Here is a 131,633-nt window from a genome sequence, read left to right on the forward strand (position 1 = left end):
TTATTTTATTTGCATTTTTAATACTGTCCCAACTGATCTGGGGTTGTACAACAAAACAATATCAAAGTTTTGTTTTTCCAAAGAATCTACAGAGCTCAAGAGGGGATGATGAACTTGCTTAGCACACTTTCAGAAAAAAAAGTCCAAGCACAGATATCCTGAAGACAGAAATACACCTCTACTGGGTCGTGTTTATCCAAGGCCTGGAAGACATTCAGTTAAGTCAAAAATACAATGAAGTAAAGTTCAGGAAACAAGCTATGGAATAAGATTTCCTTCCTGTCAGATATACCATTCAACACCGTAGAAGAGAAAACACTTATTTGAGACATGCACGGCCAATCAAATTTTTTTTAACAACTGTAGTTGGTTATGTTTCATTACACTTAACTTTCTATTAACCCTTTACACCCTAAACATTGCTAAATAAAACCTGAAAGCTCCAATCAGACAGGAAATTAAGTAAAGGGTTTTTGCATTTTCACAGTTTTGAAAATGCTGAACTTCCCTGTGTCCTTACGTCACTACATGAGACAGTTGCTGGTGACTGGTGCTTGGTGACTTCTTGCCTTACCTTGAAGCTGTCAGATTTAAAGTTTTGATAATAAAATCATTTCTATAAAGCAAGTAGAAAGCACATTTAAATTTTTTATTAATATACGTTGAAAAATATATATATAATTCTTAAGTAAAATACAATAAATAAAGTAGAATAGAATGCCTTTATTTGTCATATATACATATACAGCTGTACAGTACAATGAAATTCTTTCTTTGCATATTCCAGCTTGTTTGGGAGCTGGGGTCAGAGCACAGGGTCAGCCATCGTACGGCGCCCCTGGAGCAGAGAGGGTTAAGGACCTTGCTCAAGGGTCCAACAGTGGCTGCATGGTGGAGCTGAGATTCAAACTCTTAACCATTCAGTTGATAGCCCAAAGCTCTACCCACTAGGCTACCACTGTTCAAATACAATTTGAGCAATTGAGGGTTAAGGATCTTGCTCAGGGGCCCAACAGTGGCAACTTTCCTGTAGTGAGACTTGAACCGGCACCCTATGCCTTGTCTTGCCTTGCCTTAACCACTGAGCTACTACTGCCCTAATTACACTGCCCTACTAATTGCACTTAATTACAGTAACAAAGTATTTTTACTGTTTGTGTGTGTAGTTACCAACCACATTTACAGAAAAGTTTGTAAAATGCAATAAAAACAACAGTCTGTGGTTTGTTAATTATCTTTTAGTGCATACAGAATGAGGCCTGGTATTGACTTTTTAAAATAACCATGGGCCTCCAGGGCAAATACAGTATGTTACATTGTGTAAGTGGTCGGTCCACGCCGCCAGTCACCAGCAGGGGGTCTGGGCGGCGCAGTAAGAGAGCAGCTGGGAGCAGCTCTCAGAACTCCATTTCCAGCACTGATTACTGCTGATCACGGCTGATCAGACACACCTGCAGGGCTCTGCATAAAAAGCTCACTCAAACCATGGCTCAGTGCTGCACCTTTGTAGAGGGGCAGATGGTATGGTAACTAGCAAAAAGGTGAAAAGAAAAGAAAAAGAAAGCTACAACAAGCAAGTAAAAGAAATATAGGTTAAAATTTTATATAGTAACATTTTATATAGGTTAAAGGCTACAAACCCCAGCAGACAGATTAACTGAGGTCTAAACTCAGGGAGAGAATCTGGGTGAAAACAGTAAGCTGGACTTAAAGGGTTCAGCTCACTGTCTTTAAGTTTATTAATTTCTGACAGCAAACATTTTAGTTAAATGAGTATTTTCAGCCCCAAGGCTGTTGCTGAAGTTTGTGTTAGACTTTATCTGATTACTATTGTCTCCCGTTGTTTGAGCACGCCATTTTCAGTGTCTCCTTTGTTTTCCATTCCCACCTTTTTTTTACTACCACCTTTTAGAGTGTTTTTCCTACCAGTTTGTCCATGTACCCTGTAGAGATCAGTGAGTTGCTGGTTCGAATCCAGCCTCAAGCACTCACAACAGTAAAAGCACACAAACGCAGTCTATTCATCTTCACACCTCATACCTTGTTTTCTTTGTTATATCAGTTCACGGGGTGTGATTAGACCAGATATCAGAGCGGGGTGTGATTAGACCACGAAGGTAGCTTGGGGATGGTCCATTTTTGGCTTTGTAGGCGAGCATCAGTGTTTTAAATTGAATGCATGCAGCTACAGGAAGCCAGTGAAGAGAACGCAGCAGTGGGGTGATGTGACAGTGTTTGGGCTGGTTAAAAACCAGGCAAGCAGGTGCATTTTGAATGAGCTGCAAGGGTTTGGAAGTAGACATGGGAGCACCTGCCAGGAGGGAGTAGTCCAACTGTGAGATTACAAGTGACTGGACCAGAATCTGAGTGGCTTCAATGGAGAGAAGTGGTCGAATCTTCCTGATGTTGTAGAGGAGGAACCGGCACGATCTTGTTATGTTGGCTACAATAGAAGAGAAGGTCAGCTGGTTATCCAGGACGACACCAAGTCTTCTTACCTTATCAGATGGTCTGATCTGGGAGTCATCAAGAGAGATGACTAGGTTGGAGAATGATCTCCACAATGTCCCAACATGTCACAATAAAATCCCAACATACACCTCTGTGTCAATGGTACTGTCACACATATATTATACAAGTCACCCAGGCCGTGGGTGCTGATGGTGGCGTTTTTGCATAGAATTGATGGATGACTTTTGCTTTGTGTAGAGTTTCAGATTTCATTTCTTGATGCAGCAGACATCAGTCTTCTGCATGCTTTACATGGCATGAGATTTCTCTGAATTATTACTCTTTTCTCTACACAATGAAATTCCTCTAGATTCATTGAATCTTAATTATAGTATGCACTGTAATTGCAGAAATACACAAATCCCTTCCAATCATTCTTATATATACTATATACAGTATATACCCTCTTCTATATTCACTGCCTGGCCAAAAAAAAGGTCACCACCTGGATGTAACTAAGCAAATAGGTAAGAGCCTCCCACTGGATAATTACTTCATGGGTGATTATGTTTCAGCTGGCAACAAGTTATTTAACCCTAACTGATGCAGTGAGTAGCTCCTCATATGTTAAACAACCATGTGGAAAGACACATCCTGTGATCGTGGAAAAGATGTTAATCTGTTTCAGAAGGGTCAAATTATTGGCATGCATCAAGCAGAGAAAACATCTAAGGAGATTGCTGAAACTACTAAAATCGGGTTAAGAACTGTCCAACGCATTATTAAAAAGTGGAAGGACAGTGGGGAAGCATCATTTTTGAGGAAGGAATGTGGTCGGAAAAAAATCTTGAATGATCGTGATCGGCGATCACTTAAACGTTTGGTGAAATCAAATGGTAGAAAAACTACAGTAGAACTCAGGGATATGTTTAATAGTGAAAATAAGAGCATTTCCACATGCACAATGTGAAGGGAACTCAAGGGATTGGGACTAAACAGCTGTGTAGCCTTAAGAAAACCACTTGTCAGTGAGGCTAACCGGCAAAAACGGCTTCAATTTGCTAGGGAGCATAAAGATTGGACTCTGGAGCAATGGAAGAAGGTCATTGGTCTGATGAGTCCAGATTTACCTTGTTCCAGAGTGATGGGCGCATCAGGGTAAGAAGAGAGGCAACTGGCAAGTGATGCACCCATTATGCCTGTGGGGGAGGTGCTATGATCTGGGGTTGCTGCAGTTGGTCAGGTCTAGGTTCAGCAACGTTATGTGCCCAAAGAATGAGGTCAGCTGACTACCTGAATATACTGAACGACCAGGTTATTCCATCAATGGATTTTTTCTTCCCTGATGGCACGGGCATATTTAAAGATGACAATGCCAGGATTCATCGGGCTCAAATTGTGAAAGAGTGGTTCAGGGAGCATGAGACATCATTTTCACACATGGATTGGCCACCACAGATTCCAGACCTGAACCCCATTGAGAATGTTTGGGATGTGCTGGAGAAGACTTTGTGCAGTGGTCCAAATCTCCCATCATCAATACAAGATCTTGGGGAAAAATGTATGCAACTCTGGACAGAAATAAATGTTGTGATATTGCAGAAACTTGTGGAAACGATGCCACAGTGAATGTGTTCTGTAATCAAAGCTAAAGGCGGTCCAACCAAATATTAGAGTGTGTGACCTTTTTTTTGGCCAGGCAGTGTATATATATATATATATAAATATACAGTATATATATACAGTGTATCACAAAAGTGAGTACACCCCTCACATTTCTGCAAATATTTCATTATATCTTTTCATGGGACAACACTATAGAAATAAAACTTGGATATAACTTAGAGTAGTCAGTGTACAACTTGTATAGCAGTGTAGATTTACTGTATTCTGAAAATAACTCAACACACAGCCATTAATGTCTAAATGGCTGGCAACATAAGTGAGTGCACCCCACAGTGAATATGTCCAAATTGTGCCCAAAGTGTCAATATTTTGTGTGACCACCATTATTATCCAGCACTGCCTTAACCCTCCTGGGCATGGAATTCACCAGAGCTGCACAGGTTGCTACTGGAATCCTCTTCCACTCCTCCATGATGACATCACGGAGCTGGTGGATGTTAGACACCTTGAACTCCTCCACCTTCCACTTGAGGATGCGCCACAGGTGCTCAATTGGGTTTAGTCCATCACCTTTACCTTCAGCTTCCTCAGCAAGGCAGTTGTCATCTTGGAGGTTGTGTTTGGGGTCGTTATCCTGTTGGAAAACAGTTTTCGAAGGGAGGGGATCATGCTCTGTTTCAGAATGTCACAGTACATGTTGGAATTCATGTTTCCCTCAATGAACTGCAGCTCCCCAGTGCCGGCAGCACTCATGCAGCCCAAGACCATGATGCTACCACCACCATGCTTGACTGTAGGCAAGATACAGTTGTCTTGGTACTTCTCACCAGGGCGCCGCCACACATGCTGGACACCATCTGAGCCAAACAAGTTTATCTTGGTCTCGTCAGACCACAGGGCATTCCAGTAATCCATGTTCTTGGACTGCTTGTCTTCAGCAAACTGTTTGCGGGCTTTCTTGTGTGTCAGCTTCCTTCTGGGATGACGACCATGCAGACCGAGTTGATGCAGTGAGCGGCGTATGGTCTGAGCACTGACAGGCTGACCTCCCACGTCTTCAACCTCTGCAGCAATGCTGGCAGCACTCATGTGTCTATTTTTTAAAGCCAACCTCTGGATATGACGCCGAACACGTGGACTCAACTTCTTTGGTCGACCCTGGCGAAGCCTGTTCCGAGTGGAACCTGTCCTGGAAAACCGCTGTATGACCTTGGCCACCATGCTGTAGCTCAGTTTCAGGGTGTTAGCAATCTTCTTATAGCCCAGGCCATCTTTGTGGAGAGCAACAATTCTATTTCTCACATCCTCAGAGAGTTCTTTGCCATGAGCTGCCATGTTGAATATCCAGTGGCCAGTATGAGAGTATTGTACCCAAAACACCAAATTTAACAGCCCTGCTCCCCATTTACACCTGGGACCTTGGCACATGACACCAGGGAGGGACAACGACACATTTGGGCACAATTTGGACATGTTCACTGTGGGGTGTACTCACTTATGTTGCCAGCTATTTAGACATTAATGGCTGTGTGTTGAGTTATTTTCAGAAGACAGTAAATCTACACTGCTATACAAGCTGTACACTGACTACTCTAAGTTATATCCAAGTTTCATGTCTATAGTGTTGTCCCATGAAAAGATATAATGAAATATTTGCAGAAATGTGAGGGGTGTACTCACTTTTGTGATACACTGTATATATACAGTGTATCACAAAAGTGAGTACACCCCTCACATTTCTGCAGATATTTAAGTATATCTTTTCATGGGACAACACTGACAAAATGACACTTTGACACAATGAAAAGTAGTCTGTGTGCAGCTTATATAACAGTGTAAATTTATTCTTCCCTCAAAATAACTCAATATACAGCCATTAATGTCTAAACCACCGGCAACAAAAGTGAGTACACCCCTTAGTGAAAGTTCCTGAAGTGTCAATATTTTGTGTGGCCACCATTATTTCCCAGAACTGCCTTAACTCTCCTGGGCATGGAGTTTACCCGAGCTTCACAGGTTGCCACTGGAATGCTTTTCCACTCCTCCATGACGACATCACGGAGCTGGCGGATATTCGAGACTTTGCGCTCCTCCACCTTCCGCTTGAGGATGCCCCAAAGATGTTCTATTGGGTTTAGGTCTGGAGACATGCTTGGCCAGTCCATCACCTTTACCCTCAGCCTCTTCAATAAAGCAGTGGTCGTCTTAGAGGTGTGTTTGGGGTCATTATCATGCTGGAACACTGCCCTGCGACCCAGTTTCCGGAGGAAGGGGATCATGCTCTGCTTCAGTATTTCACAGTACATATTGGAGTTCATGCGTCCCTCAATGAAATGTAACTCCCCAACACCTGCTGCACTCATGCAGCCCCAGACCATGGCATTCCCACCACCATGCTTGACTGTAGGCATGACACACTTATCTTTGTACTCCTCACCTGATTGCCACCACACATGCTTGAGAACATCTGAACCAAACAAATTAATCTTGGTCTTATCAGACCATAGGACATGGTTCCAGTAATCCATGTCCTTTGTTGACATGTCTTCAGCAAACTGTTTGCAGGCTTTCTTGTGTAGAGACTTCAGAAGAGGCTTCCTTCTGGGGTGACAGCCATGCAGACCAATTTGATGTAGTGTGCGGCGTATGGTCTGAGCACTGACAGGCTGACCCCCCACCTTTTCAATCTCTGCAGCAATGCTGACAGCACTCCTGCGCCTATCTTTCAAAGACAGCAGTTGGATATGACGCTGAGCACGTGCACTCAGCTTCTTTGGACGACCAACGCGAGGTCTGTTCTGAGTGGACCCTGCTCTTTTAAAACGCTGGATGATCTTGGCCACTGTGCTGCAGCTCAGTTTCAGGGTGTTGGCAATCTTCTTGTAGCCTTGGCCATCTTCATGTAGCGCAACAATTCGTCTTTTAAGATCCTCAGAGAGTTCTTTGCCATGAGGTGCCATGTTGGAACTTTCAGTGACCAGTATGAGAGAGTGTGAGAGCTGTACTACTAAATTGAACACACCTGCTCCCTATGCACACCTGAGACCTAGTAACACTAACAAATCACATGACATTTTGGAGGGAAAATGACAAGCAGTGCTCAGTTTGGACATTTAGGGGTGTAGTCTCTTAGTGGTGTACTGACTTTTGTTGCCGGTGGTTTAGACATTAATGGCTGTATATTGAGTTATTTTGAGGGAAGAATAAATTTACACTGTTATATAAGCTGCACACAGACTACTTTTCATTGTGTCAAAGTGTCATTTTGTCAGTGTTGTCCCATGAAAAGACATACTTAAATATCTGCAGAAATGTGAGGGGTGTACTCACTTTTGTGATACACTGTATATATATATATATATGTATATGTATGTGTGTATATATATATATATATATATATATATATATATATATATATATATATACAGTGGGGAAAATAAGTATTTGATCCCCTGCTGATTTTGTAAGTTTACCCCCTTACAAAGACTTGAACAGTCTATAATTTTTATGGAAGGTTTATTTTAACAGAGAGAGACAGAATATCAACAAAAAATCCAGAAAAAAAACATTAAATAAAGGTTATAAATTAATTTGTATTTAATTAAGGGAAATAAGTATTTGATCCCCTACCAACCAGCAAGAATTCTGACCCCCACAGACCGGTTATGTGCCCATGAGGCACACAAATTAGTCCTGTCCCTGTATAAAAGACACCTGTCACAGAATCAGATTCTTCCATTCAAATCACTCGACCACCATGGGCAAGACCAAAGAGCTATCAAAGGACGTCAGGGACAAGATTGTAGACCTGCACAAGGCTGGAATGGGCTACAAGACCATCAGCAAGACGCTTGGTGAGAAAGAGACCACTGTTGGTGCGATAATTCAAAAATGGAAGAAATACAAGATCACAGTCAATCACCCTCGCTCTGGAGCTCCATGCAAGATCTCACCTCGTGGGGTAAGAATGATTCTGAGAAAGGTGAAGTCAGTCCAGAATTACACGGGAGGAGCTTGTCAATGATCTCAAGGGAGCTGGGAGCAGAGAAATGCTGGATATGACCCCAAGAACACCATCCCCACTGGGCATTTCTCTGCCTCCAAACACGGCGAGTGGAGTTGATGCCAAAGAGCTAAATTTTTGTCTCATCTGACCATATCACATTCTCCCAAGCTTTCTCTGAATCATTCAGGTGTTCATTGGCAAACTTCAGACGGGCCTGTACATGAGCCTTCTTGAGCAAAGGGACTTTGCAGGCACTGCAGGATCTCAATCCATTACGGCGAAGTGTGTTACTAATGGTTTTCTTGGTGACTGTGCTCCCAGCTCCCTTGAGATCATTGACAAGCTCCTCCCGTGTAATTCTGGGCAGACCTCACCTTTCTCAGAATCATTCTTACCCCACGAGGTGAGATCTTGCATGGAGCTCCAGAGCGAGGGCAATTGACTGTGATCTTGTATTTCTTCCATTTTCGAATTATCGCACCAACAGTGGTCTCTTTCTCACCAAGCTTCTTGCTGATGGTCTTGTAGCCCATTCCAGCCTTCTCTGTGGGGGTCAGAACTCTTGCTGGTTGGTAGGGGATCAAATACTTATTTCCCTTAATTAAATACAAATTAATTTATAAAGTTTATTTAATGTTTTTTTTCTATTTAATGTTTTTTTTACTCCATGGCCGGCCATATTTGCTTTTTGGGACCTCAGAACATTAACACTTCAACATCTCTCCACTCCAAGGAATTAATTCATCTCATCCGTACTCTTCTATACATCTGCTTCTGCACCACTCAAAAAGGACTGAATCACCTGAACCGGTGAGAGCGACCCAATACTTTACTTAATTTGCTGAAACTCAAACTTTGGGACAATTAAGGACTTATCTTTCATCAGTTTTGTATTATTTAATTTATATAGATTATGTGTGCATGTGAGTGCTTTGTGGTTACTGGATGTAAATACATGCTTTGTGCATACCCAATTAAGTTATGGTGTTTCCATCTGCACGTAGTTAAAGTGGCCAGCTAGGTTCCCCACCTCAGTTATCTGTTTACTTTCCTGGTATACTTACAGCGGTTTGTTACAGCGCCATCATTCAGCCAGCAGAGGTCGTAGTTGCATCAGTTATGAGGAGTCCCTATCCAGCTTAATATACCACCCCTATATGAACAACAGGACAATCTTTGTTCATGCTCAGCCCAGCTGGATGGCAGCGCTGAGATTCAATACAATGTATTCGAGATCCCAGCTCTGGTGTGCTAGCGTGTGTTTTTACCACTGCGCCACCAGAGTGGCCCTTCCAATCATTCTTGAGGAACATCCAAATCCAAATCATGATTACAATCACCTGTTAACATTACCTGTTTGATATCACATCATTATTCAATATTGTTATTAATATTTTTTTAATCTGATTATTTTTTTCCGGAATGTGTTGCAGGCATGACATACAGGAATGGAGGTATATTAAAAAATGAATTGAAGTTGACCACACACAACTTGAAATATTTCGGTTCCATTCTTTCCACTGCTGCTTTCTCCATTTATGTTTGTATGTGCATAAATATCTAGATTTTGTTAGATTTTTCGGTATCATTATATGTGTAAATTTTTTTTCATATTTTCTCCCCTTTTTCTCCCTTTTAGTGCGTCCAATTGCCCGATTGCGTCATGCTTCCTCTCCACCAATGCCGATCCCTGCTCAGATTGAGGAGAACGAAGCTAACCCACACCCCTTCCGACACGTGGGCAGCATGCCGTATGCATCTTATCATTTACTCTTTGATGAGTGCAGTGCAGCTCAGCGTCGTGTATGGAGAGACACACCCTGAGAGCACTTTTTTCCTCATCTCTGTGCAGGCACCATTAATCAGCCAGCAGAGGTCGCAATTGCACCAGTCGCGAGAGAGAGACCCCATCCGGCTTAGTCCCGCCCATATCTGAACAACAGGCCAATCGTTGTTCATGTGGCCGCTCAGCCAAGCTGGATGGCAAAGCTGAGATTCAATACAATGTATTCGAGATCCCAGCTCTGGTGTGCTAGCGTGTGTTTTTACCACTGCGCCATCTTTGCTCCTCAAAGACTTAACCTTTTGTGGATACTGCTTTTGATCCAAATCATGATTACAATCACCTGTCACATTATTATTAACTATTATTATTATTTTATCTTGTTACATTACCACCGTCCCAACTTTTTTGGAATGTGTTGCAGGCCTGAATTGCAGGGATGGATGTATATTAACAAATGAAATTAAGTTGTCCAAACAAAACATGAAATATTTTGGTTTCATTCTGTTTGTGTCACTGCAGCTTTCTCCATTTATGTTTTCTTGGAACATATTTGTTCCTACTTTAACTCCTTTACCATTACTATGACTGCTACTCATAGAGTAAAATCTTTCCAGCTATGGACATGGACTTGCAGCATAAATATCTAGAGTTTGTTTGATTTTTAGGTATCATTATATGTGTACATTTGACGTGAATATGTGCAAACACACTTCCCAGGGTTCTTATTTCCATAAATTCTGAAATTATCCAGTGTTTACCTTGAGGAAATCACAATACCACAGACGGAGGAGTTTTGTTAAAATAGTTTTTGATGTAAAAGGTACAAAAATACAACACGTGCATATATTAAACGTTTAGCACAATGCAAAATATAAAAAGTACAATTGCACAATAAAGTCGTAGTCATTCTAGTAGCATCTTTAAAAGGTTTTATATTGGATGTACACTCCTGAGGAAAAAAGGGACAAACCCAAAATTGCATTAAGCTATTAAACCGATACAGACATATCAAACATGTATGTTGTTTTAAAACCACTACTAAAGTTAAGTTCCCTGTTTCCAGAGCCACCCTCCATAAAAATCTTCACTGTAGCAACAAGCAATGACAAGCAAATGGTGACACAGCTGTCAGTAATGCATTTCCTTAAATCTTAAAACCTTTCTGATTTGTTTCCACCATTAATAGGAATTTTGGGGTTGACCAATTTTTTTGCCTAAGAGTGTACAATAAAGAACATGAAACAAATTGTACTCGTCTTTCTTTGTTCATTTTTCTTTTCCAAAAAACTAAGACGAAGTAACTTTCGAAAGGTAAGTGCATCCTGTATTAATACTGGCTCATAAGCTTGTTCGAATCAGTACAAGCTGCCGTCTCCAAACATATGGAGTAATATATTAATATATATATATATATATATATATATATATATATATATATATATATATATATATATATATATATATATATACAGTGTATCACAAAAGTGAGTACACCCCTCACATTTCTGCAAATATTTCATTATATCTTTTCATGGGACAACACTATAGACATGAAACTTGGATATAACTTAGAGTAGTCAGTGTACAGCTTGTATAGCAGTGTAGATTTACTGTCTTCTGAAAATAACTCAACACACAGCCATTAATGTCTAAATAGCTGGCAACATAAGTGAGTACACCCCACAGTGAACATGTCCAAATTGTGCCCAAATGTGTCGTTGTCCCTCCCTGGTGTCATGTGTCAAGGTCCCAGGTGTAAATGGGGAGCAGGGCTGGTAAATTTGGTGTTTTGGGTACAATTCTCTCATACTGGCCACTGGATATTCAACATGGCACCTCATGGCAAATAACTCTCTGAGGATGTGAGAAATAGAATTGTTGCTCTCCACAAAGATGGCCTGGGCTATAAGAAGATTGCTAACACCCTGAAACTGAGCTACAGCGTGGTGGCCAAGGTCATACAGCGGTTTTCCAGGACAGGTTCCACTCGGAACAGGCTTCGCCAGGGTCGATCAAAGAAGTTGAGTCCACGTGTTCGGCGTCATATCCAGAGGTTGGCTTTAAAAAATAGACACATGAGTGCTGCCAGCATTGCTGCAGAGGTTGAAGACGTGGGAGGTCAGCCTGTCAGTGCTCAGACCATACGCCGCACACTGCATCAACTCGGTCTGCATGGTCGTCATCCCAGAAGGAAGCTGACGCACAAGAAAGCCCGCAAACAGTTTGCTGAAGACAAGCAGTCCAAGAACATGGATTACTGGAATGCCCTGTGGTCTGACGAGACCAAGATAAACTTGTTTGGCTCAGATGGTGTCCAGCATGTGTGGCGGCGCCCTGGTGAGAAGTACCAAGACAACTGTATCTTGCCTACAGTCAAGCATGGTGGTGGTAGCATCATGGTCTTGGGCTGCATGAGTGTTGCTGGCACTGGGGAGCTGCAGTTCATTGAGGGAAACATGAATTCCAACATGTACTGTGACATTCTGAAACAGAGCATGATACCCTCCCTTCGAAAACTCATGGCAGTTTTCCAACAGGATAACAACCCCAAACACAACCTCCAAGATGACAACTGCCTTGCTGAGGAAGCTGAAGGTAAAGGTGATGGACTAAACCCAATTTAGCACCTGTGGCGCATCCTCAAGTGGAAGGTGGAGGAGTTCAAGGTGTCTAACATCCACCAGCTCCGTGATGTCATCATGGAGGAGTGGAAGAGGATTCCAGTAGCAACCTGTGCAGCTCTGGTGAATTCCATGCCCAGGAGGGTTAAGGCAGTGCTGGATAATAATGGTGGTCACACAAAATATTGACACTTTGGGCACAATTTGGACATGTTCACTGTGGGGTGTACTCACTTATGTTGCCAGCCATTTAGACATTAATGGCTGTGTGTTGAGTTATTTTCAGAAGACAGTAAATCTACACTGCTATACAAGCTGTACACTGACTACTCTAAGTTATATCCAAGTTTCATGTCTATAGTGTTGTCCCATGAAAAGATATAATAAAATATTTGCAGAAATGTGAGGGGTGTACTCACTTCTGTGATACACTGTATATACAGTGTATCACAAAAGTGAGTACACCCCTTACATTTCTGCAGATATTTAAGTATATCTTTTCATGGGACAACACTGACAAAATGACACTTTGACACAATGAAAAGTAGTCTGTGTGCAGCTTATATAACAGTGTAAATTTATTCTTTCCTCAAAATAACTCAATATACAGCCATTAATGTCTAAACCACCGGCAACAAAAGTGAGTACACCCCTAAGAGACTACACCCCTAAATGTCCAAATTGAGCACTGCTTGTCATTTTCCCTCCAAAATGTCATGTGATTTGTTAGTGTTACTAGGTCTCAGGTGTGCATAGGGAGCAGGTGTGTTCAATTTAGTAATACAGCTCTCACACTCTCTCATACTGGTCACTGAAAGTTCCAACATGGCACCTCATGGCAAAGAACTCTCTGAGGATCTTAAAAGAAGAATTGTTGCGCTACATGAAGATGGCCAAGGCTACAAGAAGATTGCCAACACCCTGAAACTGAGCTGCAGCACAGTGGCCAAGATCATCCAGCGTTTTAAAAGAGCAGGGTCCACTCAGAACAGACCTCGCGTTGGTCGTCCAAAGAAGCTGAGTGCACGTGCTCAGCGTCACATCCAACTGCTGTCTTTGAAAGATAGGCGCAGGAGTGCTGTCAGCATTGCTGCAGAGATTGAAAAGGTGGGGGGTCAGCCTGTCAGTGCTCAGACCATACGCCGCACACTACATCAAATTGGTCTGCATGGCTGTCACCCCAGAAGGAAGCCTCTTCTGAAGTCTCTACACAAGAAAGCCCGCAAACAGTTTGCTGAAGACATTTCAACAAAGGACATGGATTACTGGAACCATGTCCTATGGTCTGATGAGACCAAGATTAATTTGTTTGGTTCAAATGGTCTCAAGCATGTGTGGCGGCAATCAGGTGAGGAGTACAAAGATAAGTGTGTCATGCCTACAGTCAAGCATGGTGGTGGGAATGCCATGGTCTGGGGCTGCATGAGTGCAGCAGGTGTTGGGAAGTTACATTTCATTGAGGGACACATGAACTCCAATATGTACTGTGAAATACTGAAGCAGAGCATGATCCCCTCCCTCCGGAAACTGGGTCGCAGGGCAGTGTTCCAGCATGATAATGACCCCAAACACACCTCTAAGACGACCACTGCTTTATTGAAGAGGCTGAGGGTAAAGGTGATGGACTGGCCAAGCATGTCTCCAGACCTAAACCCAATAGAACATCTTTGGGGCATCCTCAAGCGGAAGGTGGAGGAGCGCAAAGTCTCGAATATCCGCCAGCTCCGTGATGTCGTCATGGAGGAGTGGAAAAGCATTCCAGTGGCAACCTGTGAAGCTCTGGTAAACTCCATGCCCAGGAGAGTTAAGGCAGTTCTGGGAAATAATGGTGGCCACACAAAATATTGACACTTCAGGAACTTTCACTAAGGGGTGTACTCACTTTTGTTGCCGGTGGTTTAGACATTAATGGCTGTATATTGAGTTATTTTGAGGGAAGAATAAATTTACACTGTTATATAAGCTGCACACAGACTACTTTTCATTGTGTCAAAGTGTCATTTTGTCAGTGTTGTCCCATGAAAAGATATACTTAAATATCTGCAGAAATGTGAGGGGTGTACTCACTTTTGTGATACACTGTATATAAAGCTTATATAAAAACACTTCATTGGGTCTTGATAGTTCTTATAGTATTTACACACTTGCTGATGCCCAGTCCTGATGTCTGATTATACAAAGTGGGCTTCTCTGTTCTCAAAGTCCTGCATGCATCGAGCATGGAGTCTGGGGTAAAATGGTTTAGTCTGGTTTTCCACTGTCTGTGGATCATTGGAAGGATCATCGTCTACTGAGACTTCCAGGCCAAACTCTTCCTCATCCACTCCCTCTTCCTCATCCACCCCCTCTTCCTCGTCCACTCCTTTTTCCTCGTCCTCAATGCTGTTAGCGTTTATAACTTGCTGCTTTATTACAGAGGATTCCCCAAGCCCTTTATCAGGTAATGTTTTGTCCTCTACTGTTTTTTCCCGGTTCATTGGCGGTTTATAGAAGGTCCCAGGAGGAGGCTGAAGAGTCCGAGGGGGTCTAAATGCATTTAAGACACGTATGTTTCCCACTGCATCACCATCTCCCTGCACAGCAATTGAATATGGCGGTGCCGAAGTGGACAGCAGTTCAGTGCAGCTCGTCTCCGTTTGGGCTGGAAGGTCAGTCATGATCATATCCGTCCGAGACGTGATACCATAATTCTTGTACTGCTTATCCCAAGTTCTGCGCAGTGTGTGCGTATTGATATATGTATTCCTGTAATGATTGGCAGCCCTGCCTTTGGGCTTCTCCTCTTCAGAAACCTCTTCGAGGGCAGGGTCGCGATGTTTGACCAGGTCATGGGTTGAGTTCCTGGCGTTCAAGAGCTGTTCCGGAGGCATGCTGACAGGCCGAGAGCTGAGTCTGGGTCGTGACCGAAGCTGTACCCGGCTGACGTGGTTCCGTCTACTCAGACTGGGTGAGCTCCGAACTTCCAGCGCACTGGAGGACAGGACGCCATTCATGTTTTCTGACTCAACTACAAAAGAAAATGAACAGAAGTTAGTACTGTTTCTACTAAGAAAAGAAGAAGAAAAAATAGCTTATATTAACAATCATGAGATTCATTAGTTTTTAATCTTTAAGTAAAATATGGATGAAAATCTCAAAATGATGAAGCACACAAGCGCGGACAAGACTGGCATCCATGTTTAATGCCAGATATAGCAAGCATACAGAGGAAACAGACTCCCGACTGGCTCCCTATTCATGTAGTAAATTGCATTTGGATGTAAAAGCCACTATTTGGTGTCCTGTGTACTGTACTGTATATGTGAAGTGAATTTCAAATAGTGCAATCTAGTGCACTAATAGGGCTTAAAACATTTAATTGAGTACCATAGTCCCTTATATAAGGATTAGGAATTAGAGTCCCAAATGGTAGCTATTACACATAGTGCACATACACTGATCAGCCATAACATTAAAACTCCTTCTTGTTTCTACACTCACTGTTCATTTTATCAGCTCCACTTACCATGTAGAAGCACTTTGTAGTTCTACAATTACTGACTGTAGTCCATCTGTTTTTCTGCATACTTTTTTAGCCTGCTTTTACCCTGTTCTTCAATGGTCAGGACCCCTACAGGACCACCACAGAGTAGGTATTATTTAGGTGGTGGATCATTCTCAGCAATGCAGTGACACTGACATGGTGGTGGTGTGTTAGTGTGTGTTGTGCTGGTATGAGTTGATCAGACACAGCAGCGCTGCTGGAGTTTTTAAATATCATGTCCTCTCACTTAGACACTCCTACCTAGTTGGTCCACCTTGTACATGTAAAGTCAGAGACGATCGCTCATCTATTGATGCTGTTTGAGTTGGTCATCTTCTAGACCTTCATCAGTGGTTACAGGACGCTGCGGTGTTTAAAAACTCCATCAGCATTGCTGTGTCTTATCCACTCATACCAGCAAAACACACACTAACACACACTAACACACCACCACCATGTCAGTGTCACTGCAGTGCGCAGAATGATCCATCACCCAAATAATACCTGCTCTGTAGTAGTCCTGTGGGGGTCCTGACCATTGAAGAACAGCATGAAAGGGGGCTAACAAAGCATGTAGAGAAACAGATGGGACAGTCAGGAACTGTAGAACTACAAAGTGCTCCTATATGGTAAGTGGAGCTGATTAAATGGACAGTGAGTGCAGAAACAAGGAGGTGGTTTTAATGTTATGGCTGATCAGTGTATATTAGCCAAGAAGCTAATACTGAATTGATTGGTAAATCCTGCCAAGGCCACCCAACTTCCCTAAAATAGACCCAATTAAAAGTTGTGGGGTGAAGTGAAGATGAGAATTTACAATGATCTGATATTGGGAAAGTACAAAATGCAGTGGTGTGAATACTCATGACACGTTGGAATTGTTGGAACATGTTTTGATTGTTAAATATTGTATTGTTCTCATATTTCAGTGAGTGAGCTTTTTTACTACTATCAGTGTTTACTCTTTAATGTACACTGTTCACTATCAGTACTGACCAGGAGCAAAGTCCTTCTCGTCAGGGCATGCTTTCACTTCCTTCACCTCTTCCAGCAGGTGTATAGAGGGGATAACAGAGGAGTGCCTCTTATATGTTTTGGCACTTTGGTGTTGCTGAAAAAAAAACAGAGTAATTTCAGTCAGTCTTTTCCTTTGTGTCTGCCAGTCAGCTACAACTACAAAACTGCATTTATTAATTCAGTGCAAATAACTTGAATACTGTTTGCCCAAAGAAAATGACAGTGATCAAAAGCCACCAACCTCCTTGATGTCCACCAGGGATTTGGAGTGGCGGCTCAGACGCTGTTCTTTCTCATGAGCGGTAAAGCGGGATTTGACTGACGAAGGTGATCTCTCATCCACTGGCCTGACTGGAGAATCAAAAATCAAATCATAATGCCTGATGAGCAGCTCGACGATCAGTGCCTGGTATGGATAGTCCACCAAAGAGGAGAGAGACACCTCAGCATCTGTCTGGCGAGGCTTGATCAGAGTCGGCCCGAAGATGATACCAAGGTTACTGGCGGTCATCTTGTTCTCCTCAGCCTTCTCTGTCACTCTGTGGAAAAATAAAATTTGTGTTTTAATAGGTAAATTAGGTAATTATGATAAATACTACATACATACGGTATGTCATTGTTAGATATGTCACAGTTAGAAATATGCCTATTTAATTAGCCAAAGAAGTGATGTACTATTACTATAGGTTTGCATTCTTACCTGTGCAGGTGCTGCATAAGGAACTGCAAGGTTTTGTAATGGGCCAATGGCAGGTGTTTAAGGAGATCTTTAATTTTGAAGAGGACACGTTTGAGCTCAACGCTGATCTGAGGATGATCCGATGAGTAACCAGAGGGAGATGTCTCCACCTCCTCCACAATGATGCTCTGACCCTCCTTCGCCAGTCCAATGAAGTCGTTATAATAACGGAAGAGGATGAGTGGCTCAGGAAGCTGGAGGAAGAAAACAGACATACAATTTTTTGGTTTGTTTTCTTTTTTTCATTCCGACAAGCCTGTCTGCCCTAAAGATCAGTGACATGGCAGGGTTACAGAATCATGTCCTTCTGCCTTGCCAACTATGGCCGGAAGAGGGGGTATGGAGGCGTAGAAGACTGTCTGTGTCAGTAACTTTTAACCAACAGTCACTGGCTAACAGAGTTACTTAGCTTGAGTTGAAAGTGTTTCTATTTATCCCAGTTTTTCTTTATGAGTCCAGTCTCTTCTGTTTGGCAATCTCCTTTCTTTGGAACCTTGATGCTGAGCTTGGTCTGGTCTGGTTTTCTGCTGGTATGGAATCTGATGTTGCTGCACTTTTTCAGGTGTCACGAGGGAACCCAAGGGGTGGTGCGAAAGCCCTTTTATACAGTGGACCCCACATGTAAACCCACACTCACTAGGCGAGCACTTAAGCTCTCTTTTTAATAGTGAGGCGCAACCCACCAAGTTACATTCATTAAGACCAGGCTAAGAATTCTTCAAGTGTGTGATTTTAACTGACTTTTTGAGATAGAAAAATATCTCAAACTGTATTCTTCTAAATTTACACAATACATTAATTCGTTTAAAAAACTGACCTTGTAGAACCATAAATGGTAATTAAAAAATGATGCGTAGATGATTACCTGGCGTAAGTAGAGTTTCAGCACATTGCTAATGTCGTGAGGGTACAGCTCCGACAGCTCCACCAAGTCTTTGCCATTCTCAAAAGCCTGGCACAGTTTCTCCACACGAGATTTGGCCCCGTTTACCCTGTAGATTCCCTAAAAAAGCCAACCAGAAATCACTGTTGGTTAGTGTGTAACCCATTCAAAACCCACATTCGTTCCACCAGATGTGGCCACCTTGAGTAATATTTACTACATTTACATTTACAGCATTTAGCAGACGCTTTTATCCAAAGTGACTTACAGTATACGGTCTAAGCAACTGAGAGTTAGGGCCCTTGCTTAAGGGTCCAACAATGGTGTGACATGAACCAGCGACCTTTTGATTACTAGTCTAATACCTTAACTGCTGATTGTTATTAACATAACACTGATTGTGCAACAAAGCTCTGTACAAGCATCAGAATTACCTGTAGTACTGGAGTGTTGGTAAAGGACACATTAAACACAATGCAGCTGTTTGGGCACCCAGGCCAAACTGAATATTTTCAACAGACTAAACACAACCTAAATAATTTCATTAATATTTTATATATTAAAATTATTATGTTTTAGCACTACTTTATACTGGTAAGGATCACAGTGGATCGAGCTCAGTAGCACACCCCGGACAAAATGGCAATCCTTCGCGGGGACTCGATTAACACCCTCAGACATAGCCAATCATGTCTGTATGTAGACGCCTGACTGGCCAATCATCGCCGAAGATTGGAACCCTGCATCCCAGCTGTAGTGGGCTAGCGTAATTCACAGCGACACCCAAGTGCCTTACATATTAACATTATCCTGTAAAGAAGTGTTTCCCAACCTTTTTTGCACCATATAAGATATAATTTCGGGCGGGGGGGATTTAATAATATTGCTCACAAACAGTGAAAAAGAAGCAGTGAAGACTGCTTTTCTAGCGCTCTCTAATTATTCATTCTTTCTGTGCAGCCCGGTAATAAATGACCCACAGACCGCCCAGTGGTTGGGGACCACTTAGCAGAATTAACTTAGTGACTTAAGGGTAAAGGGCCTTGCATAAGGACCCAACAATGGCAACCTGGCTGTAGTGGGGTCTTGACAATCAAAATCCAATTATTAGTCCTGTATATTAATCACTGAGCTATCACTGGCCAGCTACCACGGGAATGTTTTTTTTGCTTGTGCAATTTTGTCATGTCACACAATCACACAACCCCAAAGCATAACATTCACATCCATGCTTAACATCTAGCAAGGTGTTCTCACCATGTTTTTACTCAGGCTTTTAAATTATTAATTAATTCATTGTTACAACACAAATATCCATAGGTTTGTAGTAAAAAATAGGATGTAATGATGACCATACCTTAATACCAAGAGCTCTGTTCTCAATCTCTGAAGTGCATTTCTTAATAATGAAGGGAATCCCATCAGGACTGTTCCTTGCTGCCTGGGCAAAATCCACAGCAAATAGATGCAGTTTCCCTTGCAGCTTCTTATGTCCACACTGAATAGCCAGAGTCTCCAAACACTTCTTATGGCAGGCCAGAGAGCACTGAGCAAGATGAAAATAGACAACATTAAGTTGAAGAAGGATGTCCTTTTCTACATCATTACATTTTAATGATGTAAAGCCACATTTATCTGAATGCTAAAGCACTCCTCACCTCCTCACACTCAGCGCCATGGAACACCACCAGGCTGTCACACTCTCTACACTTCGACGGTGCTCGTAGCTTCCGCAGCTTGTGTGTCTGCGCTGCCTTTGACATCTGGGCATTACGGAAAGGTCCGGGAGAACTGGCTGTCTCTGTTACCATCTCGCTCAGACCTGCACGAGAGAACAACACCAAGACTTTAACCAACTGCTCAGTCCAGGAGTTAAAACGTGCAAACACGTACAACTGAGAGCTAATCATAGCAGCCTGTCCACATGCTTAACATTCTCCACATTCTATTACACAGTACAAACAACTTTTAGCACATAGGTCTGAGGAATTGCATGCTTTCATTGTGTCGGAAACATTAACTTGAAACTAAACAATACTCCAAAATAAATGGAATAAATTATAAATTAAACTATAATCAAAGGCTGCAAAAAGAATTCTGATAATCATTTATGAGCTAATCTCTTACAGATTATTGATCTGTTATTCAGTGTAGTAGGTTCTATAATGCCATTTAACTATGAGTCATTGCCTCTGATATACTTATCAGGAGTTATGATTGACTACAACTGATGACAGTGCTTTTTAAACCCGCCTATTAAGATACATGTGTCTAATGGTTGCAGTCAAAATACGCCTATCACAAAATCTGGATATATACATATAAATATATATATATACAGTGTATCACAAAAGTGAGTACACCCCTCACATTTCTGCAAATATTTCATTATATCTTTTCATGGGACAACACTATAGACATGAAACTTGGATATAACTTAGAGTAGTCAGTGTACAGCTTGTATAGCAGTGTAGATTTACTGTCTTCTGAAAATAACTCAACACACAGCCATTAATGTCTAAATGGCTGGCAACATAAGTGAGTACACCCCACAGTGAACATGTCCAAATTGTGCCCAAATGTATCGTTGTCCCTCCCTGGTGTCATGTGTCAAGGTCCCAGGTGTAAATGGGGAGCAGGGCTGTTACATTTGGTGTTTTGGGTACAATTCTCTCATACTGGCCACTGGATATTCAACATGGCACCTCATGGCAAAGAACTCTCTGAGGATGTGAGAAATAGAATTGTTGCTCTCCACAAAGATGGCCTGGGCTATAAGAAGATTGCTAACACCCTGAAACTGAGCTACAGCATGGTGGCCAAGGTCATACAGCGGTTTTCCAGGACAGGTTCCACTCGGAACAGGCTTCGCCAGGGTCGACCAAAGAAGTTGAGTCCACGTGTTCGGCGTCATATCCAGAGGTTGGCTTTAAAAAATAGACACATGAGTGCTGCCAGCATTGCTGCAGAGGTTGAAGACGTGGGAGGTCAGCCTGTCAGTGCTCAGACCATACGCCGCACACTGCATCAACTCGGTCTGCATGGTTGTCATCCCAGAAGGAAGCTGACGCACAAGAAAGCCCGCAAACAGTTTGCTGAAGACAAGCAGTCCAAGAACATGGATTACTGGAATGCCCTGTGGTCTGACGAGACCAAGATAAACTTGTTTGGCTCAGATGGTGTCCAGCATGTGTGGCGGCGCCCTGGTGAGAAGTACCAAGACAACTGTATCTTGCCTACAGTCAAGCATGGTGGTGGTAGCATCATGGTCTTGGGCTGCATGAGTGTTGCTGGCACTGGGGAGCTGCGGTTCATTGAGGGAAACATGAATTCCAACATGTACTGTGACATTCTGAAACAGAGCATGATCCCCTCCCTTCGAAAACTGTGGCGCATCCTCAAGTGGAAGGTGGAGGAGTTCAAGGTGTCTAACATCCACCAGCTCCGTGATGTCATCATGGAGGAGTGGAAGAGGATTCCAGTAGCAACCTGTGCAGCTCTGGTGAATTCCATGCCCAGGAGGGTTAAGGCAGTGCTGGATAATAATGGTGGTCACACAAAATATTGACACTTTGGGCACAATTTGGACATGTTCACTGTGGGGTGTACTCACTTATGTTGCCAGCCATTTAGACATTAATGGCTGTGTGTTGAGTTATTTTCAGAAGACAGTAAATCTACACTGCTATACAAGTTGTACACTGACTACTCTAAGTTATATCCAAGTTTCATGTCTATAGTGTTGTCCCATGAACAGATATAATGAAATATTTGCCAAACTGCAGATTAGGACATACACCGATCAGCAATAACATTAAAACCACCTCCTTGTTTCTACACTCACTGTCCATTTTATCAGCTCCACTTACCATATAGAAGCACTTTGTAGTTCTACAATTACTGACTGTAGTCCATCTGTTTCTCTGCATGCTTTGTTAGCCCCCTTTCATGCTGTTCTTCAATGGTCAGGACTCTCCCGAACCATTCTCAGCACTGCAGTGACACTAACATGGTGGTTGTGTGTTAGTGCGTGCACCCCGTGGGCAGCGTCCTGTGACCACTAATGAAGGTCTAGAACATGACCAACTCGAACAGCAGCAATAGATGAGCAATCGTCTCTGACTTTACATCTACAAGGTGGACCAACTAGGTAGGAGTGTCTAATAGAGTGGACAGTGAGTGAACACGGTATTTAAAAACTCCAGCAGCGCTGCTGTGTCTTATCCACTCATACCAGCACAACACACACTAACACACCACCACCATGTCAGTGTCACTGCAGTGCTAAGAATGATCCACCACCCAAATAATACCTGCTCTGTGGTGGTCCTGTGGGGGTCCTGACCATTGAAGAACAGCATGAAAGGGGGCTAAAACAGTATGTAGAGAAATAGATGAACTACAGTCAGTAATTGTAGAACTACAAAGTGCTTCTATATAGTAAGTGGAGCTGATAAAATGGACAGTGAGTGTAGAAACAAGAAGGTGGTTTTAATGGCTGATTAGTGTACATTAATAATATAAACAAGCCTCAATTCCAGAAACGACATTTAATGGTGATCCTGGCCACACTATAGTGTACAGTGTATAAATGATTAAAAATTATTTAGTTTTTACTGATTTTCAGCACAAGACAAATAAAAAGAAGGCCAGCATTTTAAATATTAATATAAAATGAGTGATTCCTGGTTCATTCCACCGCTAATTTCCACTCCATCAGGTATGAGAAGGTTGTTTGCATCTTGATTCCATCAATATTGCTTAATAACAGAGTTTAAGTAAATAAGACACAACATTAAAGAAGAGTTTAAAACCACAGACTTACCATTATCAGAAGGTGAAGGTGGCTCTCTCTCGTCCAGGTCATCAGCTGAGGACATTGTCCCAGTAGAGGGAGTCCTGGGAAGCCTCCTCTTAAAATCCCCTAAAGCAGGGCAGAAAAGGGCAGCTATGAGCTTCATGGCTGTCAAACTGTCGACATACAGTATATCTGTTATTAAGCTGCCTTGCTGTTAGATTCCCAAATAAAAATCCGCTCTGAGAGGAAATACTCCAGTTACGTTCCCAAGTAAGTTCTCCAGTGAAGTTCTCTGAGATCCACATGAGTGTGATCTGAGCTGATCGGATCACTCGTTATGGTTTTAAGATCTTTCTGAGCGGTGCCTACATGACAAAAATCATGACCTGCGACATGAGGCTAGTCCTGCCCGAAACTCGTTCACACCGCTGGTCACTAATCAGCCTCAGCTTGGCTTCCACTAACGCTGCTGTTAATGACGACTGGGTGGGGCCCTCATACCTTACACAGGTTTCCTTTTATTGCACATCAGTGTGTGATCAGGATTTAAATTGCGTGAAGTGTCAAATGTGTTACACATTTACTATTTTTATATATAATTCACATTAACGGCTTTAGTATTAAAGCTAATAAAGATGAAAACAACAATCTACAAACCAAAAGCATAATGTTTCTAATGTTTACCTTTCTTTCATTTTAATTTCTTTATTTATAGCTGATTTTATGGTTTTACCTTATAACTAGTTAAATTTAATATCACATGAAAATAAACAGTAATAAACTAATATTTAGAACAGAATTATTTATTACAAATATTAAAAGCTAATCTAAAATAACATAAATAAAATATAACACTTTTATCTCCTGTTTAGCAATCTGTAAACCTGTCATTCCTAAAACCTATGAAATATTTATATTACAATAAATATAAAAAAAAAAAAACAGAAAAGAACAGTAAAATAAAATTATTATTATTCGTTCATTCACATAATTTTACAGTTAGGACATTTTTAGTAGCTCCAATTGGCCTGACTACATGTCTTTGGACCTGTGGGAAAAAACCGGGGCACCAAGAGGAAACCTACACAAACATAGGGAGGACATGCAAACTCCAAACAGAAATGACAATTATTACTATTGCAGTTAGGTGGCATAGTGATAAATTATACCAGCCCCCTAGCTCTGTGATCTAGGGTTCAAATCCCTAGGGATGCTATCGGTCAGACGGGCGTCCACATAAAGACACGATTGGCTATGTCTGATTTCAGTGGCCAGGGCCCTATAATTAATTGGCATCCTGTCTGGGGCAATGCACCTAGTGATTCTGGGGAAACATGACCCACCGTGACCCTGACCACAATATATTTGTGATAAAACATGCAATGAAATCATTTTTTGGGGGATAATTTGAACATATTTAAGCAATAATGATGCATGTGCCAGGCATTATTTACTAGTTATGGCACATGGTACCTTTTTATATATTTCTAGTAAGCTAAATTGAGCATACAGTTAGTTTAAATAGAGGACGTGATATTTTACACAATGTATAATTTGGCAAGGTATACAAACATTAAAAAAATGTATATAAACCAGTTAAAACACAAGAAGCTATAGGACTGTAATAACATACGTGCAGACACTGGTGTAAATTCCTGAGGCCATTGTGAGAAAGTATGTGGAAGAGCTATCAATTATCTCTTTATCACCAGCCTGTGATGTTTACTGTCCTCACTTTGTGACGTTTTCCTTTACTGATTACTGCCTCAGTCAAGGTGTGTGTGTGTGTCTGTGTCTTTGTGTGTGTAGGTGTGTGTGTTGCATGGGGGTCATTGTTTGGGTCCTGTTGACTGTATTAAAGATTAAAGTCAGGCTTTGAAAGCGTGTGAGTGTTTGGGTGAGTGTAAGAGTACGCATAAGCAAGTGATAAGGATCTGTGTGTGTGTGTTACCTGGACTGGCAGGAGGTGAGTCCATAGAGCGAGACTCACTGCTGCCCCCAGCGCTCTCCGAGTCACTGCACATGCTTCCTCCCAGGCCCGCTGTTGACCAGGACTTAAACTGAGCCTGGATCCTCAGAGCTGAGAAACACACACATGCATATAAGGACTTACACTACAGTTTTTTGTTTGACTGACCAAGGCCAAAAGTATTTGGACACCTGAGCTTTTTGAACATCCAATTTCAAACTAATTATGTTAATATAGATTAAATCTATGTGATCTTTCTTTGTATAATACTTTGAAGTATGTCTGTGGGAATTTGTACCAATTCAGTCGAATGTGCATTTGTATGTATGGGCACTGATTTTGCTCAGCTGTTCCAGTTAATTCCAAAGCTGTTCAGTAAAGCTGAAGTCAGGGCTCTGTGCAGACCACTAAAGTTTCTTTTAACCAAGCTTTTCTTCATGTCTTTATAGATATTGCAATGAATAAGTAGCTGTCTATAGCCAAACTATATATCACAAGTGGCTTAGAGCTCCATTTCTTCTTAGAGGAGCCTAAGAAGCCTATGAGGAAAGAAACTTCTTGTCACAATGGGGCCAGATACAGCAAGTAAACTCTGAACAAACCAGGAGCAGATAAAAAAAAAAAAACAGCCCTCCACCTACTGGTGCAGCCGTGCCCAGTATAGATCCATACCTGGGGCTGCTCATAAAAGTTGTGAAGCATTGAGCCATAAGAGTCACCAAAAAGTGCTGCAACACTGGCTGAGTTCCCTAAAATGTGAAAAACAGTAGGTTGGCAACTAAGGAGCTGCCAACCCACTATATAGAGGCACTTCTACCTTGAGCGAATTAACGTTCTATGAGACACAGAAACACATCACAATGGCATTGCAGGTGGGCATGATTTGGTAACCCACAACCTCTGCTTTGCCAGCCTCTGTGGCAGGTAGGGCCATTACACTTGTTACTCTTATTTACAAAATACAGTATAGTTAGTAGATAAAAACATTGGAAATCTCTTCTTTGTACGTTTATCAGATAAATAAAGGTTCACAGAAAAGTTTCTTTTTATTGCATTTTACAAAATGTCCCAACTTTTTGGGAAATGTCTTTACTGGTTAGCTCTATGCTGAATCAACAAATGTTAATGATTAATGGCATCTATAGATTTATGATTTGCTATGCACTACCGCAAGCTTGATTGCCATCCTACACTGACATTTATCAAGTTACAATGTGCAATATGCACTTCAAACACTGCAATTAGCATGTTTAATCAGTGTGGAGTGAAGTTATGTATTTATAAATCTTCAGTCATTAACAATTTACATGAATGAACTAAACTTGTTAACTGTAGGATTGCTGGCATTATTAATTTCCCAGGGTGATAAATAGGGGCTATTAGAATCAGGCAGCAGAAAGCTGATTTAGGTGAAGCTTGTATAGCATTGTTTTGGATTTAGTCTGGATCTGATAGAAAAGGTTAGAGAGGTATAGTCATTGGAACAGCTGTGTGTGTGTGTGTGTATGAACCTTTCCGGACCTACACTATATTGACAAAATTATGTGGACACCTGACCATGAACTTCTTGGACATCTCATTTCAAAACCATGGGCTTTGTGGTTATAAAAGCCTCCACTATTATGCAAATGCTTCTTGGAAAGATTTTTAAGTATCTCTGTGCCTATTTAGTCAAAAGAGACTTAGAAAATCAGGCATTAATGTTGGCCCGACATACAATCAATGTTCTAATTCATCCTTGGAAGCATATTATTTATTTCATCTAACTTATTTTTAGTTAGGTAAATACACCTAGGATCAGTGGAACATCTAAACTCAATTATTAGGAACATTTTGAAGAAGTCACTTGGATTGAGTGACGAAACGTATCTCTACAACAAACTTGTGTCCAGATGAACTGATTCAACTTTGTGGATTTTGACATACTTTTGGCCACATAGTGTATGCAGTGCTGATAACTGAATAATGCATTAGAAGATAATCATTGTGTGTTGTGGGTACCATAATACAGTTCATCCACCAGGTGGCTGAGCTTGCGACTTGCAATATGTTCCTGCACAAGTGCATCTTACAAAGATTCAAAACATACTCACTCACTGTCTTCACCGCTTATCCAATTAGGGTTGGGGGGCTGTAGCCCACCCCTGCTTTTCATTGGGTGCAAGGCACACAGTAACTCCCTGGACGGGGCGCCAGTCCATCGCAGGGCACACACCGATTCACCTATAGGGCAATTCAGCGACTGCATGTTTTTGGACTGTGGGAGGAAACTGGAGCTCCAGACACGGGAAGAACATTCAAACTCAGCACAGAAAGGACCCAGACCACCCCGTCTGGGGATCGAACCCAGGACCTTCTTGCTGTGAGGTGACAGTGCTACCCACCAAGCCACCGTGCCGCCCAAGTAAAAAGTTAAAAACCTGGAGCTTTTATTGTTTTTTTTTTGGAGAAAGTAGAAGGTGTTTAATAAAAGTGAGGTTGTGCCATTGAGCATGTTCCACCAGACACTAAGAGAAATACATTTACATTTTCGACACTTTAGCAGACGCCTTTATCTAAAACGACTTACAGTACTGTGATAGCATACTGTCGAAACAATTGAGGGTTAAGGGCCTTGCTCAAGGGCCCAGCAGTGATAACATGGCAGTGGTGGGGCTTGAACCAGTGATCTTTCGATTACTAGTCCACTACCGTAACCGCTAGGCTACAACTACAAATACGGCATGGTTACAGTAAACAGTAACAGAAGAATGATTTTCTGGTTTGTTTTTACAGACACTCCAATTACAAAATCTATTGCAGTTTAGATTTTTATATGTTGCTTGTATTGTCTCTCTCATGTAACAGTTCTGTTTGGCCAATCAATGGTCTGTACCCATACAACCTGTTCTGATACAACCTGGTATTTGGTAAATGTGGGATCACATTTTAAAATGTACCGTACCATAAGGTAGCATGCAGTGGGAAAGGGACTAAGAACCCTGCTGGTCTGGATCAGCTCTATAATGTTTATGTGGATATCCAATGCATCACTGTAAACGAAACAAAAACCTGCAAAATTGTATTTTTTATTTTTTTAATGAATAAGTTGCAATCGTGACATTAATTGTAAAGTTATCTATTTATTCCTCCGGTCCATTTTCTCTCTTTACACTCTTTCATGACCTGTGTAGTCCTGTAGGTGCCAATGTAACCCTTTTATCTCCCCTTCTTCCCCCAAAACATGTTTATCAGGAACTGGATGACAGAGCTATGATCTGTTCTCATTAGTGTATTCTCAGCTGTGTGTGTGTGTGTGTCAGCGAATAAGTGAGTGTGAGAAAAATGCATGTACGAGAGGACAGGGGTCAAAGGTGATTAGATAATTCCAAAGAAGGTTGGATGATTACCTTTTGTGAGATAATGTTAAGTGATCTTATCGAGATGTCCTGGTTATTAGTGCACAAACAGGAATGTAAATGATCCTTCAGCACGTAAAACAATGCTAATGATGTAGACAGTGAAAGAGAACCCAGGTATTTTTGCAGAAGAACAAAAGTGACTTTAACCTGAGGAACAACATAGAATTACAAATGCTTTAAATACCCTAAGAAATTATGCAAAGGGCAAGGCTGAAAATAATACTGAAGGCATGACCTGCTTTTGTACGGTATATAAAAAAAGCCAGCCTCTGTCATGGTACATCTGGTACATGTGGTATCTGACACCAAGAAGTTGGCAGCAGATCCTTTAACTCCTAAGTTGTGAGGTGGGGCCTCCATGGATCGGACTTGTTTGTCCAGCACATCCCACAGATGCTTGATTGGATTGAGATCTGGGGAATTTGGAGGCCAAGTCAACACCTCAAACTCGTTGTTGTGCTCCTCAGATCATTCCTGAACCATTTTTGCTTTGTGGCAGGGCGCATTATCCTGCTGAAAGAGGCCACAGCCATCAGGGAATACCGTTTTCATGAAAGGGTATACATGGTCTGCAACAATGCTTAGGTAGGTGGATGGCACATGGACGGCAGGACCCAAGGTTTCCCAGCAGAACAGTGCCCAAAGCATCACACTGCCTCTGCTGGCTTGCCTTCTTCCCATAGTGCATCCTGGTGCCATGTGTTCCTCAGGCAAGCAATGCACACGCACCCGGCCGTCCACGTGATGTAAAAGAAAACATGATTCATCAGACCAGGCCACCTTCTTCCATTGCTCCGTGGTCCAGTTCCGAGGTGGCCACAAACCTTTGGCTATATATCCATGGATATAACTCTTTGGTCAACACAGGTCATTTCTAAATATGTCGTATTTAATATTGCTAATCTTACCTTGGATGTCAGAGCTGCTGTGAGAGTGCCTCTCTAAAATCTTCCCGCTGCGTGTGGGTACGGGAGCGTCTACCTCATCCGAGCTCAGAAACTCTCCTGAGCCAATGGAAACCTGGGAAAGGTTCCCCTGTGACGACAGACTGGTGCTAATAGACCTCTTAGTCAGCGGAGACCTGCGGGAGTGAGAAAGAGTACACACGTTTATAGCTGATGGAAACCCGATGGTGCCATTACAGCACAATGCATTCATTTAACATCTGTGTGTCATGGTGAAGACAGCTCTGCGCCAGGTGAAGCTGTCTGTGGGGTTTTATATTTTATAGGGCAGTCATTTGTAGCCGAAATAACACAAACACTTTGGTTTACATGGGCAAAAAGGAAGTGCAATGATGAATCATTGTAGACGGAGTGGTTTCTCAGTAGTTAAGGCCATGAGGCCAAGGCCATTTGTCTGGAGGGCTGCTGGTTCAATCCCAACCACCACCTTGTTGAGACTTTATACCTCAATTGCTTAGGCTGTATTGGGTCACAACTGGCAGTGGCTTTATTGAACTACACAATACTGTTACATCACTACATCATCAAGGTATTTCTTAGTCAATTTCACTTTAATTCTACACAATTTTAGAATGCAACAGAAACAAATGTTCAATATACTGAAGAAGCCATTTACACTTTAATCAAATCTTCAGAATTGTGAAATATTTCTGCTGCATTGGTATTGATTTCTATGGCTTTCTTTTTTGGTAGTGAATGCAGGGCCTCTCTGACTTTATCTACAAGCACCGAAGGTAGCTAAGATCAACAACAGTGTCTTGGCAACTGATGTCTTTTTAGTGTATTTGATCTCTGTGTATTTCGTCATCATTGGCTGATCAGTGTTTGGTCAGTTATGACCTATTCATCATACCAGCAGATCTCCTGGATAACAATTCTTGTTTTACCATCTTCTGTTTCCATCTTCAATGTCTTTACAGATGTTGTAATATAGGTCCTCGCCTTTTTTTGCACCTCTGATTCATGATTAAGTTTCCTTTAAAGATCTTTTTCCTGATTTTGGCCTCTTTCTTTTTTGCATCATCCACTCACTTTGGTTTCCTCCTTCTTATCATTTTTTCCAGATCTAACTCTGATTCTTCTTTGATGACTTCTTTAAGTCCATCAGCAGCTCCTCTGGTTTTGTTTTAGACATGGTCAGTTTTGTTTAGCATCTGAAATCAGTCTTATCAATCTAATGTCTTAATTAAAGAAATGTTGGAAGCCTGATGGTTTGATTGTTTTTTTCTTTGCTTCACTCGGAGCTTGCGCATTACAAATTTGTGTCTCTTCCACAATCAGTAGCAGGCCATGTCTTTGCAATTAAAATTGAGCTTGTCCATATCTTAATGCACAGTATGTAGTCGATTTGGTTTCGGTCAACTACATCTGATGATGTCCAGGTGTAAAGATGTCAGTTTGGTTGTTTGAAGAATGTATTAGCAATGAAATGGTCACTGTACTTGCAAAAGTTAATTAATGCCTTTTCCTGCTTCATACTTGTTTTCAGGGCAGTGTTGTATGTCTGTATGTGCCTCATTCTTATTTCCGACTTTGGCATTCAAGTCAAGACTTCTGGTTTGGGGAGTGACTTTCGCAAGCTGCCTCACCACCCCCTTAATAACAGTCCTATTAGACACTTGATGTAACTATGACTGCATTTTACCATTTCAACTAATCATAATCAACTAATCCATTCTTGTTTTTCTTAAGTCACCACAGCAATGTAAGAAAAGCTAAACTGTTGTCATACAGGTTGTTGCAAAGCAAAAAAAGCAATCCAATATAAAAAAAATACAATTTGGTTTTAATACATCAATAGTCTGTTTGAGGGTCCGTCACACATGAATGTTTTGTTGCAAAACGACACATCATGCACATTTCGCCTGCTAATCAATGTTCATTAAATTGTAGATTAAAGTCACCGGCATCAGCTGTGTAACAATAGAATCATGTTCTCTTACCCAGCACCCAGAGTCCTAGTCTGATCGAATGAGAAGGATTCAGCTCTGGTCCTGTCTAAGACTAGACCCTTCACAAACTCAGTGTAGCGCTGCCCAGGCTCATACAGTTTAGCACTTTCACACAGGGTTTGGTTGTTCACGGGTAGAGAGACAGCCTGAGCCTGCTGCATCTGAAACCAGTTTACAGTCACCTGTATGATGAAAAAAAAAAATCCATCAGTTCATCTGACCGATAAAACAAGACAACACAAGAAAGAAATTATAAGGTTGTGTAAGTTTTCTTTTCCTCAAAGAGGTAACAAAGAGGTAAAATCAAGGTGAGTAAAATCTTTCCGAAAAATGCAATGGCTTGGTTTTTGTCTTGACAGTGCAGGGTAAATTGTGAACCCTTACAGTCTAAAATGTACATTTGCAAACTATGTCCAATCAATTCAAATTGCAGCAGGTGATTCCAATAGAGTTCTAGATACATCTCAAGTATAATGGTTTCGTGAATAAGAATTCCCTTTTTTATTTTTATTTTTTAATTTTTTTTATTAAGTCTACAATCATGTTTTTACTTTGTCGTTCTGGGTAATTAAGTGTAGACTTATTGTAAAATTGGCAATTATATCCTATCAAAACAATGACTTCAACCGCATGCGCTGTGTACCTCACCGCTTTGAGAGTCAGGTCACACTGGAAGATCAGGGCTCGGATCTGGGCGATGACGTCGCTCTTGATATTGTCCATATCAATCCTCCTAACGTCCATTTCGGTGATGCAGTGCCTATAGTGTTCTCTAGCTTCTTCTGCCTAAAACGTAATGAGACTAATAAGTAAGTCCTGCATGATAAACACACACACACACAAATACTGAAGAAGGCATCTCAACCAGACAATCAGTGGACTAGATCCTATTTTTTCTAAATTCCCCTCTATTTAACAACACCTTCCATATTAAAGGGCTTTATTTAGTTGCAGAAGTGCAACTGAGTAGGATGATTGGCATTGTGACATCAACACTGGTTCTACATAATAAATACAACTGTTTAATTCAACAATAAAACCGAATTTTACTAATAACGCAACTGTTGTTACTATATCATACTGTTACATCACAGTTACATAAAATTTCAACAGTTCTATCAACCACCCTGGCATCTACACAAACATGAATACATTTATCTAAGGAGGGGGTGGTCAGAGCCCTGCGATAGACTGGCACACTGTCCGGGTAATTCCTGCCTTGTACCCAGTGTTTCCCAGAGGAACCCAATCAGTGTAACCCTGACAAGGATCAAGCAGTTAATTATTAGCAGAAAATGATTGTATTTCTTATGAGCTCCAACATTGCGGTTTCCTATTTCTCCACCTGCAAAACCCAAGACTGGCACAAATAATAAATTTATGACACATGCAGTTGGAATAAATAAAAATATTTTTATCCTATGTGTAGAGCCACCTTCTGCAGGGCTTCATCCTCCAGTCTGCGTCTTTTTTCCAGCTGCTTGCCTCCAGCTCCAAGCTGCTCCTCTTCGGCTTTGCTGGTTGAATTCCGCGCTCGCTCATACTCCTCCTGCCTCTGATCCTTTAACAAGCGAGCCTTTTTCAGAGCACTCTCAGCATCATGCTGCATACACACACACACACACACATACATTTGCACATTACACTTTATGTTTTATCTCTCTGAATCATATTGTGTATTTGTTTGAATACAACATTATTAACATTATTGGCATTTGGCAGACGCTTTTATCCAAAGCAACTTACAGTATACAATCCAAGCAATTGAATTGAGGGCCTTTCTCAAGGGCCCAATAGTGGAAACCTGGCAGTGGTGGGCTTTAAACCAGCAACCTTCTGCTTATTAGTCCAGTACCTTACCTGCTAGACTATAACTGCCCACCACTATGACTAATGTTTTCCAAGGATGACGTCTCATCCTTAGACTACATCCTTAGAGATGTTAGTTATTTTGTGTCTGATATAATGTAGAAATCAGGTGACATCTAATGAGCAATCATGTACGCTTGTGTGACATAATGATAACAGCCACACTGCTTATAACAGCAGTGCCTGGGTTCTGGGGGTTTAAATCCCAGGTTGGGCTCACAAACACAGAAAACGCATGGATAAGTAAACCTAGCCATTGGGTGGGGGGAACACATATCAGTGAGCCCTTAGTTCAGGTCTTAAGGAGCCCTAGGAGGGTTGCATTAGTAAGGGCATCTGCAGTGACTCGTAACAGAAGCAGACAGAAGGAATCATCATCATTCATGTAATAAGCAATCAATGCAGTTCATCCTGGTTTTAAAATGTAATTGTTACTATTAAAGAAATTAAATGTCATTGTAACACCGTATATAAACTCACATATAAAGGGATGAAAAGAAATGTACCAAAGACTATGCCACCACATCACAGTTTAAATGAAGTGACTTATTTTACAGTCAAAAGATTTAAACTTACCGTTTTCTTCTGCTCCCTCTGCCACTGCTCCTTCACCTCCTTCCTCAGTTTATCCAGCTCATTCTTTCGAGCCAAAAGCGGCTATGTCAGTATCAGCAAATAAACACAAATTTTACCAGTCAGTAATGAAAAGTCCAGTGAGTATGTTCTCACATAAACACACAAACTGATCTCACCTGCATGAACTTATTAGCTTGCAAAACAGACGCTGTTTGGAGCAGAACATGGCTGTAGTCAATATCATTCTTAAAAGCAGATATGTAAATATCCCGGAACGGCATTTGCTCCTGTCCAGTCATACACAAGAACAAATTATTACTGCAAAGGATTTATACATGTGGTAGCTATAGAAGGTCAATTCTAATATAGTTATGTAATATTCATTATAATCTAATTAAATGTGAACCATCTATCCAGCAGTGTTTAGGATATATTGTATTCTGTATGATGTAATAAATAATAATAATAATAATAATAATAATGCTGTCTAAAAGCTTTATTATAAGCAACTGCAAAAATTCTTACAACTGAATCATACAAAGTTTTATATATATATATATATATATATATATATATATATATATATATATATATATATATATATATATATATATATATATATAGATTTACCTGCTGACTGGTGAGTGTCTTTGCTGATTCAGCCATTTTGGCTAGGCTTTTAGCACACTCCACATCTGCAAAAAAGTGTTCATAATATCATCATTATTATTTATTTTTATGGATATAGTTTCATACAGGGGTGGCTCGGTGGGTAGCACAGTCGCCTCACAGCAAGAAGGTCCTGGGTTCGATCCCCAGGCGGGGCAATCGGGTCCCTCCCCGTGTCTGCGTGGGTTTCCTCCGGGAGCTCTGGTTTCCTCCCACAGTTCAAAGACGATGAATTGAAGATACAAAATTGTCCAAGACTGTGTTCAATATAAACTCGTGAACTGATGAACCTTGTGTTCCTGAACTACCGGTCATGAATGTAACCAAAGTGTAAAACATGATGTTAAAATCCTAATAAACAAACAAACAAACTGGAAATGAGGCTTGTAAGTTAGCTCTAGGGTACTTGATTTAACAAGTAGTAACACTACCACCACACCACTGGAAATATCAGCTCCATTATTCCCACTGTAGCTGCAGAGGTTTTTCCTGGTCATGTTCTTGTAGACCCAGTAAAGGCTTAAACCCAGTAAACAGAAAATTTCTTAGCATGCTGGATGGTGGTGCTCACTCACCCATGGTGAGGCGCTTGTCAACCCAGTTGAGCAGTTCCTTTGTGTATTTTGACCAGGCTTTGGCGTAAAGCAAGGCTGACTCCACTCCACTGTCAGATTGCTGGAGCACGTCATCAACCTCCAACACTCGGATAGGGGACACAAGATCTGTACACACACACACACACACACACACATACACACACACACACACACATAGGGTCGGTGAAACTATGGCAGACCCTAAACCATAAGTTGCTGAGGGTTCATGGTTGACAGAGTGTGTCAATAGCCTTGAAGAACATCAGCCATAGAATGCATGTATAAAACCTAAAAGCCTGCAGTATAAACCCTGGTATCAGAAAAGTTTGGACATTATGTAGACTGCAATAAATATAAGATTCTGTGGTTAATATGTGTTCATTCAAACACAAAGGAACAATTTCCAGCGTATTAACTGACCAACTTTCCTTGTATTTTGTAAATATTAAGACATTTAAAATTTGATGCCTGCAACATAATCAAAAACGTTGTGACAGAGGCATGTTCACCACTTTGTCCATCACCTTTGTAATGCCTTTGTTCTCAAAAGCTTTGCTTCCTTCTTTCTCTCTCTTCAGTGTCCAGGCTTCACATCCATATGTGGCTACTGGCCAAACCAAGGCTCGTATTAAATGAAGTCTGGTGATGGTGCTAACTGACTTTCATATCCTTGCCATTGTGTCCATCACTGCCAAGCCTGTTGCCATTCCTGACTTTACTTCACCAGCACATTCTGCAGTATTTGATACTCTCCAGAAGGGAGCACACTTGTTCCAATCTTTTACCTTTCACCATAATATACAGTCCTTCAGTGTTCATCATCAGTGTTCACTTTCATTTGATGCCTTTATCAGCATGTTATTTTGCTTCGTAGCCTACCCGGTATGACACATAAGCTTTTGTAGTTCCTTTGGTAATGTGACCAATAATACAATGTCATCAGCATAACTAAGATTGCTAATGGAGTTTCCACCAGTCCTGAATCCTCCAGCAAAATCTGTAGCACCTTTGTTCTCCAAGGATGTTAAAAATACATGGTAAGACGTTACATCCTTGTTGTAATCCCTTCCTTACCTAGAGCGACATGTTAAACAATTGCAAAAACCATTTGGGGGTAAACACTTTTTACCTATATTAGTGGCAACAATATTATTTAGTCATGTGTTTCCTTTATTTTATGTAACTTGTGAAAAAAAGTCTCACCTGGAGAGTCATTTTTGTCCAAACTACCGCCACCTGAGTCTACTGATAGGTTCTCTGAAGACTGAAAGGGAGACAGACAGATCAAACATCAGGCATTTTGTCACAGATTAAATTAAACTTCAACTGCAAGCCAGACCTTATCTTTCAGCTACAGTGTTCAAATTCAGTACTGCTTATGCAGCTGATGGAAAACAAATTCCCACTAGTGATTTTGATATGGGATCTTCAATAAGAACATATGAGGTTGGTCACCATGTGCACTACAAGTCAACAGCTGGATGAATGTAAAGCACACTGACCCGGGACTCTAGAGCAGGATACATATTATGTAAATGCTCTTTAACTATCTGTAGGTTAAATATCAATGTTTTTGATGATTCGGTCTGACTATAACCCAATCCAGCAATTTTGGGATGAACTGGAATGCTAACTGTGTGACAGGCATTACTGTCCAAAAATGCTTAAACCCCTGAATGTGCTTGTTGTACGATTGTAGCAAATCCCTGCAGTAAAAACCCAAAATTTAGTGGTGGCAGTTATAACAGTGAAGATGACCAACTCTTTAATGAACGAACAAACTAATGCCTTTATTTGTCATACATACATATACACGTGCACAGTACAATGAAATTCTTGCTTCGCATATCCCAGCTTGTTTGGAAGCTGGGGTCAGAGTGCAGGGTCAGCCATTGTACGGCGCCCCTGGAGCAGAGAGGGTTAAGGGTCTTGCTCAAGGGCCGCCACTGTTAGGTTGTTAAATAATTACATTTAAGCATTGGTGTCTAGTGTCCACAAAATTCTAGACATTTTTTATGAATGATTTGACCCTTGTTTAAATAATTTAAATAGTGGATTTAGAGTTTTGTCAACCAAGGATGGCACTGTGGTGCAGGTATAGTGGATGCTACACATGGGTCCCAAGAACCTGGGTTACTAACAGGCATCTTGCTGTTTCTATCCTGTGTAAGTATGGATTTTTATCTGGGTACTCTGGTTTCCTTTAACCTCCAAAAGTCCTGCAGAAGGTGGATTGGGTCTAAAATACTCCTAGCTGGTAGTGAGTGAGGGGAAGCGTGATGCCTTGCAATAGACTGCTGCTCGGTTTAGGAAGAGTTTCTGTTTAGTGGCCATATTTCAGATGGCACCAGATCCACCCTAGATGAAGCAATATATGAATGAATAAATGAACGAATATAGGTCAAAGTCTTTTTATATTTTATTAGAGACAGCCAAACCAGATGGCATTACAATTAAGGGCAGCCTGTCTCTAGTTTCCCTACTCAAAAGATTTGCACCTGATGGACCTTTCTCGACGAGTGTGCTTATCTAGTCTGTTTTAAAACAAGGGGTATTATCCAGATGACTTACCCTGCTCCTGCGGGTCTGGGTGAGCCGCAAAGAGGATCCATTCTCTACATCACCCATAAGGAAGTCCGACACTCTGAGAGACACAGATACAGAACAATAAAGGAGTATGAAGGCAAAGCAGAAGCAGCTGCTGTTTAGTCACCAGTGCTATCAGCAACCAGTACATGATGCACAGCAGTTTGACCTGAACCACAGAGCCTGGCTACTATCAGACAGACCAGACATGTACACTTCCACTGCTGACTCAGGACAAATCTGATCTCTGCAGATGGTACACAGTTTCCTCCTGCTCTGACTCACGGCTGAACAATGAGAAAGATAGTCACTCCATATCTGCTGGAGCTTTACTCACACATTGCCGAAGGTGAAAGCCAGCGTGTCTATGGAGGAGTAGATCTCACTGAACAGCTCCTGCTTGTTGTCCTCATTCACTTCTTTGAAGTTCACACCTTAAAAATAAATTAATAAATAGGTTAAACTATAGGTCAAATAGGTTAAAGTACATTTATATTATTTTCATTATTTATCCATTCACTCAATCACTGTCCCAATGCCAACTGGAAACACAGCATGGAATGAGGAAAACTCTAAAAAGAGTTCCAATCCATCTCACATTTTATCATTTAATCACTCACATCTAGAGGCAATTTAAGTAGAAGTGGGTCTGACACCAACTGAAAACACTAAGAGAGAGACAGGAATACAGATTGGACAGAGTACCAATCCATCACAACAACACACATTCACATTTACTCACTCACACCTGGGGCAATCAAAAGCAGTCAATCAACAAGGTTACAGCAACAAGAAACACTAGAAACAAGAAAAACAGAGTGCCAATCTATGGCAGGGCAAAAGACACACCCATTTATGCACCAACTTGCACTTTGGGGCAATACTAATGTACAATGCTAATGCACCATCTGTAGTTTTAGGAATATCAGAAATATCCCAGTCACACCAATACATAATGAATATGCCAAACTTACAGACACTAACAGGAAATTGGACACTAACAGGAATCCCAGCTCTGCCATGCAGCCACTGTTGGGCCCTTGAGCTAGGCCCTTAACCCTCTCTGCTCCAAGGCGCCGTACAATGCGCTCTGACCCCGGCTTCCAAACAAGCTGGGATACACAGACATGATTGGGGGGGAACAAAGCTCTGCAGTGGTATGATGCCCTGTTCAGACTATTTCTGCCATGTGCTCATCATAATGCCCACCGTAATCCTGGATAAAGAGTTTGATGAAAATAAAATAAAATATTGAAATAACTGACCAGTATCATTTATAACCAAGTACTGACATCCTTACAGTAACCTAGATGACACTAGACAAGCAAGAAATGCAGTGTTACAGTACTGTCAATAGCACATTTTATGACATCGCTGTCCCGTTTAACTATAATATGTCACAGGATCGAATTGAAAATCCAATCTCAAATCCAGGATCCAATATGGATTTTAATTTGTTCAACTGATATATTATGATACTGCACATTTCCAGCACAGTTACACATTTAATGGTTTATAATCACTCTGTGTAGCTACTGGTGTTTGTTTGTATTGTCAGTAAGCAGGTAAAATTATAATTGTATTTAAAATGGCAATGCAATTCAGAAGCCGTTTAAAAACTGTTTCAGGTTAGCTGTTAGACTGAGGCCACATTGCTCCAGATCAAATTTGATATAGATTGCATTACAATACACACTAATGAGCCCAAACATTAAGACCATACCCAATACATACCCACTGAATTACAATTGTTTATGTGAGAGTAAGGGGTGTATTAAATGTTGGCCTGATGGTAGTTCCCCGTGGTGCATGTGTTGTATGCAGCAGATTTGATCAGTATAAAGACCTGCGTGACTTTGATAAGGACTAAATCGTTTTGACCAGATGACTGGGTTAAAGTATCTCTGAAACAGGCAGCCGTGTTGAGTGCTCATTAACAGAGGTCAGACAAGGGACAAGCCAACAACTGCCGACAGGTTGCTGGGCGGCCAAGACTCACTGAAGCGAGACGACATGAAGGTAGCTTGTAAATGGGTCACAACACCTTGCATCAAACCCTTCTTTATATGGGGCTGCATATTCATTGGCCAGTCAAAATATCCAAGCTCCTGTTCGTCGGTACTCCTTGATGTTGGAACTGGACACTGAAGCAATGAAAGAAGGTTGCCTGGTTAGATGCATTCTTTTTTTCTTTTTTTTTTTTTATCTATTTTTTCCCACTTTTTCCCCCCAATTTTTATCCGGTACGCAATCAGTACAGCCTGCATTTTTCACCTGCAAGAGCCAAGTTCATACACCGAGAGACACTGCGCCCTCAATGTTATTCCTCAGCCCTGTGCAGGCGCCATCAGTCAAACAGCAGGGGCCGCAGTTGTTATGAGGACCTATGCTCCGACTTCTACCCCTAACCCTGAACAACAGCCAAACGTGGTTCATGCTGCCGCCCAACCCAGTCGGAGAGGTAGAGCTGAGGTTTGATACGATGTATCTGGAAACCCCAACTCTGGTGAGCTAGCGTATTTTACCGCTGCGCCACCTGAGCGGCAGATGCATTCTTTATTTCTTCTAGATCAGGGGTGTCAAACTCACGGCCCGCGGGCCAGATCCGGCCCCCCGCGTCATTTGATCAGGCCCGCGAGAGCTTAAACGACTGTATGATTGTTGTGATGGTTCGAGTCGTTACAGAGACGCGCTTATAATTTAATGCACTTCTGCGCCTTTAAGAGACAACGTGACATCGTAGTCATGGCAACTAACTTTAACCTTCGCTAAGAAGTCATGTGACTTTTACGGCAAAGAGAACGCGGGGTAGCGTAGTCAGTAATGTAAACAATAATAAATAAATACAAATAATTATATTGCAATATAATACCCAAGCATTGTCTGTAAGTAGTGGCGTTTATATTCTCAGTTGTTAGTAAATGTTTAGTGAGTATATCACAGCGTTTTAGTTACAAATTTACCGTAATTAAATACTGTTGTTACGTTACTATAGCAATTAGTATCTTTACACACAATTTTAACTCATTATTTTATGTTTGGTTAAATCTCATATTGTACCAGATGTAACACTTGACTACAGCTGTGTGCTTTTACTGTATTAGGTTCTTTATTGTTTTTATTGGTTGTATTTTTACTTCATTTTGATGCACACAGCTGGGGAGCAAATAAACCGACTGTATTCTGAAGGGAGCTGTCTGTCTGTCTGTCTGTCTGGGAAAGGGGGATAAACTATTAGTGAGGGCAGAATGATTGTCTTAAAAATACACTGTAAAATCCTAAATAAACTGCATCTTTCAAAATGCATGCTGATTTTGTGACCTGCAAAGTGACACATCCCGCCAGTAGATGATGTTACACATATTTACACATGATCCTAAAATGTACAAGAAGATAATTAAGAAAATTAAGCATGAGGAGGAAATTTAATGACAGTGAAAACAAGTTTGTGCTTCAGGAAGAGAAACCGGTGCGTCTCTTGTGTTATGAGGCCGTGTCTGTGGTAAAGTAGAACAATATAAATGCAGAATTCAGCCTCCAAGAAAAACAGCAATGTGACTGCAATCACAGCAGGATACGTTACAATCGGCCCTTTGAGGGCCACCATAATGCTGATGTGGCCCTCGGTGAAAATGAGTTTGACACCCCTGTTCTAGATCATGTGTTTGGTACATGTGCATCATTGACCCAGAGATAAGATTGCTACAGGATGGGCTGTATGATAATTTAACCTGCAAAACACAGGGTTAAAAACCTGCTGGTAACATCCTGGTAACAAATAGCACAGGACCTTTAGAGGTGTTGCAGAGTCCATGCTTTTTTGGCTCATCGGTGTATAAAAGTGGCCCAGAAGTGAATTAGACTTTATGTGACATTTGCTGTCAAAACTATTGAATCAAGGAGCCTAGATGTGGTCCCAAGAGCACTATGATGTGACAACAATCACACTTGTTAGTTAAGTGATATAATTCAGAGCTGTACATCACTTTTAAAAAGTCAACTTCTGCCAAGATTTTCTTTAAGATGTTTTTACTCATGAATTCTAACAGCTGGCTGGAGAAGACTTCAGCTTTCAGACCCTGAACTGTACTCCTCTGGCAAAATCTCAGAATACAAAACATCCTTTTTTTAGCTGAGTGGTGGGTAAAGTGTTTGATCAAATCTGTTATCTTGTAACTCATTTCCTGCAACAAATCTAAAAGGGTTAAAAGCACAACTGCAAATGATCCACAATCAGCCAGCCACAAAACATTTCCTGTCAAATTCTGTACTGAAAAAAGTAAATGCAGCGAGAACAGAGGGCTCCGCCAAAGCTGCTGACGCCATCGGCATTCCAGAGATCACACTGCTATCCTGGATGTTCCTAGGGATATTTAGGTGCCAAATGGGCTAAGGGTAAATCTACATGTCTAGCTGAAATTGACCTATTCTCGTGTAGTATTTGGTTCTGTTCTATGAGTTCAAATCCCAAAATCCCAGAACCACCAAAGAGTTATTTTATGTGCTTAAGATTTTTAACCCACAAGCTTGTCATATACCTTGGTTGTACTTTGCTTAGGATAAGAGCATATGTAAAATAACAGAAACTATGCTCATTAATTATGGAAAGTTTGAGTAACTTGAAAATTAAGGTTCAAAGCCCAGTAATGCAGCAAAATACATTATCATCCAGGAAAGAAAGAATTTCCAGCCCTGAATTTCCAGAATTTCCAGTGCCATGCACTTTTTAACATTATGTAGGAATACATTGTACCATGTTGAGCTTAACTCGGCATTAAACATGTCAATTAAGCATTGTTGATAAATTATCAAGAATTCTTAGCACCATTATAATAAATAATGGCTTTTTTTAAGATTCTACCATAATAACTTTTTCATTAACCACCAAACAACATCAAAGCATCTAGATCCCCCAGACTTACCTACTGCAACGCTCCCCATTCACCTTAAAAACTGAAAATACACAGTAGATAGTTCTGAAAGAGCACCAAGCTTCCTGATGGTTTAAACGTCTCTGCGGAGCAAACTTATCCTTCTTAATTCCAATGTCCTGGTATTCAATTCCCTTCTCAAAACAACTAATTAATTCAAATCACTTTGGCGTCAACTTGAGTGGTATCAGATTGACTGGTCCTCCCTCAGATGGAAGGTCATTACGTTTCCAAAATCATCAAGTACCCTTTGAAGATCTATTTAAAATGTAAAAATCAACGCATTTTAGTCATCTTTAAAGCTTTTGCTACCTTTGTTAGTGAAGTTATGGCTGATGGTCACGTCCTCTTTCCAATAAGCACCCCCTTCTCCCCCAAACAGGACATCCTGAAGCTCATGAGAACACAATGGTAGCTCATTTCAGCCACTCCAGCTCGATTGTGGAAATTACATCATCATGCAAAAATTGGCCATTGTTTTGCTTTTTAGCTGCTCTTGTTTCTGTAAAAATGAAATCAATTCCAAGTTTCTAATCAATTCTCCTTTAGGTACCACGACCCTGCTGAAGCAAATGATGGGCACAAAAATTTGAGACTGTCTGGGACAGTAAACACTTTATAGAAAATACCAATCTTGTGAAGTAAGTTTGTAAATCTCAACCATCAGATTCTCTTAGGTTGTGACCTTAACATGCTATCAACCAGGCCAATCATCTCTCGTTTATCCTGTATGGGTCATGATGGAGCCAAGGTTCATACTGAACATGCTGAAAATACACCACAAAGAGGGTGGCAGTCCAATTCAGGACATTACATACTGTAATGTTTACTAATTCTTACTTACTCACTCTCACTGGGTGTGATTTAGAGTCTACCCACTGGCATGTTTTTGGTTTGTTGGTAAAAAAAAACCTGTTTTAACTCCAGACAGACAGTAACAAAAGATGGGGATTAAACAAGTCCCTGGTTCAGTATAGCACCAACACTATCCGCAGGGCCAGCATGATGCCCATAAAGCAACTCTTGTTAAAATCAGATGTATTGGATGTTTAAAGTTCACCAGAACTGACCGTGAATCTCTGGAGTTGACAAATGGAGGGAGAATGCTCCTTACAGACACAAACCATTTGAAGTAGGTTGTAGCACCAGCCCTACTTTGCGGCACCAGCATTCTTTGTTTGGACATCATGCTGCTCTTAAAACAACTCATGCTCATATAACAGCTTAAATCATGGTTTATGTAATAAATGGTCTAGTAAATGACCAAGGTTTAATGTTCATCAGGTCTGGAGCTGAGCCCTTTAGCCTGACACTTTCTTCTCAACCAAGGTGTTACAAGCACTCACTCACTTTCTTAACCACTTATCCAATTAGGGTCGTGGGGGGGTGCCGGAGCCTTTCCCAGCCTATCAATGGGCGCAAGGCACACAGTAACACCCTGGATGGGGCACCAGTCCATCGCAGGGCAGACACACATATACACACACACACACACAAATTCACCTATAGGGCAATTCAGTGTCTCCAATCAACCTGACTGCATGTTTTTGGACTGTGGGAGGAAACCACGGAGGAAACCCACACAGACACGGGGAGAACATGCAAACTCCACACAGAAAGGACCCGGACCACCCCACCTGAGGATCAAACCCAGGAACTTCTTGCTGTGAAGCGACAGTGCTACCCACCGAGCCACCTTGCCGCCCTCGGTGTTACAACCAGATACTGATAAATCAATAAAATATAAATAAAATAACTGCAATTGCTGTACACAGAAGGTACCATGTCAGATGGGTTTTACAACCACAGTCCGATATTTTAATCAACAAACACACAACTCTGGTATTTACTTGATGATAAAGTTGTATCATTTCAGCTTTTCAGTCATCTGCTAGCAGGCAAGGATACTTAAACGTCAGAAGATATAGATTTAGTGTGGAGCAGACTAATCAGGCTTAAGGTATTCTCAAAAACCTGTAATATACGATTTTTTTTGCAGTGTGACAATGGGAATTAAGATTAAGATGCATCCACATCAGATTTGACTTTAGGCAGATTAAGCAAGACATGATAATATTAAGTCTTACGAAATGAAAATGTTCTACTCAAACAGAACATACAGATTTCCCACTTCTAAAATTCAGTACTTTCAGCAGAAACTGACCAAACCTGAGGAACCTAATGCAAATCAAAGTGAGTTTTCCATACTGAGCACTAAATTTCCCAGTGAGCCATTAGCTAGTTAGTGATTTAGTTTTGATTTTATATATGGTTTTACAAAAAGTCTGGTTATAAACTTACATGATTAATTGGATGCATTGTGTTCTCTTAAACTATGGTCAAACTTTTCAGATTTCCAGTCATCACCAGTACTGGAAGAAGCAAAGTAGGAACAGATTGAATTGAGCCTGACTTTATTAGAAACCCAAAACTCATGATAACCTTTAGGTTTATGGCTCTGGGAATAAATTTTACTTCAACTCCATTGTAACTGACCCCAACCCAACATTTATCTTTCAAACTTCTCCAAACACATCCTACCCAATTGTTTTATCAGCTGTAATACTGAAACTGCTCAGTACAGAAGTGATGAGGGTTTTACCACAGAATACTTAAGCCAATTCTTCTGCCAATCTTTGTCAGCTGAAAAAACTCCAATGACCAAGACCGGAAGTGCAGACTTCCTACGTCTGAAAGCCAATCCTTTCACCAAAGTGCAGGAGATGGCATGTGTTTTCTAGTGAGAGCCCAAAATAAGCAAGTGAAGGAAAATACATGTGCAAAACAAAATAGGGGGAAATTCCCTCCGTGGCTCAAGTTCAAGACAACATTGGCAGGTGATTTCCCCAGACAGAAGATGATGAGTCAAGACAGGACATGGAGACAGTTCGGTTACTAAGCTCAGCTCCTTTGAAGAACCTCTAGTAAGCTTTCTCCTTGTATTCTAATTTATAAATTCTGGCAAAGCAAAAATAACTCTATGTTAAAAACTTTATGTTTTTATAACTGTACACAGAGAGTTCTGGTTCTATTTTTAACAATATATAAGTTTCTGAACTTCAGGTCCCAAGATCGTCTGTACAAACAATTGTCTGCAATATCAGCACCTTAAACCATGACTAAAGTGAGATGCTGACCACATTGACAAACAAAAATCCTTCCAGAGGTTTAGCCAGATGTAATTATAATATAATATACTTATGTTTTATGTATGTTGTTTAATTATGTTTAAAGGAGAAAAGGTGAGAAAGTCAAACCAACAACACTATCTACTATCAAGTAAGGTGTGTACATTTTGTGAAATGCAACAAAATGAAGAATTTATGCTAGAATTTTAATTCTCTTGTTTACATTTATTAACTGATGAATTTCTTTGCATTTAGTTAACATAAACACATTTAGAATTTGCTGCTATATGCTGAAACACTGTGTTTCATTACCTTTCCTATTAATGTTCCTCGTCAATGGTTTGGGAACTATGGACATTAACTGTTGCAGTTTTGCTAGTGGAATCTTTTGCCCATTCATGCTTGATAATGACTTCAGTTGCTCAACAGTCCATGGTCGCCACTATCTAAAACTCTTTTCCATGATGCGCCATATATTTTCAGTAATAAAAAAACAGAGCTGGAACTCAGGCAAGCCAGTTAAGCACATGCACTCTGTGTCTATATAGCAAATTAGTTGTAGTGTCTACAGAATGCAGTGTCTGCAGATGCAAGTGTCTATCTAAAATCCCAATATACACACACCTCTGCATCACTGGTCCCTTAACACATGCAAGTCACCCATGCTGTGGGCATTGATGCATCCCCATTTTATCACAGATGTTGACTCGCTGATAACAGTCTTTTTCCACATCTGACCACAGCACATGTTTTCTTCTGTCTTTCAGTCCATATCAAATGAGGTCTGGCACAGAGAACACAGCATCATTTTTGCATATATAATTTTGTAATGCAGTGGTGGACTGTGACAACAGGCTTTCCAAAGTACTCCCGAGCCCATGTTGCAACATTTATTAAAGTAGCATATCAGTTTTTTTTATATAATGCCATCTTATATGAAAAAACTGTAGTTTCTGGTCTTGCCCTACGTGGACTGAGATTTCTCTGTTTTCCATAAATACAATATTATCTATGGTAGATGGTAGGGATGTAACGATGCACCACAAGACAGTTAAAAATCGGTGCACATGTGCCACGATTTGAATCGGTTATTCATTTAAGATGAATCAATATTCACTTTAAACAGCAGAGGGCACTGGCGCTATTCACCTCGCTTGGTTGACGTCACTACAGGAATTTGTTTTAAAATTTCATTTCAGTTTTTTTACACAATAAGCATTATTTGGCATAGTTTGTACCTACCTCATAAATAAAAGGACATTTATTATTTAGATAAAAAAAAGATAAGCACAAATACAGTATTTTATTTTATTTTTTTAAACAGAAATAATAATTTGTTATAATTTGTCTTCAATTTCATTTTGTTAAAAAAAATCGGGAACAAATCATATCCTGAACCTAGTATCGTGAATCGTATCACATTGTGGGTAGAGTGTATCATTACATCCCAAGTAGATGGTAAAAGACCTAAATTGTTTGCAATAGTGTATAGAAACATTTCTTTTTGAACTGATTGGCAATTCTCTCATGAGGTCTTACTGGCGCAAAGTGGTGAGCCACAACAAATTTTTACTTAAGTGGGTCCTTCTTTTATACCCAATCATGATATCATCACCTGTTACCAATTCACCTGCTTAATGTGGAATGTTTTAAAATAAGGGCAAACATTATAAAATTGTCACTTTTATTTAGCCCTCTTGTAGCTGTTTTGAGTGTGATTCAGGCATTAAATTCTACTTCTCCTACAATGATGTTAATCATTAAAACAAGGCCGTTCTTTTCTTTGTACTTATGTCAGTTTAATAAAGATTAACCGGAATTAACTATTCATAGATTCTTCTTTTTGTCTGACTTTATGAAATGTCCCAATTTTTCTGAAAATGAGGCTTGTACAATAACCCAAAACAAACACTAAAATTGGTTATTAAATCCTGCCTTCAACTATATAAAAAGCCTGACAGTAGCTGAATCAAGAGAGGCCTATTGGAGAAGTCTAAAATCCAATTATTACCATGTGCTCCCAAAAGTTCAGTTCAAGATACCTTCATACCTTTTTTAAAAAAAGACAATAAAAATTTATTAATCTTGAATGCTTAGGTTTCTGTATTAACTGGCACACAGGCAGTGATGGTGGTGCCGACTTTGTGTTGGCTGTCAGTTAGAGTGGTGATTTACTAAAACTAAACATGATTTGATTTAGATTTTAAGATTAGAGTAACAGAACATGGTCACTCCAGCCCTCTGGTGGCCAAAACTTGAAATAAGTGTGTGTGTGTGTGTGTGTGTGTGTGTGTGTGTACGTACTACCTGCTTGTGCTCAGTACGTGTGTGTGTGTGCATGTATACTGTATATGTATACACTTCTTGCTGGTGTTCAGCTTTCATGCTTATGCTTTGTGCTATCGGTCACTAAGCCCTTTAGTGCTACCTAATTTACTGGTGTAGTTCATTTCCTTTTTAGCTCCCACTTTATCCTGGTCAGTCTTGGTGGGTCCAGTTCCACCAGAAAACACTGGGCATGACTGTTGTGTGAACAGCATGTGGTTTTGCATTGTCTTGTTGAAAAACACATGGATGTTTTTAGAAAAATGATGTCTTGAAGGCAGCATATGTTGCTCCAAAATCTCAATGGGCTTTTCTCTGGTTCAAAGAATATCTGTCTAACCACAATACATGTTTCCACTGTGTGATGGTCCATCCCAGATGCTTGTGAGCCCAGAGAAGTCGACACCGCTTCTGTACTTGCTTAAAATAAGACTTCTTTTTGGACAGCAATCTCTTGCCCATGTGATTACATTAGCTATTGATAAATGACGGCTCTTGATGCAGTGGCGTCTGAGGGATTGGAGAGCACGGGTGCTCAGCTAAGGCTTGTGCCCTTGTTTTTTACTCACTTTTCTCCAATTCCTCCAGAATTGTTAGTGTCATTGTGTTATGTACCCTAGAAGGGGAACATGCAAATCCCTTCCAATCTTCTATTGAGAAACATTGTTTTTAAATATTTCAATCATTTTTACATGCATTTGTTGATAAATGGCACATTCTCTGCTCATCTTTGCTCATCAAAGACTCAGCCTTTTGTGGATACTGCTTTTGTACCAAACCATATTACGATCACCTGGTGACATGACCTGTCTAAAATCACATGATTATTTAGTTTTTTACTTTATTACTATCCTGCATTGCCCCAATGTGTTGGGAGGCCTGAAATGCAGGAATGGATGTTTATTAACAAATGAAATGAAATTGAGCAGACAAAACATGAAATATCTTGGGTTCATACTGTCTGCAATTAAAAAAAGTCAAAGAATTGCATTTTACATACTGTCCTAACGTTTTCTGACTTTGTAGTTGTAAATGAATGTTCAGGTAAATATAAAAAAAATGCTGAGCTTTTTTATTGTCCCTACAATGCATTACATACATTTCCCAGACTTTCTTGCTTTGCTTTGTGTATCCTTCACAAGATGGAAGAGCTATGAGAAGTACACGATGAAGTGCAAACAAAGTTCTGTTATACAAAGCTTTCTCTAAATCAGTGGTTCTCAAACTGTGGTACGCGTACCACTGGTGGTACGTGAAGCAGCATGAAGTGGTAGGCTACGCCAGATAATTTCGGAAAAGTAACTACATGCACCGAAAAAAATAAATAATTTAATAATTATAAATACAAAAACATGAAACAAAATGTGTAAATTACTAATAAAATCTGTTTCAAAGTAGTTATAATTCTGTTTTAATAAAATCAGTTTAACTGTATTAAAACGAATGTTTTTAAAAATATTCGGGGCTACGCAGACACCGTACTTTATTACGTCTATACTTCACGTTCGCGGTTTTCATCTCGAAATTCCCAAAACGTGATCAGTAAAGTGATCAGTAGCTCTCTCACTTTTATCAGAGCAGATCTGCGTCTGAATCTCACTGATCCAGTGTTGCCAACTCCTCAGTAAGGAAAGTAGCTATTGGCTGTCCTAAAAGTCGCTAGAAGTCGCTAAATGACGTAATCGCCTAATTTGCATAAGGTCCATTTGCGTGTAATTGACGCTGTGGAAGAGAGGAATAACATCGTGGGAGAGACAAAGTGGGTAAAAAACCACCCTAAATATGTTTAGAACGACAAATGAACGTTCTTCTGTTTTTGTTTTTTAAGACAACACTGAGCTACTCTGGGCAGGGTTGCCAGATTGCGACAGTAATCTTCAGCCAAAATGCATGTAAAAACACAGGATAAGCAGATGGTGTTTAGCATTTCACAAATAATAAACCAGTTAAACCATCATGATGTACAAATTAATATCTTAAAATGTACAGATCAGTAAATATACATTATAACGGACAAATTATTTTTGCTTGCATGTCTTTGAAGTAGCCTACCAAGTGTGTAAAATGCATTATTGATGATAGGACACACAAACCTTTGCAAGTAAATAAAAATAAACTTGCAAGCAATGAAAGTTTAACCTCTCGTACATATGAGACTTGCTTACCTTCATATTCAACTCAAATCACTTGTCTAACATGAATCAGTGTATTGATGGGCATGGCAACAGTGTCTTGGACTGGAAAGAATAACCTGTCAATCACAGTTTTGACAACAGGTTGGATGTGGTGGGAGAAGGTAGACATATTTATATTACACCTGCTTTAGAAAGCAATAGTTTTTTTATTTACATTTGAAGCCGCCAAAATGCTACAAACCAGCCCAAAATTTGTCCACCTGCCAAAGTGTGTTTTTCCCTGCCAATTTCCAACAAAATCCTCTCATTTTGGTGGAAAAACGCCCAATCTGGCAACCCTGACTGTGCCGCTGACCGCTTGTGAGTGCAGAACAATATGTGTGTTTTCACGTTCGAGTCTCCAAAAGTCTCCAATAACACCAGAAAAAGTCGCTAGATTTGTCGCTAGTCGCTTTTTTGAAAAAAAGTCGCTAGAGGGGTCTAAAAAGTCGCTAAATATAGCCGCTAAAAAAAGTCGCTAAGTTGGCAACACTGCACTGATCTCCTTCCTGACATCACCAGGCTGCTCCGCTAAACAGGCGCAGATATACTAGTGATGGGTCGTTCTATTAAACGGATCTTTGAAATGAACGAAAGGAACCGAGTCTTTTATTTTTGCGCAGTTCATATAGACTGTAATCCATCCATTCAGCTTTACATCAGTAGAGGGAATTAATCGTAAGTCGTAATAAGAGCTGTTTATTGCCGATATTCAAATCCGAAACACTTTCAGTATCGCTGAAAGAGCAAGCGAGACACACACACGCACAGAGAGAGAGAGAGAGAGAGAGAGAGAGGTGGTAGTATAATGACAAATAATTGAGAAATAAACTATAAACTTGTTTAATTGTGTTAAGTCTGGTTCTTTCATGGTGCGTATGTTTTAAAGCAGAAACAAACACAGTCACATCTCAGTACAAGAGAGGATTATTCTAAAAACTTAATGTAATGAAACCACAGTACGTCTCTGTAGTTTTTTTTTCTTTTGAAATAAATCTTTTTTTCTCGTTTAAGTGTTTATAATTAGGCCTACATTTAGGGTAAGGTAGCAAAATCTGATGTTAATATCGAGGGTGTCCTATAGTTTACCTAGTAGCGCCTCCTGAAGAACGAAGAGCCATTCTTTTAAAACCCTTCTGTCGTGTTCGGGTCAAATCTGACCGATTTACAACTTAAAACACTCATAAATATTGTGTTTTACATCTGATTGCCTCAAGGCCTCATGATATCCTCCACAATATGCACTTGAACATATAAAAGTGATGATCACCTCTTTCATTGAATTTTGAGTGTTTTAGTCAGCCTTGTGACACCTGTGGTGTTCCCGGTCAAAAGTGACCGCCATAGGAAATGAATGGGTATCCAGACTATATTTATCCATCAGACAGAAAACATCCCCATACACACCACCCAAACTCACTCACCCACCCACCCACCCACTCACCCACCCACCCACCCACTCACCCACTCACCCACCCACTCACTCACTCACTCACTCACACACACATTTCAGACTGAACAATGTCTTTTGCGTGTACACATCTCTTTCCCGCGCTTATGTGCCGATCCTCCCACGTGAACCAACTTCCGGATGAAACAATGTATCATATCTTGACCAGACTAAACAGGTGTCTGTTATGTGAACCCATCTCTTTCCCGCGCTTATGTGCCCATCCCCCACGTGAACCACACGTTAACCACACCTTCCAGACTAATCAATGTATCATCTTCACACAGACCCCATATATATAGATTGATGTTTGCCTTGCACTCATTTTACTCTGAGCACAATGAGTAGGCGACTGACCAAGCGGTTATCTGTGGAAGAGGTGCTGGTCCAGGTTTTTGGACATGATGAAGAGGGCACTGAAATTGAACCAGAGATAGAGGAGGATGTCTCGGAAGTGGAAGACAACACAGATTTAGATCCAAACTTTGAGGAGACTGACCAGTCAGATGGAGAGGGAGAGGCACCTGAAGAACAGGCACCTGAGGAGAGATTCCAGTCCAAGAGTGGACACTTGCTCTGGTCTTCATCCCCCCAGGACAGAGGAAGTAGAGCGAGAGTGGAAAACATCATAAAGATGACTCCAGGGCCAACACGGTATGCGACATCTCGTGTGGATGACATCAAGTCCAGCTTCCAACTCTTTTTACCAGAGTCCATTGAGGGAATTATACTGGAGATGACAAACCTGGAGGGGAAGCGTGTGTTTGGGGACACCTGGAGAGAAATCGACCTGGTAGACCTCCAAGCCTACTTCGGTCTGTTGATTTTAGCAGGAGTATATCGCTCAAACAATGAGGCTACAAAAAGTCTGTGGGATGCAGAGTCTGGCAGGCCTATATTCCGGGCAACTATGTCCTTACAACAGTTTCATGTCCTTTCAAGAATTATTCGATTTGATAACAGAGATACACGACCCGTCCGCTGGCGAAATGACAAACTGGCTGCCATCAGGAAAATTTGGGACAGGTGGGTGGAGCGCCTACCACTTATGTACAATCCAGGCCCTGAGGTGACGGTTGATGAGCGCCTGGTTCCTTTCAGAGGTCGCTGTTCCTTCAAGGTGTACATTCCAAGCAAACCAGGGAAATATGGAATAAAGATCTGGGCAGCATGTGACGCCAGGAGCAGCTATGCCTGGAATATGCAGGTATACATGTGGAAAACCAGTACTGGAAGGGCCGAAAAAAACCAGGGTATGCGTGTTGTGCTGGACATGACAACCGGTCTCCAAGGGCATAATATCACATGTGAAAACTTCTTCACATCATATGCTCTTGGTCAGGAGCTGCTAAAAAGAAAGCTCACCATGGTAGGGACAGTGAGGAAGAACAAGCCTGAACTTCCCCCTGCACTGGTATCGACCAGAGGAAGAGAGGCACTCTCATCAAAATTTGCTTTCACTGACACACACACTCTTGTGTCATATGTTCCCAAGAAGAATAGAAATGTCATCCTGATGAGCACGCTACACAAAAACACCGCTGTCAGCACCACAGAGAACAGGAAGCCCCTTATGATCCAGGACTACAACAAGAACAAAGGAGGTGTTGACTGCCTTGATAAGGTAATGTGAAGTTTCATCCATCATGCATTTTATTTTATTTTTATTTATGTGAATCATAGCATTTTGTGTACGACAGATTCAATATTGTTCCCAATCTCTTATTTATTGTTCCTTTTATTGCAGCTTACTGGTACGTACACCTGCAAGCGAATGACAGCCCGCTGGCCTGTGGCACTGTTCCACAACATCCTTGATGTGTCTGCTTACAACACATATGTGGTGTGGACAGCCATCGACCCAACCTGGAATCAGGGGAAGAATTTCAAGAGGAGACTTTTCCTAGCAGAGCTGGGAAAAGCCTTGGTGACTCCTCTTATTCAACGGCGTCAGCACATTCCCCGCACACCAGCCTCTGCCAGTCTGGTTGGGAGTGTGCAAGCCCCAGCCCCAGCCGCTGCCCTGGCTGCTCTCCCCCAACAAGGACATGGGCAGAAAAGGAAGCGCTGTGAGCTCTGTGCCCCTAGAGACAACAAAACAAGCCTGAGATGCTGCAAATGTGATGCCTATGTTTGCAAGGCCCACTCTGACCTGAGTGTCACATGCCACACATGTGCATGAATTCGCATGCACACACACACACACACACACGACTTCATGTACATTACATGTTCATTTTGTATTTTCACTGCAGTTATTTTATGTCTAATTCTATAAATTCATGTTAAACACTACTTTGAGACATTGATCACAGCTAAAGAATGTTGAATAAAAATTTGGTGGTGAAAAATGGTTTTTGTGCTAATTTAAGAGCAGTTAAAACAGACCGGTCAATTTTGACCGGGAACACTAAAGTAAGGGGCGGGAGGTGAACATGACAGAAGGGTTAAACGGCTCTTTAAAAAGAACCGAGCCAAAAGATCCTTCTCCCTTCAAGAAGGCATAATTCCCATCACTAATATACATACACACACACACACACCCCTAATAAATGTGTGGCATATGTGGTTCTGTGATGAAAAACATAAGTGGTACTTGGAAGTTTTGGTTTGATAATGGGTGGTACTTGGTCTAAAAAGTTTGAGAACCACTGGTCTAAATCATTTACTAATACATTACCGAAGGACATTTAGATTCCTGGCAGTTTTCTTTTGCTTTAACATTACAGTGGAGCAAAAAATGAGAACTGGAAAAAGGTTAAGTACTCTTTTTTCCAGTTAAATACAGCTTTTACACACACAGGTACACACACACAGTGATGTGGGGCATTAACAATCTGTAGATGAGTTGAATGACATTTTACAGTGTGAGAACGATGAAAGTGAAATAGAAGGTCTGAAAAGTAACTGACCTTTGACTTTGGCGATGAGCGTGCCTGCCGCAGAAAGGATGTCCACTGAGTTTAGTGCCGGGTGTTTACCAATCACATATTTTAACACCCGAAGAAGTTCTCCCAGACGCTCATGTACCACCTGGTGAAGACAGTCCTGATGCTCTGTAATACACACAAACACACACACAGTGAGTAACCCCTTTCTGGAAATAATATGATTTAGCATTAGTAAGATAAATAATGGAGGGTTCACTTACTTTATGACACTAAGCCAACAACATAAACTTCTGTGACACACACACACACACCAATTATTCATTCATACACATATTGTGGCATTCTTCCCTAATCCACAGAATGCAGCCATTCTATGTTTGCATACACAATTCCACAAAAGTTGGGACAATAGAAGAAATATCTATTTTTTCATGCTGTTTTAACTAATGTATTATTGTATTGTTTTACTTTATTGTTTTAAATACACACTAAAAATAGGAACTGAGGCAAATAAAGACCAGAATTTGTGTGTTGTAAAATGTTGAATTAAATGTATCAAAGTTTGCCACTTAGCAAAGACAAAAAACTGAGTCAAGGACAACATTTTACATCACATGAATGCAAAGAATTTTTTAAGTTTGTACATTCCATTTGAAACTGACACGCTCTATGTCAGGCATTTTACAAACCCTATTTCAGGAAAAGTTGGGACGTTTAATACAAAAAGAAAATTTGGGATTTGTTAATCATGGATCTTTATTTACAATCACAATTGTTTTTACAATACTTTCATTGTATTTTATAAATATGACCACATTTAGAATTTGATTCCTGCAAAAAGCTGGGAAAGAGGCAAAATAAAAGTCACAAGGTAAAAGAATAAGAGTGAAAAGGTGAGGGAATCATGATTGGGTATATAAGGAGGATCCACCAATGGCTCAGAATGTGTAAGCAATAATGGGTCGTGGCTGACCGCTGTGTACCAAACTTTATGAAAGCTTTTCTTGCCGGTGGCGCAGTGGTAAAATACGCTAGAGCACCAGAGCTCTGCCATCCGGCTGGGCTGGGCGGCTATATGAACCATGTTTGGCTGTTGTTCATCCAGGGAGGGAGCCGGATAGGGACTCCTCATAACTAATGCAATTATGACCTCTGTGGGCTGATTGATGGCGTCTGCACAGAGTAGAGGAATAATGCTGATCAGGGTGTGGCTCTCTGTGCACAAGGCTGATCTGCATATGAACTCGCCTCGTGCAGGTGAAAAAATGCAGTCACAAAAGAAGAGGCAAAGAAGCTACCGACCACGTTTCGGAGGGAGCGTGTGTCAGTCTCGCTCTCCTCAATCAGGGCTGGGGGGTCAGCTCCAGTAGAGAGGAAGCATAATGCAATTGGGTAAAAATTAGATGCGCTAAAAAAAAAGACGAGCTAGAAAAAGGGAGAAAATGCATTAAAAAAGAATTTCTCAACACAAAACTGCAAATAATTATGGTCTTTTACAATCTACTGTACATAATGAATGTGCATGACCAGTCAGCACTGCATAAGAAACTGTCATGCTACTGATAAATACATCGCATAAGCTTGGGAGTACTTAAGAAAACCACTATCACTTAACACAGTCCACCGTCCACAAATCAAAATCAGGTCTATAAAGAAACACTGTTGAGTTCTTTGGCCAAAGCTTATTTTAGATCAACCAAAAGACACTGGAAATGTTTGCTGTGGTTAGATGGGATCATGTTTCAGCTTGTTTAAAGGAAAAATGGATGTTCTCAAAAAAGGATCCAGACTGTTATCAGCAAAAGGTGAAGAGGCCAACCTCTGTCATGGTACAAGGGTGCATCAGTATTCACAGTGGAATGGACGCAGAGGAGTATATTGGGATTTTAGAGAGACCTGCTGCTATCAAGGCAACATATTTTCCATAGAAGTCCATAGTTATTTCAGCAAGACAATGTCAGGCCTTGTGCAACAGTCTGGCTGCATAGACAGTGAGTTTGCTTGATTGGCCTGTTTGCAGTCCAGATCTGTCTCCTATTAAAATGTACAGTTGATGATAAAGAGGAGAATCAGACAACAGTGGTCACACACTGTTGAGCATCTTAATTCTTGTTTTAAGCAAGAATGGAGAAAAGTTCCATTTGCAAAACTGCAACAATTGGTGTCTTTACTTTCCAAACCATTAATGACACAGGTGGTGGAACACAGTGCTAAACACACTGTCCCAACTTTTTGAGTGCAGGGCATCAAGTTCTAAATGTATTTCAATTTACAAAATACAGTAAAGATGATTATTAAAAACATTGTAAATCTTTTCCATCTACTTGTGTCAGTTAAATAAACAGAAAATCTTCTTTTTATTGCATTTTACAATAATTTCTTAATTTTTGTGCAAATGGAGATTGTACATAAATCTCATCCAAATTCATGCAAGTGTAGAAGATTAAAAGCAGAAGAAAAGAATAACATAAAAATGGTACAATTTACATCCTACACTGAAGACAACAAAGCTTATTCTAGTGTATTGTTTACTATTAGATTATCTTTCTCTCTCTCTCTCTCTCTCTCTCTCTCTCTCTGTCTCTATCTCACACACACACACACAAACACACACACACAGGTAATAAAATCATAATTTAACAAGTCTATTTGCCTTATGCACCAGCAGGGGGCACACATTACAATATCATAAACACCTGCCATGAAAGCGGACTGGAGGCTCATTAAATGTTATTTCGCTGCGGCCAGAAGAGACCTTTTTATACCAACTTCATTGCCACGAGCAAACTGCCATGGGTGCAAGCTGCCTCCAATAGGGTTGTGGGGGCATTCATGTCAGGCGACTGCTGGTAGGGCTGCGTCTCAAAGATCTGCGATGGTATCCTGTCCAGGGTGTGTTACTGCAGTAATTCTGTGTTACTACCCAGTGATTCTGAGGAAACTAGACCCACTGCCACCATGACCCGGATAAAGCGGTGGTAAAGAATAAAAATAAAATTAAAAAAATTAGGGCTAGTAATGAGGAAAAAAACTACATTAATATGTGATTTTAAACAGGTAATGTCAACAGGTGATTGTAATCTTGATTTTGTACAGAAGCAGTATCCACGAAAGGCTGAGTCTCCAGAGAATGGGCAGAGGATCTCCAGTTCATCATTAAATGCATGAGAAAATAATTAAAATGTTTAAAAAAAGAATTTGTAAAGATTTTTATAGGGTTCTACATGGGTTTTGAGTGTAAACATGGAAGGTTATCCATGTTGAGATCTTCCATCAGCTATTAAAGCAATGTTTTGTCCTGACTGCAGTCACTGAATTACCTTTCCTGTACTAAAGAGGAACAGAGGATCTAAACATCACTGACCAACAGCCACACGTTCAACACAATTAAAAGAATGAATCTGGAATTCCTTCTTTAATTTTTAAATGCATTCATAGATTAATGCTTCTTTCTAAATTTCACCCACTCTGGTGGTTCCAGAGCCAAAGCAACCCTAACCATGATTAATGATAGATAAATGAATGAATAAAACACTACCGATTTTGAACAATTTGTAAAATTAAGACTGTGATTTATTAATTTTCTTGAACCTTCATTTAGAAGCCAAAAATACAAATAATTGACAATGTTTCGGCTGACCGACTTAATTGTATTTTGTGAATATAACACATTTTGAATAAGACAAAATAAGAGTATATACACCGATCAGGCATAACATTATGACCATCTTCCTAATATTGTGTTGGTCCCCCTTTGCTATCAGAACCAGCATTAACTTCTTCAGCAATTTGAGCTACAGTAGCTTGTCTGTTGGATCGATCCACACGGGCCAGCCTTCGCTCCCTACATGCATCAATGAGCCTTGGCCGCCCAAGACCCTGTCGCCGGTTTACCACTGTTCTCTCGTCGGACCACTTTTGATAGATACTGACCACTACAGTTTTGGAGATGCTCCGACCCAGTCGTCTAGCCATCACAATTTGGCCCTTGTCAAACTCGCTCAAATCCTTACGCTTGCCCATTTTTCCTGCTTCTAACACATCAATAAAATGTATGAGGATAAAATGTTCACTTGCTGCCTAATATATCCCATTTATATATATGTAGGGAATCCAGAGAAATCTCAGTTTGTGTGTGGCACCTACTCTACCAGCTGTACCGACTTGTTAGTGTTAGATCCTATTAAATGCTGTTGTGACATTAGTGGTGAAATCCAGCATTGTTCTAGAATTTTACTGTTATTGTTAAAATGCTATTGCAACATCATCAACGGGGACCAATCCAGCCTGGTTTGATTAAGCTCACAACCAAGCACACACACAAGAATATAACCTTGGTTTTAGACAACTGTAATTAGCATGACTGCTCTGCAGCTCACAACGAAGAGCAGTGTATTGTTGTTTTACAACAAAACAAAAACAAAAGCACAAAACACATTTTTCCCCATAAGTCACAGGGCCCATACTGTCTAAGTGGTGGTGGTGGGGTATTTGTGGTAAACCCTGTTAAAGCAGGCGGGAGCTTTCAGCAGCTTCAGAAAGAAGAAGCATGAGCTTTTGTTCCTGCAGTTCTTTTGCAAATGGGGGCTGCATTCTTGGGGGCCCTGTGGAATCACACATTTATGGCACAATAAATCTGAATGAGAAGGAAAGAAATAGCGAGAAAATTTGTCTTTGATTGGCGGTGATCTACAGGACTATTACTCCTACTAGTAGTTTTCTTCAAAGCACCTGGAAACATGTGATTGCTTTCTAATGGGCTTGATGTTGGTCTGAATAATGTTTCACCAACCAGAATTTTACCCCTTTTTATGGGAAGTGTGTTGGCTAATCCTTTATAAAGTTTGCTAAGTGTACCCCCACCAATTACAAGGTTCTCACTTAACCCTACCACACATCCCTTTAAAAAGGGCCAATGCCATTTGGAGTGTGAGCTTGTGTGGCGCAATAGTGAGTTCCAAGGGTTTAAATCCAAGGCTGGGTTGACAAAAGTAGAAAATGCATGACGTTATGTGAAACTAGTCAATGGGGGGCACATATCAGTGTGCACTTAGTGCCGGTTCCAAGCCTGGATAAATAGGGGGGTTGTGTCAGGAAGGGCTTCCTGCATAAAAATTGCACCAAATCAAATATGCAGATGAATGATCAACTGTGGCGATCAAAATTTCATTTTGATTATTGCTGCTTGAAGCATGTGGCCAGCTTTTATTTCTGCTAGTCTCGATTTCTTTTTCAAAATAAAAGAAATACCTTCTGGGAAAGTGGGTGGTAATGTGTGTGCAGAGTTCAGGTTCAATGTGTGTAAACAGAGTAAAGTGGTAGGGTTCATGCAGATGTTTCCAGAGTCTTATTGGGGGTGGAACACCACCTTTTTCTCCATTGCACCACGAATTAGGAGTGGCTACAGCTATAGCCTCAGCTGAAGTCACATTATTCCCCCGTGCCCATATAAAGAGTGCTAATTTGACTGCACATATTACACTAAGGGTGTGTTCGAAAACCTAGTGAGCTCTCTACATAGTCAGCATTTTACTTCATCCTACGCCCGCTCCCGAAAAGGACGCTGTTAGAATTCCTAAATGTCTTAAAATGCTATCTACTAAGTCACCTTAAATGTGAACGGAGCCAATCCCAGCATTCAGTGCGGCACAACTTAAAAATATGGCGGACGGTGCAGAGAAATGAACAAACAAGTTATTTTCAAACATAAATAAATTATAATAGATTTTTAATTTGTATAAACTTGCACAAGTGTATTTATTTGCAAGTTTGTGCTTGTCAGCGAATTTTACTGTTTTCGGTACATGGAGAAAGATGTCTAGACCTGACATGCTAGCATGTTGTGAATGGCATGAGGCAGTAAGACAGCAAGGCAGCTCCCTAGGTTTTTGAACACACCCTAAGTCACAAGCATTCCAGTGGCAAAGACTTCAAAGCTCTGTGTAGATCCTTTACAAGTCAGTTTTTAAGACCTTTGTAACTTCAGGTTCCAAGATCATCTGGTTAAACAATTGTCTACAAGTACAAGGAACAGTGGTCTCTTTACCAAAGTCAGACTGAAGTCTTAAATTGTTATTTTATACAAAATAAAACAGGTACCAAATCAGCAGAAATAAAAACATTTCTGGTCCAAAAATTGGCACCTTAAAGAGGACATGAAATGCTAGATAAAGTTTTAACAGATTTAAAAGACTTAACAGTCAGTTAAACTAGATAAAAAATAATAAGCTAATTAGATTTACATTTTTCAAACAAGTGTAGCACCATCTTTGTCCTACCATAGCATGTGACATCATGAGGAACATTGTCTTGGAAAACCTACATTAGTTTCCATTAGCTAACTCAAATAAGAAAAGCCAAAAGGCAGGTCTTTTTTGCATTGCCCCTGGATGCAGCAAAAATGAGCAGTTTTCATACTTTTATGAACAGTTTTACAACATTGACTAGATGCGTTTAAATGAAATAATCCTCCAGTAAGCCACTGTGTTAGGATTTGTAGAAAGCACGAGAAATATGTCTGTACGCAGTTAACCTGAACAGACTGAAAAAGTAGGCAAGCCATGGTGTCTATTTTTTGTTCTAATGTAACATAAAATATACATACCATAAACACTGTAGTTAACTTGCGTAGTGACTTAACAAAGCCAGACAAAACTTTAATTCACACCGACGCTTCAAAACATTAGCTGTACCCATTTACATACTAAACAGCAGTTGTCAGCTTACCCCACAAGGACTTTGTGCAGTGAATGTGGGATTGGATTATGGTGATAAGTGGCATGAGCATCACAAATACAATTATGATTAGACTGACTGGGAAAAAGACATCAAGAGTCACGGCGACCATAATCAGTATGTACTGAGGACTCAATAACTGATCCATGTTATGTATCTTAAAAAAACATTTTGAAATCATTTCATCTGGCCATGACTGTCTACCCTTGAGTATTTGGGTATTTCTAGATGCTTTTTCATGTAAATTAGATGCTGAGTGTGAAGTCAAGAATGTGTTTTTTTTCTCTTTTCATTCTGGGCAGTCCATTATACACACTGACAGATAGGAAATGAATGGTAGAAAAAAAGAAAGCTGAACACGAGAAGACAGTAACCTAAAAAGAGTGAGACAGATATTAAATGAGAATCAGCAAAAGAGATAAAGAAAAAAAAAGGGAGCGAGAGGCCTCTCTTTCCTGATCAGTGGGTTGTGAACTGTACTATGCCCTCACATTCCAGCTCTGCTTCATTGAAGAGGACAGAACATCTCCCACCAAGCTTCAACGGCAGCCAAGGCTCACACAAAGAGTGTGATATAAAAAGAAACAAACCCAGCAACAACAGACTCTACCTAAGTTGCATTTGAAGAGACTTTACAAAAAGATGTAAGATTGTGTACGTCTAGTTGCCATAATGTTGAACAAAATTAGCCAATCATGTGCTACTATGGAACCAAAACATAAAGTCATTGCTCTGGTTGCTCAGTAGTGACTAGACGATTGAGAGTTCAAATCATAGGACTGCCAAATAAAAGTGATTGAGAAAAGACCCAACCTTGATCCAAGGGTGCCATAAGTGGCTGCTCAGTCCCCAAGCTCCTTCCAATTGATAGTACACATGCAATACACTGATCAGCCATAACATTAAAACCACCTCCACACTCACTGTCCATTTTATCAGCTCCACTTACCAAATAGAAGCACTTTGTAGTTCTACAATTACTGACTGTAGTTTATCTGTTTCTCTGCATGCTATTTTAGTCTGCTTTCACCCTGTTCTTCAATGGTCAGTACCCCCACAGGACCACTACAGTGTAGGTATTATTTGGGTGTTGGATCATTCTCAGCACTGCAGTGACACTGACATGGTGGTGGTGTGTTAGTGTGTGTTGTGGTGGTATGAGTGGATGAGACACAGCAGCGCTGCTGGAGTTTTTAAATACCGTGTCCACTCACCGTCCACTCTCTTAGACACTCCTACCTAGTTGGTCCACTTTGTAGATCGCTCATCTATTGCAGCTGTTTGAGTTGGTCATTTTCTAGACCTTCAACAGTGATCACAGGACGCTGCCCACGGGGCACTGTTGGATGGATATTTTTGGTTGGTGGACTATTCTCAGTCCAGCAGTGACAGTGAGGTGATTAAAAACTCCATCAGCATTTCTGTGCCTTATCCACTCATACCAGCACAACACACACTAACACACCACCACCATGTCAGTGTCACTGCAGTGCTGAGAATGACCCACTACCCAAATAATACCTGCTCTGTAGTGGTCCTGGGAGAGTCCTGACCATCAAAGAACAGCATGAAAGGGGGCTTACAAAGCATGAAGAGAAACAGATGGACTACAGTCAGTAATTGTAGAACTACAAAGTGCATTCTATATGGTAAGTGGAGCTGATAAAATGGACAAGGAGTGTAGAAACAAGGAGGTGGTTTTAATGTTATGGCTGATCGGTGTATATTGCATAATTTATTTGGATAGATGTACAGCATGATGTGCTTCCAGGATGACAGCGCCCCTATTCACAGACCATGAGGGCTCACCAAATATGGCCTTCACAGTCACCAGATGTGAACCTAATTCAACATCTGAAAAAGGGTTTAACATGTGCTCTCAGGTAAGTACAAGCTCAAAAGAAACCTTATTGTTTTAAATCATGTATACAGTATTAGAGGAATGTGGACATACTTAATGACTGCACTCTGAATCAGTCGCAAAGGTTTAATCATGCACACTGTGAGAACGATTTCCAGTCATTGCTTCTGCTTTACTCTGTCAGCTCGGCCAAAATAAAACTGCAGATCTTTCTCCTCACTGACCTTGTTCATTTCTGCCACCTGTTACTATATAGTGGATTTATTAGGATTAAGACTCCTGAACTCAAGATAGTTAATCTGCAACCAATGCACTTGCTTCCACTTTTACATGAGACTTGTTACACAAAGATCCTTTCAACTTACATCTTATCGATATGACAAGCTAGATGTGTGCTAGTGGGATGAAGTGGACTTGTTACACAAAGATCCTTTCACTTTCACGTAATTGTGGACTTGTTACACAAAGATCCTTTCAACTTACATCTTATCGATATGACAAGCTAGATGTGTGCTAGTGGGATGAAGTGGACAGGCAAACCCTAGACAAGAAGGATATTAAAAGATTAGTCAATTATTGGCATCACTGTTGAGAAAGAAACTTGCTAGGCATGTTAATCAGGGCCTTTCTAGGCAGCTTTAATCCAAAACTCAGAGTGGGTGCACCAATAACTGCCTACTCTCATCTACAGAATAAAAATTATAGTCTTATTTTCCAATTCCAATTACAGGGAGTTGTAACAGGCCTGGTGGCCAACACCATAAAGTTACTTTTGGTCAGTCCTCCTGATCTCCTTTAGGGGGCAACACAGAGGGAATGACCTATATTTTTCTTCTGTGAAAGGAAGTAGTCACAGCATTTCCTGATTGAAGCTAAAGCGGTTTGCTAGTCTGTTTGTTTGCTGATCATTTTGAGTATTTAAAAGCTCCTTTCCTAGGAAACTTAAATGTTTGACGCCTAGATGTAAGTCCTCTGAACAATGTTTATTAAAAATGATTATTATTATTTTTGGTATAGTTTATATTTTGGAAACATTATGGAATGTAGTAATGCTAATCTCCACTGTATATTCACATTGGTAATGTATGTATATTTCTACTTGTGTAGAAAAGGAGTTTATTTTGGATATCCATCAACCAAATTTAACTGTTGAATTTTGGAAAAGGACATCTAACTTCAATAAGGACCGACTGAAGGTTTGGACAAGGACCGCATTATACTGTTAACTCAGGATTACATTGATGTGGACTCCTGGTAAGGCTTATAAGCTTTGAACTCTACCAAGCCTACTGTGGTCAACCTTCTGGACTTATTTTTAATTCACATTGGGAAGAGGACATTTGTAAATATTGAGTTTATTGTGTGTGTATAACTTTATCTTTTCTGTTTTGTTTTGTTTGCAATACATTAATACAGTTTTTTGTTCAACGAGTGTTTTCTAGGAAGGAGTGTTTATTTTCTGTGTACACCTCGAAAGGTGGACCACCTCGAGGAAGGTTACAGAGTAACTGGCATAGGGATTATCTTGATGTTAAATGTAGGTCTGACTAAATTTGCAACCTTAGATAAGGCCCCTTCCAGTCCCAGCATGACATGTGCATGCCCCGGTGCATTAATCAAGGACCATAGCCAGAGTGACAATTTGGCACAAACTTTGCATTGAACTGGAACACCAGTCTCTTTACAAATGTGGAATTTCTGAATTCATCTAAAGCTAGTTGCTTAGATGTTCATCTGTATTTTTAGGATTTTCTAGACAAGTTATTGATGCACTATTGGAGAGAGTTGGTTGGTCTGCCACTTCTGGGGTGATTTATCAGTGTTTCATGTTTTCTTGGAAAAAAATGCTTCTTAACGAAAGTTCCAGCACTTTAGAAATGGTTTTGTAGGGCGCTCAGGTAAAGCAGTGGTCTTATGCAAGGTCTAGCCCAACATTGCCAAGATCTTAAGTCTTCGAGTTTGAATTCCAGGAGGTGCTGTCGACCTGGCTGGGTGCCCAACCATGCACAACTGGCTGTGCCTTAGAGAGGGTTAGGTCGAACTGTTTTATTGTGACTGTGCAATTGTGATCTCTGCTGTATGGTCAAGGCACCTCCACTAGTGGTGCGGTATTCACATCAGTTCATGCATGTCTGAGCCCTCCTTGGCTAAAGTGGGGTGGTATAAGCGTCAAGAAGATTTGCAACAGGGGAAGGAACAGATTGGGTGGGTGGGTGGGTGGGTGGGTGTGTGTGGTGGTTCTGTAAGCATTTACAGTAAAATAAAAACCGCTTTATGAATTATAAATCGCTCACCTGAGATAAAGAAATCTTATCTCTTGTAGATCTCTCCCATCCTCAACGGTTAATCCATTAGTGTTATGGAATAAAACAAACAACACCGTTTCCCATTTAGCCACAGATGTCTTCTTCAAAATCCAGCAGGGTTTATTAATCTAAAAACGTGACAGAACTTTAATGGAAAATCTCAACTCTGCGTTAAATTCTAACTGGTCCATAGCATTTGATTGACATCCACATCTTCCAATTGTAGACACTTTGGACGACACGCCATAAAGCAAGATGTGTCACGTGAACAACAGCTCGAACGTAAGTGAAACCAAAAACACTGCTAAATGTTCTGTGTAAAAGTTAAAATAAAAACAGCAGTTTTGCATAAGTGTGATGATGTAGGTTCTGTATTTATTCCTTTAGAATATTTGTTTCACAGTCTGAGCATTGTTATTTAGATAGCTAGTTTAACCATGGTGCATTGAGACATGTATTATTACTGCTTAGTCGTTTGAGAGGAGAAATGACGGTATCGGCAGATACTCAATTTGCAGTATCATATCGGACATAAAAAAGTGGTATCGAGCCAGCCCTAGTTAAAACCATTTATAAAGTTCACATTGCTAAGAAGGTTCTACTTAAATGATTTTAACTTTGTGTGGACAGGGTATACAGAATCAGTTACGCCTGTTGGAATTTGGAATACAAAGTGAGGGCAAGATAAACCCTTGTGATTTTACCCATTGGTTACAGCTATGTTGTTATTATTTTAATCAAACCGGAAGCTTTTAAACACCTGAGCAACTTGATCTCCCTCAAAAAGCTCAAAAGCCCTGCTCTCACCCATACATTACACCTTCTCACAAAAGACAGCAAGCAATGTACACAACTCGTCCTGGCACCCTTTTCCGTAACAAATTTCACTTAGCCCTGACAGAACCCATAACCGTAAATCTACAGAGGTAGAGATAAAGAGAGACGCAGAGCGAGAGAGACCTCCTTCAGTTTCAGAGCAGCAAAGAACCTACAAATCTTCTCCATAAGTGCAAACGGCCATTCAGATCTACAAATCAACAGTGTTCACACAACACAACCACCTGCAACCTGCACGTGCATGTTTACAGATACCCACAATTTACATTTACAATTTGCACGTGCATGCTCATTAAAACCCACAACTCATGTCTGCTTGCTTGTGAAAACAGGCAATGTACATGTTAACTATATGGCAAAGTATGTGGACACCTGACCGTAAGCTTGCTAAAAATGTCATTCCTTTTTGCATCTATAAAAGCCTATACTAATTTGGAAAAGCTTTTCACAGGACTTGGGAGTGTATCTGTACTTTAGATAATGTGCCTTCTGTTCCTTTAAGGCCATTAAGATCTGTTTGCAACAAATCTGTCAGCAAGACTTTCTTTGATATTTCTCTGGCTATTCTGCATGATAAAATAGCTAAAGAACAGGCACCTTATTGTAGTTGAACTTTGATTGTATACAATTCTGACACAAATTTAGCATTTTGAAAAGAGGTCAAGTGACAAATGCAATGTGAAAACAATGTAACAGAGGTTTTTGCTTTTTTGGCATGTATTCTGCATGTTACCATGAAAAAAGCAATGATGTGTCCACTATAGTGTTAGCATTTCAATTTGGCACTAATTACTTTCTATAGGAAAGAAGGCCTGGCTTGTAATCAGAGTTATTATTTACCCCAAAGGTGTTCGGTGGGATTAAAGTACAGTACAGTCTAGTGCTGGGTGGTATGACGATACATTCAGTATACTGTCTTTGATTCCTCACACCGTATGGATTTTTCATATGCCGTCATACCGTAGCACAGTTAATACAACAGCTTAGGCTTTTGTAGGCAGCAAATCATGTAATATTGTTCGCAGCTTAAAGCGCTGTGCAGATTACATACAGCTCACGAGTTAGCCAGTTAGCGTTAGCATGATAGTGTTAACAGATGAGAGAGGTTTTCTCGAGATGGTGAAAAAGAATTTGAAAAAAAAAACAGATGGAGGATAAAGAGAGGAAGACCAAATATGCACCAGAAGAACCTGCCAAAGAAATGTTTCGAGCTGTGTCAGAAGTTTAGGACAGACTAAAACACAATATACTGTACGGTTTGTCAAGCCACGGCTGTTACAAACAATGACATTATGAACGCAGTAACAATCCACATATGCAAAGTCACGATTCCTCCATAGACAGTCGAGAAAAAAAGCTTTCAGAGCAATAATTAAAACAGTGGATTCCAGGTATGTCTTACGGTCAGTTGCTAAACCAACGTTATAAGCAAACTGGAAGCTGAGATATATTAAGTCATCCACTTTTGTACAACAGACCTGTGGTCAAGTTGTGCAGTGGAGTTTGCAAACATCATTTTAGTTGTTAAAGGAAGAGCTAAGTGTAATTGTACAATACTTATATAATAAATAAACAATAAAAATTTTATATATTGCAACTGTTTCACGCATACTTATTCCATCATATATTGTGTTATTTTGTGAGGCCAAGCAAAGCTTATAGTACTCAAAACCTTCATTATATACATGGTGAAATTAAAACTTTTTATATTCTATGTATTTATGACAGTAGAATAAGCCACAGACATATAAAAAGTCCCAGTCATACAAAAAATAAAACATACCGTGATATACCGTGAAACCATCAGAATCTTAAAAATTATTGTGATACAAATTTTTTTGTCATACTAGCACAGTCATGCTGAAACATAAAAGAGCCATCTCCAAAGTAATGTCAAAGAGCTACATACCAGTAAGCAATAATGGGTGTTTCTAAGACACTTGAACTCAGTAATTAAAAGAAGTGTCCTCATAATGTTGGCCTTATACAATGATATGTGCGTGCTCACATATACCTACAAACTATATGTGTTCTGCTCATACACACTTACAACTAATCTATTTATGCTCATAAACACCTACAACCTACAAGTGCATGCTTAAAGACATTTAGAACACATTCATGCATGTCCATAAACACCTACAACCTACATGTGCATGCTCATAGACACAACCTAATCTTGCATGCTCATAGACACCTACAACACACAAACACACACGAATGCTCAGAGACACATGTAGCCCACATATGCATGATCATTATTTAAAAATTAGAAGTGGGGACCACTTGTTTAAATACCATGGCCATATGGACAATACTAAACTCCCCCAGCAAGTCCTAATCTCTATGTTCTATACTAGGGTTTGTTTGGGAGGAGGAATGGGGGTGGGGGTACAAGACAATTAGACTAATGTTTAAACACCCCCCCCCACCAACATTTAAACTCCTTAACTCCTTAAAAGCACTAACCACATGTTTCATAAGGTCTGTAGAAGCAGCCTGAGAATGTTTACAGCAGCCAAGACCAAGTATGCAACCGAATCCTCAAAAGGAGCATGAGATCTAAACAACCCAAATCTCTGCCCATTTAATTAACAGTGGCTTTAAATTAGGGTGTGCCCCCTGAGCCATCAAACCGGCTATGACTCCTAATGCTGGATTTTAGATATAGCGGGGACACTGATATAGTCAAAACAAGGCTGCAGTGCCGTGGCATTCAGAAGCTTGTAAACTGGTAAAAAAAAAAAAAAAACAGTGGCTAATTGTAGACCAGGCAACTCACAAGGGACGATTTGAACCACAAATCACTGAAACGGCATGGAGGTTTTCTCAAGGGGTGCCTGTGGCCCAGCTATTTTCCCACAAAGCAGCAAGAGAGACAGTGAGAAAATGCGAAACAGACCAATTTCTTTGCATTTTATTTTCCCAAACCAAGTCTGGTCAGAGCCTAGCAGTGGAAACAAACAAGTGCCAGATCCATCTGATAACAGTATGACAGATACGCTGAGTATGTAGACACCGTCGATAAAGACAACACAGCGCCTACTGTATCAAAGCATTATCACACGGGAAGTCAGAGAACAGTCTATTACAAAACTTTGCCAGGCACAGGTCCAAGAATGTGTCAATCAGGACCTGCCTGCCTGTCGCACAACACCTGGCAAGATAGCAACAAGCACCTGGTCTGTTAAATATTATAATGAATTCAAGGTGATTATTGATTGGGTCAGTGACTTCACCCATTTTTAATAGCCTACTGAATTAAGTCATCCGGTAGCAATGACTCAGTTTACTCAATTCCCACATACCAAGAACCACAGTGTGTTTGTGAAAAGAAAAGTGCACATACCTTGCAAATGACTGTACTGATAAAGAATATGGGATCTTAGATAGTACATCGCTGGTTATACATTATGTTCATGTGCATTTTCACACATCCTGGTTATTTAACATGTCTGGTATTTAAAACCACCTAATGTAGTTTAAGCTTAAAGATGTGTTTTCCACTTAAACACAATAATGTTCAATTTTATATGGCACACTGTGAGAGACACCGATCAGCCATAACATTAAAACCACCTCCTGGTTTCTACACTCACTGTCCATTTTATCAGCTCCACTTACCATATAGAAGCACTTTGTAGTTCTACAATTACTGAACGGGGCGGCACGGTGGCTAAGTGGGTAGCACTGACGCCTCACAGCAAGAAAGTCCTGGGTTCGATCCCCAGGTGGGGCGGTCCGGGTCCTTTCTGTGTGGAGTTTGCATGTTCTCCCCGTGTCCACGTGGGTTTCCTCCAGGTGCTCCAGTTTCCTCCCACAGTCCAAAGACATGCACGTGAGGTGAATTGGAGATACTAAATTGTCCATGACTGTGTTTGATATAACCTTGTGAACTGATGAACTTTGTGTAATGAGTAACTACCGTTCCTGTCATGAACGTAACCAAAGTGTAAAACATGACGTTAAAATCCTAATAAAAAAACAAACAAACAAACAAACAAACAATTACTGACTGTAGTCCATCTGTTTCTCTACATACTTTTTTAGCCTGCTTTCACCCTGTTCTTCAATGGTCAGGACCCCCACAGGGCCACTACAGAGTAGGTATTATTTAGGTGGTGGATCATTCTCAGCACTGCAGTGACAATGACATGGTGGTGGTGTGTTAGTGTGTGTTGTGCTGGTATGAGTGGATCAGACACAGCAGCACTGCTGGCGTTTTTAAATACCATGTCCACTCACTGTCCACTCTATTAGACACTCCTACCTAGTTGATCCACCTTGTAGATGTAAAGTCAGAGACGATCGCTCATCTATTGATGCTGTTTGAGTTGGTCATCTTTTAGACCTTCATCAGTGGTCACAGGACACTGCCCACGGACGCTGTTGGCTGGATATATTTGGTTGGTGGACTATTCTCAGTCCAGCAGTGACAGTGAGGTGTTTAAAAACTCCATTAGCATTGCTGTGTCTGATCCACTCATACCAGCACAACACACACTAACACACCACCACCATGTCAGTGTCACTGCAGTGCTGAGAATGACCCACCAGCCAAATAATACCTACTCTGTAGTGGTCCTGGGAGAGTCCTGACCATTGAAGAACAGCATGAAAGGGGGCTAACAGTCAGTAATTGTAGAACTACAAAGTGCTTCTATATAGTAAGTGGAGCTGATAAAATGGACAGTGCGTGTAAAAACAAGGAGGTGGTTTTAATGTTATAGCTGATTGGTGTATAACAATCAGATTCTTTACCCACATGCCTGCAAATATGCTGTGATCTCATCTCATCAATCCAAAATTTCGGACACTGCTAGAACCTTTTAGCTGTCTTTGGCTGCAGAAGCACTAAACAGACCACCAGTGGAGAAGTAACATTGTGAAATCCAAGACCACCAATCGCTACTCAAGACCAAAGAAAATCTTGGGCCATAAGTGTTCTTTTTCTGCAATGGCAAACACTGACTTGTGACAGGAACAGTCGAGGGAGAATGTCCTTTCTCAAAGGCCTAACAGTGGCAGTTTGGTTGTGATGAGGCTTAAACTCTAAACTTTGCAATCAGTCTTTCAGTACTGTAACTGCTGAGCCACCACTACACTGCACCAAACCAACTGCACCAACTAAATAATTTACCTATTGGTGTGTTTAAGTACCTGAAAAACTCTCACGGGGTCCCACTACACAAGGGTTCCACTAAGTCGTAGCTCAGTGGTTTAGGTACTAGACTAGTGATCAAAAGATTGCCGTTTCAATCCCCAACACTGTAGGGCCTCTGAGCAAGGCCCTTAACTCTCAACTGCTTGCATTGTATTCATTCACAACTGTAAGACACTTTGAATAGGTTAAACGTGTCTGCTAAATTCCATTAATGTAAAAAGTTAATACACTGCCCTCCCTTCCTGACCTGGACCTTTGTTTGCTATATGGGAAAATTTTTGTTGTTCCCAAGGCTCTCCATGGGAGGCCGTCATCTTGGGACAGTTTTCCACATAGTCCTCCACTTTACAGCACCCTGTGGACAAAGGAACAGGATTAGCTCTAGAGATTGTAACTAGATGTAGGGAGTAAACCCTGAATCTGAAAGCTCCTGCAAGGCACCAAAATCACTGCTGTACCACAATTGTATAGAAACCATCTATCTGTCAATAATGCCACTTTCTTTGTTTCATTTGCACCTAGCTGAGATGAACAAAGAGGTACTTGTTTCTAAATTCTAAATATATCATCTGATCCAGCAAAGGTTTAAGTATACACTTAGGCATAATTAGATAATTTCTGGAAATTCATGGTCCTGTACCGGCAAATTGAAAAATTGACTTTCTGAGCATTTTGAATCTCAGGTACATGACAAGTTTAAATGGTGGTTTCTATAGATGAACTTAATCAGGGTCACCATGTGACCTCAACTCCCTTGAAGGCTGCTATTGACAAGACTCCACTGACCCCCTCACAATAGGGTCCCAAAAATCTCATTTAGCCAATCAGATTTTGCTCCTAGGGGGTGGATGGCTAGGATCCCATACTGGGATTGGCCTGGGAGTGAGGAAGGTGACTAATCCCCCTACACCCCACAGTTATGAAGCCATGGACTGTTCACATACTGCACTACGACTTGACAGGGAGCCTTTGAACACAAAGGGTTTAATAGAGCATGTTTGATCCTAAACAGGATAGCAGGCTCATATTTTAAATATTTGGAATTTTAAGGGACATGCACATTTCCAGAAGAGAAAAAACAATAAATCCAGCAAACAATATAGCAGTTACATTACCATAATGTTTCTCAACAAGGGATTGTGGAGAGTATAGGTATTTAATCCTCCACAGTACATAATATTATAGGGCGGCATGGTGGCTAAGTGGGTACCACTGTCGCCTCACAGCAAGAAGGTCCTGGGTTCAATCCACAGGTGGAGCAATCCGGGTCCTTTCTGTGTGGAGTTTGCATGTTCTCTCTGTGTCTGCGTGGGTTTCCTCCGGGTGCTCCGGTTTCCTCCCACAGTCATGCAAGTGAGGTGAATTAGAGATACTAAATTGTCCATGACTGTGTTTGATATAACCTTGTGAACTGATGAATCTTGTGTAATGAGTAACTACTGTTTGTCATGAATGTAACCAAAGTGTAAAACATGACGTTAAAATCCTAATAAACAAACAATATCACAAGGTTCTGAATATTCTGCACACCTAAAGGGCAAGACCAAACACCACCAATGAATGTCAGTGACAGCAGCACGTTAAAAAAGGCATACTTCTGTGATGGTTTCACGACTAAGACTAAGAAATAAATAAAGAAATTGCCAATAAACAACATTGGTCATGAAACATTTAACACTTTACTATTCCAAGCAGCAGCTTCATGTAACAAACATCCAGTAACATTATAGACTGGGCTCAAGATCCCCTGTAATAATCTGATGTACTGTTTTATGTTTATGGTAATAATAGACATATCATAAAGAAGCACCAACTCAACTGTTACAAGGGGAAAGACAGGATCTGTCATTGTATGAGAGTGTATCAGAACATTTTATGTTTAAAGCATGATTTACCAAGCCACACACTGCATGTATTACAACACAGATGAGTAATCAGAGACTGTGGCTATTAAACAGGCCTGTCTGCAGTTCAGACCTGTCTCCTTTTCAAAACAGATGGTATATTCTGAAGCATACATGCAAATACTGTATGTCAATACAAGCCACATACAGTCGAAAACTGTAAAACGATTAAGTGTTGTTAAATGGAAACATGATGTAGCAGTGGTAAACATGCTCCTCCTCTGACCTTTTAAAAAGGTTCTGCAAATATTACATTTGACCACCTTACTCAGAGAGGAACATATCTTTTAGACACCTTTGCCAAAAAGAACCATGCTGCAGCTGTCTTTTTAAATGTATCCATATTAAATTCAGATACTTTAGAATGATGGGCAGCATATCATTAGGTAGGTTTTTTATGTAATGATAATGGATTCTGTCTAGGCATGTGTAGCAGTGTCATGTGATTAATTGAGGCTGTTTTTTATCTCTGTTGGTAAAAAAGGTTATTTATATGGATCAGAGTTGTCTGACATTAATTCAATTTGATTCTGTTCTCTTTGTTTAATGAATTGTTAGAATCCAGGAGAGAAGTTTATACCAGCAAAATACTTTCTGAATAGGAATGTAATGAAACACTCTACCCACAATGCAATACGATTCACGATACTGGGTTCACGATACGATTTTTTCCCGATTTTTTTTAAACAAAATGAAATTGAAAACAAATTATGACAAAGTTTCCTTTAATTATTTATCTTTAAAAAAAATAAAATACTGTATCTGTGCTTATCTTTTATTTATCTGAATAATGAATTCCCTTTTCTTTCTGAGGTAGGTACAAACTATGCCAAATAATGCTTACTGTGTAAAAAAAAAACTGAAATGAAATTTTAAAACAAATCCAACATTATATAAATAAATGAATAATACTAATAAAGAAAGTATCCTCACATAAATAAATCTGGCTGGAAAATCCGCTACCTGGCAACTTTGTGAAGTGCCGTCAATCAGGTGAGGTGAATAGCGCCAGTGCCCTCTGCTGTTTAAAGTGAATATTGAGTCATCTTAAATGAATAACCGATTCAAATAGTGGCACATGTGCACCGATTTTTAACTGTCTTGTGGTGCATCGTTACATTCCTATTTTTGAAGGTTTCTGTTTGTTTGCTATTTGCTTTTTAACTGTAGTAATGGTGTCACAATGTTTCAAGTGTTGTGAGCAATTTAATCTGGTCTTAGTGAAGATCTTTTTACTGTCCTCTGCATCAGGTTTAAAATTTGGGCCAGTTGTCTTTTTTTGGTTGCCATCTTGTGGTGCGTTTATAGGTAGTTATGAGTAGGGGGATGTGGTCGCTGCCACAGAGGTCTAGGGCTTGCCAGAAGAAATCGAGTAGAATGTCTGGACTACATATAGGGCTACATATAGTCAAAACAGAGACTGAGTAGATACTGTGCTCTGGGTTTAAGTATGTATTCGTTCTTTTGTTTAAGATTAATTATTGTAATTTTTGGCAACTTAGAGGGTATTATGGGGGCTTGCAGTGGCTTGGAAGTTAAATGTGATCGGGAGTAAGGGACTCGGCATACTTCATGCGGAGACGGTAGTCGCCTGGCTCGGCAACCAATGTGACGTAATTGTGTAGAAAGCGAACAACCACGGACGTCGCACAGAGGCTTCGCTTGCCTTGTCGCGCACATGGAAGCAGGGCGAACTCCACGGACGACGACACTCCATGACAACGCCTGTGATTGGTCGGTAAAAAAAAGATCTGTGCCATGAAAACAAACATGGACGATTTTGAGGAGCGTCTCTCAGAGCAAGTACGGCGGTATTGTCACCTTTATGATTCCTCGCTGAGAGATTATAAAGACACTCAGATTGTTCCTCATCTGCTTCTTCTTGTAGCATTTTTATACGCTTCCAATACCTCGCACGTTGCCATAACTGTGATCATCATTTTTCGGTAGTCATGAAACTTAACTTTATAACTGTCACAGCATCACTTGCAGGTGTGGAGCAGACGCGACAGGCAAAACAAAACCGCTAAAAGTATGCCAGCTTGTAAGCTCGCAAAGGTGCATTCGACTTTGTGCAACGCTTGCGAACTTAGTTTCGCAGGAAGTATGCGGAGGCCTGAAGGTGGCTACACCTCTAGATACGTATCGTGTCTTCTGTTTTTTTGGGTCGGATGGGTTACATACCTCTTTATTGAGGAGGGGGGCTCAAAGGTAATAGGGTTTAGATTTGCTTTAAATCCACGAGTTTAACTGGACGATATTTTTTCTTTTATTACACTAAAAAGTAGCATTAAAATCTGGATCACATGAAAATATCAAGGGTAAAAAAATCTACACAATTGTGGAAAAATAAAGGCAAATTTTAAAAAACAGAGCTTACAGAGCCCTATAGTTATACAGATCACATGACCTCCTTGATCCTGTGTGAAAACCACAACCTGTTATTAGCCATGTCAAACCATACCCTAACCTCTACATGCTCCAGGAAGAACTGACCAAATTCTTTTGTTTCACTCTGCAATTGCTTCTTTACAAGCAGTCTAACAATTCACCCTCAAAGCTGACTAGACACGAAAGCATACACCCCAGTCACATCACAACAAAGCCCTTTAAAAATAATCCACTTTAACAAGAACCACATTTTTTACATTCACCACCAAAGGCCTCCTATTATTTCTTGGATGCAGCTTCCAGGCCCGGCTCAGCTGCTGGTGTGGTGTGGAGGTCTGAAGCAACAAGTGAGCGTTTGTTCCACAGGAATGTAGACTATGCAAGTGATTGAGGAAGGGGGATGGGATGGGACGCAGAAAGTGAGGGGTGAGGGACGGTGAAAAGGATGATAAAAAAACGACCCGTCTGTGAGGACAGGACCGGCGCTTTTCCCACCTTTATCAGAACTATTAGCACAGGGCAGTGGCAATGGCCGTGGCTGACAGAGGGACAATATTGACACAGCAGTTAAACCTACACTCTTCTCAAGGTCTCATGGGCATGAACCAAGCTTGACCATGACCATGAACACAAATTTTACACTATAACACATTGATACAATGAAAGAGTATGAGAAAAACGTCTTAGCTAAATAAAAGTAGGGACAGAAAGATCCTGCACTGTATTATTTTTATCATTATTATTACTTGGAGGTCACCATAGTGAATCATTCTAGCCTGCATATCATTATTTTTTGTTCAGTGTCTTTTAATAATAGCCGTTTAGGGTTTTTTTTTCTCTCCAATGTAAATGTTCTAAAACATTTTTGTTGACATTACATAAATGAACACAAAGCTGCTCAGCATTGCTTTATCCTTATTATCAGGAATCCTTCGACTAAAGCGTCAGTCAAGCTTTAAGGTGCTGATTTTAGAACATTTTTGTTCAGCAGCCTATAAGGCCAAGCCCAGCTTCTAATTCAGAGCAGACCTGCTTCATAAGATGAGAATAGCATGATAGCTTGAGTTTTATTTCCAGTTGGGACAAATAAGCCATGTACAGTGGTACCTTGTAACTCAACGTCCCCTAAACTCAAAATCTTTGAAACTCAACACCCTTCGTCAAGAAATTTGTACCCTTAAACTCAAAGTTTCCCTTAAACTCAACATGTGTGTGACTGTTGCTTAGTTCAGCGCTCGGCTTGAGCGATGCGGTAAAACGTCATCAAAGTGTGCATATGAGACGAATCTGCATTTGTGTGGAATAACCGTCAAATCCACTCTGAAAGCTCCACATGTTCCTGTGTTTATCTGGATTTTCCTCACTGTTTCACTTTTAAACTTCTGTTACAGCTCGAGGTTCTGAGAAATTCTGAGAATCAGCTTTTCAGAGAGTCTAAAACGTTTATCGTTTAAAAAGCTTAATGTGATTTAATGTATTTAAAGAATGACATCGAAACACTAAAACTCTTAATTATTACTGCTCAAAAGTTCCCTCCACTAATTAAGAAGCATAAGAAAACAATAAAGAAGTAAAGATAAAGAGCAGGTTTTATTGTATTTCTGCCATCAGTCGGCCAGCAGAGTCCCTATCCGGCTTAATATCCCACCCCTATCTGAACAACAGGCCCAACGTTGTTCATGTGGCGGCTCAGCTCAGACGGCAGGAAGAGCTGAGACTCGATACGATGTATTCGAGATCCCAGCTCTAGTGTTCCAGCGTGTTTTACTGATGCGCCACCTTAGCGGCTTTTTTAACTGTATTTCAGTGTTTTTACATTATACTTGTGTTATTTTCAGTGTATAAGCGTCAAAAACAAGGCCATTATTTTACATTAGCCTAAAATATATGCAGTTCCACGGGACCATGGAACGCATTAACAGGTTTTCCATACATCCTTATAGAAAAAAATACCTTAAAACTTAATTCCTTTTAAACTCAACGCCACTCCCAGAACCAATTGATGTTGAGTTTCAAGGTACTACTGTACTCCTGTGTCATACTAGCCATCTTCATATGGGCACAGAGAAGTTACACAAAACATTTCATACACTTTCATTTTTTAAATGAATATTTTTGTTACAAATCATATAATCTGCATAACAGTGAGCTTGTGTGGCACAGTGGTAGGATTTAGGAAGGATTCATAAGTTGTTTTTAGAATTTTTTGGCTCCACTGTAAAATATATGGGCAAAAGTATGTAGACATTCCTCCTAATAATTGAATTATGTTGATAGTGTAGGGGAAATTTCCAAATTGGGGTAATCTCCTGTCCCTTTCAGCATGATTATGCCCCTGAACACAAAGTAAGCTCTACTGTACAACAACATGGTTTAACTGGTTGTGTGCAAAGGAGCTTCAGTTGCCTACACAGAGCCCTAGTATCAACCCAGCTGAACATTTTTTTGGATAAATGAAACTTTGATTGTGTGGAGATTCCCACAGACACACTCCAAATGATCCATGATGACTGGATGATGACTAGGGCAGTTGTAGACTAGCGGTTAAAGTACTGGACTAGTAATCAGAGGGTCACTGGTTCAAGCCCCACATCTGCCAGGTTGCCACTGTTGGGCCCTTAAGCAAGGCCCTTAACCCTCAACTGATTAGACAATAAATACTGTCACAGTACTGCATCTGCTAAATGCTGAAAATGAAAATGTAAATGATGATATTAAAGCTACATAAAAAAGAGGGAGCAATTCAATAGAAATGCTCATGGTATTGGAATAGGATTTCCAACAAGGCCATGGTCAGGTGTCCCAATATTTTTATTTCATGTGCAGGGTTTAATATACTGACTTCATGCATCTCCATACTGATGCATCACAATTTCTCAGTTTAGCGAGTGAATCTCACAAGAGAGGTGCAAAATCCAGCATTATACCAATGTTGTACTAAACGTGTGCTATGGGGACCGGGTCAGTGACCGTTAAGGTGGTCAAATGTTGGCAGAACCAGCTTACAGGAGAATACTTGCTTTCATTCAACTGTTAGCTGCTGTGAATAAAACCAAGAGCAGTAATTCAACAATGATATTTTCAGCTGTAGATAAATGTCAGTTCATTCATTTCTGATATTACTTGATTCGTACTTACTTGTGTTTGTGTGATTCATGATGTGGTGTTGTGTAGCATGGTAGTAAATATAGTAACTCAGTGGTTCTCAACCCCGGGGTCAGGAGTCCACTTGCGGTCGCATGAGATACAGATGGCGTCATGTGAGATTTTTACAAAACATTAACATGGATGATGTAAGCCTTTGTATAAGAGTTTTAACATGTACAGTGTTTTAACATTGTACAGTGTTAAGTGACTAATTGTTATCCAATGTATTGCTAAACACGTGGCTATATTTATCACAGTATTATGACTCATATTCTCATGCAGTGTTTACTGAAGGCTTAAATGTCACACACATTTAACAGTGGTTTCCAGCCTTGCCCGACACACAGAGAGAGAGATTTCTCTAGATTTCTACATCCCCAAATCAGAAAAAGTTGGAACACTATGGAAAATGCAAATAATAAAAAACACAGTTTCCTACTTTTACTTTGACTTTTATTTAATTGCAGACAGGATGAACCTGAGATATTTCATGTTTTGTCTGGTCAACTTCATTTCATTTATTAATAAATATTAATAAATCAGCTTAATTTCATTTGAATAAACATCCATTCCTGCATTTCAGGCCTGCAACACATTCCAAAAAAGTTGGGACAGTAAAGGCACACTTAAAAGATGTTTTGGCACCGAGGATACCAAGTGATTTAGTGTTTCAGCTTTTATTTTGTCCAATTTTGTCCCAGCTTGTTGCTGACAACAGTCTGGATGGTCCTTTTTGTCTTTGGTCCGGAACACAGTGTCCATCTTTTAAAAAAAAAAAAAAAAAAGAATTGTAGTGCTTGACGAAGGTTTGCCAAAGTAATCCCTCACCCATGTGGTTATATCAGCTATTGTTGAGTGGCAGTTCTTGATGCAGTGCTGTCTGAGGGATGGAAGATCACAGGCGTTCAGCTTAAGCATGCGCCCTTGGCCTTTACGCACTGAGATTCCTCCTGATTCCTTGAATTGTTTAATGATATTATGCACTGTAGAGGGAGAAATATGCAAATCCCTTCCAATCTTTCTTTGAGGTTTCTTTGAGATCCTTTGATCATCTTTGCTTATCAAAGACTCAGCCTTTCCTGGATGCTTCTTTTGTACCGAACCATGATTACAATCACCTGTTCACATCACCTGTTTGAAATAACATCATTATTTAGTTTTTTCAGCTCATTACTAGCCCTAAATTGCCCTCCTCCCAACTTTTTTTGGAATGTGTTGCAGGCCTGAAGTGCAGGAATGGAGGTTCAAATGAAATGAAGTTGAGCAGATAAAACATGAAATATCCTGGGTTCAAACTGTCTGCAAACAAATAAAAGTCAAAGTAAATGTAAGGAACACTGCATTTCTATTTTATTGCCATTTTCCATACTGTCCCAACTTTTTCTGATCTGGGGTTGTATATAATGTATGGTAAATGGTGAGATACATAAATTATTTGCAATCTTGCATTAAGAAATGTTGTTTTTGAACTGATTCTATTACAATGTTTCAAAGTGGACTAGTTCTATAAATGTTTCTTACTTATTGCACCTCTGTCCCAACACTGTAATAATGTTTTTGGTAAATTTGCTCTATTTCACAGTAATGCATTGGGAAAAAAAACCCAGGATATGAGAAGCAAGGTTGTGTTAGGGCCAAGAACCTCTTATCTTTGAGAGGGCTCCCTTCCCTGCATCACCAGGCACATGTCACGGCCACATATTCTGTCCTAATTGCATGTGGCTTTGAATTGAATGCATCTGTCAAATGATTAAATGTATGTGTATAAAATTCAACCAGTAATAACATTCAGTTTAACCAATAATAACATCTAAATATCTAAAACAAGTTCAGTGGTGCAGTAGCTCTGGACTGGGAGGATGATGAAGGGTTTGATTATCTAACATGTCATTCTTGGGGAAGTCTGGGATTGTTCAGGATTCCATGGGATCTGCCTCATAAACAACCCACCATGCTTAAAGTCTTTGAGATGATGCTGACCAGACTGGTTAGGAGACACCAGCTTCAGGAGACAATGAACAGATGTGTTTTTGCAACACCACAGGCTCAGCAGAAGTTTAGCTAAAGCGTATAATTGGGCCAGATAAGCTAAAATCCTCCTAAGCCGACGTCTTTCACCTAAACACTTATGCGAAGATCTCGCAATTAGATGTCCTTGCTGTTTCCAAAATCGTAATGAGAAGGTTGTAAAAACATATTACAAAAGTTCACTGCAGCAGTGATTTACTCATTTAAAAACACTGGCCACTGTGGTTCTTCCCTAAATGGTATTCTCTATCTGCTTACACAATATGGCCACATCCTAATTATGAACTTTAGGTGTGTCGGCTACACCCATTGCTAACAGGTGTTAAAATGCAGGGGAAGAAGTTGCATGCTCCATTTAACCTAATTACTGAGCTGATGCTTGGGTGGTGCTTGGGTGGCGCAGTGCCAAATTACACTAGCCCATTATCACTTGGATCCAGGATTTAAATTCCCAATGGCGCTATTGGTCGGCTGGGGGAGGATGACCCCGAGATAGTTTGTTGTCTACCCCTCTCCAAATTGACCATAATTGGGCATAACCCCATATATATACAGGGGTTGGACAAAATAACTGAAACACCTGGTTTTAGACCACAATAATTTATTAGTATGGTGTAGGGCCTCCTTTTGTGGCCAATACAGCGTCAATTCGTCTTGGAAATGACATATACAAGTCCTGCACAGTGGTCAGAGGGATTTTAAGCCATTCTTCTTGCAGGATAGTGGCCAGGTCACTACGTGATGCTGGTGGAGGAAAACGTTTCCTGACTCGCTTCTCCAAAACACCCCAAAGTGGCTCAATAATATTTAGATCTGGTGACTGTGCAGGCCATGGGAGATGTTCAACTTCACTTTCATGTTCATCAAACCAATCTTTCACCAGTCTTGCTGTGTGTATTGGTGCATTGTCATCCTGATACACGGCACCGCCATTGGATGCACATGGTCCTCCAGAATGGTTCGGTAGTCCTTGGCAGTGACGCTCCCATCTAGCACAAGTATTGGGCCAAGGGAATGCCATGATATGGCAGCCCAAACCATCACTGATCCACCCCCATGCAACATTCACTCTGGGCATGCAACAGTCTGGGTGGTATGCTTCTTTGGGGCTTCTCCACACCGTAACTCTCCCAGATGTGGGGAAAACAGTAAAGGTGGACTCATCAGAGAACAATACATGTTTCACATTGTCCACAGCCCAAGATTTGCGCTCCTTGCACCATTGAAACCGACGTTTGGCATTGGCACGAGTGACCAAAGGTTTGGCTATAGCAGCCCGGCCGTGTATATTGACCCTGTGGAGCTCCCGACGGACAGTTCTGGTGGAAACAGGAGAGTTGAGGTGCACATTTAATTCTGCCGTGATTTGGGCAGCCGTGGTTTTATGTTTTTTGGATACAATCCGGTTTAGCACCCGAACATCCCTTTCAGACAGCTTCCTCTTGCGTCCACAGTTAATCCTGTTGGATGTGGTTTGTCCTTCTTGGTGGTATGCTGACATTACCCTGGATACCGTGGCTCTTGATACATCACAAAGACTTGCTGTCTTGGTCACAGATGCGCCAGCAAGACGTGCACCAACAATTTGTCCTCTTTTGAACTCTGGTATGTCACCCATAATGTTGTGTGCATTGCAATATTTTGAGCAAAACTGTGCTCTTACCCTGCTAATTGAACCTTCACACTCTGCTCTTACTGGTGCAATGTGCAATTAATGAAGATTGGCCACCAGACTGATCCAATTTAGCCATGAAACCTCCCACACTAAAATAACAGGTGTTTCAGTTATTTTGTCCAACCCCTGTATATGTATATATATATATATATATATATATATATATATATATATATCTATATCTATATATATATATATCTATATATATCTATATCTATATATATATATATAGATAGATAGATAGATAGATAGATAGATAGATAGATAGATAGATAGATAGACAGACAGACATATACAGAGAGAGAGACTACTCAGTCCTTCTTCAGTGTCCTTTGTCCTCTTGCATTAATCTCCCCAAAAATAATCTAATCCAATTACCACCATGTCTATCGCATGCTGGTGACAGGGTCACAAACTCTGTGGATGTTTACCAACCCCCTGTCGCATTGTAAGCACATCATTAATAGAGATGGGCCGGTGCCATAACCAGGTCATTCTGAACTGCCATAGGAACAGAAACATTTGTTTTTCAAGTCCATAAAATACGTTTAACTCCAGCTTTGGTCCTGAGAGCTTAACGAGTACAGCGAGCAGTAGATTACCATTTAAGGTGACCTCCACAACTTCTAGAAGAAATAAAAAAATGGGTCGTAACTCTCCCAGAAGCGGGTTCTCAAAACTCAATGCTATTTTTACATGGGAAAATCAGCCAGGAGCCAAAACCTGCCGGTTTGCAGGAAGAACAAAAGAGGAGATGATACCAAAGACAAAAGAGCTTTAGATGCACATCAGTGAATCTGAATAGCAGAGCTGTTTTAAGGCACGTAAAGCTGAAGCAAATATTGCTCATTGTTCGAAGGAGTGCCTGTCACTTGCCTTCTTCTCTACTGAGCCGAACAGCAGTGGTTCTTTCTATGGCTGCGCATTGCAGAGACAATAAACTCATAAAGTGAATGGGATTTAAATCACTTGTAATCACAGTGTGGACTCTGATTTATGACAGCCTCTTGTTCACTTCCCTGGTTAACTATTGCTGATTACTCTTTGAGAACGTGCAGTGACCCGGAACATCAAGCATCCAGACAATGTCATCACTGACTGAAATACTGCAAACACATCGCTTGTTACTAAATATATGCCAAAAGTTGTTGCAAACAAAAGTATTTCACATGCAAATCTATTTTGTTTTGGAAAAGGCTCCTATCCAGCGCAACTAATCAAAAAGTGCAAAGATCCTAGGGAAGTAGGCCAATGGGAATCCATGTGGAGTTTTTGCTACACTGTTAATTTGCAGATGCATGTTTATAGATTGATAGGATTAATATTTTGGTCAATATAAGTCATAGACTTTTTTTTACCTATCAAAACCCCAAGCTTTGGGCACCTTGGGACAATGTGCATATTTTTATTATTAATAAAGTGAAAAGAATCAACAAGAAGAAGAAAAAAAAAAAAACAGGCTAATAAAAAATACTAAAAAGTTTGGACACCCAACCAGGTAAATACTTTACACCGCCTTTAGCAGATAACAGTTTGCAGGGCACCCTGATGGTGCAGCATTGAAACTCACAGTTTCCCTTATTGACAATTCACAGTGGATACTGTAATTATTAAACAAATTTAAAAAATGTGCAAAAACATATTTCTGCCGCTCAGGTGGCTAGGCTAGGCTGGGCGGCTATATGAACGAAGTTTGGCTGTTGTTCATCCAGGAAAGGGAGCCGGATAGGGTGACCTCTGCTGGATGATTGATGGCGTCTGCACAGAGTGGAGGAATAATGCTGATCAGTGTGTGGCTCTCCATGCACAAGGCTGATCCGTATATGAACTCGCCTCGTGCAGGTGAAAAGATGCAGTCGGCTGCAGTGTTGGAAGGGGCGTGTGCCAGTTCGCTCTCCTCAATCGAAGCGGCGGTCAGCACCAGTAGAGAGGAAGCATAATACAAAAAACATATTTCTGTAGGATTTGCACTGAAATGCTTGTGCAAACATATTTTAAACCTAAAGCCTTGCAACTGCTAGAGCGGTTTGTTTTTTATTCCGCCAACATTTTTTATGTGGAACGTCTCTGTCTAATCTGTGTAGAGATCTGCTTGTCATAAAAGAATGACAAAAAGGATTATATTAGGTTACACTTCTCAGTTGAAAACTGAAATCCGAGGTACAGTGAGCAAAGGCTCAATGAGCTGGACAACTCAAAACCTGGTGAATCATTACCTGGTCTGACAAATCCTGATTTCTGCTGTAAGGTGTGTAAGGAATGTTAGAATCAAAGATTTTGTCTAAACTGTATGTTTTTGTCTGCACTGGAACAGGACTGGAACCCAGTATGTTGTCTTCTGCTGTTAAAGCGAGTTTGCGTTCATGTGTTGTGCTTTTCTGCACAGTTGTAAAGTGGTTATCTTAGTTACCAATGCTTTTCTGTCAGCTTAAACAAGCCTGACCAAGTCTAGCAAGGCATTTCGGATCACACATTTTCCCCATTGAGTTCAGAGGTTAACCACTAACTAGTGGCAGTCAGCTACTGCTTAAAAGAGACTGAAACTAAACTTGAGTTTGGTAATTACAAAAGGGAATTGGAAATTATTAGACTGGGAGGGAAAGTGGAAAATGCACAAAAATGTGTACTTCATAGTGTTATAATTACATATTGTTTTATTGTATCATTTGCTGTATCAGGAGCAGAGATGTTCACAAGTCACAAAATATGAGTCCGAGTCAAGTCACAAGTCTTTAGGCTAGAGTCCGAGTCAAGTCACAAGTCTTTAAGCTAGAGTCCGAGTCAAGTCACGAGTCAATATGATATACACAAAACATATATTGGAAATGTAGTGTAGAAATAAACAAATATTATGTAAGTTCAGATAAAAAACAACAACAGATTAGCAACTGTATTTTGCCGTTTTACTTAGTGCCTTTACTTTCCTAGTCATAGTGCAAATGAATGTAATTTCCGTAACAAGAAGGTACCAGTTAAAAGCTTAAACTGATATGTTTTGTTTTCATTGCAACACAAAAGCACGCGATAAATCACGGCACAGCGGCCAAAATCCAAAACACAGCAAAAAAAATCATAACCACTGCTTACCTTAGCTTATGTTCTTCCAGATGCTATTACATTTATAACCGTGTGTCCCATTAGGAATATAATCCATTATTTTGTAAATGTGCTTACAATTAAAAACCTTCAAACTTTTCCCAGTTGTGAAGTAAAACACTAACTCGTTAGAAAGCCAATCAAGCGTTTCATTGACAATCATCTGTGTGACAAACTAAATACATGCAAATAACAGCATTTCTTACTAAAAATTAAAATCAGAAGGTCTGATTGGTTCAGAAAGCGGTCTTTCAACCATTAGCGCCAATTCTGTAGGAGCGTTCCATTCACCCCAGTTGTTCCTGTGAAGTGCACTACGTAGGGAATTCCACTATTTTAAGTGAGATTCCAATCCAAAGGTAATGAAAATGTTCAAATAAAGTAAACTTCTAACTGTGTAAGGAGCGACGCTTCATCACTACGTGGGAAGCTGGCTGTAACATTTACCCATTGTGTGTGCTGCGGGTTATATATATATATATTTACAGGGGTTGGACAAAATAACTGAAACACCTGGTTTTAGACCACAATAATTTATTAGTATGGTGTAGGGCCTCCTTTTGCGGCCAATACAGCGTCAATTCGTCTTGGAAATGACATATACAAGTCCTGCACAGTGGTCAGAGGGATTTTAAGCCATTCTTCTTGCAGGATAGTGGCCAGGTCACTACGTGATGCTGGTGGAGGAAAACGTTTTCTGACTCGCTTCTCCAAAACACCCCAAAGTGGCTCAATAATATTTAGATCTGGTGACTGTGCAGGCCATGGGAGATGTTCAACTTCACTTTCATGTTCATCAAACCAATCTTTCACCAGTCTTGCTGTGTGTATTGGTGCATTGTCATCCTGATACACGGCACCGCCTTCAGGATACAATGTTTGAACCATTGGATGCACATGGTCCTCCAGAATGGTTCGGTAGTCCTTGGCAGTGACGCGCCCATCTAGCACAAGTATTGGGCCAAGGGAATGCCATGATATGGCAGCCCAAACCATCACTGATCCACCCCCATGCTTCACTCTGGGCATGCAACAGTCTGGGTGGTACGCTTCTTTGGGGCTTCTCCACACCGTAACTCTCCCGGATGTGGGGAAAACAGTAAAAGTGGACTCATCAGAGAACAATACATGTTTCACATTGTCCACAGCCCAAGATTTGCGCTCCTTGCACCATTGAAACCGACGTTTGGCATTGGCACGAGTGACCAAAGGTCTGGCTATAGCAGCCCGGCCGTGTATATTGACCCTGTGGAGCTCCCGACGGACAGTTCTGGTGGAAACAGGAGAGTTGAGGTGCACGTTTAATTCTGCCGTGATTTGGGCAGCCGTGGTTTTATTTTTTTTGGATACAATCCGGGTTAGCACCCGAACATCCCTTTCAGACAGCTTCCTCTTGCGTCCACAGTTAATCCTGTTGGATGTGGTTTGTCCTTCTTGGTGGTATGCTGACATTACCCTGGATACCGTGGCTCTTGATACATCACAAAGACTTGCTGTCTTGGTCACAGATGCGCCAGCAAGACGTGCACCAACAATTTGTCCTCTTTTGAACTCTGGTATGTCACCCATAATGTTGTGTGCATTGCAATATTTTGAGCAAAACTGTGCTCTTACCCTGCTAATTGAACCTTCACACTCTGCTCTTACTGGTGCAATGTGCAATTAATGAAGATTGGCCACCAGACTGGTCCAATTTAGCCATGAAACCTCCCACACTAAAATGACAGGTGTTTCAGTTATTTTGTCCAACCCCTGTATATATGCATATATAATTGTCACACTTAACTAATGTTAACACATGCTGACGCTAGGGACTCTTGTTGTTTACGAGTCATTTTTTGAGTTGAGTCTGAAGTCGCTTTGTGTGCGACTTATGTGCGACTATGACTCGAGTCGCAGACTCAAGTCCCCATCTCTGATCAGGCAAAACTTGGGAAGCCTGTGATGAATGCTGAAATGTTTTTAATTTACCAGAGATACATTTGACTACACATGTAAGTGCTTAAACTCTTATCATGACCACATTCCAGATACAGGACTCATGACGTGTAAATGGCATGAAAACATTAAGATAACGATCAGTTTCAGTCCGATGAGGTATAACAGGCACCACGCTGTTTAAAACCAATCAAAGCCCAGTTTAACCTGCAGTGAATGAAGGTATATACAAGCATGCACTGTTTAAGTCTTTGTTCTGCAGCGACTATGGAAGCGGTTCAGTCTCAAAACTCTTATCTGAATCTGATCTGACACAGAATGTCCCAGTCCGCTGTGAATGAATGAATCAAGGTTAAGTCGGGCAGCAGAGATCTGAAAGGGGCATTAGTGCGGTTCATTCTTAAAGGCATTAGTCTTTATTTCAGCAGTGGCTCTGAGATAAAGCTCTGAGCCTGTAATCCACTACCCTCTACAGAGTAGTGTTTCTCTTCCTGCAGCCCAATTAACCCCCATTTTTTCCAAATTTGCCCTTTCCTGCATTTATCCAGATTGCATGGGAGAAAACTGTATCCTGAGTTATTAACATTTGATACATCACACACATATGAAACTGAACATGGACTGGTCAGGCTAAACTTGTAATAAGAGTTGTTTAGGATGAGGTACACATCAAATATTCAGACTATACTGAAAATGCAAACCCATCCTGACATTGGTGAACACTCAGGGATGGGGGACTATGAGGAATGGAGGAATGCAGAGGTAAAAACACAAGTGAGAAGTAGTGCTCACTTATAGTCAGCTTCTCCAAACGTCTCCCCAGGTCGAGAAGGGTCAAGCACCCTCCAACAAAAGACAACATTCCTCCTGACTACAAATGGCATCACCACTTTTTTTAACCCCCCTACATTCCTCATGATTTGAAGAATGTGTTGGCATAAACGTTGAATAAAGGCTTTTAATCGGAGTGGAAATACAAAAGAGGCAAAAATAATAAAACATGCCTTTATAAAATACAGTGGTACCTTGTAACTCAACGTCCCTAAACTCAAAATCTTTGAAACTCAACACCATTCGTCGAGAAATTTGTACCCTTAAACCCAAGTTTTAAAACTTCAGTTTGTTTGTTTTTTTAATTTTATTTATTTAATTTCAAACTAACAATGAACAGTCGCTTTCTTCAGCACTCGGCTTGAGCAGTGCGTTAAACCATCATCAAAGTGTGCATATGAGACGAATCTGCATTTGTGTGGAATAACCGTCAGATTCACTCTGAAGGCGTCCACATGTATCTCTGTTTAGCTTGTGTTACAGCTCGGGGTGGTGAGAAATTGTGAGAATCAGCTTTTAGTGTTTTTATATTATATTTGTGTTATTTTCAGTGTATAAGTGTCAAAAACAACCCCATTATTTTACATTAGCCTAAAATATATGCAAGTCTACGGGACCATGGAACGCATTAACAGGTTTCCCATGCATCCTTATGGGAAGAAATACCTTGAAACTTAACGCCTTTTAAACTCAACGCCAGTCCCAGAACCAATTGATGTTGAGTTTCAAGGTACCACTGTAATTAAAAAATGGCTTTATCTGATTCAGGGTAGGAAACATCCCGGACAGGCCGCCAGTCTATCACAGGGCAAACACACTCACACACACATTTACAAACACACTCATACCTATAGGCAAGTAGCCTGGCAGCATGTATTTGGACTGTGGGAGGAAACTCGAGCACCCAGAAGAAACCCACACTGACACAGGGAAAACATGCGAACTCCTCACGAAATCGAACCCAGGACCTTTTCCTGTGTTTGTAGTTTTTGTCTGGTGTTGAGGGTACTTTCTTACACACACACACACATACACATACATACAACCCTTTACAAAATCTCTATCTCTTAATGTCTTTGGTTAATGTAATTTTATTTTACCCACACAACACTGGGGTCTCTGTACTATACACCTGTCACTCACACCAAAACAAATCATGCTCTCAAAATGAGCCCCCAAAAGATCTGTGTATAATCCGCATATATTAGCAACGTCATATTATTCATATTATCTCTAAATTTCTTTTTTACCTGAGAGCTTTACTTTACCCTTTAACTCTTTAGCCTTTAACAACTTGTGCAGCTGGTTTGTTTACATCCCGTCTAATAAGCAATGTCAAATGTATCTGTCTCTAATTTGTGCAGAATTGTCATAAACCTGTGCTTTTAGGTGGAAATGAAATGCTGGTTTCTCTGAGGTAAGCCAGTCCATTCGTTTCTTAGATGTTCACTTGGGATCTTTAGTGGTTACCCAGATGTTGACACACTCACTGAGAAATAAAGTTGTGTAACTCTCTTATCTCTTTAAGATATATTGCAATAATCTGCTGCTTGTTTTTTAGACATTTTAGCTACTTTACTTTGCTGGGAAGATTATATTTGAGTTATGTTGACAGAGCTGCAGTTCGGGTATGTCGACTCAATTATTGATTCTTGGGAGTATGAGTAACCAAGCTGGGTTTTTTCCACCTGGTCATTTGGTACTGTCTAATGTTTTTTCATACAATTAAATCAATGTAATTTGTGTTGGCACAGGTTGGATTTGTTGTACTATATTCATTCATTTTCATCAACAACTTTATCATGTTGAGGGTCGTGGGAGGTCTGGTTTCACCACGGCAATCTTTACAGAGCTTCAGACCCCCGCTTTTCAACATAGCTAATCATGTCTGTAGATGCCCAGCCAAAAGATAGCACTGCAAAGACACTAAGCCATGGCGGGCTAGTGTAAGAGACTGCTGCACTATATTAAACTATACTGTACTGAAGTTCTAAAACAAGTAGGTGTGATAACTTTTTCATGGGACTGTATACAACAACACATGTTCATGTACATGTTGTCCAACAAAAATGTTTATTTAAATTCACTCACTTTCTTAACCGCTTATCCAATTAGGGTCGCGAGGAGGTGCTAGAGCCTAGGGCTGTCGCGCTAACCGCAATTTTGAAATATCGCGGTATAGACCAGCCAACCGCAGGGCATGCTGGACAACCGCAACACCGCGATATTCACGTTTTTTCTTTCTTTCTTCTCCTTTTTTTTATTGTTGCAGGTCCATCTTGTTTTATACGCTTACATTCGTGCGTAATAAATGTTAAATAAATTCATAATGAAAATGAGCTAGGAGCGACATTTTCCCGCAACCTGTTCTCATGCGTTGCTGCTGAGTGTCAGGCTTTGTGTTTTAAAATGTAAACAATCGCAACAGGAATTATAGGCAAGTTTATTAATGATTAAATTGAGTTCACACTCAATAAATACTTGTAATTTAGACTATATTTAAACAGCCTTGGCGAACTAAAACACTTAATGACGGTTAATATGGCATTGCAGCCTGCAGATTCTCTCTTGCTGGCTTGCTGGAATGATTTAAATGCATTTTTTCGTTGAATAAAAATGTATTGAAACGAATAATAACTTGAAACGTAGTATATATTGTTATGTTAATTATACCTACTAAATAGATGGTTAATAGTGGCGCGATAACCAGGCTAGACTTTCTCTGATCTCTAAAGTCGCATGCAGGTTCAGTACATCTACAGTGTATTAATGCAACGAGCACCATCAGTGAGAGTTTTAGTACCGAGGGGAACATCGCTACCCCACTCAGATCCTCTCTAAAACACATCAGGTGAACATGTTGGTTCGTCTAGCGCGCATGATAACGCAGGTTTAAACTCTTACAGACTTTATTCTTTATTCTATTTTTTTACCATATTTTGATTAGATGTGCATTTAAAATATTTAGCCTAAACACTTTTTTTTTGTTTCACAGTGTATATCTAACCTAGGCTAGAAGCTTATTTAAACCTTTTTTTAATAGAGAAAAGACGCGCATCCCTGCTCTGTTCTGTATTTAACAATAGCCTAAACACGCATTTCATTGGTCTTAAAGCCGTCTCATCTTTGTCATTATAAAGCAATAATATATCGAATCATAGCCTAACAATAAAGCTTGTTTATATAGCTCTAAAATCCAGATCAATTAAGTAATTTTCAAAAACAACAAAAAAATGTCGATTTAACCGCATACCGCGATATTGAGACAGTCTGAATACCGCAAGGGGAAATTCTGTCACCGCGACAGCCCTACTAGAGCCTATCCCAGCTTTTTAATGGGTACAAGGCACACAGTAACACCCTGGACGGGGCACCAGTCAATCGCAGGGCAGACACACATACACATCCATTCACCTATAGTGCAATTTTGTATCTCCAATAAATCTAACTGCATGTTTTTGGACTGTGGGAGGAAACAGGAGGAAACCCCACGCAGACACGAGGAGAACATGCAAACTCCACACAAAAAGGACCTGGACCGCCCCACCGGGGATCGAACCCAGGACCTTCTTGCTGTGAGGCGACAGTGCTACCCACTGAGCCACCATGCCGCCTACTCATTTCAAGAAAATAATTATCACCAATTTATCACCACATTTGAAACAAATACTATTTGAAAAATTCCTATTTAAATTAATTAACAAAAATTACATGGATGGTTAAGCACATTACAGTAATAAAACTGTACCTATAGGATAATTTTTAGTGTGGGTGTGTTCCCCTCATACATAATCAAATAAGTGGATACATTATAACCCCCCATCTCTAATTTTGCGTGGAATTAAGCCGTCATGGTTGCTTATACATTTGGTCCTATTCCTGAAATATGGCAAAACACAGAAAAAGATAAATTATAGATGATTAAAAGAGAGCTGTTGGATTTCATTTTAAAAAATCATAAAAACATTACTGGGTGTGTGTTTTCAGGTTCAAATTAGCGCTCTGGGTTCGATCCAAACTGGGCTGAACTGCTCAGAGGCTGGAATGCAGTAATCACCCACGCAAGAGCAGCCGCCCTCTTAATCTCCCCTCGCTCTTTCATCATTTCCCAAAGCTTTCCAAACGCTTTACTTGAGATTAGCAAAAGGAGTGAAGAAAAAGGTATTTAATTATAGAGTAGTGCACTACTCTTGAGTCTTTTTTTTCTTCAAGAGTGCTCCCACAATACTGTAATTCCGTGTTTAAATGTCCAAATCAGATGCCACTCTTGCCCACTTTTTCCAGACCAATTAATTACAATGCTAAAATCTACTTCAGTCTGGATTATCCTATTGCTGTGTATAGAGCCTTATAGAGGTGCAGTGTAAAAATGGTACTAGAGATTTGGAACTGAACCCTTAAAAGTGGCAAAATTTCCATCCCTCTTCACATTTCTGTGTGGCAGGTTCTTTTTCTTCTTGTTAAAAATTCTGCTGAATACAATACAGATACAAAGCTTTAAACAGCACCAACAGTACCAACCAAAACCTAAAACCACAGCTAAACCAAGGCTAAATTCTACATTTTAGTCCAGAAAAGACCAACTAACCCAGTAAAAACCTTATGGAATGAGTCAGGGCTAACCTGACATATAACAAATTTTCAAGAACAAAATGTTTTACTCAATGAACGTTAACCAATTATCATGAGGATCTAAGATAGTGATGTTAGTTTAGTCCATATTCAGTTTGTCTACCAAAAAAAAAACAGAGATAAGAAAGGCTAGTGACCGAGAGGTCACAGTCAAACGCATTCAGCATGACATTAGTGCAAAATGAATTTTACAGTTCAAAACACAACTCAGTCTTATAAATAATTCCTACGCTCTAACTAGCAAACAAACCAGACTTCATTTTTCTTTTTCCTTCAGTAACAGCTTCATAATACACCGATCAGCCATAACATTAAAACCACCTCCTTGTTTCTACACGCACTGTCCATTTTATCAGCTCCACTTACCATATAGAAGCACTTTGAAGTTCTACAATTACTGACTGTAGTACATCTGTTTCTCTACATGCTTTGTTAGCCCCCTTTCATGCTCTTCTTCAATGGTCAGGACTCTTCCAGGACCACTACAGAGCAGGTATTATTTGGGTGGTGGATGATTCTCAGCACTGCAGTGACACTGACATGGTGGTGGTGTGTTAGTGTCTGTTGTGCTGGTATGAGTGGATAAGACACAGCAGCGCTGATAGAGTTTTTAAACACCTCACTGTCACTGCTAGATTGAGAATAGTCCACCGACCAAAAATATCCAGCCAACAGCGCCTCTTGGGCAGTGTCCTGTGACCACAGATGAAGGTCTAGAAGATGACCAACTCAAACAGCAGCAATAGATGAGCAATCGTCTCTGACTTTACATCTACAAGGTGGACCAACTAGGTAGGAGTGTCTAATAAGAGTGGACAGTGAGTGGACACAGTATTTAAAAACTCCAGCAGCACTGCTGAGTCTAATCCACTCATACCAGCACAACACACACTAACACACCATCACCATGTCAGTGTCACTGCCGTGCTGACAATGATCCACCCCCTAAGTAATACCTGCTCTGTGGTGGTCCTGTGGGGGTTGAAGAACAGGGTGAAAGCAGGCTTAAAACATATGTAAACAAACAGATGGACTACAGTCAGTAATTGTAGAACTACAAAGTGCTTCTATATGGTAAGTGGAGCTGATAAAATGGACAGTGAGTGTAGAAACAAGGAGGTGATTTTAATGTTATGGCTGATCGGTGTATGTCCAAGATCTGAAGCCTAGCAACATTAGGTACAAGTCAGCTATACATCCTAGATGATTTATCAAGGTATCAGGACAACATATTCACATCAAAAGTAAAATTATAGGTAGAAGAGAACCAAAGTACCAGGAGGAAACCAACATTAAAACAGGAAGGACATAACAAACTCTACAGACAGTAATTTGAGTTAAGGATCAAACTGAGAACCAAGACATTTTGTGGCCACACTAGCTGCTGCACCATGTTACTCATGATATATTTTAATAACCAAACCATTGAGAGTTGAAGAACCATGCTATGCCCCGTTTGTTTCCCTTTCAAGCCTATTGACAGGTCTCTATGGACCTCTTGTCTTCCCAGGGCCATTAGAATCATCCCAACATCCCCAACCGCCCCCTTTATGGCAGCCCCTCTCAAAAAACAGTGGTCTTTTTAAAATAGCAGCCTTTATCTTCAGAGAACACAATAAAAAACCTACCTAATTCTCAAACAGAACTCAGGAACAGAGACAATGAATGATAGAACAATACATTTCACAATAAATAATTAACACGACTTTTACAGAAATTGACCACTTTAATTTCTTTTGATATGCAAACATTTGGGGTTCAATATATTGTGACACCACTGAAACTAATAAAAATAAGTCAAAGTAAGTAAACTTTAGGCTAAGAAAACAACATTTAAATTTAATAAGATGCTGTTTATATATATATATTTTTTTGTTTATGCATTTTCTTCCTTTTTTCTCTCGACTTTAGCACGTCCAATTGACCGATTGCATCATGCTTCCTCTCCACTGATGCCGATCCCCGCTCCGATTGAGAAGAACGAAACTAACACGCCCCTCTGACACGTGTGCAGTAGCCGACTGCATCTTTTCACCTGCACTAGGCAAGTTCATATGCGGATCAGCTTTGTGTACGGAGAGCCACACCCTGATCGACGCACTCTTTCCCCGTCTCTGTGCAGGCGCCATCAATTAGCCAGCAGAGGTCGTAATTGTATCAGCCATGAAAGTCTCTATCTAGTCTCTAAGTTCCCACCCTGTATGAACAACAAGCCGATCAATGTTCATGTAGGCGCCCAGCCCAGCCGGATGGCAGAGCTGATGAGTTCGAAATGTCAGCTCTGGTGTGCTAGCATGTTTTACCACTGCGCCACCTAAGTGCCCATAAAATGCCGTTTTAACCACTTTAATTGCTTTATGATGTAGAACTTTTGCCAAACAGTCACAAATTCTATTACACTAAGTTTAAAAATGTATCACTGGTTAAAGATGAAGAACTTTTAGGGTTTGTCCATGGTCATACATTTAAAACTCTCAACCTTGTGCATTTTTAAACACTACAGTACTATAACTTACTACCTGAGAGGTTTTGGATGAGCAAAACCATAATCAGGACGTTTTACATTCAGATGTAAACTACATCATTGTATTATTGTGAAAATGAAAACTTTTTGGACTTTTGGATGTTGTGATAACTTTGAAATTGAGAACTTTAAAGAATTGATTAACCCTTGTAATTGAAAAAGTTGGGAATTGAAATATTAAAGAAATTTGGGGATTTAAACAGTTTTTTTTACACTGCAATGTTTTTCTTGTTTCTTTTTAGGCATTTTCTCCCCATTTTCCTCCCAATTTAGCATACTCAATTTGTCTTCCACTGCTGAGGGATACCCGATTGCATCTGAGCAGAGCACGTCGCTGTACACGCCTATTCCGACACGTGCACAGCCCTCCTCTTCTCGCCCCTGTATGAAGTCCCACCCACCCACACATAGTCCGGCACCCACCCTTCAGATACGGTGGCCAATTAGTATCTGCTGCAGGCACTGCCAATTATGCTTGCCAGATGCGTGCTGGGAGTACATCCAGTAAATCACAACAAAACAATTGAATTAAATAGTTGGTTAAATTGTTGAAACTAGGATCTTTAAATGTATTTTATACCTTTGTGAAATGAAGAACTTGTTTAATCTTGGCCATTGTTAGAATTTAAGAATTTTGGTACATTTGTGGTTCCAGTCATTCTGTTAAGTATTAAAATGTTTATGTTTTTAAATCTACGTATTTAAAAACTAACAACTTTTTTCTTTGTGATCTCTTTAAACCTTTGGATCTAGGATCTAGACTACTAGAGAAATTCAGAAATAAGAACTATGATTTACATTACTTTTTCTTAATGGCACATAACAGACAGATTTATCTAAAGTGACTTACAATTGTTACTGAATACAATGCAATTAAGGGCCTTGTTTAGGAGACCAACAGTGGTATCTTGGCAGTGGTGGGACTTGAACCAGTCTTCTGACCATTAAACCAGTATCTTAACCACTGTGCAACCATTATGATATCTCCGGTACAAAGAACATTGAAGATTGCAACCAACTTTGCAACTTGGAAATATAAGCTATACATTATTTCATTAATTGTACATTATTACTATGTTTTGAAAAGACTACATAACTGCACCTTACCTTTAGAGTAGAATGCCTCCTTAAGGTGAAACAGCATATCTGCAAATTTCCGTACATCGCCGACAAGCTGCATGATGTATTCTGGGTCAGAGTTGATAGAGCTCTCTGAGTCTCTCTTAACTGAGTCAGATCTGAGACCTGATCCCATTGGAAAGAATTGTGAGTTGGAGAACCATGATATGCCCCGTTTGTTTCCCAGACTGCTTTGCTGCAGCATCCCGTCGGCAAACATCCCAGCGGCAGCCAGCTTGTCTGGGTGAGCTGACCGTCAATGACGAACCCAGATTAGATTCCACTCAGGCTCTCAGTAGTGATGATGGTAGCTACTGGAAAGAGAAAAGATAATACCATGTACCATTAAACCTCATGTAACACAGTGTGAAAGTTAGGTAAGGTACATACATTATATGGCCAAATAAATGTCAACACTAAAATAATGATATGCTTACAAATTTTAGGCAACAGTTTGGGAAATCTTTCTTACTCCCTGTGCACAAAGTGAGATCCATAAAGACAAGTTAGGATGAGTTTGGTGTGGAGAAATATGAGTGCACAGCCTGAACACACCCTCGTCTTCAAGCCTATAAACATCTGGAAGCCAGGTCTTTTAACCCAACATCAGTGTCTGGCCTCACAAATGCTTATTTAACTGAATGAACACACTCTAAAATCTCAGACAAGTGGAGACAGTTAGGGCTGTAAGGTCAGAGCCAACTCCATATTAATGCCAGTGGTTTTTGAATAAAATGTATATCAAGCTTATGATAATGTTTTACTTTTGGCCTCACATTGTATGTAGGTGATTTAAATGCAGGTAAATCTCAGAATATAATGGATATATTTACACATATGAGCCAAAACATAAGAGCCGCCTGCCTAATATGCTGACAAAACTAGTCGTACTGACTGAGACATGGACTCCACAAGATATCTGAAGGAGTTTTTTGGTTTCCTGTACCTTTTGCCAGGCGTCTTGATCTACAGTGCATCCCTGAGTCACCTCTTTCTTGAAAAAACAACGCACACGTGCCTCCTGGAGAAAAACAATCATGCACCTGACCATTTAAAAAGTAGTTGGCATGGGCACTATGAGTAAATTGTACAATGCACCGTGTGTTGTGACACATTCACCTCATCACCATAATTAAAATAATCTGCAATTTGAGCCACAGTAGCTATTTCATTGGTCAGTTCCCGATGCGATAGCCTTTAGGTTGTCTGGCATCAATGAGTCACATTTGGTCAAAGTTTCGTGGCTCGTCCCTCTGACTCACCATTGCTGCCTGTGACACCCCTGCTATTTCTGAGAGTACTTAATGTATTTTTCTGCATCAATGCTGCCATCACAGAGGTGTTAATTAGCTTTGCCAAGAGCACTTACCTATACCTAGTACTATACAATGACAGACTGGCTTTTGTACTTGTTGCTGATAACAATCTAGATGGTCCATTTCTTCCAAAAAAACATCTGAAATACTGATTTGTCTGTGGTTGTTTCTACTGTGTGATCATTCGTACCACATGCCTTAGAGCACAAATAACTCAATGACACACTTGGACATGGTTACCTTAAAGTTTTTTGTTGCACCGTGGCATTTGTTTGATAAAGCTTTGCCAAAGTGATCGCTTGCCCATGTGGTTATATCAGCTATAAATTAATGACAGTTCTTGATGCAGTGCTGTCGGATGTATCAGAGATCACAGGTATTCAGCTTAGGCTTGCGTTCTAACCCTTCACACACTGATTAGAACTCCTGGGACCTGCACAGAGCACTGACTTCAGCCCCACTGAACAGCTTTGGAATGAATTGGAACATTTGAGGCTTCCTGACCAACATTAGTGCCCAGCCATAGACTAGCTCTTTTAACAGAATGAGCACAAATTCCCAGTCATGTAGAGGCTGTTATAGCTGAAAAGTAGAAAACCATTTATTTTTGAAACACACACACACAAGGTTTGCTAGGTCTACATTAATAGGGTAACTTAATAATAATATTGAAAGTTATTAAAGCATTGTCATTTATTTATTTTCACTAACCACTCATTAGCCATACTTACCACAGCTGCCTGTGAGACCTCTTAGTTCAACCCAATTGTCTGGCTCAACCCAAACAACTCGGTCTTTATCAAGGGAGGTCACCGAGTTATTTATGGCTGATAGTATCTGTTGCATTCAACATGTAAACTACAAGGAACCTCCATTAGCCCAACATAAACCCCTCACCCTCACATGCACCACTGGTTCTAAAAAGGCACTGTAATGCACATTTTTTGATGGTTTATATATAATGTTAAAATTATAGTTAAATAACATTAAATAAAGTTAATAACAGTATGTTAAAAATTTGCAGTACTCTAGAAATTTGAAACACAAAACCCAAGGCAGGAACATTCCACTTATTTATACTTGGGTGGGTTGTGTGGTGACACACTAAAAGACTATGCCTCCTAGTTGTATCTTTGTCTCCAGTCACTGTCCATGTCGAGTTTCACATATTCCCCCAGTGTCTATGTGAATTTCCTTCCAGTACTCTTCTAGTGTATTACTGCCTTTTATACCCAGTGTTTCTAAATAGGGCCAGCCCCAATGCAACCCTGGCCAAGATGAAGCTGTTAGTAAAAATGAATGAATTCACATCTAGGGGCAATTTAGATAATTAAATCCACCTTCTGCGGTTTTGGAAAGTGAAAAAACTGGAACACTTAGAAAAAACCCTTGCAGACACTACATAAATTAAGGCAGCAATAGGGACAAGGATCGAACCCAGGTTCTAATAACTCATGTTGATGTGCGGCGCACAGTTAAGATTTGGTCCATGCGTATTAGACAAAGGTCAGTCTTTAATCTACAACTACCCACAGCAAAGAATATCACATGCTTATATGTTTACTACCGCTTCTGTTTTTAAATGTCAAATACATGGATTAATAAATCCCATGCAAACCTATCATCACGTTTAATACGTATATAAAGGTCTCCAGATGATTGCGAGATCTTCATGATGTCTCACTTGTGAGTCAAAACACACAGCAAAACGTATTTAATTCTAAAGCAAAGTGTAAACATATAGAACAAAGAGAACTACTCACGTGTGAAACATTCCTGAGCCCGAACAGAAACACAGTAGTAATCCACACTGAGACCGAGCGCATTCCTCTGTACTCTATCATCAACATCTACCGGTCCCACCACTCAGTATCCCCTCCCACAGTTTCAAAAGCCCTGCCCACATCAGGCTGACTCCTCCTCACCTGTGCAAAAACTCTAACCTCCGTTATATCTAACTCCTCCCCCAAAGCTTAAAACTCCACCCACATTCTTTCCTTCGGTAAATTCCAGTCTATCAAAAGTCAGCACATCTTGAGCTTTCCAGTCTGTTTTATAAACGTCTAAACTTTTTTAACTTGAGCCTGTAGTGCACATCTGTTAATATTTACTTTATAACAGTTTATTATTTAACATATCTTCATCTTAGTTTATTTACCAACATAGTACTGTACATTGCACATCTTAAAATTTACTGCAAATTACACGTTTATAACAGTTTAATTATAATGTTGCAAATCTGTTAATATTTACTGCAAAGGACACTTTATAACAGTTTATTATATTACATATCTTCATCCTAGTTACTCACCTACATAGTATTGTGCTGTACATTGCAAATCAGTTGATATTTACTGCAAATTACACTTTTATAACAGTCTATTATATTACATATTACATATCTTCATCCTAGTTACTCACCTACATAGTATTGTGCTGTACATTGCAAATCAGTTGATATTTACTGCAAATGACACTTTTATAACAGTCCATTGTATTACATATTACATATCTTCATCCTAGTTACTCACCTACATAGTATTGTGCTGTACATTGCAAATCAGTTGATATTTACTGCAAATGACACTTTTATAACAGTCTATTATATTACATATTACATATCTTCATCCTAGTTACTCACCTACATAGTATTGTGCTGTACATTGCAAATCAGTTGATGTTTACTGCAAATGGCACTTTTATAACAGTTTTATATCTTCATCCGAGTTATTCACCAACATAGTACTGTGCTGTACATTGCACATCTGTTCATATTTACTGCAAATGACACTTTTATAACAGGTTACTATATTACGTATTAGATATCTTCATCCGGGTTATTCACCTACATACTACTGTACTGTACATTGCACATCTGTTCATATTTACTACAAATTACACTTTTATAACAGGTTACTATATTACGTATTAGATATCTTCATCCGGGTTATTCACCTACATACTACTGTACATTGCAAATCAGTTAATATACACTGCAAAGGACACTTTATAACAGTTTATTATGTTACATATAACATATCTTTATCTGAGTTATTTATTTACATAGTACTGTTCATCTATCTATCTATCTATCTATCTATCTATCTATCTATCTATCTATCTATCTATCTATCTATCTATCTATCTATCTATCTTCTATCATACACTTCAGATTAAAAAAAAGTGCTGGATATAAATGAGGCTTTTGTAATATATAGGATCTTTTTTTTACATGTTTTCTTTTTCACATTATATTCTTTTTCATAAATCGATTTTTACAAGGTTTCTAAGCAATTCTAAGCAATTCAGTGCTTGCTATATTTACAGAGCTTCTTCTAGTTTCAATCATATGTTCTTTATATCTGTTTGCATCTGCATATCTGTTCATTTTGAGTGATTTTAAGTCCTTAATATGAAGAAAGTTGTAGGCAAGGAAAATAGCTCAGATTAATCGCTGCTGCATTTTTTTATCTAGAGTGGTTTACATTTGTGCAGTAGATAACCTTGACTCCTTGACCCTCTGTAACATTATCCTAAATGTCTCTCATTTTAAATGCAAATAAAAAAGCAGTGTTCCTTACATTTACATTTACTTTTATTTTATTGCAGACAGCATACACCCAAGTTATTTCATGTTGTGTCCAGTAAACTTCATTTTACATTTACATTTACTGCATTTAGCAGACGCTCTTATCCAGAGCGACTTACAGAAGTTTTTTATTAATGAAATGGAAAAAAAATGTTAGTAAATAGGTATAGGTCAGGTTAAGTGTTTAGTAAAAAGGTGGGTTTTTAATCGTTTTTTAAAGACAGCAAGAGACTCAGATGTTCGGACAGACAGAGGAAGTTTATTCCACCACTTGGGTGCTACAACCCCTGGCAAAAATTATGGAATCACCACTCTTGGAAGATGTTCTGTCAATTGTTTAATTTTGTAGAAAAAAAATAAATCACAGACATGCCACAAAACTATCATTTTTCAAAATGTCAACCTTCTGGCATTAAGAAACAATAAAAAAAGAAACAAATATAATAGTTGTGGTCAGTCACAATTGCTTTTTTTAGATCAAGTAGAGGAAAAAAATATGGAATCACTCAAATCTGAGGAAAAAATTATGGAATCACTCTGTAATTTGCAGTTTAAAAACAAAACATCTGCAGCAGATTAGATTTGCTAATTATTCTTCAGTTTAAAAAGAGTGCTTACACCTCGGAGAGCTGTTGCACAAAGCAGATTGTCATGAATCATGGTTCCAACACAAGATATGTCAGTTGAAACAAATGAGAGGATTATAAAACTCCTTCAAGAAGATAAATCATTGTGGAATGTCGCAAAAGATGTTGGTTGTTCCCAGTAAGCTGTGTTTAAAATCTGGACCAAGTACAAACAAAATGGGAAGGTTGTAAAAGGGAAGCATACTGGTAGACCAAGTAAGACATCAAAGCATCAAGATAGAAAACTTAAAGCAATATGTCTTGAAAACAGAAAATGCACAACAAAACAAATGAGAAACAAGTGGCCGGAAAGTGGAGTCAATGTCTGTGACTGAACTGTAAGAAATCACCTAAAAGAAATGGGATTTACATACAGAAAAGCCAAACAAAAGCCATCATTAACACCTAAAAAGAAAAGAACAAGGTTAAAGTAGGCTAAAGAAAAGCAATCGTGGACTGTGGGTGACTGGATAAAAGTGATCTTCAGTGATGAATCGCGAATCTGCATTGGGCAAGGTGATGATGCTGGAACTTTTGTTTGGTGTCTGTCCAATGAAATTTATGAAGATAACTGCCTAAAGAAAACATGATGATATGGGCCTGCATGTCGGGTAAAGGCACAGGGGAGATGGTCTTCAATAAATGCCAAAGTCCACATTAAAATTTTCTTATTCCATCAGTTGAAAGGATGTTTGGTGATGATGACTTCATTTTTCAAGATGATAATGCATCTTGCCATAGGACAAAGGACGTGAAAACTTTCCTTCAAGAAAACATATAATGTCAATGGCATGGCCTGCAAATAGTCCGGATCTCAATCCATTTGAAAATCTCTGGTGGAAATTGAAGAAAATGGTCAATGACAAGGTTCCAACCTGCAAAGCTGATCTGGCAACAGCAAGAGACAGTTGAAGGCAGATTGATGAAGAATACTGTTTGTCATTAGTTAACTCCATGCCTCAGAGAGTTTAAACCATTATAAAAGCCAGAGGTGGTGCAACAAAGTAATAATGGTGCAGTGTTTTCTAATGATTCCATAATTTTTTCCTCAGATTTGAGTGATTCCATATTTTTTTCCTCTACTTGATCTAAAAAAAAGCAATTGTGACTGACCACAACTATTATATTTGTTTCTTTTTTTATTGTTTCTTAATGCCAGAGGGTTGACAGTTTGAGAAATGATAGTTTTGTGGCATGTCTGTGATTTATTTTTTTTCTACAAAATTAAACATTTGAAAGAACATCTTCCAAGAGTGGTGATTCCATAATTTTTGCCAGGGGTTGTAGAACAGAGAAGAGCCTTGATGCTTGTCTTCCTTTAGCCCTGGGTGGAGGCTCAAGTCGAGGACAATACCAAGGCTTCTTACCTTATCAGATGGTCTGATCTGGGAGTCATCAAGAGAAATGAGAAGGTCCTGGGTTGGAGACTGATCTCCGGGAATGAGCAACATCTCTGTCTTGCTGGGATTAAGTTTCATATTTTATTCATTAATATACATCCATTACTGCATTACAGGCCTGCAACACATTCTAAGAAAAAAATAGGGTAAACAAACTTCATAATTATGTGATTTCAAACATGATGTAATTTAAAACAAAAGCAGTAAAAATCCATGAAAGGCTAAGTCTTTGGGCAGAGGATCCAGTTTGTCAACAAATGCATGAGAAAATTATTGAAATGTTTGGTCTTCAAAGAATAACTGGAATTTGCATATTTGTCCCTCTACAGTGCATAATATATTAAACAATACAAGGAATCTGGAGTAATTTCCATGAAGAGCAAGGGCATAAGCCTAAACTGAACACCCATAATCTCCGATCCCTCAGACAGCACTGCATCAAGAATCATGATTCATCAAAAGCTGATAAAACCACATGGGAAGGGGTTTACTTTAGCAAAACATTATCAAGCTCTACAGTATGGATTTTCATTTACGAATCCTATTTAAAACGTTACTTTGCAAACAAGAAGCCTTATGTTAACCATGTCCAGGACTGGCATCAAGTTCTATGGGCTCTTCTCTGGTGTATTAGGTTTTAGTGCTCCGGACCAAATACGAAAAAGAACATCCAGATTGTTAACAGAAGCAAGTCCAAAAGCCAGGGTCTGTTATGGTATGGGGTTGTGTAAGTGCCATTGACAAAGGTAATTTACAGTTCTGTCATGGAAGCATCAATGCAGAAAATACACTGAGATTTTAAAGCAACATATGCTGCCTTCAAGACGTCATCTTTTTCCAGGGATGTCCATGCATTTTTCAACTAGACAATACAAAACCACATGCTGCATACAAAGGCATGGCTGCTAAATAAAAGAGGACTGGACTAGCCTGCCTGCAGTGCTGACCTGCTCCCAATTGTGAATTTAGAAGCAAAAAATGTGATGAAAAACCCGTACTGTTGCTCACCTTAAAACAGGGGTCATCAAACTACGGCCCGCAGGCCGTATACGGCCCAATGCTTTAATTTGACCGGCCCCTTTAACCACAGCAGCAATACATGTTGTCTGGCCACTGATCATCTTCGAACTCACAGTATTATAACGGGGAAAAAAATAACAGAGGAAACAAAAATTGGTCACCCGGAGTCTCAGTAGATTATACGGCAGCGATCCAACGGGTGGCGCTCCAAGCATGAGGGGAGTGATTGGCGCATCAATAGAGAGATGAGTGACCACAGCCACTGCACTGTGTTGCAAAGCAGTTAAGTTATGAAAATCCTTGAGTCCTGTGTTAAGTTCATTAAAGCTAATGCTCTTAACTACAGGCAGTTTCAGGAATTCTTGTATGAGCTGAAGATGTGCTTTACTGAGATCCGCTGGCTGAGTCGGGGCGAGTTTTGAAATGTTTTAACGTCCTGCTTCCGGAGATCAATGCATTTATGCGGTCCAAAATCAAAACTCAAGCACATTGTTTAATTTTTATGCTTCTTTTTCTATTGCTCCTCGATCTCAATAAAACATGCACTCAAAGTAACTACCGTTTTCAGGAGCATCTACTTCTGTGTGCAGACTTTTTCGAGGTTGAAACACCTTAAATCTCCAACCAGATCCAGATTCACTGATCAACATTTATTAGCTATTATGACTGGCAGTAACAAATGTGGAACCTGATGCTTACTCTCGTCAGGCAAAAGCAGGCTCACAGTTCACACTGATTTTTTAAGGAAACACTGTATGAGGTAGGATAATGGAAATTATTAAAATAAATAAAATTTCTGCATTATCATTATGAACTACAATTATACAAAGCACAGACAATACATCCAGTATACACAGTAAATAGCTTTTTTGTGTGTGTTTACTATTTCACCCGCGGTCCGGCCCCTCGAAACACTGAAGAACAGTAATCTGGCCCTTTTTAAAAAGTTTGAGGACCCCTGCCTTAAAACATGTTTGGATGAAGATAACACATGAAAGAATTCATGGCTTGGTCTCCTCGGTGCCAAAAATATTTTAAGTGTTGTGAGAAGTAATGGCAACATTACAAAGTGGTAAATACTTTATCATCCCAATGTTTTGGAATGTGTTGCAGACCTGCAATGCAAGATGGATGGATATAAATAAATGACATTTGACCAGAAAAATGCATTATTTGCATTTTCCATACCTTTCCAACTTTTCTAATTTGAGGTTGAATTTTGTCTTTTTTTTTTTTTAAGTATTTGAACTTTGTTCTTGAAGTATTATGACTTTATTCTTAAAGTCAAATGTAAAAAAATTACATTGGCCCTAAGACACCATTGTAGTGTAATCCTAAAATACTGCACAAGTTCATTCATCCATTTAGGGTCGCTGGGGGTGCTGGAGTCTGTCCCAGCTTTTCAATGGGCAAAGGGCACACAGTAACACCCTGGACGGGGCGCCAGTCCATCGCAGGGCACACGCAGGGCACGCACGCACACACACACACACACACACACACACGCACACACACACGCACACGCACGCGCACGCGCGCACGCACGCACGCACACACACACACACACACACACACACACACACACACAGTGGGAGGAAACCGGAGCTTCCGGAGGAAACCCACGCGGACACGGGGAGAACATGCACATTCGTTTCCGCACAGAAAGGACCCAGACTGCCCCGCCTGGGGATCGAACCCAGGACCTTCTTGCTGTGAGGCGACAGTGCTACCCACTAAGCCACCGTGCCGCCCACTGCACAAGTTAAGAAACAAAAATTAAGACGATGGTTCAGTCTTAGATATTCAAAAAGCAAATGGATTAATATTCGTTTCCAGTGTTTTAAAGCACTGCAACTCCGGATAAGAATAAATTTACAATATTCCAGTAACAGACGATGGTTTTAAAAAGAAAGCATGCCATCTAGTGATGAACAATGTCAGTACACCATATGGTGCAGCAAATCTTGAGTTGAAAGAGGAAAGTTTTGCGAGCACACTCCTAAACCTTGTGGAAAGCCTTCCCAGAAGAGCTGTTACAGCTGCAAAGGATTGACATCATATTAAACCCTATGGATTAAGAATGGGAGGTCACTCAGGTTCATATGCGTGTGAATGGAAAGAATGGGAATTAAACCCAGGCCCTTCTTGCTGTAAGGCAACAGCGCTTCCAGTTGCATAGCTTTTAAATGATCATTCTGTTAATTGAAGATACATATTTATTCAAAACTTTATCACTCATGTAAAAAAGTAATTGCCCCCTAAACATAATAACTGCTTGTGACACTATTTGCAGTAATAACTGCAATCAAACTTGTAATCATTGGAGAAATTTTGGCCCGCTTTGGATTGTTTCAAATTAATTTGTGAATTAATTCTTTATTTCCATTAGACGGGTTTTCAGCATTAGTTGTCTGTTTAAGATTTTGCCACAGTATCTTAGTGAGTTTTAGACTTTGACTGGGTCACTGGAAATCCTTCATTTTGTTTCTTTTAAACAAACAAAAATTGACGAGCAGATGTTTTCCTCCATCATGTCTGTCATTTATGTCCTGTGGAAGCACAGCAACCTCTAGGGTTGCCAACTTTCAGAACTGAAAATAAGGAACACCCTGTTTACCTGAGCGGGGAGGGTGGGGGGGGCTGTAGGGTTGCACTTGTAAACAATATAACGGGTCTTACACCATCATAGGAACATTATCAAAATGTTTAATTTAAGCTGTTTAACATATATTATTTTCATTCTTAAATGATAAATCAGAACCATATTTTAGGCAAAAGAACATGCATAAACAACATCATGTAAAATTTTTTCTCAATAGTGAAAACAACATTTTTACATAATCCTTCTTCACACCGACATGCAGCCCGGTTCTGGACTACGTTGCTTAGGGGGGCAGTAAGAAAATTTGGGGGAGGGTTGGGCAAATGCCCACCCCAGCGCCCCCATAGCGCCGGCCCTGCTTGTGTTACTTTACACTGTAAAAAGGAGACTGTGAAATGTACAGTAACTTGCTGGCAGCAATTAGCCGGTAAGTTGCTGTAATAAATTTTACAGTACACATACTGCAAATTTAATTACAGTAACTATAAAATACTGTAATATTTATTACAGTAATAATCACAGTACTGTAGCTCTTATTACAGTAATTTCACATTACTGTAACCTATTACAGCAGTAATCACTTTACTGTAATTGTTATCACAGTAATGCAGTCTTTTAATTACAGCAAATATCAGACTACTTTAAAGGCATTACAGCATTTAACACCAAAATAATATTCGAAAAATAACTATACATTGTAAAAATTAAGACACTTTGTAACAAAAAATCATTTATTGAATTTAAACATTTTAAAACATGTTTTTGAAAATACATAGATAATTAAATAAATAAATTCATATTTTTGTAAACACTGCTGTTCTGAACAAAACTATAAAAATGTGTAAGTGCTTTGTTTTACATTTGCTAGAATCCACATCTTGGGCTAAAGTTTTCTTTCCTGCACTGTAAAGATAAAACAAGGAATTACTGTTACTGCTGTAGAAATTTATATACAAGACTGGAGACTATGACAGTTTTGTTAATTCCTAACCTCCCATTAGATATATTACATTAATAAACACATTCTACTATTAAAAATTTGCTGTTTAAAATTCTTACCTGTTTTGGTAATGTTATGAACGCTGGCTCTCTAGTGTATCACTTTTGGCTAGACCATTAGCTAGTTGTTTATCAACTGGTCGATTAGTTCTATGTTTAGCGAGCTAGCTTGCTTTCTGTCTTAATAGCGTTTTAAAAGAGTAGGTGACTATTATCAAGTAATTCTAATTTCTGTACCTGTTACTGATGATATAAAGATGTCTTTCTGTCTGAGTGATAAAAAAAACCCTAGTATTTGTGTTAGATATAATGCAAACTGTACTATTACCAAAGACGGATTATTGTTTAAACTGACAGAAAAAGAAAAATCCCGCTTAAATTTACCATATTGTGATTCACAGCAGAAATATGCTTACTGTAGAATTCGCCCACCACTGAATCTTGACCATGATCCTTTGCAGATCTACAGTAAAATGCTGTGTACAGGTTCTACAGTAAGAATTTTATCATTTTACAGTAGTAATACTGTAAAAACTACAGAAATTTGTTACAGTGTAGTTTTGCCCTAAGCCGGATTCGAACTTAGGGCGGAAGAACAAGCGCGATGCGCGCTGCCCACTGCGCTACTCAAACAGCGAAATATTTATAGTGGTGGTAAATTCAGTTCATTTTATGGACTCGGGTTAATCTGAGTCACTCAATAATGTGACCCGGTTCACTTGGGTCACTTGAGTCAGTTGAGTCACTTGTACTGACATTCTGATTGCGATTGATTTATTGCATTAAAATGCATCCAAATATCACTTGTCTTAAATGCACTCATCTTCTGTAAATAAATCCTTCTCTCTTAATTCTCTTGGCCCCGCACACTTCACCTGTCAGTGACAAGTTGACACTTTTTTTTAAGTTAATACTTGATCATGTGGGAGAGGGGGGTGGACTCACCTACCAATCAGATGGGTATATTAATGGGTCAAGGGTTTAAAATTACCATGGGGACTGTAATACTCCTTAAGCACTACAGTACTAAAGTAGCCTGTAAGCATTTGCATTTCAATAATAATATAACTATATTATGTTCTTTTGCTTACAAGAAAATATGCTGCATTACTAATCTATACCACTACTACTGATTAATAATAATAATAATAATAATAATAATAATAATAACAATAATAATAATAATAATAGCATGTGCATAAAATCAGCCACATAACGAACACCAGTGTGTGTAATCGCTGTTTATTGGAATATTTAACGTATTACTTAGATTCATAGACTGGAGTGAAGCCGGTTTAGCCAAATGATCAGAGTCAGAGGTGTTTCCAATGAGTCGGCTCACTCGCCTTGTATACTTAGCAGCAGCCAGTCAGAGGACTCGTAGGATCCGGGTTAATTAAGATTTCGGACTCGTGATTCCTGATTCAGTACAAAGAATTGAATCATTAACCCGGGGGATTCAGGAACCGCCCAGCTCTAGTATTGAACAGTCTAATCTGCAGCGTTTCTCTCCCATTGATAAAAATACGGAACAAAGCGCGTCCTGTATCAGGTCAATACGGAACGCGACATTCAGTTTCCAAATACGGAACGATTCCGTATTTTACGGGACGGTTGGCAACCCTAGGCCAACCTCAGACCAATAGCATTACCACCACCATGTTTGCCTGTGTTGTTCTTACGTTATATGTTCTATAATGTTCTTATGGTGGAACGTGGTTTTAACTTTCCGCTAGATGTAACCAGTGATGGCATAGTTACCTTGAAAAAGTAATCTGATTACTGATTACTCCTTTAAAAAGTAACTTAGTTACTTTATGGATTACTTGATTTTAAAAGTAACTAAGTTAGATTACAAGTTACTTTATTAGTTATATAATGCGGAATATTTCAAAGATATTCCTTTGCAATACTTTATCATTTGGCTGCCAACTTGTGTGTACTGATGAGACTCAATTGAATCCCAGAACATGCTAGTGTGAATGCATGGAAAACAAATTTTAATTTTCTTTCAAGAATATGATACAGACTGACCAACACTATTACGCTAAATCAGCATTGAAAATTGACTTTACTTTTAATAGCCTTCTACAATGCTGGAGCTTCTTAAAACGGAAGATTTTCTTTTAAATAGAAGTGTTATTTACCTGCTATTAAATTGTTTTCCAACAAAATCCGCCCAATTTGGCGGATAATCGCCCAATCTGGCAACACTGGAATGCGCAGAGAAGCTGGCGCTTTTACTCGTAGCGCGCCACGAATACTACTAAATAGTACTACTTCTGTAATTGTGTTGGTGGTTGACATTTATGTTGAGTGTATTACTGCACTGTTTTGGTGAAGAACTACTCATCTGAGGTGCGCTGCTCCTGCGTGCAGAAATGCTTCCGCAAAAAAATTGCCGGCAAAGCGGTGGTGGGGGGGCCAGAGGGGTGGTCGAAGATTACTTTATGGTGGCCATGGCAACCACTGGCCACCCCCTGGCTCCGCCCCTGCCAAGAAGAAAGCAAAAATATCTTTTCACTAAGGAAAATGACAAAAATGGTAACGCACAGTAACTTGGATAAGTAACTTTAATCTGATTACTGGATTGGAAATAGTAACGCGTTAGATTACTCGTTACTGAAAAATGTGGTCAGAGTAGAGTAACGCGTTACAGACCATCAGTGGATGTAACCCTGCAGTTACACCGGCAGTGATGTGGTGTGACAAAGTGACTGTCTGTCATTCATTTTCAGTTAGAGCTGCCAATTTCCAGTGACAGGAGGCAGTGCGAACATTGGCGACTCAAAGTAAGCGGAGTCAGCAACACAACAAAGTTAAGCAAAGATTAACTTCTTGCAAATGGGAACAAAGTGACGTGGCGTTGAGCAGAGTGGTACGCACTTCATCCTTGCCACCGTGACACAGTATGCAACTTTTTTGGTTCCTAGATAATTGCTCCCACTAGAGATGGAAGAGAAACACATTTTCACTTGGCAAATGCTGTTTTTTGTCACACTGACTGCACACACAGTGATCACTATGCAGGATTGACAAGCAATTTCCAGGGTGGGATTGAATCTGATTTGTGGTCAAGTTTTCTATACACTCTGTAGATACTACCCGGTAAAGCATGCTGTGCTACCATGACATTTGCTTTTGTTCCTTGGCATCTGTTAAATAATGGCAACCAACGACTGGTGTGAACGTATGAAACTTAAGAGAAAAACAAACAAACAAATAATGGGCTTAGTAAAAATAGTGATTTGATTTGATTTGATAGTACCGAAGCCCATTGCTGCCATCTAGTGGAGCAAAGGGTAGCAGCATGCGATTTTATTTTGTATTAAGTTATACACTGATCAGCCATAACATTAAAACCACCTCCTTGTTTCTACACTCATCGTCCATTTTATCAGCTCCACTTACCATATAGAAACACTTTGTAGTTCTACAACTACTGACTGTAGTCCATCTGTAGTCAATCTGTTTCTCTGCATACTTTTTTTAACCTGCTTTCACCCTGTTCTTCAATGGTCAGGACCCCCACAGGACCACCACAGAGTAGGTATTATTTGTGTGGTGGATCTTTCTTAACACTGCAGTGACACTGACATGGTGGTGGTGTGTTAGTGTGTGTTGTGCTGGTATAAGTGGATAAGACAGCAGTGCTGCTGGAGTGTTTAAAGAAAAACACTCACTGTCCACTCTATTAGACACTCCTACCTAGTTGGTCCACCTTGTAGATGTGGTCAGAGACGATCGCTCGTCTATTGCTGCTGTTTGAGTTGGTCATCTTCTAGACCTTCATCAGTGGTCACAGGACGCTGCCCACGGGGCGCTGTTGGCTGGATATTTTTGGTTGGTGGACTATTCTCAGTCCAGCAGTGACAGTAAGGTGTTTAAAAACTCCATCAGCGCTGCTGTTTCTTATCCACTCATACCAGCACAACAGACACTAACACACCACCACCATGTCAGTGTCACTGCAGTGCTGAGAATGATCCACCACCCAAATAATACCTACTCTGTAGAGGTCCTGGAAGAGACCTGACCATTGAAGAACAGCATGAAAAGGGGCTAACAAAGCATGTAGAGAAACAGATGGACTACAGTCAGTAATTGTAGAACTACAAAGTGCTTCTATGTGGTAAGTGGAGCTGATAAAATGGACAGTGAGTGTAGAAACAAAGAGGTGGTTTTAATGTTATTGCTGATCAGTGTGTTAGCTTTTTTAAACTCTGTGATAAAGAGCTAAATAGTCTAAAGCTTGACACACTGCTGCCTTTTATTCTTCTTCTGGAAGGAACCATTATGTTTAAAATGATTGAATAACCTTAATTTCTAAAATCTACTGCCATCATTTAGCAGGAATGGAGAAATAGGCAGGAATGCCTTTGAAAAAGCACCACTCTACTGGCTACACTATTGTGCCATTCTACCTGAAAATACAAAATAGTTTTAAGATTTTAATTCTCATTTAATACTGACGTAATCATAAATGGTATTAATGTTTTTGTTTTAATCTTGATCACACGGTTGGAAGCCACTCTGTGTGAACAGTGAATGTATGGCGCCCTCTTGTAGCTCTCTGCTGTACTGCAGTGCTTTTTCTCCTATTGTAGTAAGAGAAAAGTGGGCAGGATCTCCAAAATCCTTAGCTGAGCTCAGCTCTAAGCTCTCCCACAACCACCACTCTTTAAGGCTGAAGTTTGTTGGACGTTGACATGCTGCACTGATCATCTGCTCTTCTTCTGATTGCTCCTGTTCTAGGCTGGGATTGAGTTTTTGGACAATGGTTCAGTGAAGCAGCTAATGACTTAAGCAGGACTGAATTAAACTATGGAGAGAGAACCTGAGGAGGGTACAGAGGAAAGGAATTACAGTTCTGAAGAATGTGTGAATGAAGGTCAGACTTTATGTTTGGATGAGAGCTATACCAGTGCTAAATTCACACTCTGGGCTTATCTCATCTGCTGGACAGCACTCAGATTACTACAGGTGAGAACATCTAATCTATCCCCAATCTATAACAGCAGCATTCATTGTGGAGGATCAGGTGCTTTTGTACACCCCTTTCAATTCAACTTGGGTTGACCTAAGAACTTGGGTTGAATCTTAGTTTTCAGTCACTTTTAGTCACATGAACTCTTCTGGTCTGCTTAAGGTGAATTGGCTCTAAATTGCACCTTTCTTAATGACATTGGACTAGTGTGTTCTGCACAGCAACATGAATCTTGGGGACCTGGGTTTGATCCCAGCCTGTTATGGGGCACATGTTCTCTCCATGTTTGTGTGGGTTTCCAATGTGTATTCCCGTGTTGGATAGGATGCAGTGTTTCTGAATGACACCTGACCCACTGTTAACCTGACCAGTGTTTAGTGTTAAGTGTTTAGTAAAAATGAATAAATAAATGACTAAAAGACAGAACTAAGGCAGCATGGCAGTGCAGCTGGTAGAGTGTGCCATACACAACACGAGTCTGACCTCTTCTTTCTCTGACATGTCAGCACCCGGCCTGAGACCCAGGCTTAAGAGCTTAAAATTTTGGCAGTGCTGAGCTAAAGTATTAGACTGCTGTGCCACCTAAGCGCCGTTTAATGTTTTTATTGCAGTAATTTGTTCCATCCCAAAGATCCAAAAGCTTACTTGTGAAAGCTGTACTGCACCATGTTCTCTCACAGTGCCTATTTGGGATGGATGGGAACTTCAAACCCTCAGTAAAAGCACCACTTAGTGGGCATCCATATTTACTTAGACATAAATGTAGAATTACTTGAAACCACAGGCATGTGGCACTCGCATGGCGCAGCAGTCTATCACACTATCCCACTAACGGTCAGTCGGGTGGCTACTCAGACAGGATTGGCTGAGGATGGATTGCTGCCCTGCCCTGGATATTACTGCCTTGCGCCCAGTGCTTTTCACTAGAAATGGACCTGACGCAACCCTGATCAGGATTAAGTTGTTGATGGTAATAAAGGCATGTGTGAAGCTTTCACTGAAGCACTGTTAAGCTGGCTGGGCAGGAGCTGCTCGGCTTTTTGGTGCCACACAGCACTGTGGAGTACAGCTGAGTGTTTTCTTCAGCCTTCAGATAACTATCACAGAACAAATAACGATGAAACACTTTATTTTCCTCACAGTGACGTTTTGTTGGAATGAGTGCTTGACTGCAAACGGTCATAAAACCATACAGTCAGTTGCTGATGGCTTTCAAAAAGGTTGGACAGAAATATACACTATATGAGCAAAACTACGTGTACGCCCCTTCTTTCTTTTTAGTCACACACAATACTAACATATATTCAATTGTATAAAGTTAAAGTGTATTTTTCCAACTTTGTGGCAACAGTTTAGGGAAGCCTTTTTTCTTTATCGTTTCATTGATTAATTAATTAATTAATTGATTGATTGATTAATTAGTTGATTGGTTGGTTGCTTGATTCGTTGGTTATTAGTTGGTTACAGAGTGTTTATAATTAATTGATTCATTGATTGATTAGTTGATTGGTTGCTTGATTGGTTGGTTGTTAGTTGGTTACAGAGTGTTTATAATTGATTTATTAATTGATTGATTAGTTGATCGGTTGGTTGCTTGGTTGGTTGTTAGTTGGTTACAGAGTGTTTATAATTAATTGATTAATTGATTGATTAGTTGATTGGTTGGTTGCTTGATTGGTTGGTTGTTAGTTGGTTACAGTGTGTTTATAATTGATTGATTCATTGATTGATTAGTTGATTGGTTGGTTGCTTGATGCGTTGGTTGTTAGTTGGTTACAGAGTGTTTATAATTGATTGATTCACTGATTGATTAGTTGATTGGTTGGTTGCTTGATTGGTTGGTTACAGAGTTTTATAATTAATTGATTGGTTAATTACTTGATTGGTTGGTTACAGAGTTTTTATGATTGATTGAATGTATACCCCAATAATATTTATACTGTTTTAACAGTGTATTTATACTGTTTTTACAGTGTATTTAAATTTTACACCAAATTACAACCCCTCAGCATCTGGGCAAGCTGGTGTCTGAGCTTTGTGTTGGTGTTTTGTAGATGGTAGCTGGCCATTAGGCAGATCCATACGGTTGTGGAATTTGCCTTCATGAGACTAAGCTCTTATATCACAAGCCTGCTAACCCCTGAGGATAAAGTACAAGAGTGTTTACAGTAAACGGGAGTAAACGGTAATGTCATGTTAACCATGCTTCTGGACTGCACATTTTATTAGCTTTATGTATGAGAAATAGGCATTTTCTTACTGCCCCCCAAGTGCAACGCAAGCAAAGGCTATTTTTTTTAATTATCTCTGAACCAATCACAAAAACAAGTTTTGCTGTTCAGTGTGAAGTTATTTCTTTGCTTATTTCTGATTGGCACTTTGAGTCATATAAAACAGACAGACTGCTTCAAGCAGACAGGTTCTGTCAGTGTGAACAGGAGAGGCGATTACATATCAGGGCAATTTAAAACACTTCTTTGAGTTTAAACTCACTTCCACATGTTCAATGTTTGCTTATCAAGGTGATTGGTTGCTTAATATTACTTACTTTTAATATTTGTATATATTATTAATATAAATAAATATATATATATATATATATATATATATATATATATATATTTTATATATTAATAGTCGAATCTGTTGGACTTAACTTCACTTGATATCTTTCTGTATGTTTTTTTTGTGTGAATTTTACATTTAATAAACATACATTGTAGGAAAACCTATAATGCATCGTTTTCTGATTTAAAAAAAATCAGCCAGTGTCACCTTTGAGGGCTCCTCCATGTCATGACATGCCCACCCATTATGTTTTACTTCCCCCCCAAGCAAAGCAGTATAGAAACCAGGGCTGTTGAGAACCTCATCTGGGGCACAAAAACCTTAAAAGCTGCTGAAACATGGGTGATTATCCACTGTCAAGCAAAATGTTTTCACACTAGGCTTAAGGGCTGTTCTGCGAAAAAACTGCTTCTACCTTTTTGTCCATGTAATAAGCAACATAATTCATTTAAGATTGAAGGTGCCAATTTTGAGTTTTCTGTGCAGGGGCAGCCTTGCCCCTAACTCATTGCGATGTAAAAATCTCATTAATACTTTTGTGACTTCCCAGAGGAGTTCCACAGCCTTAGCAATGAATGAATGAAAAAGTGGTTGGACGGATTGATGGATGAACATATAATCATTGTAAAAAAAAATCATGATAAAGAAAAACAAATCAGTAAGAAACCATATGTGTGCCGCTGTATTTTAATTAAGACCCCCTAATTTCTAGCTACTCCACATTCCTCTCTCTTTCAAAAAGACATACTGAAGGTGGACTGGCTGCTTTAAATTGCCCATAAGTGTGAGCATATCAGTGAATGCTGGTCTGTCCAAGGTATATTCCCACCTTGCACCAAGTGTTTCTAGGTGAATCTGTGCACCCACTGTGACACTGATCAGGATGAAGTGGTTAATGAAGATGAACGGGTAAATTAGAGAATTCACTATGGCTCAGTGTGTACTGTCTCACTGTAACTGCTGTAGTCATTAAACGAATGTACTGAAACTGCTCTTTGCTTAAGGAAAATGTTTGTGTCTTCCCTTTATTACTATTTCCATTGTACCCAATGTTTTCTTTCTGTCTTTCTTTACAGAGGTTGAGGATCAATGCTGAAGGGAATCAGGTAAGCACTCTACCTGTATACGTATCTGATTCTTCTATTCTTTTGGTTGTAGGGCTAAGGATAATGTTGGGTTGTGTAAGTTGTTTTTAGAGTTTTTTTTCCATTATTTATTGGTGCAGGATGTCCTGCATAGGTGGATGCTTTTCTTGTTTCTCTTATGACATCCCTTTGAAATTATCCTTGGGTTTGCTGCATGTTTAAGCTTGTCTGATGGTTCCGTGAATAAAGCAGTGACAGTGTGAATTCCATACACTGAGCAGATAAACTTGACTGAGCCGTGTCCTTTACATAGACTGTCTAGCTACAAAAGCTTCTGTTTGTGCATGCACATGCAGGTCTGTATTTATATGTATATATATTGAATGTATATCAAAGTATTGTTTGGTGGCTGCTGGTTTTTCCAGGAATTCCTGAAAGGTGTTTTTTCCCCATATTTACCCTGCATTCACAAAGACAGCATTGCAACACTGAGATCTGCTTATGAAAAGCGACTTAAACTACCAACATAAACCGGGTGGGGGGCTTCCTGCCATTGTAAAATATTTGAAAATTCACACAAATACATTAGATGAATTTACTATATATATATATATATATATATATTAGGGCTGTCGAAGTTAACGCGATAATAACGCATTAACGCAATCTCAATTTAACGAGATTTAAAAAAATAGTGCCGTTAACGCACTAATTACATTACGAGATTTTTTCACTTCTAAAACTAAAGCAATTCATTTTTCACCCACGGGAGACAGATTGAATTATTCTCACTGACCACGCTCACACACACGTTTAATGTTCTTTAGTTCCGTTTGACAAAAAAACCCCTTAAAAATAGAGCTAACAGCGAAGATAACCGGTTACAAAAGCAGCGACCGCTGTTTGTGTTCAATTCTCTGTTCACAGTGTCGATACAAGTGATTCAAGAATCGATTCATTGTAAGGGCAGCGTAAGTTTCTTTTCTCAGTCATCTCTCCGTGTTTACTGTTATGATGAACGATGCGGTTGTAAATAAACACCAAATACTACAGAACATTTTGTGTGACTCGCTTACCTTATAAAGCTCAGGCTTAATTATACTGGTTATTACCACAGAGCGGGAGTCGACTCAGAGTCGTTTACGATTTACCGAGGTGAACCACGAACGTGCTGATAGAATCGGCTCAGATGGGATCGGACTGTATTATCTTTTTAAAGTAAATATTTCAATCAGCAGAATCGCATCGCATGTATGATGTGCACAACGTTAATTACGTGCGTTTATTAATGAACATTAATTACGTTAGCTTGTCAGAAGCTTTCTCAATAATGTCTGTGCGGTGTTTTTTTTTTTACAATTAGTGATGGCAAGCAACTGTTCCACTGCACTATTTTACACTAAAAACTAAACTATTCCATCATGCTCCAGATTGCATCATTCTAAATAGGTATCGGCGAGTACAAAAATACATGTACTTGTACTCGGTTGGGAAAAAATGGTATCGATGCATCCCTAGTGAAAACACACTCACTTCGTGTAGAAACGTCCATCAAACCATCGTCACGATACAACCACAGAAAAGTCTGTTACAATAACTACGCATCTGACATACAGTGTATCACAAAAGTGAGTACACCCCTCACATTTCTGCAAATATTTCATTATATCTTTTCATGGGACAACACTATAGACATGAAACTTGGATATAATTTAGAGTAGTCAGTGTACAACTTGTATAGCAGTGTAGATTTACTGTCTTCTGAAAATAACTCAACACACAGCCATTAATGTCTAAATAGCTGGCAACATAAGTGAGTACACCCCACAGTGAACATGTCCAAATTGTGCTTAAATGTGTCGTTGCCCCTCCCTGGTGTCATGTGTCAAGGTCCCAGGTGTAAATGGGGAGCAGAGCTGTTAAATTTGGTGTTTTGGGTACAATTCTCTCATACTGGCCACTGGATATTCAACATGGCACCTCATGGCAAAGAACTCTCTGAGGATGTGAGAAATAGACTTGTTGCTCTCCACAAAGATGGCCTGGGCTATAAGAAGATTGCTAACACCCTGAAACTGAGCTACAGCATGGTGGCCAAGGTCATACAGCGGTTTTCCAGGACAGGTTCCACTCAGAACAGGCTTCGCCAGGGTCGACCAAAGAAGTTGAGTCCACGTGTTCGGCGTCATATCCAGAGGTTGGCTTTAAAAAATAGACACATGAGTGCTGCCAGCATTGCTGCAGAGGTTGAAGACGTGGGAGGTCAGCCTGTCAGTGCTCAGACCATACGCCGCACACTGCATCAACTCGGTCTGCATGGTCGTCATCCCAGAAGGAAGCTGACGCACAAGAAAGCCCGCAAACAGTTTGCTGAAGACAAGCAGTCCAAGAACATGGATTACTGGAATGCCCTGTGGTCTGACGAGACCAAGATAAACTTGTTTGGCTCAGATGGTGTCCAGCATGTGTGGCGGCGCCCTGGTGAGAAGTACCAAGACAACTGTATCTTGCCTACAGTCAAGCATGGTGGTGGTAGCATCATGGTCTTGGGCTGCATGAGTGTTGCTGGCACTGGGGAGCTGCAGTTCATTGAGGGAAACATGAATTCCAACATGTACTGTGACATTCTGAAACAGAGCATGATCCCCTCCCTTCGAAAACTGTTGAAAAACAGTTTTCCAACAGGATAACGACCCCAAACACAACCTCCAAGATGACAACTGCCTTGCTGAGGAAGCTGAAGGTAAAGGTGATGGACTAAACCCAATTGAGCACCTGTGGCGCATCCTCAAGTGGAAGGTGGAGGAGTTCAAGGTGTCTAACATCCACCAGCTCCGTGATGTCATCATGGAGGAGTGGAAGAGGATTCCAGTAGCAACCTGTGCAGCTCTGGTGAATTCCATGCCCAGGAGGGTTAAGGCAGTGCTGGATAATAATGGTGGTCACACAAAATATTGACACTTTGGGCACAATTTGGACATGTTCCCTGTGGGGTGCACTCACTTATGTTGCCAGCTATTTAGACATTAATGGCTGTGTGTTGAGTTATTTTCAGAAGACAGTAAATCTACACTGCTATACAAGTTGTACACTGACTACTCTAAGTTATATCCAAGTTTCATGTCTATAGTGTAGTCCCATGAAAAGATATAATGAAATATTTGCAGAAATGTGAGGGGTGTATTCACTTTTGTGATACACTGTATATACGAAGTCAAGGGTCTCTGCTAGATAGTATTACTGCCTAATATGTGAGTGAATAAAACTCCCTTACAGTTTTCTCTTGTCCCAGCAGTTTTTAACATCAGTACATTTAGCATAAATATGTTCACCATTTTAATTGTAACATTTCACTTAAAATCCTTGTTTTCTATAACATTTACACAGATTTTTTTTAATGTGATTAATCGCGATTAACTATGTAAAATTCTGAGATTAATCGCGATTAAAAATTGTAATTAACGTTGTGCACATCATACATGCGATGCGATTCTGCTGATTGAAATATTTACTTTAAAAAGATAATACAGTCCGATCCCATCTGAGCCGATTCTATCAGCACGTTCGTGGTTCACCTCGGTAAATCGTAAACGACTCTGAGTCGACTCCCGCTCTGTGGTAATAACCAGTATAATTAAGCCTGAGCTTTATAAGGTAAGCGAGTCACACAAAATGTTCTGTAGTATTTGGTGTTTATTTACAACCGCATCATTCATCATAACAGTAAACACGGAGAGATGACTGAGAAAAGAAACTTACGCTGCCCTTACAATGAATCGATTCTTGAATCACTTGTATCGACACTGTGAACAGAGAATTGAACACAAACAGCGGTCGCTGCTTTTGTAACCGGTTATCTTCGCTGTTAGCTCTATTTTTAAGGGTTTTTTTTGTCAAACGGAACTAAAGAACATTAAACGTGTGTGTGAGCGTGGTCAGTGAGAATAATTCAATCTGTCTCCCGTGGGTGAAAAATGAATTGCTTTAGTTTTAGAAGTGAAAAAATCTCGTAATGTAATTATTGCGTTAACGGCACTATTTTTTTAAATCTCGTTAAATTGAGATTGCGTTAATGCGTTATTATCGCGTTAACTTCGACAGCCCTAATATATATATATATATATATATATATATATATATATATATATATATACATAACTATATACACTATTTTTAATCTCCTGTTCAATATTTCCTCCTTTTCTCACTCACCTCCATGTCACCTGCTTTTACTGCCATGTCAACATTCTTGCTTATGAAATAAATATTATCAGTAAACAACTGGTATGATATTCAGGAATGACGTTTTGACCATATCTGATCTTACTGGTACTTATTATATCAAGAAACACTGACTTATCTTTTGTACTACTGTATATTTGTATCATCTGACTAGTACTCATTTTTTACTGCTCTCAACTTTTATTATTTTCTGAGGCTGCCAAAAAAGAAAGAAAAGGGGTAAATAAAATAAAGCAACTTTCATTTTAATCAAACAAACACTAATGATCACTTGCAAATTGGCCCAGTTTATATAATTGGCCAAGTTTGTTTCAATTATATACAATTACTAACACGTTTTTGCAAAATGTATTTCCACAATCACAGCTCCAGCACAAACCGACATTTACATGACCTTTTCATGCAAGTCAGCGCTGTATTCATTCTTCTCTCTCCAACTCTCCAAATCTTCTTCTTATATATTGTTGATAATTGAAAAAAACCCAAAAATTTCAGACTTGGATTCATCACTCCATAATACTCTTTTCCACTGATTTTCATTACAATCTTTGTGAGCTTTAGCATATCTTAGCTGTTTTACCCTGTTTCCCTTCAGTTGTTTGGCTTCTACTCCTCCAAAAAGACCATTCCTGATCAAGCTTCTTTGGAATGTCCAAGTCCTTGCTGGAAGAGTTCTTAGCATTCTTGTCCTATTTTTGTCCTTAACCTCTCCTTGTTCTTTATTCTTATTCTTTCTTATTTCTTTATGACAGCTTAAATATCACAGTGGCCTCATTGATGCAACATTATGATTTCATTTCATTAAACTTACACAACATGTGTATGTAATGATCAAACATGTCTTGCACAAACCTGGTGTAACAGACCTTTTTCACAACAGTGATTTTGACATGAAACAGGACAAATGAGTGTTAGCAATAACATTAATTAGAATTTCATTCCATTTAAGTTTAAGAGAGCCAGGGTTTTGCTATTTCTCAAGTGTAAGGGGAGGTCACACTAAATACTTGCCACTTTGCATACTGCATACAAATTACCTGTATTTTCTGGTTGTGTTCTAATAACAAGACTGAGAAATAATTATATATGGTCATTATACCACTGCTAAAACAACAAATCTAATAGTAGCCTAAAACTTTTGCACAGCACTGTATGTATTAAAAAAATACTCCCAACTTTGTGGTTACAGTCTGGGCAAGACTTTTTCCTGTTTCAGGATAACTGTAGGCCTGTGTTCAAAGCAGGATTTATGTGGCTTAGTGGGTAGAACTGTCGCCTCACAGCAAGAAGGTCCTGGGTTCGATCCCCAGATGGGGCAGTCCGGGTCCTTTCTGTGCGAAGTTTGCATGTTCTCCCCGTGTCTGCTTGGGTTTCCTCCAGGTGCTCTGGTTTCCTCCCACAATCCAAAAACATGCCACCTGTCTCCCTGCTCAGGAAACACTGAATTGTCCTATAGATACCTAGCCGCTAGATGCACAAATCAGGGCATTGTAGTGCCGGTCCCAAGCCCGGATGAATAGGGAGGGTTGTGTCAGGAAGGGCATCCTGCATAAAAACTGTGCCAAAGTCTGCCAGAGACCCCTAACGGGAAGAAGCCGGTAATGCCGACCCCGTAATCGCAAACAAAGGCTGAGGAACAAGAAGAAGGAGAAGATTGTGGAGGAACTCCAGTGGACTGATCAGATCACTGACTAATCCAATTATACATAATTAAAAGGATTAAGGATGTTAATTGAAAGTCAACGCCTGATCTCACAAATAAATGGTTATTTGACTGAATAGGCACAGATTCCCACAGACAAACTTTGACATGAAATATATAGTTAAGTTTGATGTTGTAGCTAAGTTATGTTATTTTAAGGGGGAAAACACCACACATCAATGATGAGTGACTTAATAAATAAGGATGCAATGATCCAAAACCTGAAAACTTGTGGTTATATGCCTACTGTAAGCAGGTAATATTATGTTTCCATGATTTAGTGGTTCGAATCACCAGCGGTGATATCAGTTGGATAGTTGTCTACATGCAGACATGATTGGCTGTGTCTGAGGGGGTGGCGGGGTGGGGAGTTGATAGAGTTTTCCTTTTTTGCAGTGCTTTTGACATGAGATGGTTAAATCAGCCCGATATAGAACACAAGTTAAGAAGCCATTGACCTTTATCCCTAAAGTCCTTGAAAATTCCCCTAGCCCATGTCGTTACTGCTGCGCAGTGACAAGAATAATGGAATGCATGACCCTTGGTTTGACCCTGAAGCCTGCTGAGGCCTAAATGTGGTTTTCCAAGGAACGTAATTTGCACTTGCCAATGTAAACATCAGTAAACCACTTTTGAAGGGAGGGCAGCACTGGGTGGGACAGCAGCAACCCAGTCCGGAACTAAAATGAGTTAAATTCCAACAGCATGGGTGGAGGTGTCTAGGAACTACACATGAAAGACTGTAAGTTTAGAATTTCTTTTTTAGATTTTTGTATATGCAGTAGGAAATGCTGAAGATATTTATGGTCTCTCCATTGTGTTTTCCATTAAGGAAAAGCTTTACTGGAAAACAAATTAGTCTAATTGCCTCAAGACTAAAATTATGCTGAGCAATTGCTTTAAAACCAAACACGGAGACTCCACCCACATTCAAACCTGTGGCCAAAACCTGATGTGATGGGTGTGTGTGAATTTTGATGGCTGGTTTTGAGTTCTTTATTCAAACAGCCGTGCACAAGGGCTGCTTTCATTATGTTCAAATCCATTCATTCACCTCAAATACCAGAATCAGCAAAGTGTTTCCGCAATGTTTTTTTTTCTACAGTGGAATGCGTACTTGATTTTGCCCTCTCTTTGCACTATTGAGCCAAGGCTTTTGTTTTACATTTGAAGCAAATACGACAATTTAATTCCCTTAGCACACATGCTTTAAGATTATTTATTTTACTGGAAATTAATTTTACCTGTCCAGGGACAATAAAGAAGAATGCCTTTGACATATTTACTGATCAGCCATAACATTTAAACCATCTCCTTGTTTCTACACTCACTGTCCATTTATCAGCTCCACTTACCATATAGAAGCAGCTTTACTACAAATTATATCCGGGGGAGGCTACACCTAGTCTGTATGGGTTACCTAAGATACACAATTGTTTGTATGATTAACTCTGTGACATAACATTTCTAAGTTTCTAGCATCGATTCTCAACCCGTTGGTAGGTAGCACGGAACACCACATTCAGAACACCTTGGATTTTGTGGACAAGGTGAAGGGCGTCATCATTGAGACGGAGGAAATAATGGTCTCGTATGATGTTACATCCCTCTTCACATGCATTCCGGTTGCTGAGGCAGTGGAGGTGGTCCATAGGAAACTACAAGGCGACCCCACCCGGAGCACGAGGACCACCCTTAGCACGGACCAGGTGTGCACACTCCTAGAACTGTGTCTTCAGTCCACCTACTTCTCGTACAGAGGACAGTTCTACAAACAGAAACATGGGTGTGCTATGGGGTCCCCAGTCTCACCTATTGTTGCAAACCTGTACATGGAGGAAGTGGAAAAGAAGGCACTAAGGACCTACTCAGGGACACCACCTCGTCATTGGTTCAGATATGTGGACGACACCTGGGTTAAAATAAAATCAGAGGAAGTACCACATTTCACGGACCACATCAACTCGGTGGACAAACACATCAAGTTCACAAGGGAAGACGCAAGCGACAACGTTTTAGCCTTCTTAGACTGTGAAATTGCTAGTAAAGATGGGGGACGGTTGAAAGTAAATGTTTACCGCAAACCAACGCACACGGACCAGTACTTAAGGTTTGACTCCCATCATCCTTTGGAGCACAAACTAGGAGTCATCAGGACGCTGCACCACCAGGCGAACAGCATCCCCACAGACACTACGGCCAAGGATAGAGAGAAATCTCATGTCAAGGAGGCCCTGGGTGAATGTGGTTATCCCAACTGGGCATTCGTAAAAGCGGGAAAAATGCCCAAACACAGCTCCAGTGGATCGAAGGGAGGAGAAGAACAACCGCGGTCTAAGCGCAAGACGTGGAGTCAAAGAGGCCATTTACGTGAAGAGGGAACGACCATCTCTGAACCGGGGAGGGGGCCTGAGAGTACATCTCTCACCATCATACAATGCCGTAATTGGAGCTTTACCCCAATCATGTGTGAAAGACACACATGACCATTGTAATTAATGGCCATTGTGAATTTCATATGGACCTGATCACCAGTTCCATTGTTATGCAATGGGTGGTGATCGGTCGTTATGCAAACCACTGCATATAAGGTTGGGGTATTCAACACCAGCTCAGACTGAAGAAGTCATTCGGATTGAGTGACGAAACGTATCTCTACAACAAACTTGTGTCCAGATGAACTGATTCAACTTTGTGGATTTGTGTACCTGGATTATTGAGCATGCATCAACACATATAGAAGCACTTTGTAGTTCTACAATTACTGTAGAGAAACAGATGGACTACAGTCAGTAATTGTAGAACTACAAAGTGCTTCTATATGGTAAGTGGAGCTGATAAAATGGACAGTGAGTGTAGAAACTAGGTGGTCATAATGGAAAATAATAAATTATTTTTCCACATACAGTTGGTTTTCTTCATGGTGCACAGATGGTCTATTACGCCAACCCACCACTGCTGAAATCTGGGTTATAATTCAGATCACAGATGGGCAGCTACATAGACATGCTTTGTTATGTTTGGGGTGGCCCAAACCCTGTGATATATTGGCGTCCTGTCCAGGATATGTTTTGTCCAGAAAAATAAAATGAATATTTCCCTTGTCATTATTACTACTTGTTGCATGTAATTATAGGAAAATTGCATGTAAATGGGTGTACACACCAGGTAAATTATGAGATGTAACATCTCTAACCTGCCGAGACTTGGACTTAACAAGACATACTGTATGAAAGAGTTGGATCATCTAATAGATTATCCTGGTGCCATCTAAAAACTTGGCGCAAGCAGGAATCGCCAGACCAGTTGACCTTGTTCCATTACTCCAATTCTTGGTCTTATCTACTGTAATGTTTTGGATTGCCTGGAGAAGACTCATGCAGACACAGGAAGAGCAATTGAAACTTCTCACAGACAGTGACCAGAGGTGAGAATAGATCTCAGGTCACCATCACCCTAAAACCTTGCCTCTTAAACCTGTGTGCCCGATCAAAATAAGGCATGATACATTAGTAAAATTATTTCTCTCTAGCTCTCTCTCTCTCGTTGTTTTGGGGCAGGACCAGCAGTTTGTTAGTGGTATGTGTGTTGTCTGTAGTGAGCCAGGAGGACATTCTTAGTTTGCTCAGTGTGTGTGCATTGGAGTTTGTGAGCAGTAGTCAGGATGGCAGTCAAGACTCTTAAGGACAGTTTATGAGGATGTGTGAGTCGGACCATGTTCCAGGTGAGATCAGATTTACATATGAGGTTTTAAATTCTAATGCACTATAAAAACACTTCTTGGGATTTTAGGTATTTCTGCAGCTATTCTTTTTTCTGTGGCTGAATGGGTTCAATGATAAGCTGCTGGATTAAAAATATACATACAACAGCATAAAGGATTCATTTTGATGTTAAATGTTCTATAATGTCATTTAACCTTGTTACATAATTATATTAGTAATTATAAATATGATCTAATATGTACACAAATGGTAGATTCTCTGTTTCCACATAAATAGGGCTAGTTTGGCAGCACCCATTAAAAAGCGCAAGGAACAGTGGTCTCTTCCTTATGCTGAAAGGAAACGTCATACACATAGATTTGCCACAATTACGAAGCTTTGGGGATGTGACGATTGTTTACAGTCCAAGGAATGAACTCCCTGCTCTGATTTTTTATTCTCTCTCTCTCTCTCTCTCTCTCTCTCTCTCTCTCTCTCTCTCTCTCTCTCTCTCTCTCTCTCTCTCTCTCTATATATATATATATATATATATATATATATATATATATATATACAGGGGTTGGACAAAATAACTGAAACACCTGTCATTTTAGTGTGGGAGGTTTCATGGCTAAATTGGACCAGTCTGGTGGCCAATCTTCATTAATTGCACATTGCACCAGTAAGAGCAGAGTGTGAAGGTTCAATTAGCAGGGTAAGAGCACAGTTTTGCTCAAAATATTGCAATGCACACAACATTATGGGTGACATACCAGAGTTCAAAAGAGGACAAATTGTTGGTGCACGTCTTGCTGGCGCATCTGTGACCAAGACAGCAAGTCTTTGTGATGTATCAAGAGCCACGGTATCCAGGGTAATGTCAGCATACCACCAAGAAGGACAAACCACATCCAACAGGATTAACTGTGGACGCAAGAGGAAGCTGTCTGAAAGGGATGTTCGGGTGCTAACCCGGATTGTATCCAAAAAACATAAAACCACGGCTGCCCAAATCACGGCAGAATTAAATGTGCACCTCGACTCTCCTGTTTCCACCAGAACTGTCCGTCGGGAGCTCCACAGGGTCGATATACACGGCCGGGCTGCTATAGCCAAACCTTTGGTCACTCGTGCCGATGCCAAACGTCGGTTTCAATGGTGCAAGGAGCGCAAATCTTGGGCTGTGGACAATGTGAAACATGTATTGTTCTCTGATGAGTCCACCTTTACTGTTTTCCCCACATCCGGGAGAGTTACGGTGTGGAGAAGCCCCAAAGAAGCGTACCACCCAGACTGTTGCATGCCCAGAGTGAAGCATGGGGGTGGATCAGTGATGGTTTGGGCTGCCATATCATGGCATTCCCTTGGCCCAATACTTGTGCTAGATGGGCGCGTCACTGCCAAGGACTACCGAACCATTCTGGAGGACCATGTGCATCCGATGGCGGTGCCGTGTATCAGGATGACAATGCACCAATACACACAGCAAGACTGGTGAAAGATTGGTTTGATGAACATGAAAGTGAAGTTGAACATCTCCCATGGCCTGCACAGTCACCAGATCTAAATATTATGGAGCCACTTTGGGGTGTTTTGGAGAAGCGAGTCAGGAAACGTTTTCCTCCACCAGCATCACGTAGTGACCTGGCCACTATCCTGCAAGAAGAATGGCTTAAAATCCCTCTGACCACTGTGCAGGACTTGTATATGTCATTTCCAAGACGAATTGATGCTGTATTGGCCGCAAAAGGAGGCCCTACACCATACTAATAAATGATTGTGGTCTAAAACCAGGTGTTTCAGTTATTTTGTCCAACCCCTGTATATAGTGTATCACAAAAGTGAGTACACCCCTCACATTTCTGCAAATATTTCATTATATCTTTTCATGGGACAACACTATAGACATGAAACTTGGATATAACTTAGAGTAGTCAGTGTACAACTTGTATAGCAGTGTAGATTTACTGTCTTCTGAAAATAACTCAACACACAGCCATTAATGTCTAAATAGCTGGCAACATAAGTGAGTACACCCCACAGTGAACATGTCCAAATTGTGCCCAAATGTGTCGTTGTCCCTCCCTGGTGTCATGTGTCAAGGTCCCAGGTGTAAATGGGGAGCAGGGCTGTTAAATTTGGTGTTTTGGGTACAATTCTCTCATACTGGCCACTGGATATTCAACATGGCACCTCATGGCAAAGAACTCTCCGAGGATGTGAGAAATAGAATTGAGAATCCAGAGGTTGGCTTTAAAAAATAGACACATGAGTGCTGCCAGCATTGCTGCAGAGGTTGAAGACGTGGGAGGTTAGCCTGTCAGTGCTCAGACCATACGCCGCTCACTGCATCAACTCGGTCTGCATGGTCGTCATCCCAGAAGGAAGCTGACGCACAAGAAAGCCCGCAAACAGTTTGCTGAAGACAAGCAGTCCAAGAACATGGATTACTGGAATGCCCTGTGGTCTGACGAGACCAAGATAAACTTGTTTGGCTCAGATGGTGTCCAGCATGTGTGGCGGCGCCCCGGTGAGAAGTACCAAGACAACTGTATCTTGCCTACAGTCAAGCATGTTGGTGGTAGCATCATGGTCTTGGGCTGCATGAGTGTTGCTGGCACTGGGGAGCTGCAGTTCATTGAGGGAAACATGAATTCCAACATGTACTGTGACATTCTGAAACAGAGCATGATCCCCTCCCTTCGAAAACTAACGACCCCAAACACAACCTCCAAGATGACAACTGCCTTGCTGAGGAAGCTGAAGGTAAAGGTGATGGACTAAACCCAATTGAGCACCTGTGGCGCATCCTCAAGTGGAAGGTGGAGGAGTTCAAGGTGTCTAACATCCACCAGCTCCGTGATGTCATCATGGAGGAGTGGAAGAGGATTCCAGTAGCAACCTGTGCAGCTCTGGTGAATTCCATGCCCAGGAGGGTTAAGGCAGTGCTGGATAATAATGGTGGTCACACAAAATATTGACACTTTGGGCACAATTTGGACATATTCACTGTGGGGTGTACTCACTTATGTTGCAGCTATTTAGACATTAATGGCTGTGTGTTGAGTTATTTTCAGAAGACAGTAAATCTACACTGCTATACAAGTTGTACACTGACTACTCTAAGTTATATCCAAGTTTTTTTTCTATAGTGTTGTCCCATGAAAAGATATAATAAAATATTTGCAGAAATGTGAGGGGTGTATTCACTTTTGTGATACACTGTATATACTGTATATATATATATATATATATATATATATATATATATATATATATATATATATATATAAATATATATATATATACACACAGGTATATATATACACACAGGTATATATATATATATGAGTACACCCCTCACATTTCTGCAGATATTTAAGTATATCTTTTCATGGGACAACACTGACAAAATGACACTTTGACACAATGAAAAGTAGTCTGTGTGCAGCTTATATAACAGTGTAAATTTATTCTTTCCTCAAAATAACTCAATATACAGCCATTAATGTCTAAACCACCGGCAACAAAAGTGAGTACACCCCTTAGTGAAAGTTCCTGAAGTGTCAATATTATGTGTGGCCACCATTATTTCCCAGAACTGCCTTAACTCTCCTGGGCATGGAGTTTACCAGAGCTTCACAGGTTGCCACTGGAATGCTTTTCCACTCCTCCATGACGACATCACGGAGCTGGCGGATATTCGAGACTTTGCGCTCCTCCACCTTCCGCTTGAGGGTGCCCCAAAGATGTTCTATTGGGTTTAGGTCTGGAGACATGCTTGGCCAGTCCATCACCTTTACCCTCAGCCTCTTCAATAAAGCAGTGGTCGTCTTAGAGGTGTGTTTGGGGTCATTATCATGCTGGAACACTGCCCTGCGACCCAGTTTCCGGAGGGAGGGGATCATGCTCTGCTTCAGTATTTCACAGTACATATTGGAGTTCATGTGTCCCTCAATGAAATGTAACTCCCCAACACCTGCTGCACTCATGCAGCCCCAGACCATGGCATTCCCACCACCATGCTTGACTGTAGGCATGACACACTTATCTTTGTACTCCTCACCTGATTGCCGCCACACATGCTTGAGACCATCTGAACCAAACAAATTAATCTTGGTCTCATCAGACCATAGGACATGGTTCCAGTAATCCATGTCCTTTGTTGACATGTCTTCAGCAAACTGTTTGCGGGCTTTCTTGTGTAGAGACTTCAGAAGAGGCTTCCTTCTGGGGTGACAGCCATGCAGACCAATTTGATGTAGTGTGCGGCGTATGGTCTGAGCACTGACAGGCTGACCCCCCACCTTTTCAATCTCTGCAGCAATGCTGACAGCACTCCTGCGCCTATCTTTCAAAGACAGCAGTTGGATGTGACGCTGAGCACGTGCACTCAGCTTCTTTGGACGACCAACGCGAGGTCTGTTCTGAGTGGACCCTGCTCTTTTAAAACGCTGGATGATCTTGGCCACTGTGCTGCAGCTCAGTTTCAGGGTGTTGGCAATCTTCTTGTAGCCTTGGCCATCTTCATGTAGCGCAACAATTCGTCTTTTAAGATCCTCAGAGAGTTCTTTGCCATGAGGTGCCATGTTGGAACTTTCAGTGACCAGTATGAGAGAGTGTGAGAGCTGTACTACTAAATTGAACACACCTGCTCCCTATGCACACCTGAG

The 131,633-nt window shown here is 40.2% G+C and overlaps 1 protein-coding gene across 1 annotated transcript; it reads right to left on the minus strand.

The window, feature by feature from the left end:
* Positions 1-14,567: 14,567 nt before the first annotated feature.
* arhgap29a (Rho GTPase activating protein 29a) lies at positions 14,568-97,340 on the minus strand. The gene is made up of 22 exons (XM_062992009.1): positions 97,109-97,340; positions 54,954-55,097; positions 38,371-38,467; positions 38,019-38,091; positions 36,651-36,711; positions 35,427-35,573; positions 34,813-34,877; positions 34,359-34,469; positions 34,183-34,263; positions 33,173-33,340; positions 32,386-32,523; positions 31,729-31,919; positions 29,729-29,901; positions 25,402-25,530; positions 23,478-23,576; positions 20,311-20,474; positions 20,010-20,198; positions 18,635-18,772; positions 17,731-17,963; positions 17,272-17,569; positions 17,010-17,124; positions 14,568-15,497 (listed from the first exon to the last, which is right to left on the minus strand). Exons 1-22 carry the CDS (start codon positions 97,338-97,340, stop codon positions 14,662-14,664), a joined length of 3,882 nt encoding a protein of 1,293 aa, XP_062848079.1. The 3' UTR covers positions 14,568-14,661.
* Positions 97,341-131,633: the final 34,293 nt, after the last annotated feature.

Source organism: Trichomycterus rosablanca, chromosome 3 (genome assembly GCF_030014385.1).
Source record: "Trichomycterus rosablanca isolate fTriRos1 chromosome 3, fTriRos1.hap1, whole genome shotgun sequence".
In the NCBI taxonomy this organism is placed as follows: domain Eukaryota; kingdom Metazoa; phylum Chordata; class Actinopteri; order Siluriformes; family Trichomycteridae; genus Trichomycterus; species Trichomycterus rosablanca.

What these genes read in the sequence shown, in the direction of transcription:
- arhgap29a (XM_062992009.1), bottom strand. Translation starts at nt 97,340, where the DNA reads ATGTTTGCCGACGGGATGCTGCAGCAAAGCAGTCTGGGAAACAAACGG. An exon ending in TGACAAGCGCCTCACCATGG is followed by an intron (nt 34,878 to 35,426) that starts GTGAGTGAGCAC and finishes ACTTTTTTGCAG; the next exon opens with ATGTGGAGTGTGCTAAAAGC. An exon ending in CAGCAGCTCTGACATCCAAG is followed by an intron (nt 25,531 to 29,728) that starts GTAAGATTAGCA and finishes TGTGTTTCTCAG; the next exon opens with CTCTGAGGATCCAGGCTCAG.